This window comes from Trachinotus anak, unplaced genomic scaffold, assembly GCF_046630095.1.
Source record: "Trachinotus anak isolate AG129_WGS33_773 ecotype Australia unplaced genomic scaffold, CSIRO_AGI_Tana_v1 ptg000014l, whole genome shotgun sequence".
NCBI lineage: Eukaryota > Metazoa > Chordata > Actinopteri > Carangiformes > Carangidae > Trachinotus > Trachinotus anak.
Genome location: NW_027273865.1, coordinates 10,361,547 through 10,467,989, shown reverse-complemented (window position 1 = coordinate 10,467,989; position 106,443 = coordinate 10,361,547). Strand labels below are relative to the sequence as shown.

At 40.3% G+C, this 106,443-nt stretch overlaps 3 protein-coding genes across 13 annotated transcripts; 1 reads left to right on the top strand and 2 right to left on the bottom strand.

The window, feature by feature from the left end:
• Window positions 1–552: 552 nt before the first annotated feature.
• Window positions 553–39,072, top strand: synrg (synergin, gamma). 10 transcript variants are annotated; one of them, XM_071496027.1, is made up of 24 exons: window positions 553–1,031; window positions 7,794–7,834; window positions 8,944–9,080; window positions 9,360–9,487; window positions 9,919–10,024; window positions 10,130–10,241; window positions 11,253–11,672; window positions 13,173–13,451; window positions 14,689–14,766; window positions 14,890–15,086; window positions 16,288–16,533; window positions 16,650–16,789; window positions 18,095–18,219; window positions 18,837–18,899; window positions 20,289–21,260; window positions 26,693–27,244; window positions 28,812–28,975; window positions 29,143–29,196; window positions 29,653–29,749; window positions 30,107–30,255; window positions 30,989–31,099; window positions 31,226–31,264; window positions 35,499–35,531; window positions 37,988–39,072. In XM_071496027.1, exons 1-24 carry the CDS (start codon window positions 997–999, stop codon window positions 38,117–38,119), a joined length of 4,410 nt encoding a protein of 1,469 aa, XP_071352128.1. In that variant the 5' UTR covers window positions 553–996; the 3' UTR covers window positions 38,120–39,072. The 10 variants fall into 10 exon arrangements, with proteins under 10 accessions (XP_071352128.1, XP_071352127.1, XP_071352129.1 ...); XM_071496026.1 differs by having other exon boundaries at window positions 554–1,031; window positions 14,686–14,766; XM_071496028.1 differs by lacking the exon at window positions 35,499–35,531 and having other exon boundaries at window positions 554–1,031; window positions 14,686–14,766.
• Window positions 39,073–46,128: 7,056 nt separating this feature from the next.
• On the bottom strand, window positions 46,129–55,508 carry dusp14 (dual specificity phosphatase 14). The gene is made up of 2 exons (XM_071496930.1): window positions 55,225–55,508; window positions 46,129–47,717 (listed from the first exon to the last, which is right to left on the bottom strand). Exon 2 carries the CDS (start codon window positions 47,608–47,610, stop codon window positions 46,969–46,971), a length of 642 nt encoding a protein of 213 aa, XP_071353031.1. The 5' UTR covers window positions 47,611–47,717; window positions 55,225–55,508; the 3' UTR covers window positions 46,129–46,968.
• A 9,994-nt stretch (window positions 55,509–65,502) lies between these two features.
• On the bottom strand, window positions 65,503–80,209 carry tada2a (transcriptional adaptor 2A). Of its 2 annotated transcripts, none has more exons than XM_071496704.1 (15): window positions 79,911–80,062; window positions 78,983–79,089; window positions 78,828–78,887; window positions 78,620–78,711; window positions 77,474–77,631; window positions 76,442–76,530; window positions 76,097–76,169; window positions 75,905–75,968; window positions 73,394–73,437; window positions 70,427–70,537; window positions 69,571–69,642; window positions 68,619–68,751; window positions 68,175–68,218; window positions 67,729–67,808; window positions 65,503–66,314 (listed from the first exon to the last, which is right to left on the bottom strand). In XM_071496704.1, exons 1-15 carry the CDS (start codon window positions 79,933–79,935, stop codon window positions 66,129–66,131), a joined length of 1,338 nt encoding a protein of 445 aa, XP_071352805.1. In that variant the 5' UTR covers window positions 79,936–80,062; the 3' UTR covers window positions 65,503–66,128. The 2 variants fall into 2 exon arrangements, with proteins under 2 accessions (XP_071352805.1, XP_071352807.1); XM_071496706.1 differs by lacking the exon at window positions 79,911–80,062 and adding an exon at window positions 80,069–80,209 and having other exon boundaries at window positions 65,850–66,314.
• Window positions 80,210–106,443: the final 26,234 nt, after the last annotated feature.

Genomic DNA, 106,443 nt, shown 5'->3' with positions numbered 1-106,443 from the left:
TCCCCCAGTGCGTGTGGGACATTGAGCAAGATACTGAACCCCAAACTGCGGCTCATGATTGTTCCATCAGTGTATGAGTATGTGTGAGTAGCAAAAAAAGCGCTATATGTGTTAAAAATAAAAATAAAAAAGTACTGTGTGAATAAATGAATGTGGCATTCCACTGTAAAGTGCTTTGAGTGGTCAATAAGACTGGAAAAGTGCAATATAAGTTTAGTCCATTTACCATTTTTGTGTATACATGCACAGACTGCACATGTATACACATAAATGCTGTGCATGTACATGCTGTATGTATGTGTATCTTCCTGAACATCCTTACTGGCTATGTGTGCTGTGTATGTACATTGAGAGCCACTAGAAACCGGGGTAAAATACCATGTTTGCACAAACATAATGGGCCAACAGATCCTGGCGTTGACAAGCACCATAACCAGAGGGTGGCAGTAATGCAACATTAAAGATGCCAGCTGCCGGAAAACACCAACAAAGAAGAAGGGGAGGCCGATTGAGGAATACTCAGTTATGCCTGTAGCAAAACCGTCTCTGCATGTAGTACATCCACAGGAACAGCCTGCAGAGACCTGTCCCCGACAGATTAAACTCGGGGCTGTAAGCTCCCATCTTTGCCAGGCAGAGATCTGTGCCCGGGAAGCTGAGCAGAGCCGAAAACTCTTGCTTTCACTTGGCACAGTGCTGTGCCTGAGAGGATAAACTCAGGGCTGCAAACTCCCCTTGTCCCAGGCAGAGAGATGTGCCTGAGATGCTGAACCCAGGGCTGCAAGCTCCAGTCTTTACCAGGCAGAGTGCTGTGCCTGAGAGACCAAAATCAAGACTGTCACCAAAAAAATCAGTCCCCAAGGGGTCTAACTGATAGCTTTAAAATCCTATGTCACCATAAGGAGAGCGGTGCCTGGGAGGCCAAACTCAGGGCGGCACGTCCCCTCACTCGTCACTGCTGACATCATCCTCCTACTAGTGACCACTGATATCAAGATGGCGCTGCGGCCGGGATCTGGAGGAGGCAGCAGGTATTTTAGTCCTTTAAAATTAACTCTGTTCCGAAAAATACAATATGGTCGTGAAGTATCCGCCTCCGACAGCCGCTTGGCCTCTCGTTTAGCGCCCAGGAGGGACCTCGAAGACGGCGCTGAAGGCTGGTGTTAGTAGTCGGGGCTGGATGTGTTGAGATGAGATGGCTGGTTGTCAGGTGTCACAGCTAACGTTAGCTAGCTGGTCCTGCCTCTGCCCGTCAAGGTAGACCAGAAATAACGCCATAATGTTCATAATAGTAACACACCGTCACACGTCGTGCCTGTCTACCCGTTGTTTTCTCTGGAGCTGGCGGTATCCAGTGATAAAACATGACCTTTATGGAAAATAAATGCACACAACTCCCTTGCAGGCAGGCCTGTGGACGGCTGGTAGTGTTGATATCTGGCTCCACCAGCCTCGATTTTCTCTCTAAAATCTGTTTATCTATTTAATATCATGTAGGTACACTGTAGTATCTCAGAGGGTGAGGCAGGAGGCAGGTGAAGATCTCACAGCTGATAAATTAGTTGCTATTTCTCTTCCAACAACAGCTTCTTTCAGACTGTTCTGCTTTATGTTTAATCAGTAATTCTTATAATAATCTGTCACACATGCGTCCTCCACATCTCCAGTTGCAAGTCTTCAGGTAATGTTCAGGTATCTACTTAAACCAGTAGGATAATGGTCTGCAGAGGAGATGAAAAGGCCAGTCTCATGACTTTTTCATAAGCTGAGCAGGAGCTGCTTGAATAATAAATATGCTCAGGCTGCAGGCAGACTAGCCAGGTGATACTGATCCGACAGGTGAAACCAAAGCCCTCAAGACTGTGTAACTGAGTGTGGGCAGCAGGAAAAAGCAATTGGAGTAGTAGAAGTAATGAGACGAGCTGGAGATGTTTATGGTTCTGTTTCAAGTGTTTATCATTCTGCTAATGTCTGATAGTAATTGTCTTGTGCTTTATATCTCTCGGCTAAAGGCAGTTTTGTTGGCGTGATTTTGGTTTTGTAAAGTGTCAAAATGAGTTGAGTGGAGTCAGACATGCAGAGTCAGTGGTGTGACGATATTTAGGCAATTTACTTATTGCTACTGAAGATTATTGTCATTGTTGACTTATCTATCAGATATGTTTTCGAGTAATTATTTGTTCTGTAAAATATCAGAAAATGGTGAAAAAAACACCCATCACAACATCACAGAAAAGCTAATCATTCATGGAAAATGACTTAAATGATTAAAAGCTGCAGAGTCATTTTTCTGTCAGTCAACTCATTGATTAATAGACTAATAGCTCAAATGCCAGTTTGGCCAATAAGATATTAGAAAATAGTGAAAAATGCCTGTTATAATTTACCACAGCCCAATAAGATGACCAAAAGTCCCAAACCCAAAGATATCCAGTTTATTGTCATGTATGACAGTTTATTCTCACGTATGAAATTAAACATCAAATAACCAAACTGAGAAGCTGAATCCAGTTTTTTTTCTCAGAAAATGTACTATGTCATGATAAATATTGGGTTATGTACAAAACCCCTGGTTAGTTCCTTATTTTTCGTTCTTTGAAGCGAAAAGAAATAAATACAATGCCGTCAGCAAACAGACAATAAAAATGAGCCCTTCTTCAAATTTTAATGCACTGTTACTTTTTATTTCATGGACTTAAAAAACAAAAGGAAAAAAAAATTAAACAGTAATTGTTGTATTTGCAAAAGTATGGACACATGGCTAAGTCAGTATTTACGGCACCATCAGAGCATTACCATGTGAAGTTTAATGTCAGTTTACTGCAGTGATTTTATGTATTTACTGCTCAGGAGCACCCAAACTTTTACACACAATTTTACATGCAATACACTGATACGCTGCGATTGAGGATTTTATTCATATGAGCACTCCAATCCAAGTACCATTTTATCACTGCTTCTGATAAGGCCCTAAATTTGAGAGTAGCTCTGATAAAAACAGGGGGAATATGTTATCTGTAGTGCATTCAAATCCCTTTTTATCCTTTTGTTATGTTTTCAAATATATTGGATATGAATGAAGGAATGTTTTGGATAGTGTCTTTCCTGTCAGACATGCAATAATAAGGTAAAATGTGTCAGGAGTGCCAGAGTGGAAAGCCAGGAGGTGGAGCAGTGGTGCAGTGTACAAAAACCTGCTCGATAGCTGAGGCAATGTTTGTAGTAAACGTATCAGTATTATGAATATATAAAGAAGTCAAGTCATTAAGTCAAAATTGTAGTGGATGTAGTTTCCCCCCTTGAGACTGTGACAGAGATGCATAATATCAATAGGATTAGGGGAAGATGGCTCCATGTAAATTTCTCTTTCTTCAATAAGCCATGTGATTACACCATCCGTCAGTTAGCTGACCTCCTGAATGTCAGATGATCCTATTGTGGTATCCAATTAGTCAAGAGTGTCTTACTGTTGCACACTATTCGTTGTTGGATCTGGAGAACTGGGGACATGATTTATATGTTTATTGTAAGTTATGACAGTCGGAGTTGAATTTATGTCAGGTCACAGTGTTAATAGATGGCTTAATTTGTCTTGGCCATCTTAGTGTGTGGTAACAGGAGAGGGGCCTTTGGATCCAATGCCTCTGGTGGACTTAAGAAAACCCCAATTAATAAAGGGTCACTCACCTTGACTCTGTCTGTCGGATCCAAATCAGAGCTGCTATGATTAGTCGATCGACAGAACATTAATCGGTCAACTGTTTTGACCCCTGAGTTTTTCAGTCATTTTAAAGCAAACATTCTCTGCCTCCAGCTTCTCAAATGTAAGAATTTAATGCTTTTCTCCTCATACACGATACCAAACTGAATATTTTTGTGTTGCTTAGGCAAAACAAAACATCCGAAGACAGCACCTTGGACTCCGGGAAATTGCAATAATAAAATAATAAAATAAATTTTTTGCAGGAAAAATGAATGATGAATTCATTATTAAAGTAGGTGCTGATTTTCTTTTGATAGACTGATCTATTAAGCAAATTATTAAGATGTAAAAAATACTTGTTACAGTTTCTCAGAGCTCCATGTGACGTTTTCCTATTGCTTGTTTTTTTTGGGCTAACTGTCAAGGATATTCAGTTATCAATAATATGAAATACAAAAACAGCAGACAGTTGCAATAGAGAAACTAAATCCAGGGAATGTTTGGTATGTTTTACTTGATAAATCACTTAAACAATGAATAGATGGGCAAAATCGCTGATAATAAAGCAGCACATAAATTGTGTATCAGTGTGTCAAATCAACTGATGAACTAATCGTTTCAGCTACAGAGATATAACGGGTTCAGTGATAGTCTCTCAATCTTCCTTTCTTTGTAAAAGAGTACTTGTCATATCTACTGTACATTCCACTAAAGGAGCAATTTCAGAATGAGCCAAAAGTAATTTTAGGATGAGTGTTGGCATCCTCTGTGATGATGACATTGACTGAAACTCCTGCCCTTGCCTTCTGTCTCCCAGCCTTCCCAACAGTTTGATGGTAGCTGTTGGATGATTACAGGTCTTTTAAAAGCCACTGGCCTGCCTGGCGGCCACAGCTGCTATCACTGCTTATCTCCTTCTATGTTAATCTGCTCAGGCATGACCTGTTATTTGCTGCAGGATGGCGGACAGCAGTGCCATAATGCTTCTGTAAAAGCTTTTTAAGCTGCAAATCTTACAGGGAGCAGATGTGAGAAACCCTACAAGTCGAGCATCATCACTGAAGATAAAAACCCAGTAGTACTACATCATTGCTCTCTGAAGGGTAACCTCTGCTTTTAAATTCTGACTTAGCAAAATAAATGTAGTTGCTATTGCCTTTAAATACTCACATTGTCATCTGAATCATGGTAGATGCCCCTGTAAATGTTGCTGTACCATCTCATTCACTTAAAGCTGAGACTAATTGATTAGTTGATCAACTATTTTGATGAAAGTAAAAAAAAGATCGACACATTCTCAGGTTCTGCCTACTCAAATACAGGATTTGCTACTTATCTCCTAAATCCTATGATTTGCTACTTATTCATTTTACCTTTGTCATATATAAAGTCCAAAACCAAATGTTTGGTTTTGGAGTTTTGATCAGACAAAACAAGATATTTGAAGACATCACTTTAGATTCTCCGAAGATATTATAGGCATTTTTCCTCTTGTCTTTTTAACATTCATATATCAAACAATTAATTGATTAATCAAAAAAACAATCAGCAGATTAATTGATAATGAAAGTAATTCTTAATTATAATTATACATACAATTTCTGTGTTGCAGCCCTACATTCAATACACAATGCTACCATCCTATATCAGAGTTCTTTATTTATAAATTTTTTTCACGAGCAGTGCACATGAATTGGCATTTGTATGATGTCAGTGTGCCAGCAGTATCAGCAGACCTAAGGCATGTTGAAATAAAAGGAAGATGAACAACAAAATTTGTACATCCTCAGCCACAAACTGTGCAATTTTGCACTCAACTGCACTCTTTGTTGAAATGTTGCCCCCTTACTTGATTTAAACCTGCATTGACTGTTTTTTTGTCCACATGGGGCCAGTGGAAACAACATTGCTACCTTGATGTTTGCCCAACAGTTGTTTATCCACACATGCAACAAATATGGTGAAACATAAGCATTAATTTTGAATTGTCTTTGTATCCAACTGACCTGAGTCCAATATTCACCCCTTTTAGCTCTGTTTTTGGTCTCTACAAACTCCTGAGGGAAATATCTGGATCATTAGCTGCTAGATGCTCCACAGTGTTTACCAGCTAGTTGCTAACTGTGTCCGCCTGCTGTTTGGTGCTGAGCAGGTAGTGTGCAGTTTTGACGAGAGTGTTGAGTGATGAGCCAACATGGTCAAGTATTGGCCCAGAAAACCAAAAAAAAAAAAAAAAAAAAGCTAAAGGCCCCAAAATGGTCCTTAGAGCTTATAAGAACTGCAGAGTCAAAGAGCAAAAGCTCTGTGGGCGAATCAATGCAAAAGACCACTTTAACAAACACAGTCCATTTGATCTATTTGTTGTTAATATTGTTTCTTGTTGTTTATTAATAATGGCTTTAAAGTTTATTTATTAGCTTGATAATATTTCTGTGTACTGAGATGTTGCATCTTATACAGACAGTGTGTGGCTGCTGAGTTTTTAAAATAGAGCTCAAAAGATTAGTTGCCTCACAGAAACTACAATTTTGAGAATTGATTAAGTCATTCATCAAGAACTCACTGTTACGAGGGTCTCAAATGTGGATTTTCTGCCTCTCTGTGCTATATAAATGTAAATTTAATATGTTTAAGTTTAATGTTAGTCAGACAGAAGAAATAATAGAAAGACCTCATATTGAGCTCTTGGAAATTTGCAATGACAATTTTTCAGTTTCTGACGCAGTTTATAGACTAAAATGATTATTTGATAATTCCAAAAAAAAATCTATAGGGTTATTTCATAATAAAAGTAATCCTTCTATGGTTTCCCTGCGTACACTTTCAACAAAACAAAAATAAACATATTCTTTTGTAATGATAATTTCCAAATTTTAATCTTGCATGCAGAAGTCAAACACAAGCCAAACTTATTCCTTTTTCACCATGGGGAGTTATTAGTATACATATATATATATTAGTAAATGCTTGAGCTGTCTTACAATTAGTTCCTTGCTTTTAATGTCACTCACCTATTGGATTAGTGAGCTACTTGCAGTCACGGGCTGGCTTATTCTTCTGTTTGTTCCTGCATCATCAGTTTCAGCCTGATGAACTGAGTTGTAATAGGTTATTTGACAAATAGCTGAAGGCCTGTGTGGGTTGGCTCTAGTGAGGGAGAGACTTCGCCAACTTGTAGAGACTTCCTCTGATTATTTCTTAAAGGCCTGGCTCTCAGCGCAGACCCAGTGACAGAGTCCAAGTCGCCTGTGGAGCTAAACTGCACTAGTTTTGATGCTTTTTGGCATTAATGTTAAAATTTCAAAGGATCAGTATTTGAAATTTGACTTTGAATCTGGTCTTTGTGAATATGCTGGAACTACTCTTAGGTTGCAGAACAAAGGCTCTTTGTGAGGCTTGTTCTGTAACTGCTGCGTTTTGGTGACAAACGAATGGGATATGTTTTTCCTTATTGTGTCAGATTTAGCGTTTGTAGTCGAAGTTGTTTTCATTAATGTGTTGTTTGGAGATGGACTGACAGTAATAGCACAATAAGATTCATGCAGCATTCAGATGTGGTCTGACTCAATGAAGCAGTAGATGATGAAAAACAGCAAGTCATTCTCAAGCAGCTGTGTGTACACAGATCTAGTAATGTAATTGCACAATTAAGAATAGCAAACAAGGCTTTTATGTTTTGTTCAGTTCAGTCATTTCAAATTAATTCAGATCCATTTGTAAAGATACAGACAGGCATTTACCCTAAATGTACATTCCAGTTAAAGGACTGGTTGAGCTGATTTTGAAATAAAAGCGACTGAAAATTTGCTTTTGTCAAACAGTTTTACATCTTATTCATTTAGTTGTTTTACCTTTATCTTACCTTTTTAAGTGTTATATATTTACACCCCCTTGCTTTAAAATGTTAACTTACACAAGACAAATACAAACATTAAATGTTTATTGGTGACGAAATATCATTGATCATGTCATTCATTTCATATTATGTATCTTAAACTGTGATTAAGATGTTAAAAGTGTTATCAGTGTGTTACATCATTTAAGCTTTAGTTTGAATCTCATAACCTGTGTTTTCCTTTACTTTTTTCAGTTTTATGTATTCTGTTGGAGGAGGCTTGGGACCGCCACAAGGTGAGTCATGCTGCAGTTAACATTACCAGCTCTTTTAAACTGTGCTTTTATGTATGTGATTAATTTGATCAGAAGCTGCCCAAATACACAGGAATTTCAGTGTGCTCAGTGTCATAGCATTTTTGTATTTTAAAGGTCGCTCGTTGATTATCTAGCACACAAGTCCAGTATTATATTTGGATTGACACTAAAAACTGCAAAAACTTAGAAACGTGATGTTGTGAAAAACAAAGTATTGAAAAAATGTATAGATTCAGGTGAACATGCACTTTCACTGATCACACAATGCAGACCATGTTTAATTTGCCTGGTGTCACAAATGACCTAGAAAAAGGATCCGTCGTTAAAGATTCAGAAAAATGTCTAAAAAACTCCTGGCAGATTACTTCTGCTTTGCTTTGCCTATCTTTCTTGATAACGTTTCATCATTGCCACTTAAGAGCACCATGAGTCATTAGGCAGACGTAAGCAGCAGCAAAGAGCACATACCTTTGTTACCCCCAGCGCTGTGCACTGTGGGCCTCAGATGTACTATCATTTAGCTGTGTGTGTGCGTCATATTTAGGCTGTTGACTTTGCAGTAACACTCCTGATAAACCATTCACACACCACTGGGACAGGCGTCTCTCAGAGGTCATTACATGCACCCGTTAGCAATGTCATTTTAGTCAGACAAATTAGAATATGTGCAGCCTCCTAAATAAGCCATTTATTCAGCCCTGTTGAGTCCCAACATGGTGAATCATCTGGAGGCTCCAGTAGGAGCTGGCTGTCGGCTAACACAGCATCTGTGAAAACAAACACACACTTTTCCACTTTTTTTCCCTCCCTCCTCTTGTTTTGCTCCAAGCTGTCACAGTAGTCACCAGAAAAACAGATTTGGTTGTTGCTGAGCCTGTGTCTTTTTCCAGCTATCTGGGAAATGGATTTGCAATACTGAATTATGTCCAGACTCTGGGGGCTTTTTTTCCCAATGTCCAGACTTGTATTAACTTTCCCACAGTGTACTTGAAATTGGACTTACTGTCATGCTTCAAATAATAATTGAATACACCATTCTGTGCCATGTCTACAGTACATCATAACAGTGTCTGCGTGTGTTTCTGCAGGCATGGTACCCATGCAGCAACAGCAGCAGCAGCAACAGCAGGGCTTCCCTATTGTTCCAGTTATGCAGCCCAACATGCAGGGCATGATGGGAATGAACTTTGGGGGGCAAATGCCCCCAGGAGCCATGCCTATGCAGGTGAACTTGTGAATGTGTGCTGAATTTTCCTCTTAGCGCTCTGTTTGTCTATTAATACTTTGAGGTAGTCAACATCCCTCTTTTAGTTCCTTTAGGCATTTAATCAAGTGCATTTGTGGTATTTTTTAACAAACTTGCTAATGTGCGCTTTGATTGATGAATACATAATCCTGAAACACTACTGTATTGATTTAACTGATTTCATTCAACTGAAGGCCTGGGTTTAGAGTCCCTCTTAACCCTGCTTGCATTCAGATTAATCAGATTAATTTGTAACAGGGCGGGATGGCGATTGGGATGCAGACCCCCGGGATGCAGTTCTTGGGTCAGCCACAGTTTATGGGTATGGGACCTGCTGGACCCCAGTACACTGCTGACATGCAGAAACAGATGGCCGAGGAGCACCAGTAAGACATTTGTACACTAATATCACGGACACTGTGTGTAAGCATGAATGCTCACATCAAACAAAGAAACTGTTAGGTCTGTTAAATGGGAGTGTGCTGGTGGCCAAGGAGTTTAAGACCCTTACCATTGTAATTGCAGTGTTGCATTGTCATCTCGCCCATAAGGGAAGATGCCAATAAATACTTTGAAAAAAAGTCCATATATGAGTCAGTATACTATGTTTATATGTAAAACACAATAGCTTGAGTGATTGAATATAACCCTAAAAACGTTAATTTACAAATAACCAGTAGAATGAACATTTATCAACAATGATAAATAGGGATTTTATTCCAATTATTGTATTTCAATGCTCAAATATGTGTTTTACCTTCAAGAATATTATATGTTTGGCCCTACCTTTAATGTCTGTACTCTTCTTGCCTGTCAGAAAGCGTCTGGAGCAGCAACAGAAGATGCTGGAGGAGGACAGGAAAAGAAGACAATTTGAGGAGCAGAAACAGAAGCTGAGGCTGCTTAGCAGCGTCAAACCTAAGGTGAGTTTTTTTTCATGTCCTGATTATCTTACTATTTTTCTAACATGTCCACTGCTCATTTTTCTTGCCCTCTGGGCTATTGATACTCTGTTGTGCTGTGCTCAGACAGGGGAGAAGAGCCGTGATGATGCCTTGGAGGCAATCAAAGGCAACCTGGATGGCTTCAGTCGAGACGCGAAGATGCACCCCACTCCATCATCACAGGCCAAGAAGCCAGGTACCTTCACCCAAACACTTTTAGTTGTAATCCCTGTGATTTTTCCTATTGTGCAGATCTGCTCTCTGGGGCTCTGCTGAAATGCCTCCGTCTGAGAATAATAACTGGATTGGAGGCAAGTTAGCATGATGGCCACCCAGCTGGCAGCCAGACGAGCCAAATTTGGGTTTTTCTGTCTGAGTATATAATATGCAACACAGCTTCTTAATTACATTTTTTATCATATTATTTTTTACTGTCTCTTGCTTCCTCTGTACACTTCCCAGTATTGTCTATATCAATTTTTTAGTACTGTCTTAATTTTGAGTCTGTTTGAGTACCTCAGTGTTCACTCTCTGAACCGTTTATAGTGTCTTAGACTTGTAGATTTTCCTTGCTTTACTTTTTACTGTGCATTTCAGAAAATTGTTGGTATGCATTTACAGTAACAAACACAGCCAAGAGTAATGCTTAAGAGCAGAAGTTCCCAAAATTGTTGCTTCATGAAACCTTAAAATGAAGCAGAGTTAACTAGCAGCTCCTTGTCACATGTTTCTGTGAGGTCTATGAGCAGACAGATTTTCACCTGTTTAACCTCTTAAACTGTTTGATTTGAATAAAACTGTCTATTTCACAAGCAAAATGCATAGATTAGAGAAAAAAATGAGAAAAAGAATATAGATTAATGCTGCAGGACAATGTTTTTTCTTCTCCCATATCCTGACCCCTCAGGTTGGGAACCTCTGCTTTACATTCATTATTCTGGAGATTACATTTATACAAATGCTGTCATGGAAATTGATCAACAGTATTTCAATCAAATTGTTTTTTTTTTTTTTGTTTTTTTTGTTTTTTTACTGAATCTGAGTATTGATTAAATACTGTATGTTAGGACTTAATTAGAGGAGTTCTACAATTTCTGGTTTTGCACAAAATAGTCTTTCACTCTTTCAATGTGTAGTCCTTAATTCATTCTCCATTGTAGTGTGTGTCATGTGTTGTGCCATCATCATTATTTCTTCATTTTTGCAGACTCATCGCCATCACACCCGTCTGTCACCACTCACTCCCTCCCCCCAGCTTTGTCTGAGGACAATGATGAGTTTAGTGACTTTCAGGGGCCTTTAGATGTCCCAGCCTCCTTCCCTCCGCCCTCCTCCTCCTCCTCCTCTACTTCCTCCACCTTTGGCCTCTCCTCTCAGGCTCACGTCCAGCCTCCGTCCTCTGCCCCCAAGACAGGTTTCTCTGAGGATGATGATGAGTTTAGTGACTTTGTTCAGGGTCCCGTAAACACTTTCCCTTCCTCCAACTTCCACCCCTCCACTCAAGCCCAAGTCCAACCTTCGTTCCCTTCCTCACAATCCCTCCCTCAGTCCCTCCCTGCCTCTGTGTCCATTCCCACTGCCTCCCAAAACTCTGCTGTCAACACCAGCTCCCAATCTACATTTCAAGGTAACTCTTTTTTTGCTTTGTTGACACCTCCCCTCCCATCCCTGTAATTTATACTCAACCATTTACACTTTGAGTTACTTTAGAGTGTTTTTTTTTTTTTTTTTTGGATTTATAGTGCTGCTTTTATTGCCAATGCTGAATATTTTTACTTTTACCTCTGGACTGTGGGTTGCTCTTGGCCTGCGTTGCAGTGTGAGAGCATGCCGCCAGCACAGCAGATGGCCTCATTACCTAAACCTTTAAAGCTACCAAATACTACAAACTGGGTAAACAAGGATGCAAATAAGAAACCCAACTTGCTTCATCCTTACAGAAAGTCTGTAGCAGTTGCATCCAGTACTGAATCTATTTATGGATTGTGCAGTGATAAAAGACTGTCACTCTTCTGTGTCATCTGCTGTCTAATCTCTGAGATGAGCAGCTGCTCCGTGACATCTCTCAGTCTCTAGATGATGAAAGACGGGACAGTGAGATCACATCCTGTCCAGAGAAATGCAACAGCTAGCCCTCTGTTGAGTGTCATCCCCAATCCTCTTAAGACATTTCTGACCTAGTTGTTTAGCATCTGGAATAAGCAGATTAGATGGCATCAGGATTGCTTTCCTGTGATAGAGCAGAAGAGAGACCTGACAGAGACCTGTTTTTAAGATTGCAATGAGCAAACTTTGTCACCCCTGCTGACCTTGTAATAGTGGTTGAAGAAAAGACATTTTTGGAACAGCAAGCATGTATTTATACTGCAAGAGAAAGGCTCTATGTGAGGAATTATAAGTGAAATAGCATGATGTTGTCAGCTCAACAAAAATGTTAGTGATTAAATGGGTTATACAAAAATTAGATTTTAGAATTTTAGACTCCTAAACAGATAAAGATTAAAGGTGCCCTGTGGAGTTTCCTGTAAACAAACAAGTTACGTTTAAAGTCAGTGATGCTCACCAAAATGTGTGTATCATTGAGGACTAGCAAGAAGGTTAAGTGGAATTCCTTCCTCATAAAACATTTGCAAAGCTGATTTTCAAAATACTTTAAATCCAATATTGTCTATGTCGATGTTAAGTAGCATGCTGTCTTCCTCTTCCCTGCCTTTGTTGGCGTATTGCAACATATCTTTGTGTGTTACTGCAACCAGGTGATCAGTAAACTAGTGTGATGCCATTGGTAGGACTTTGTATTGTCTCACCTGCATAACGACTGGACGTCTAGAACTCCACAGGGACCCTGTATTACTAGCTGCTTCAGTCATGTTGCACTGAACTTGACCTGCTATGAGCAAAGAAAAATAACAACCACTGTATCTGATAAAACCACATATTTTACACCTGCTTTTCCCTGATGTAAAATTACAGAAACAATGTTGTTGTTGGTACAGATGCTTATGGAAGACATAAATATTATTGCAAGTGTAATTGTCAGTTTAGCTTTAGATAAATAGGAAACTTGAACTGCTTTGTACAGCTGGTCTATGTTATAAAGAAGCTTGTTCCTCATTCACCCCTCTAGGCCCATCCCTGGAAGAGAAGCTTTTCTCCTCATGTGATCTTACTGCTGATAAGATGGCCCAGGTTAGCTTTAAATCCAGGCAGAGTTTGGCTGAAATTGGCCCGAGAGCTAAAGTTTCAGCCCAGTTTCAATCCAGCACTAAAGCGAGGAACTGGGCTGCAGCCCCCGAGGACTTGAGTTCTGTCTTCACCGCAGACAAGCTACCTGAGGCCCAGGTAGCTGCACCCAGCGTCCCCCCATCAGCTGCTGACTCATCATCCCAAACCAGTAGTGACGGTGGTGAGAGAAGTGCCTGTTTATTAGACTTCATAGCTTCATCTTCTCTCCCATGCTTTGCTGCAGCATTAACACACAATCGAGGCAGTAGTTTTCTTTCTGTCCTGGGGAAATATTTTCAATCTTTCTAACCCTGACAAAGTAAGTCTCTTCCTTTTGCAGCAGCTTAATCTGTTCTTTCTCTTTTGGTTGTAATTAGTTTCCACCAGATTCTGAACTGGGCATCATTCTGTTGTAGACTATGTACTGTTAAATGAAATCAAAACAATATTTTCTTCACCTCCTTCACCTCTGAGATTCTTATGGAGTGGTGGTGTCTTTGAGGTTCCCCCCCGGTACCTTTACATCTTCTCCTAAGCAAAGTCTCTGCGCTTGTTTCTGCCTGCTTTACACCTCTGTTACTTCAGCCCAGATCTTATTATAGGGTGCTTCTCATGTTGGTGCTCTCTGCACACATTGTGGAAACAGATTGTGCCTGTCGAGGTCCTGGGGTAATTCCTTCTGACTCAATAAGCTGGTGTCTGTCCTCTCGCCGTGTCACACCCTCTCAGAGAATGACCTCTGGTGCATGCTGACTGCTTTGGTTTAACAGGGATGCGCATGGATTGGCAGGTGCCACTGAGGCCCAAACATAATCGAAGGCTGATGCATGCTACTCTGCTACTCCTTTGGGCTGTAATTTGTTTGTCTGTGTCCACGTCCTCCATGTCATCGAGGGAAATATAGAGGCTTATCATGGAGACCAGGGAGATTTGTAATAAGATTCATTTAACTGCCCAAGACTGATGGGAGTATTATGTGCAAAGTGGCTGCCTGAGTCTACCTTAAAGGCAGGGTGTATGTGACTCAAAACAAGACATAGTGTTTTTCAAAATGTATTAGTCTATTTGCAGTTTAAAAAAAAACAAAACAAGTTTATTTAAGTCAATGTCAGCAGTTAAATTTGATTTTTTGTTTTTTTTTTTTCTTACAAGACAGTCTCCTCTTTCCCCTCTCCTTGAATGTGGAGATAGCTCACAGGCTGATTTATAGATGTCTGACATGGCAGGATGGTTGTGACTCAGTGCAGAGGAGCATTACATCTGCACCAAGCCTTCCAGACATCAGGTGTATGATTTTGTCGAGTTCGATACAAAGCAGGGCTCACCTGCCAAGAGGCTTGGCAAATCGTATGCCTGGACAATACTTTCGTTATAACAACTAACTGTGCATGTGTGTGTGTATCTGATTGTGACAGCAGGTGTTGGCGTGTATCCACAACAAGAGCACATCCAGCCCATGCTGCCAGCCTGGGTGTACAACGACAGCCTTGTCCCAGGTAAACATTATCATATATTCTGTAGTGTGTGTAAAGAAATGATTCTGCACTATACTGATTTCAAGTTTACCTTGATGTTCCTAGCATCCATGAACTTTTTCCGCTCTGTTTTTCTAACCTTAGAAATGTTCAAGAAGGTTCTTGAATTCACCATGACCCCGGCAGGGATAGACACGGCCAAGCTCTACCCAATATTAATGTCATCAGGTCTTCCCAGGGAAGCATTGGGGCAAATCTGGGCATCAGCCAACCGCACAACACCTGGCATGCTGACCAAGGAGGAGCTCTACACTGTACTTGCACTAATTGGTGTGGCACAGGTAAATAGTGGAGTCAAGTCCACTTAAAATAACTTCATTTATTGTCCCCCATGGCTTCTACAGAGCCGTGCCATAAATTTGTTGGGCATAGCCAGAAACAGGCAGAAAAAAGCAGCGCTGTGAATCAGCCCAGGGCTTGTGAAGCATCGTAAGCCAAATATATAGCTGAGTCCACATCAGGCGTGTTTGGCAGGAGGCTTCTTATCATCGTCAGCCCCGGCCTGTCACCACCAACCCCTGGGACAATGCAAATCTGCAGGCAGCTCACAAAATACTGCATGCCACTGCTTCCATGCAAGGAATAATAAGATGCCTTTGGAGATGTAAATCTTCAAGAGCCTTAAAACACAAACACAACGAGGCGGATTCTCGAGGGGAGAAAAAGTTGAGAGAGAAAAGTCTGCCAATGACATCTATTCAAAAGAACTTGACTGTGTTGAATAATTCATATGCAACATCAATCTTTTTTTATAGTTCAGTGAGTATGAGTTGGAACTCAGCTGTGACATCTCTCGTGATCTTTGTCATTCTCAAATGATCTCACAATTTAACTGATCATCCCATTTTGGTTCGTGAAGTGAAATCAAAATCTGCATTTTTGTATGCAATATCCTTATAAATGTAATTAGGAAACATTAACAAAAGATTAACAAAGAAGTTTGGTGTTATTCTATATTTTGTTATTGTCAACAAATCCCATGAAAAGACCAACAATGTGTTAGTCTCTTAATACTTTCTCACCTCCCACCCTGGCTGTGGTTCTGTGCCCCAAGCTCATTTGTGCTTATCTCATCTGATCTTTAAAACCGTCAAAAAATATACAGCCTCATTTTTAAAGAGCTAAATAACTTCCTAAAGCACTGATGTTTCTGGCAAATGTTGCTCAAACAGGAGCAAATTGTGCATTTGTTGGGTACTATTTTCAGCAGCGACTTAATACACATTTGGTGCTCTAGTGAGTATTTAGTGCAGCAGCAGGATGTAGGTGGGACTGACTCAAAATAAAGTGTGGCCTTGTTCATTTGTAATGGGGCTGATTGATGTTGTTTTGAATAGTTTTTGGACAACAATGGAGACAGTGTAATGAGATATATTGGGCTTTGGTTTCACAGTTGATTTTGTTGTTTTCATTGTATTTGTTGATAATACAAACATAAAATATCACTAGTCGTATGCTTTAAACATATTTCCTTTGTTTCAGAGTGGCCTCCCAGCAATGAATGTGGAAATCCTCAGTCAGTTCCCCTCTCCACCTGTGCCCAACCTGCCTGCCCTGGCTATGGCCATGGCCCCCGTCATGCCCCAGCACCAGCAGCAAATGATGGCCCAGCCCCCAGTCTCCATGGCCATGCCTTCACCAGCACCACCAGTCATGGCCATGACACCTGCAGCACCGGCTCAACCACCCACAAACACTAACTTCATCGCCAGCTTCCCTCCCACACAGGTAACACAGCCACACTTTCAGTTCAGAGAGCCTTTTCTTGGATACTTGTTTTGTGCACTGATTAACTGTAGTTAATCATAACTCGCTTCTTATTAACCAACATGTTGTTCACACAGGGAACCAAAGCAGATGATGATGACTTCCAGGACTTCCAGGAGGCTCCAAAGGCAGGTGCAGGAGATCAGGCCTTCACTGAGTTCCAGGGGGAGTCTGGAGGAAGTTTCCCCACCACCATAGCATCTCAGCACCAAAACAGGTACGGAGTTTGAGTGCAATGGAGATGCTGAGTTTGCCTAAATGAGTAATTCTTTTTTAATTTAAATAGTGCAATGTGCAAATTAAAATTTTAACCCACATAAGTAACAGTGTCTCAAAAATCTGCAGGTTTTAGTTGGTGACTCTCACCAAATGCAGAGTTTACATTACAAGAGGTATCTTGAGTTTTCCTCATCATTTCTGACTCCTTTTGCACTCCAGCTACTTCTGCTTTTCTAAAGAAATGAGGTAAATGTTTGCAGTGATGAGCATCTGATATTCATCCCTGGGTGGTTATTTATAGCTGAGTTATTCTGCATAACATTTGTGTCTTGCATTGTCTGTCTTGGAAACCTTACAGTCAGACACTCTGCCCTAATATCTCGCAATAACCTCCCCAGAATAACAATGAGTTTGGGTCATCTCTTAATGAATTCATTTCATTGGACAGCAGATAAGCTCATTTTTTATATTACTTTCCAGCCCACATGGGGAGATTGTCCTTTCACAGAGAGGAAGCTGAAAGGCAATTATAAACTGAAAGACAAAGAGAAAGCAGAACTAAAGTATCTCACATCTAAGTGGTGCAGGCGTTTTATTATTTTCCACTATTTCTCTCCTTTAAACTTACACTTCTGACTGTTTCAACAGTGTAAGAAGAATCTCCCACAGTCTGAGATCGGTGTCTAATTAAATGAAAGACTGAAAAGCTCTTGTTAGGTTGCCAGCCTGAAGTGCCAGGCATAACTTACTGTCAGATGTCTTGCTGAGAAAGGGCTTTGAGGAAACTAACATTTGCTGGAAAGTCAGCTAACAGATTCCCCGTAGTGCTTGATTCTTGTATATTATCAGATCAGCAACTTCAGTTATGTAAAGTAAGATTTTTTTAATGCATGCTCAGCTTAGTTTTTTGTATCTCATAGGAGCATCAGAGTGTAACACAAATTGTTGTAATGTTTAAACCATAGAAAAATCAAAGTGTAATTTGTGTTTTGACAGGGAGTTATATACCAGACTGTTTGTTAGCTTGTCTATGATGGTTGTCTGGTAACTACTTCTAGCACATAACTCCCAATAAAATGGTGTTTTTGCATGAATTAAACAAATGAGATATAACTTGTTAATTAGTGAGCCATTTCCTAGTTGTTGTCGTGTTAAAAAAAGCCAAGCTAACTGTGACTCCAAACTTTTGGAGCCCAGAGCAAATGTTCCAATCAGCTCAGGCAGCTTATGGGGATTAAACTCTACTATTAAACCTTAAACCTAAACTTCCTGATGTCTGACTATAGCTATTGTGTCCCTGTAGCGTGCCTGCTATGCTGACTCCGGTGTCTGGTTCCTCCTCTGCCTCCGTCACGTCTTCTGATAAGTACGCTGTCTTCAAGCAGCTGTCTGTGGATCAGCCCACAGAGCCTACACCACATGCCTCAGGTACCTTCTGCATATACCTCAGAGAGGCTTTATGGTGTGTTAGGAACATTGTCTGCTCTCCAGCCAGGTAAACCTTGGGAAGAAATGATAAAGTAGGTTAGGGAGGGAAAGAAATATGATCTTCAACATTTAAACCAAAACAGCAACACAGAACAAACATCCTTCCTGCTACTTTATCACTAGATAACTGGCAATGATAGATTGAAAGCAGAGAGTGACACATCACCTTCAATGTCTCATCACTCATATGGGTTTCCACACATTTCATCAAGACACAGCTGAGGAATAGTTCAACCACTGTTCTGCAAATTCTGAAATATTATATTATCATATCATCTTTCCTATCCACCTAATGCAGCATTTTTATGACATTTAAAATAATACTGATCCATGAAGGTTTCCTACTACAACCTCAAGTTTTGTTAAATTGTAATGCAGAGTAAACTGTTTTCAAAGCAGCCTAAATGAGTTTTATGGAAATGTTATGAACTCAATGTTTCGGTTGTTGGACAACACATGGAGAACTGGTCTGTTACCGTAAATTGCATTAAGGCAATACCTGCCTGCCTGGTAAATATGTTCTTTCTTTCTTTTTTTTTTTATGTGTTCTGATCCAGATACTGGTGACAAATACAGTGTTTTCAGACAGCTTGAGCAACCTGCTGACAAGAAACCAGTTGGTAAGAGAATTACACATTTAAGTTAACACTCTTGCACTTACATACATGTTAGCAAATCCATTGTTTTTTCTGAATATGATTTTTGGTATTCCTGAGTCAAACCCCTTGGCCTCTTCACCGAACAACAAAGAGGACATATTGGGCTCTGAGATGGTCCCTGTAAGCAAGTGGCAAGAGGAGCAAAAACAATGTTACATCTCCTCAGGAAACAAATTTTGGTTGGAATTTGCAGTGAAGAGAGTGACGTGACTCTTAGATCATCTCTAATTAAACACTTTATTGTAACTTGGGTAAAGCTGTCAGGCCACTATAATGCCATATGAGTATTGTTCCATATTTACACCGTATCTTGTTTTGCAAGTCTCAGTGTTGATACCAGTGTGTTTCCCGTCCCTGTTTCATTAGAACAGTTTCCGTTGGGGACATCTCTTACAACTCCAGTAAGTCATGCTTTGCAGTGACCTTTCCTTGGCGTTGTCAGGCTCCATCTTCTTAATGAGCCCATTAGTTATCTCTTTTCCACCGCACACCAGCAGTGTGAACAGACTCTCTATTTCAGTCCATGCGTACCACAGTGGATTAGCAACCACAGAGACTGGAGAATGCATTCTGACTTTTCTCTGTGTGGTTTTTATTACCGTCATGTTGCATCATTTTGAGACAAAAAGACTAAAAATATGATTGCCACTTTTTTAAGCATATGAAGTTTTATCATTGCAAAAAATACCCATCTTAACTCATAATTACAGTTACTATTGAATCTTTGGACTTAAACTTTTTTAAAAGAAAAAAACTGTTAAAACTACCTTATGATTGTTGCAATTAATCTTAATTTATAATCTTAATCTTAATTAATCATATCAATGCAAAGACCTGAAAAACTAATTTTTATCAAACACTGGCTCACAATTCTGCTCAGGTACAAAATATCGTAGCAAAGTATTTACAATCAGTATTATTCCCAATACTGTCTTCTCTAAACCAATTTGACACGGTAAGCAATTGTTCCCCTGATTCTCAGACATAAAGGATAGGATAACATGTTAAGATGGACTTTTTTTTGCAGAATGACTCTGTCATATTCTGTTCCTCTTTGAACAGTCCACTGCATGGTAGTGGGGATGTATGTGTCTTTAGATGAGATGGCTTTTTTGTGCAGTGATGTTTGCTGTTCCTCTGCATCCCACAGTTCCTCTGAAGACTGGAAGTTTACCATGAGAATTCACTCAGCAGAGGCAAACTAATCCACCTGCTTCCCTTCTTGTAGGATTGTATAATGACAGAATCGTGGCTGTCGTAGCTCAGGATTTTTTGTCTGATATCCCCTTATATCTGTCTGCCATGTTAAATGCTCTTCACTGATCCTAAACTGTTGTCTTTGGTTCACAGGGGAAGTATTTGCAGATTTCAAGTCTGTCAGCGCTGATGATGGCTTCACAGACTTTAAAACCGCCGACAGCATCTCTCCACTAGACCCTTCAGAACAGGCCAAAATCTTCCAGCCTGCCTTTTCCTCTGCTTTCCCAAACTCTCAATCTCTACAACAACTACCACAGCAGCAGCAGCCAGCAGTGTCTCTTTCTCAGCCCAAAAACCCTCTCAATATGGCCGACCTGGACCTTTTCTCTTCTATAGCTCCCTCTGTTCCTGCCCCCTCTGAGACAAAACCCAGCACCTTCCCCTCTGTGTCTGTGCCCCCCTCTTTAGTGCTCCTACCAGGTGGAGCCAAACCTCCAGGGGGAGGGGCAGATGATTTTGGTGACTTTGCCCTCTTTGGCTCCTCCTCTGATGCCGCTCAAGCTTCAGCAGCAGGCGGCGCCGCAGCAGCGCCTCAGGATGACTTTGCAGACTTCATGGCGTTTGGGAGTTCTGGTGGGGAGCCTAAAGGGGAGAGCAGCGTGGGAGTTCAAGGGGAGACCTCCACGCAGCAGCGGCCTCAGCAGAGCTCAGACAAGTACGATGTATTCAAGCAGCTGTCTCTGGAGGGAGGCCTAGCCTACGATGACACCAAGGAGAGCGGTGGAGGCTCCTTCTCTTCACTCAAGAGCGACACGGACGACTTTGCTGACTTTCAGTCTTCAAAGTTCTGCACAGCACTCGGCGCTTCAGAGAAGACTCTGGTGGACAAGGTGGCCGCTTTCAAACAGGCCAAAGAGGACTCTGCCTCTGTCAAGTCCCTCGACCTTCCGTCCATCGGGGGGAGCAGTGTGGGAAAGGACGACTCCGAGGACGCACTCTCAGTGCAGCTGGACATGAAGTTATCGGACATGGGCGACCTGGCTTCAGGAGACCTGAAGCATGTGATGTCGGACAGCTCTCTGGATTTGCCGGGTCTCTCGGCCCACCAGCCCCCCGCTACAGGTGAGGAACTAGTGCGTTTGCTCTGGTGAGGCCCCGTCCAGTTACACACAGTATTAATTCCAGGGCCAGCAGTGGCCTCTCCTCCTCAGTGCCCACTTGTGACCACCAAACAAGAGGTCAAAGGGCAAATAATGAGTTTAATATACTCAAATACAGAAGACAGACATAACACTACATGAGTAACATATCATATTCGTTGCATCATATCCTTCATTCTACATTTCATCAATCATCTCAACATATTTATTTATATATTTATTTATGTATTTATTTGAATCTTAGTTCCTCTCTTATTTCCACATTCCCCTCCCTCTTTCTCTGCATATATTATGATTATTATTATAATTACTGTAGTGACAGAAAGGTCCTAGCCCATATCTCAAATGACGAGTGCCTGGTTTTGATGTGTTGGCAGTCATAGTTTGTAGATAAGGTCCCCGGTTGCTGTCTGTGTGACTCGGATAAGCTCCCTGTTTGTTGTGTCCATGCTGCAGCAGCAGACTTCGTGCTTCCCTTCAGTGTACCTTTTGTCTCCACAGGCGTGCGCGTGTGTGTGTGTGCGTGTGTGTGCGTGTGTGTGCGTGTGTGTGTGTGTGTGTTACTGATGTGCCCTTCAACACAAACAGAAAGGCTGAATTGAACACAGACGAGTACAGGAGGGTGTTAACGGTTATGATCCTCTTGTTTATTTTAATCACACGTTTTGCACAACAGGCTGCAGTTTACCAAAGGCATAATCTGTAAGCCATCATTCACTTTTTTAACTGTTAAGGTCTGGTTTGTGCTGATTGCGCTCCAGATAATATAATTTTGAATTGCAGAAAATGAAATAGTATCGTAACTAGGACATTCTGCATGCAGCAACAGCAAACAAGCTATTTTCAAATAGAGCAACAATATTTTGTGTCACAAAAGCAGCTGAGATGTTACGCACATTATAGCTGGATGCAGTACAATTTTAGCGTTTGAATGTGAGTGCTTCAGCTATTGTACTACCCTGCAGTATTTTCCGACTCGTAATGCAGTATTATTTGAAATGGCCCTCTAATTACGAGATGTTTCCATAATAGTGTGTTGGCTTTTTCTCCCCTACCTCACGTCCATGAAAGTGGAGTTAAAGTTTACCTAAAGCTTGTTGTTGGGTCGTTTATTTAAAAGGAAATCAAACTAATTTCCGTAATAGTCAGGTAATGTCCATGTCAGTGCTCCCTCTCCTCCTTTCTACAGTGCTCATCATTTATTCATCAAACATCTCACCTTCCATGACACGGCTCATGTTTCACAGATAACATTCACGACCAAGTCTTCATGTAACCAGAGACTGCATTTAATCTTTGTCAGATGAAAGCCTTGCAACTCAGATGTTTGTGATTTTCATTTTTCAACTTTATTTGACAGTTTTCAGTGGTTTGAGAAAATTGTGCAAGTTGACAAGGTCCTCACCTGACAAACTGTGCACTCACATGTCTGCATGGATGTGAAGGTATTTCAAGATATCAGTTAAGTATCAGTTAAATCAACATGTAAACAACCACATGACTTCATCCAAGGAATTTATAATTATTTCCTTGACCAGAGGAAATCATAAATGTAAACATCCCCATTGCCTTATTTCAGTTTCTGTACAGTGGTCAGATTTTGGTTGAACCCAAACAGGTCCCTCTGTACTGAGAGGAAAAGGATGTGTTCAAACAAACAGTCCATGGAGATGCAGCTAAACATTTCGGCTACTGCTGATCGGGCAGAGATGGTGCCCAGTTTAACATTGATACATTCCTAAAAGCTTTTACGCTACCATAACAGCTGCTTCACATTTCCCTTTCACACTTATCTGCTGTTCTTGTTCTTGGAGAGCTCTGGGACAAACCTGTCGCTAAAAGTGTAGCAGGCCGAGCAGTTTGAGCGCCTCACCACGCTTTGCACTGTGTTTCTGAACATACGTACGTAAACTTAAAGAGACAGTATTTCTTTTGCGAGGTTCCTTTTGAGTCTGGCGCACAAAAGGAATCAGATTTTCCTTTTTTTTTTTGTTTTTTTTTGTTTTTTTTAATAACCATTATCTCTACGATATTTCTGCATGAATTCATCATGTGTGACTCTACGGTCTGGCTCTCTAAGAACACAATGACGTTAGTATTACCCTTCCTGCCTTGCTTTTTGCTGCAGTGTGCCTGCCTTTTCAATTTGTGAAATTGACAAGAACGTAATACAAGATAACCATTTTATGCATAACAGTACTGCAAGTTGTTTTTATCAAAGGAAAAAATGTATACATACAGATTTAATAGTGTATTTTTATTACAGGAATATGAGCTTATTTTGAGACTAGAAAGACTCCCTGATCTTGTTGTGATTTGCCAATTATGTAAATTAAATGTAGCCTACAGTATTTAGTAAGACTAATATGTTCAGTTAAGTATTTTAGGTTAATGTTCTGATGTGAACATTGTTGTCTTGAGAAAATAATGACGTGCTGTTAGCTAGGGGATCAAAAGAGTTTGTGCACATTAGCCTGTTTTGACAAACAATCACTGTAGCAAGAGAAAAAGGATACTGTCTCTTTAAATCTGTTTCTGCATCTGTGATTGGATGTAATTAAGGCCCTCTCTGGGATGTCAGGTGTAAGGATGGCCCTCTTTGTTTTCTGTAACCCTTTGAGTGCTTGAACAAGATCACTTCGCGTGTTTACATGCAGAGTAATGCAGATATTGTGATCTCCTCCCCTTAATGTTCTGTTAGCATGAACACCAGGACTTAATCTTATTTCATAATTAACAAAATCCATAAAAAAAGCCTCTTTTACTGTGGCGTCGAAAGTGTCAGTTTGTACAAAACCTTCTTCACCAAATTTTCCCCTCAGGTCCTCAAAGGGTTAATGCCTCCTGCCTTGAGCTTGTTCTTTGAATTATCTTTTCAACCTGGCTTTTCAATTGTTCTGTATTCAAATCTTTTTCCAAAAGCCACTTGTTGCTTTACATTCTAATATTAAAACAAAGTTTGTCATTTCCCCAGAATTACTGATTTTAGTCTGTGAATGTGCCTTCTCATTCTGGTTTCTGCTTCTATATCCTCAGATTATCTTTGTTTTACCTTCTCGCTGTTTGTTTTCTTCCTTTTCTCCTGATTCTGCATGCCCTTGTATTCTAAATGACTGAAATCTAATTTTACAAGTGTTCGTTTGACAAACCTCTTGTAATGATAGACCTCTTTCACAGTACTTTGTGACCTTTCTCTCTTTCTCTCTACTCATGTTGTCGTAATAAATATTACTGTTGGTATTGCTGAAATGCGTACCGTCTTATTTTCTCCTTTCCTTTCTTGGGAGGCCCTAAAGTGATCTAATGCCACAAGGCTTACAGCACTAGATCCTTGTCAATTTCACAAATTGCTTTGTGTCTCTGAGGGTTCTGTCATGCAAAATAGCAAGGGTTTCAACAAGGATGATTTGTGTGTTTGTGAGTGTGTGAGAGAGACTTAGAAGGAGACCTGAATACTTAAGTGTTGACAAATGTGTGCAGGCTGTAAAGATCTGTCAGTTAGTATTAGTCATAAAGAAACTGATCACAAACAGAACGACATAAGAAAGGAACAGGGCAGAAGCAGTGACAGGAAAGATCTTTTACTAATGTTGCTGTCAAGAGAAAAACTCCTTCAGGTTGCATTTAGTATAAAGAGATCAGCTCTGATTACTGTTAGCAAAGCTGTTTGTCACCAGGGAGAACAGAGTGGAGGAACTGTCCACGCCAAAAAAAAAAAGAAGCAGTGTTAGTGTTCACTGTGTTTCAGTTAAATGATGGCAGTGATTTTCATAAACATGATTCAGCTAAGACATCAAAACAACTCGTTTACCCTGCTTGAAATAATTTACCAAACACAATTCACAAAAATGTGGGTGGGAGGATGTATTACTCCACCATAGTATGTATTACTGTTACAACAACATTAATTAGTCAGCTGCTAGTGTGATTACAATGCAGCTGCCATCATAATTGTGCAGAATGATAATATCCATGATTAGTAGTTTATTGCAGCATTTGTTTTCACTTCTTTAAAGTGCAAAATATCGGGAGGGGGTACTTTACAATACATCTTGTCTCATTCTTGCCACTGTCAAGTATACAGTACATGGAATATAAGTACAAGTTACACAGTCGGTTCACCCAAATTACAAAAAAGTATTTTTCCACTTACTGTACCTGTAGTGATGTGCATCAATGCAGAAAGTTTTGGTCTTGTCTGCACATGGTTTGTGAAGACCTGTTTGATTTTGGCCTCCAGCCCAGTACAGTGGAGGTGAATTGTGCTTCATTTGGTTGAAAAGGGACATTTGAGCGCCTCGGTGGCTCACCTGGTAGAGCGTTTAGCATTAATGCTTAGTTATAACCGCAGCTGCCTGGGGTTAGAATCCGACCTGTGGTGTGGACCTTCGCTGCATGTCATCCCCTCTCTCTCTCCCCAACTGTCCTATCCCTCTCTCACTGCAACTATAAATAAAGGCATAAAAAGCATGAAAAACTAATTAAAGGAAAAAAGAGAAATGACATTCAACAGATACATCTCTTTCCAAAAACAATGTTTAGGATTCTCTGAATAATCCACAGAGGAGTATTTTCTTAGGGTCTGTCCCTTTGGTTAATCATATGACTGCAACCAATAATTATTCCCATTACTGATTAATCTGTGGATTATTTTTTGATTACCGAACAAAAGAAAAGCAGCTTATCATCATGTTTGAGAAACTGGAATTAGAAAATATTTGAAGTTGTTTCACTATTTCTGCTTGAAAAATATCCGAAATGATCAATTTATTAGCAAAATAATTGCAGATTATTTTCCTGTCGATCAGATAATTAATTAATTAGTTGTGTCAATAAGACAAAGAATGGCAGCAAATCCTTTCATTTGAAAAGCTGGAAGCAGCAAATATTTGGTATTTTTGCTTGAAATATCAAAATAGCTGCCAATTTATTTTCTTTCTAATCAATGCAATTGGGAGTAATTCCAATGTGGATTATTCAGAGTAACTGGGATATTGTTTTTAGAAGGAGATGTTTCTGTTGATTGTGTTTATGTACATTTAATTTTCAATCCTCTGAATATAAGTAAAAAATTATAGAAAATAAAATTTTAATCACATCTGTTGTGCTGGGGTGGAGGCAGAGATGTCTGAGAAAGATATCAAACCAGGACAAATAAAACTAAAACTATCTGCATAGCCAGACAACATTAGATGTAAATGGAAAAATATTTCATTTTAAGAGTCTCGACACCTTTTTCTTCCACCAGAAGAAAAGAGATATTACCTGAACTATAGAAAAGTGACATTCAGCCGAAATCTCAGTCCCTCATCCAGGCTCATTGATCCACCTTCTATCATGACAGCATCTGTGCTCTTCCTGGGAACCACTGGTATATCTGTGTTGTCATTACAGAAGGAGACGACATGAAATTTGACCCCTTTGGGACGTCGGCCCTCAGCACCCTGGCCAGCTATGACTGGTCAGACAGGGAGGAATGTGTGCCTGCTGAGGTCAGAAAGCCACAGGGCTCGGAAGGAGCTTCCCTTCCATCCTTAGTCCAAACACACACAAAGGAGCTGACCGTTGGCAGCACTGAAAGCATCACAAGCAGCTCCTTAGCAAAGGTCACCACCTCCTTTCCTACAGAGGATGGTTCATCGACAGATGACAAGTTTGAAGCCTTCGCTGACTTTGGCTCTGGTGACCAGGGCGGTGTTGATGACGAGGACGACTTTGGGGACTTTGCAAGTACTGTTTCTGAAAAGTCAGACTCGCCCGCTGCCACTGGTGAGGTGGGCTCTGAGGGAAACCAAAGTGAGGCCTTGGATGAGTTTGGCGCCTTCCAGGGGGACAAACCTAAGTTTGGCAAGTCTGACTTCCTCAAAGCCAGCACTCAGGCCAAAGTGAAGTCTAGCGAGGAGATGATCAAGAACGAACTGGCAACGTTTGACTTGTCTGTTCAAGGTGAGTCACAGTCTTCATATTGATCCTGTTTGAGTGCGAGTGACAATTATTTTCATGATTGACTCATCTAATGATCAGTCAGTCTAGAAATGAAACAGACAACTGACATATTAACGGACTGATTGACAATTATCTCACAGCTCTTTTGATATTTAATTTTTTTTTTATGCAAAACATGAAACGACTCTGGTCGCAGCTTCTGAAATGTGAAGATGTTTTGCCTTTCTCTGTGTTACTCATTGTTAAGTGGATATGTTTGGGTTTTGCAGTGTTGTCATTTGAACATTTGATTGACAGGTTTTACTATTTTCTGACATTTTATAAACCAAATAATCAGCGATTCAAGAAAATTAATTGATGAAAAATAATGATCGATTGCAGCTCTAAATCACAACTTTAAAAATCCCAAGAAGATATCTTCAAATTGGTTTGTTTGATGAACTGTTCAAATTCTGAATGTATTCAATTCACATATAAAACCATATTAACATAAAACCTAGACAAAACATAATATAAAACTGAGAAAACTGGTAAATCCTCTCATTTGAGAAGCTAGAACAGGTGAATGTGCAGTTTTTACTTGACAAATGATTCAGACAATTATCAAAATCATTGACTCATTTTCTAGATGGAATGATCACATCACTGAAAAATAGTTTTAGCCCTAAAATGTGATGTGTATGTGTAAATTTGATCAAACTGTACATGTTTATCATGATATCCCTCACTCCCACTCTCCTGGTCCGCTCCAAACCATTGGCCGTAAAATGGCACAACATGCCCCACCCCCACACAATAGTGTCCATCAGATGTGCAATATAGCTGTCAGACATTAGATGGCAGTGTTGGGATGACAGCACTGCTCTTATGGCATCCACTAGAGAGATAGATCAGTACAAGCCAACAAATCCATGAGCAGAAATTAGCTGTATCTACTTAAAGGCTGTTCATTTTTTAACCGCTGTTTGCTGGTTTTATGTTCCACAAATAATTTATTAGTGTTTCCTGCGCTATGATAAAAGCCTGTTTGCCCCATAGATTTATCTCCTTGTGCTAGATTTAATTTGTGTGAAGACAAGGGCTTTACTTATTCCTCTTCAGCCAGTGGAACAGTAATCTGATCATGGTGGGGCTTTGGGGGGTTGTGGGCAGGATGACGCATGTCTCTATGGGTGGTGGAGGAGTTTGGGGGGGTGGGGGGGTGTTACCTGTGTCTGGACACATAACTGGCAGACCCACAGAAATAGTTTAAGTTTAGCATATGTTTGTACCCGTGTTTGTTGTTGTGCTGTGCCAGGATTTGTGCGTGTGTGTGTGTCCCTATGAATAATTCATACCAGCATGTTTGTGTCTATGTAATTATGGTTTGTCACAAATTAAGTATTTACTCATGCTGTCCTTGTCCAGCAGGAATTAGCTGCAACAGAATGGAAGTATAGTGATTGCAAACAAACAGGTGCATATCTCAAAATGAGTCATCACCAGGGGTTGCTGAATTGATAAAAAAAAAGTTTGTGGTTCTTTCTAACATTATTTATCTCCCTCTTCTCTCCTGTCGTTGCCTCAGGCTCCCACAAACGCAGTCACAGTTTGGGCGAGAAGGAGATCGGGCGTTCGCCCCCATCTCCAGCTCCAGAGCAGCCCTTCAGAGACCGATCCAACACTCTGAGCGAGAAGCCCGCCCTGCCTGTCATCAGGGACAAGTACAAGGACCTGACTGGGGAGGTGGAGGTGAGGAGGGCATTGTGATAACTGCACCAAATGTTAGCTGCTGGTTAATAGCCACCAGATTTCAGCGCAACACTCTCAGGGAACATTACCTCTCCTCTGTTGTGCTGTGTTTTGCCTTTATGTTCATTTGAGATAATCTAATTCTGTGTTGCGCTGTGTTGTTGCAGGAGAGCGAGCGCTACGCTTACGAGTGGCAAAGGTGCCTGGAAAATGCTCTGGAGGTTTGTATTGTTTATCTGACCTGTTTGTGAGAGGGACTATACAAATAGTAGAATAATTAGGAAAAACAAAAGGCACTGAAAGGACATTTTGCTTATCAATAACATTTTGACGACAAGGGAAACACAACTTAAATTTGGTCAATTAAACATCAGACCAAAAAGTCATACATTAATAAATGCTCCAGCAGTAAGTGAGACAGTGTCTAGGAGTTCTAGGAGTGATGTGTCTCAGGTTTTTTTTTTTTTATAAACAAAAAGAAAAAAAAAAACACTTATCTTAATGATGTCAATCCCAGAGGAAGTTAGCAGTTGGCTCTCAGCCCAAATCTGCTCTGTGTCAATCCAGGTAAGAGGTGTGACAAAAATATTGGTAAACTGTTGTATGATAATGATGATTATGATTAACAGTGTAATTGCCAAAATTCTGGCCTCTGTCTTCCCACTTCCCACATTAAGGTCATCACCAAAGCTAACAACACCCTGAACAGCATCAGCAGCTCCTCTGTCTGCACCGAGGTCATCCAGTCTGCTCAGGGCATGGAGTACCTGCTAGGTGAGGGATTGCAAACTACACACACACACACACACAGACAGCACAATAAACAAGCTACCTGTATATTGTGAAGAAGAGGCTGTTAAAGAACCCTGCGTGTGGCCTTACACCCTCTGAAGGACAGAGGTACAGAGAGGATGAGATTAAAACGAGCTCTGGTGTGATGGTTTATCTCTGCCTGGTCTGACAAGGTCCTGCTCCCTTATTGTATTTCTCTGCTTTTAATGAGCTATGAGTGGCAAACATGTCACAGCAAGGGACTGAACACAGCGTGAATGGAACGAAAAGAGCAAAAAAAAAAACAACAACATGTTTTTATTATTTATTTTTGTGCTTGTGTATTTTTCTGTCTGTCAGGCGTGGTGGAAGTGTACCGCGTCACCAGGCGTGTGGAGCTGGGCATCAAGGCCACAGCAGTGAGCTCTGAGAAGCTGCAGCAGCTGCTGAAGGACATCAGCCGTGTTTGGAACAACCTCATGGGCTTCATGTCACTGGCCAAGCTCGCTGTAAGATACTCTGAAAAACATAAACCTGCCAGAGCACAGGACACTTATAAAGCACACATTTATTTATGTATGCAGCTGCTTTTACTGCCTTCTATCATCCCCCTGACATGTTTGCACTCTCAAGTGGAGGTATACAAGTGCCCATGATAATAGAGCAGTGAAGGTCAATTTACAATAAAATGCCTGCCAATAATATAATGAAATGTTAGTGAATCTGGTATTGTTGGTCCATTAGGTTAAAATCAATGATCCATTGATTGGGATGCAAGGTAGCTGTAGTCTTTTGATAGGCCAGTGTTCAGATCAACAGTGATGACAAGGCCTATATAGATTTATTTATCCAGCTGTCTGCCAGTGTCTGTAAAACAGAAACAGAGAAGTGGAGTCATCCACAGAGTCAGCACAGGAGGAATATCCTTTTCAAAGTGCAGAAGATAAAACCGACACAGAAAGAGCTTATGTTTAATTGAAACATGTAGGTAGTGTTTTTTTATCTCATTTTAAAAGAATAAGGATATATGTGCTGGTATTGTTTTTTTTTTTTTACTCAGCATAGTAGAAGTTAAGTAAAATCTTTATAAGATGCTCAGAGATGTTTACTGTAAGCAGATTTGTTCTCACATTTTCCCCTGTAGCAGGAAGTAAAATTGTGTGTGTGTGTGTGTGTGTGTGTGTGTGTGTGTGTGTGTGTGTGTGTGTGTGTGTGTGTGTGTGTGTGTGTGTGTGTGTGTAGCCTGATGAAACCTCCCTGGATTTCTCCTCCTGTATTCTGAGGCCCGGCATCAAGAATGCCAAGGAGTTGGCTTGTGGGGTGTGTCTGCTCAACGTTGACGCTCGCAGCAAGGTTTGCGCACACACTCACTCACACTTGCAGAATAACTGTTAGTGGATACATTTTTGCATAAATGTTGTTGTGCTCGTCCACAGTGGATAACAACTGACATTTCTTTGACTTTGAAACGTTTTGCAGAACAAAGAAGAAAGCACAATTGGACGTCTGTTTAAACGAGTATGAGACAGTCAACTGTCAACCAAATCTCATTCCGTTGTTTCCTGCTGGGGGTTTGGGGGTCCTATTCTCCTCTTAACCATGGGGGGCCAAAGTGACAGGATTCATGTCTTTCCGCTGCTCCTCTCTCACAGGCAAACAACAGTTGACTGCCGAGAAACATACTGTAACAGATAGAAAGCGTCAGACTCTTCTCTAAGCCCCACCGACTTCAGCTATTGTCTGTCTGTCAGGCTTTTCACTCACAGCTCATATACAGTTTACAGTCACAACAGTGGCAGATTTACCACTCAAAATTCTCAGTAACTTTTGGTCCCTTGATTTTAAACAGAAGTAAACATAAGCAGCTTCTTATTTATAGCCAGTGCCCATTGATTTTTGTTGGCTGAAATTAGAGTTTAACTAACATTAACCCCAAGAATTGTTTGGAAACACTGTTCCCGGCTGACTTTTTAAATGTTTCTGTTTATGTTTCCAGCTCACTGGAATAGGTCTTGTATTGCAGTTTCAAGCTAGGTAGTCCTTTCCAAACAGTATGTATCAGTTTTAACCTTAAAAGAGGAAAGATTTTTAGAATGAGAAGTAACCTCTGTGTCAGACTCTTTCACCTTCTTCAGGTAAGATTGGCTGGAGTGTAAATTTCCCCAAATCCAGTAAAGAGCAGGACAGAGATGATAAATTAAGTCTGAACTCTGGCAGGACCTGCTTCCAACACAGCAGGGAAATAAGACACAGCGGATAGACTTGGATAGACGTGACAGGTGTGCTGTGCCTAGTTACGGTTGCTAAGCTATTTTTGGACAATCACTATTTCGAGGTGGGGGTTAGCAAACTGTCTCCCTGCTTTTATACTGACGGATGACCAAAAGAAAGTGTCTAAGGATAATAATGTGTGCTCTTGGAATAAGTGAGAGAGGAGAGCTGTCACTTTGGCGCCTCAGGGTGGGTTTTTACACTCTGGGATTGGTTCTTCAAGGTCACAAAGGTCGTCACTTTGCCTTGAAAGGGTTTCATTTTCTATTCTGTCGCCTCCATCTCGAGGTAACTGCTCACCTTGCAACTTTCATCTAACAACCATCGGTGTTTCTGATAACTGTTCAGTTATTAACTCTGACTGGGGCACTATGTGCAGAATTGCTGTGTGTCTACCTCCCTGCCTACGGTGGCTGTGATTTTCATCGACGTGGGCCATTAATGGTACTCTCAGACCCTGCGGTTTAGAGGGCAGGATGGTGGTGCAGATTGCTTCTTGCGGTCCCTCTGCTGCTCAGCCAGAGCCAGATGGATGATCCAGGCAAGACATGGCTGACTGAGAGGCATCTAGGCTGTGAGCAGATGTGGCTTCCACATTAGTCATAAGCAGGGAGTACAGCTGATAATAGACCTCAGCACACAAACACAGTCTCTCTCGCTCACCTCTCCCTCTTGTGTGCATACAGACAAGCTGGAATTAATGCACTTTTATTTTGTCTCTGTGCCACTAGCATGAGATTAATAACCCATCTTTTAATTACATTTTTGGCAGAGCCACACTGGTAAGAATGCATAAAAGCCAAGTGGAGAATAGCAACCCCGCAGAGTATAACGAAGTGAAAAAAATGGCTTTGGCTTGAGCATACGGCACTGATTATTGCATTGTCCTTTAGTGAAGAGGCACTGATTTGTTTTTCAACCAAAGGTAGAGAAGGGTGGAGATGTTGATGTGCCATCCAGTGACATCAAAGAAATGTGAAAAGTGCTTGACAGCTTAATGGCTCCTGTTCATGCTGTGAATTTTAAGCTGTCAAATGATTCATTCAAATTTCTTACCATTTGTTGATACAAATAAAATCAGAACAATTATATTGCCCCATTTAGTCAGAGTTGAAATTGTCCACAAATGTTCTCAGTCTCACCTTGTTATTGTTGGACCAGTAGTTCTGGATAGGCTGCACTTTTGTCATCTTTTTTCTTTTCCTCAGGTTAAGAGGCAGGGATGGGCGACCGTCAGCATCTCATCTCAGTTTGTGACTCAAAGGCAGCAGCAGCAGTTATAAGTTTTATCATAAGTGCTACTTTTCAGCTAATGATGCTCCTGCTCCTCCGCTAAACGATAAATGCTAATTTCAGCAATTACAGGCAGAAGCACTGGAAAGGATTATAAGTTGAATAATTTAGCATTTCTGGCTATTTATATTAGCGTAGGTTTCTGAAGTGCCTCAGGGATTTAGATTGATTATTGAGGCTGTGTGGCTTTGACAGCGGTGCTGATTTGAATTTAGATCTAAACAGTTGACAGTTTATTATGTGAACATTCCCATCTCCTCAACATTTTATTTTATAAATCTGTTGTTAGGTTGCCCATCTCTGTCACAGCATGATTTATAGCAGCTCAGGTTTGCAGGGTTCACACACCACTAAACAAAGGCTAACTTTGATGCTACCAGGCCTAAAAAAGTCTGGGAATTCGAAAGATTTTCCTGCTGTTTGTCCCTGTAAAGAATATTTTTCTGTTACAGACAAATCCAGTGGCTCATTCATGTGTCGTGGTCTCAAGCCTTACTGCCATTACTGCAGTGGGACAGTTAAACAGAAAATCTTTACACTGACAGTGAAAGCAGAGATGTTTACAGTTAATCACAGTCATTAGATGAATGTGGATGAAGTCTTTGTTAATGTTGATGTTACTGAGTCTCTAAACACTTCTCTGACAGTGGTTATGACAGAGGCTTTGGCTTTATTAGTGTCCCCAGTCCATATTAGCTCATTAAGCCCTGCAGGGATGAAATGATACCTTATGATTTAAATCATTAAATGTCATTATTTCTTGCATTGTAATCAGAGGGAAATCATATTTGAATTAAAATCAAAATAAAACTACTGATTATTTTCATTGCAATCTAGTTGTTATCAATTAATATAAATAATTAAGAAATGTCAGAATATGGTGAAAATGTCCATCACATTTTCTCAGAGTCCTAGGTAACATCATCAAATGGGTTTTTATTCAACCAACATTTCAAAACCCAAAAATATTTGGTTTATCATTGAAGAAGATGAAGAAAACCAACAAAGGTTCACATTTGGAGCCAAAACTGAAGCTGTAGCTGGTGAATTTTGGTCGTTTGTGCTAAATGAATGACTTCATCAAAAAGTAATCAATAAGTCCACTAATTGTTTCAGCTCTAAATCAGAGAGCTTTAAAACCATGATAGTGTGAAAGTGGAATAGCAGCCAGGAAATGCAGTAGATTGCTTTGTTTTCAGCAGCTCCTGTTTGGTTCTTTGTTGGTAAAAGATTATATTGATTTCATGGAGCACGGGCTTGTGGCTTCTACTTTACACTTGTTTGTTGTTGGAACAGCTGACAACAGCACAGCCCTGAAGAGATGCCTGGCCATCACATCTGTCTAACTGGACAAAATTGTGTTGTTGTAGATTATAACTAGGACTGGAACAAGCAGTTATTTTCATTAATTATTAATCAGATTTTTTTTTTTTTATTGTTTAGCCAATGAAAATCGTCACTGAAAATGTTGCTGAAATGAAGATGAAATGTCTTGTTTTGTCCAACCAAAAGTCCAAAATCTCTAAATATTCAGTTTTCAGGGACAGATGACAAAAAAGCAGCAAGTCTTCTCTTTTGAGAGGCTGAAATCTGCAGATATTTTGTATTTCCCTATTTTTGCTTATAAAAAGACTCACATGCATACACATCTCCAAACAGTTACAGGTTATTTTTCTGACAATCAAACAATCAATTAATTGAGTAATTGTTTCAGCTCTAATTATTATCTTTATTTTCATCAACATGTAATAATGCTACGAAATGTGCTGGACAGATTTCTTGGCACAAGCACTTAAGAAAATAAAATCCCTTCCATAAATGAAGTCCCATTGCAGTAATGGCGGCTTGTCCACTTCTCTCCATGGCCATGACTGGTCTCCAAACAACAGTGGCCGAGCTGTGATTCACTGCTACTATCAGCTTCCCCAGCACCAACTAAAATCATCAATCCATATTTTAGATCAATCAAGGCAAAATCTCTTGGATCAATAGACAGAAAATGTGTAGGAGCATTTAATAAGTTTGATTCCTTCTTGTTTTCACCCACAAACATGCTGGTGACAGGGAGCGCTGTCCTGGTGATACAGCTGATCTCAGTGTTTGCTTGCTGCTCATTCCGTGCACACTTTTCTTCTCTCTGGGCATTGCATAAACACGCCTCACCATGCTGACTCTCTTATGCTTACAGGCATTGACTAAAGACAGTGACAGGAACTTAAGGGTAATTATGCCTCATTTATTTTTTAATTCTTATGGAAATATTAGACAGCATAGAAAGAGTGTAGATTCAGGGTAGATTTTAATATTATCTAATCAGGTAGTGTCTCAGTCTGAATCCCTAACCTTTACATGCAGCTACAAAGGTCAGGAGAATCAGAGTCACTGCTTCATCTGACCAGCTCCAGGTGGAAAGCATGAATACTCTCATTCCTGTTTCAGAGTGGAGTTCCCAGAGGCTAAAAGGTTTAATAATGTACAACATCAGTCTAGTTAAAACAGACTAAATTAGCCTGCATTCACTGCCATGCAGGTGAAGGCTAAGAGAGGCTGGAGCGTTAGACAAGGAAAGGCTCTGCAGTGAAAGCAGGAGGTGTTACAGTGTGTCATTGTGTGACCACCCTTTCATTTTGCGTCCTCTCCCTCCAACATTCCCAGCGTTGGCAGTCCTAAGTGCAGGTTTCTAGAAACAAGTAGGCCAGGGCACAAAAGAGCTCTGAAAGGAAATTGCTCTGCTTGTGAAATCTCTGTGAGAAAAAGCAGAGAGTAGAAATGTGTCATTCAGTTTGCGTGAGAAAGCCCTTCATCCAGCGGAGCGTCTGTGCTGCAGACTGCGCTCAGGCAGGTGGAAATGTATTTGGCTTAATGGTGTGTTGTGGTTGGGTTTTTTTGTTTTTGTTTTTTTTTGTATGCAGTTGTTGCTTTCTGCATGCGTCTCCCCTCTCCTTCTGTGTGGGAGGCTATGACTCACTGCGCATGACTCATTCCTCTCTCTGGCTTCAGCTCCAGTATTTCACCAGGGATGCAAACTCTTAAACTGCACATCACACACATTAGCATCTTCCGATTGCATACACAGCGCTACAGCTGGGGCCCCGTGAAAATCGAAACTCGCATCACGGAGCTCAAATGGTGGTCAGAGCACCAAAAAAATCATTTCCTGCACAGCCGCAGTGTATTCAGATGGAACGTGGGAGAGTCATTAAAGTTTAAACAATAAGTTCAACGAAATTTCTCAGACTCAAAAGCAGATCATGTTATGAAGCAACAGGCGGAAAACGTGTTTTACCAGAGTTAAGATTCATGCCGCCCGTTTGTCTGAAGTAAAATAAATGACTTGTAGCATATCTGCTATCACAGTATGGGCAATGATGGACGGTCCTCCAGCCTTATCCTCTGGCACAGCAGAACATGGTTTAAACTTCCCTGCAGAACTGAAACTGAAACCCTGGCCTGAGCTTTCATACGGATCTACTAATGCTAGGCAACTTTTTTGAGAATTGTTGAACTGAATTTGAATGCATATACTGTATGTAATGTCTTAGCTCTCTTTGTACTTTTTTTTATTCCACTACAATCACAGAAATTTCAAGGAGGCTGTCTTGTCTCTACCAGTCTCTCCAGCAGCGTAAATGTGTCACAGCATGTAGGATCCTCCTGCTTTGAATTCAGATATGATGGCATTCTTCAGAAAAACAAATGTAGATATTCAGCTTTAGGAAAATAGTGAAATCATTTAGATTTTGATGTGATCAGCGAGATGTTCACAGCATGTGGCTAGTGCACCAGTTCTGTAGAGAGACAGTTGTACCTTTCGAGTTGTACCTATTTGTTATGTGTTATTTTACTGCAGTGGATTTTGATAGTCTTTGAGAGTCTTTTCCAGCAGGTATCACAAAACCACGTGTATTGAAATCCCTTGTTTTTGCCAGAGAAGGTGGGAATGTGCTGGAGGGTCACATACATACAAGTTTAAAGAGGCTTATCAGTCATCGTTGTGTTAATAATGATTCTTGCAGTCTAGCAGTAGTAAATGAAGTACTGATACAACAACAGAGCAGTAACACAGACACTGAAGTACAGAATAAGGGTTTGAAGGCTCTTGAAGCCAAACTGTATCGGGTATTTAAGTTTGATCATTGAAAAATGTGATTTAATGGTGTCTTAACCACAACTTAATTTCACTAATCAGAGGCTAGTTTGCATTTAGCAGGACCATTATCTGGTGTTACTGTCTCCAATATGTTTAGATTTATCTGCTGCATACTTTATATGGTATACCAACTCAGTTACTAAAATGTTAGAGTATCAACATAGATTTTTTTTTAAATGCAAGAAGAAGGAAAAAGTAAAAGGAAAAATTAGCTGTAGCTAAGGCTATCTCACCAGCTGGTGGTAACTAGACAGATTGTTATTAATGCAGTTTGGTTTTTTCATGTTCTAAGTTTTATTTTCACATTATTACACATTTCTACTGTATGTTTGTTTTTATCTGATAAAGTAAAATACCAAAGTGAGACTGTGTTCTTAATTCAGTTCTGCTCAAATTTGTAGTTACTCCACAGGGGTGTAGACACAAGATAAATACCCTACATATCCTCCTGTCCTTCTGCCTCTTGTGTACACAGATTGGCTTATCGTCTCTGTGATCTCTAATATTTCCACCTTCCACTCTGACAGGCGTTCAACTCAGAGACGGACAACTTCAAGCTGCTGTACGGGGGCCACCAGTACCACGCCAGCTGTGCCAATTTCTGGATTAACTGTGTGGAGCCCAAACCCCCCGGCCTCATCCTGCCTGACCTGCTCTGAGCTTTGGCTGCGGCTGCCATGGTAACAAGACATGGGCTAATCAACATCAGATAGGTGGAGGAACAACAGAGACTCTCACCTTAGATGAAGAGCAAAAGAAGAACAGTTAAAGTCACTGGATCCCTCTGTGTTTATTTGTTTCCTGAAATCTCCCTTTTGTCACACTTTTGGTGAGCTGTCACTCAGGCTGTGTTCATGTTCGTCTTTCTGTTTGTTCAAATTCTCTAAATATTAACCATCCATGGTTTTATTATTACCCTCTTGTTCCTCCATGCATATCACCTAAAACGTAAATGTAGGTCAGCTGTATATTGTAGGTGATATTGTAATCTGTCACTAATGACGCTTTAACGATTTCATTATTTCCATTGCAGAGAAAAGTGAATATGACTAAATAATCACTTATATTTAAATTATTAGGTGTGCAATATCATTAAAAAGTCTTACAGAGGAATTTTATTCATGACTCCCTTTATTCCCACTGAACTGGAGCCGCTGAATCATAAGCCTATTATTGTACTTGAATTACATTTGTTGGGCAGGTCTGTTTGATGAAACTCTGTGGCTGTTATGGTTTTAATATCTTTTTGAAAATCTTTAACATTCAAACCATCACTGCTGTGCTGGAAGGCAGATACGTACCTTTTTATGAATTGTGTTGAATTAACTGCTTTGAATGTCTTTTGCACTGTTGGACTGGGTATTTAAATTGTATTTTATAGGTATTTTTGTGGAGGTTGTTGTGATTTGGGGACATGAAGGAAACATTGTTAACGGTTGTGTTTTTCTGTCTTGGTGTTGTGTGCAACCAGAGCTAAAAGTCTAGAAGAAGTTGACTGTGATTCTGAACTAAAATTGCAGCAGCACTTTTTTGTATTTTACAGTGTGATGCTGTAGCAATGCAATTATGACTGTAAAGTGAATGTGATGTAAATAAATGAGTATGCATACAGTTTAAAGTGTCACAGATTATTATATTGGTCAGACAGAATAAATTCACAAGTTTTATAACAAAAGTGTTACTGCTTACTGCAGTTAATTGGAATTCTTTACACGTTGAACTATATTGATTTTTAAAATCACTTTTCCAAAACTAAAACTCAACAAACTGTAAAGAATATTTATCAGTGTGTATATCTTCTCTAACGTAAGCAGCAAATGTTAGCATCTCAAACTGTAAAAGTAAATCTAATCAATGTACAGTTTTGAGGGACTTTTTAATATTATATATAAAGTTTCTTCGCCTTTTAATTAAAAAGTCATCTGAGATACAGTTTTCAACCAACTCCAAAGATTTAGCATTAGCTAACACTAGTTATAGCTGGTAAAATCTGACAGTGACTGTTGTAACTAAAAATGATGAGCCTCCATAACAAAAACTTAGTTTTACAATTTGGGATTTTGTGTGGATTAAGTAAATGAGATATGTAATGTTAGGGAGCTTCAGCAGTGCTGGTTTTTGGTTTTTTGTTTCCTGATAAGCTAGCTGGTTCCTCCCTCCTGTTTCCAGTCTTTATTTTAGTGGCTTCAAGTGGCGAGAAAGCGGATAAGCATATTTTCCCAAATGTAAACTATTCCTGTAACACACTTTAAAATCAGCCATGCTCTTTTTGGATTATAAGTGGTGATTTTCTGGATTAAGTCATACTGAATTTCAGTTTAAGTACAAACTACAGCTTTGAAATGAGGCAGTCATTTACTTCACTTTTGATCTTACTCTCCCTGCTTCCCCGACTGCTTCCTCTTCCAAATGCATGAATGTTTCGGCACATTTTTCCTCAGTCGTTTCATTCAATAATGTACTTCCTCTGCGGCCAGAGAGGCCTCATCTCCATCACTTTGCAACAAAATGGAATAAATTCTCCTCCGTCAAGCCTGTGGAGCCATCGCTGGTGGTTGAGCTCAGCCAATCAAATGAGATGTCTGGGGGCTCTGTGAAACCAGTCTCATTATCGCTCTCACACTCGTGTTCAGGTGTGTTCTCCAACATCCATTTTATCTCTCGCCGTTCACTAATTCATTTCCTGCAGAAAATGAATTCCTCTCCTCTCACGGTGAACACCGGGATTACAGAAAATTACAAATGTTGAAATCAATTACTGAATGAGGCTGTGTAATTTGAATTGCAGACAGTCTCTCACCTTCCTGTACCTGTCATCTTCACGCCTATTTTCTGTGATGCTGTGCAGAAATGATCGCTCAGGGAAAGATGTGAGATTTAAGTGCTACTCTGCTGCATTGACTGCTGCTCTTTGGTGTTTCATGGCCATGGTCAATCACATTATTTATTAAAAGCAGCTGCTTCTGCACATTAAGTTCAACTTTCACCCTCACGAAGAGTTTGCTGTCTGGTTTACTTTCCTCCAATTGTATTTCCATTTATCCACAGGCAATCTGGATATCTCTCTAAAGCTGGTGCAAAAAGCAAAAGCTTACAGGGGAGAAGTAGAAATATTAACAGTGTCTTCTGTGGATGATGAATAACCTTACATTTCTTCTGGACTTTTGAGGCTGATAGTGATATTAGAAATTTTAAAATATCTCAACGATCTATTTGCTTCTCAACAAACACAAAAAATCAATTATCATCATTATAAACATTGTTGCCCAGGATGCCCCTAACTTCATTGTTAAAGAATTTAGGGTTTAGTGGGAAATGATAGTTTTGTACTATTGACAAACATCAACCTTGGTCTCTGAGAGACTGTTCGTCTATGACACCTGGAACAAAAGCTGCAGCTGCAGAGCTTATATTGTGCTTATTGTGCAAATTTCTAACACATTAGTGATAAATCAAATAATGAAAACATAGTGTAGTCTCATTATTAGTCTCTTATGGCCCCTGGGCAGTTGCCCAGTTGATAATCCAGTTTTGCAACTCATTGTTGGTTTTGGTCTTTTCAGGGGTTTGTCAACAACAATTAGATTATAGAGCAACAACAGTTATCCTTTAACACTAGCTCCCTCTGGGTCACCTTTAGTTAAAACCAAGGACCAAAAGGTGACACTTAAGTAGATTTATGATGCCTCTGTTTCTCCATTAATGACCTGGGCACAAATATTAGTCATTTTCACTGCTGAGATGTTGTGTAAAAATTGAAGCTTCATGGCTTGCAGTCCTTTTGCCTCAGTCTCTGTTCTATCAATCAGTTCAGACAACTGAGGCTTCAGAGGCGACGGACAGACGAGTCACTGTTACACCACAGAGGCGACACACTCAGTCAGCCGCTCACTGAGGAACAATGACTTGTTTCACTACAGTCTAAATTATATCAGCCAAGGTCTCCCACTGTGCCACAGATGATCCTCGGTCTGCTGTGAGACTGAGACTGTTGTTTTTTATGCTGTTATCAGTGCTGGAAGACGTATGCAGATAATTTATTTCAGCAGTACTAGAACAATGTAAAAACACCCTTTTACAGTCTCTAAAGTCCTGCATTCAAAATCTTAATATGAAAGTATTTATAGCCATATGTGACAAAAGCTTCAAAAGTAAAAGCATTCATTGCGCAGAATGCCGCGCTTCACACTTACATATACTGGGATTACTATCACTCTAGCTTTCTAGCTAAAGCTCCTGAAAAACCTGATTTTGCAGTGCAGTTTTTAATGTTTTGAAACAAAAATCTGTATCTTGAAACTATACAAAATAAGGTAGCTTCCTGCACAGTTTACTTGATTTTAGAAAACTTTCAAGAGTTTTTTTTTCCTTGGTAAGACAACAAACCGTGTTGCAAAAGCCGCATATGTTTTGTATGAAAAATAATCTGCAATATATGCAAGGTAACTAGCTGCCAGATAAACAGGTACAAGAAAGTGAAAAGTATAATATTTCCCTTTGAAACGCAGTGGAGTAGAAATGTAAAGCAGCAGACACTCAAGTAAATACTCGGTAATGTACAAGTACCTCAAAACTGTATTTACATACAGTACTTGAGCAAATGTAGAGAGTTGTTTGCAGCTGTTGTGAGACCAAAAAATACATACTTTGAATCACATGTGGCAGTCGAAGCATATGTTTCTGTGTGGCTAAATCAGGCTGTCAAATTCAAACTATAATGAGGGTGGTGAGCCTGAATATGCAGCAGCAGTCGAAGCAGCATGTTTATATTAATAACCGGCCTTGTGTGTATGGCCTTGTTAAAATGGAAATGCAGGATCTACAACTAGTGATACGGGAATAGCGCTGGAGCTCATGCTGATTATGGTGAATTATTAAAGGCTGTATAATTTGAAGCCTAGAGAAGCCATGATTCAGTAATTCATTGCAGCTACAGCAGATGTTCATATTAGCTTTGTGTGGTTGAAATAAAACCTGCCCAGACAGACATGCAGGAACTGCGATTACGTTCAGGAACAATTACAGGGCCATAGCCAGGGTTTTAGAAACAGGAAGGTCACAAGCACAAAGTCCCTGACAACCACCCAACCCTCATTCATTTATTTTATTAGCCACCAAAAGTCTGTGACTTTCCTTTTTTGTTTGTTTGTTGAGCTGTATTTTCTGTCTTAATCACAGACATTTACACACTTTCAGGACATAATTATAGGAGGGAGAAATATTTAATCCCACCAATTTGATATTTTGTGTCTAAAACACTAAAATGCAAAGATATTTAGTGTAAAAAAAAAAAAACAGAATGAGCCTTGAAAACCCACCATTTGTAATATGTATGCAAGTAACATAACCTCCTCATCAATGTAGGAAAAGTAAAAATAAGTCAGACATAATACAGAGTCCTCTCTGGTAGCTGTGCCCCTGTATGTTTAGTTGATTGACAGAATTTTTTTGCAGTTGTTTATGAAGCAACATGTTGCAACAAGTTGGTATGAGGTCTACAATTTTCACCATTTTAGTAAAGCCTGTTAGCATCTTAACGTTTGCTAATTACTGAGGCTGATGGAAATGTCCTCAGTTTTATAAACCACAGATCTGACAAATTAACATTTATATTTTCTCGAGTCAAATTTAAAGGATGACAAAAGTTACAACTATTCATACCTGAGGGCCTTGGCTATCTTTAGGAAATTTCAAATCAACTTCACACTGGTGCCAGTGCGCTGCGGCACTAGTGGAAAAGTTAGGTGATCGCCAAAGTCAGGAGAACTTCATCCTCTGGGGATCAGAAATACAAAATGTACAATCTGTACAGAATTTTATGGGAATGCATCTGATAGCTGTTGAGCTATTTCAGTCTCAACTAAACACACACTGCCATCGGCAGAGCCACGCTGCTGGCACGGCAACACGTCCAATATTAGGTGGTTTCAGCCTTTAATGTTTTTTATGTTTTACATAATTGTAAATTAACTATCATTGCATTTTCTGCCGTTGGTTGGACAAAATGATCAATCTGAAGATGCTATTCTAGGCTTGAGGAAATTGCAATGGATGTTTTTCTCTAATTTCATTTTATCATTCAAACATTAATTCACCAATAATAAAATAAATAAATAAATAAATAGTTTGCTGCTGCTCACCAGTGTTAGATGTTTCCCGTTGAGTTGGCATCATATGAATGTCATCTCCTCAAACTTCATCAGCGCCGTTCGTTCTGCATGGCCTGCACCGCTGGAGCCTGGCCTGCTCTGATGCTCAGGATGATGCAAATGGCTCTGCTTACTGCTTTAATGATAGATGATAATATCCTGCTGCTGGTGAGGGATGTGTTTACTTTTAGCGCTTGACTATGCCCTGGAAATCATGTGCATTTGTACTCACATTAACACAGTGAGAATGAGGAGGGGGGGATGCGGGGGAAGGAGAAGAAAAAGATTCTTTTTTTTTTTTTTTGCTGGGAGAAAATGGTGTGTGCAGTGTATAATTTGGACCCATCACTTGTGCATCTCCGCAGTGGTCGGCCTGTCATCGTCTCTGTGGGTAATGGAATTCATTGTCGAGACCACTCTGGAGGTCCCTCAGAAGTGTGGGCACAAGACAAATAGCGCTCATCAATATCTGCCTGCTGCTCTGTAGCCACAGCAAATGAGAATGAATGACAGAACGTCTCTTTGACATGTGAGGACATCTCTTGGGGAAAATGGCTGTGCAGGAAAAACATCAAGAAGCATTTGGAGGAGGAATCACTGCAGCCTGTTCATGTGAAAACATCTCTCCAGACGTCTCCAGGAGTAATTAGAAAAACAGATTCTGATGAGAAAAGTTTGTCAGCTTTTAAAGTAAATGTACTAAATGTTTCTGGTAAAAGACTGAAATATTATGCATATCAAACACAAACAGTAGCATGAACACTTTTTTTTTAATTTTAATATCACTGTCTTGGGGCATAAATTTATTTTTGAAAAGTCAGATTACAGATTGCAGTGAGAACAAGAACATCTTTCTCCTCCTACAATCATCTACCCCTGAACTTTTATTCTTTTTATTTAAATTGAAATATCACACTTAATCTATTGTGGCAGAAAAGCACTGTTGCGCTGATCTCTGTGGGTTGAAAATGTCAACTGTGCTGCACTCACGACAGAAATCAACATCGCTGCTGCGAGGGGTCTCCTAGATGTCTGGCCACATCCAACAATGACACTATACTGCACTGCTGTGTAGGGGTGAGAGTCAAGACGATAAATCACTACACAAAACTAACGTGATAATGATGGTATCGCAGCACAGCTGATTCTGTGACAGGACAGTCATCTGATACAGCCGGTACTGAAACGATGATTTGAGATTAGTTGACATTTGAAGATCTTGAACAGTTTGGACAATTATTTGTTTCCGGCTCCAGGTTCTAAAATGTGATGATTTACAGATTCTTTTCTCTTGTTCTTCTTTTATATCATTGTAAACATCTTTATATCTTTTGGACTGTTTATTGGACAAAATAAGTAAAATGAGGATGTCAGTTCAAATGCACCGCACACTGATCATCTGACGTCCAACACAGACAGAAGCAGTAAAAATTCTGCTTCACACTTACAGGTTTACATAGAAAACAATGGGTGTAGGTGTTTTGACGCATGTCATATACTCCTGGTATGTTACCTTTTGGACTTCATGACTTTTGATGGACATTTTTCACTATTTTCTAACGTATAATGAATCAAATAAAGGTGGCTGTACTACAAACAAAATGTCAGTTCAGGCTGTTATCCAAAGTTACAAAGATAAAAATGTTTCTTCTGATGCATGATGTATGTTGCAGATGAGTGTTACCCTTTGGGACTTTTGGTAGGTATTTCTCAGAATTTTCACTTTTTTGAACATTTGTTGAATTGACAGAAAAAAGTATACATGGATTAATCGATTGAGGAGGTAATTATTAGTTGCAACCCTGGATGAATCAAAATGAACTCCAAGTTAAAAGGTACCCTATGGAGTTTTTGACCTTTAGTAATGCTTGTATTTTAGGTCCCCATGTTTTTAGTTTTGCACACATGCATCCTTATGCGAGTGGTGAACACAATACACCTTCCTGCTAATGGTTTCATAATATACACAGATATGGGTGGCAGTAATGCTGGATTTGAAATATATATTAAAAAAAAATCTTCTTGTTTTTTATCAAAATGTTTATTAGACCACAAGGATACACACAGTGGGTCAATACACACACAATAACTTTTGTATAAACAAGAAAACTCCAGAGGGTACCTTTAAGAGGAAGATGTGCCTCTAGAATAGGAAGAGTGAATGTCAATGAGCCTGAATCCATACATTGTATTTGTTGATATTGCGTATTGTGATTTACTGCGATGTCATTTTTTTTTGTCTCACCCTTACAACTCTATATATATGTAAACATTACTTTTAAAGCGTGGAAAGCATGTGCAGCCAAGTGAAAACTTCGACCACTAGACGACGGCAGAAGTAGGATTGTCAGCCTGTGTGGCGTGGCTCTTCAGAAGAGCGCTGAACCACACATGTAGGCCGTTTTACAGACAGAAACAAGATGTGTTTTCTGAACTGCACTGATCTCTCTGGAACCTTACTCGAATATGGACACAAGGCAAAAACAGTGAGATAGAAAATATTCTTCAAAGCATCTATCATAGAGCTAACAGTTCCCTTGAGACGGCAGATTTTTTTTTTTTTTTTTAATACAGCATCAAATAGCACTACAATAACATAGTGTGGTCACAGGACAGAACAGTCAACCCTGTGGTACACAGGAGCTTCCCCTAAACCTTGATTTTAGCGTACATCTTTTGGATTTTTACCTTAAAAAAGGTAGATATAATAGCATCTTTAAATGTTCAGTTAAAGAGCGCTATAATAAGTTTTTCCTCACTATCATTACATCCCGATAAAATAATTTTGTCTATATACTTTTTTTTCTGTACACTTATCTTAAATGCTACCATAATTTGAGAGCATGCTGCTGCCCTTACACCAAAGATTACTGCAAAACTGGCACAATACCACCACAGGACACCACGTCAGGAAAAGGACTTCAGCCACACCACTGTCAGAGCTGCAGAGTCTTGAGCACAGCTAACACCTTCACAGAGCGCTCGTCCCCCCACTGGAACTGGAAAGATTGACAGCACTGACTTCCTCGCTCTTCTGGTTTTGGTGTCTGACATAGTCGTGGTCCCAATCGATCCTTTGGTCCGAAGGATTCTGGGCTTGAAGTGGCCTTGCTCCCACTCAAACACTAAATAGAGGCAACTGGTTGGATGAACAGCACCATCGACAACCAGTGTTTGGTTAGGCTCCCTCTGTCCAAGCGCACCAATACTCATTAAATAAGCTTCACACAGATCTACACTCACACACATCTCACTTCCCCTGTCCAGAACAGGCATGAACCTGCAGTCCAGAAGGGCGAAAGGGCTCATCTTCACTTCCCTACTCGATCCCTCACTGTGGACGGTTGGCGCAGCCTCCCTCACAGGCCCCAGTACGGAGCCAGGCTCCTGCGGTCCCTCTCATAAACATCTGGTATGACCCCATAGGGTGTCTGCACCATCTTAACAGAGTTTCTACCAAACAGCTTCCTCTCATACTCGATGAGCTGGCGCCAGAAACCGCCATTGGGCCTGATGACAGGGCGGCGGGCTTTGACCCAGGCGTGGGCCTCGGCCAGGGACACGCGGTGATACTTCATGAGGTACGCCAGGCACAGAGAGGCTGAGCGGCTCACCCCTGCTGCGCAGTGCACAAGCACCGCCCCTCGCTTACGTCCCACGCTGTGGATCTTATCAGCCACGCTGTCGAAGTACAAGGAGATGGGGGAGTGGGGCATATCCGCCAACGGGACCTTTACATACTCCATGTGAGGCCAGTTGAAGTTTGGGAGCTCGATGGTGGCATTGACCACGCAGGTGATGCCTTTAGACAGCAGCAGGCTGCGGTTTGATGCCACGTTCCCTCTGCTGAGGAAGAGGTTGGGGGTGATTTGTGCGATGCCCCCCAGCAGGCTGCCGTTCTCAGGCAGCAGCCTCGGCACCGCAGTGGGCACCATGGAGCTGCGATGGTGGTGGTGGTGGTGGTGGTGGCTGTGGAAGAAACCTTGGCTGCGGGAACCCATGGAGGAATCAAGAGGGCTTCAAAAAGGACAGTGAGGTAAAGAAAAAAAAAGAAAATCCTTCAGCAGCTCAGAGTCATAGTAGTGAAGTGGGACCAGCCAGACAGCTCCTGTAACACAAAGAGATTTCACTTTCAATCTAAATTAAACATTTTCTTATTTCAGTGAAGGCTGAGCACTCAGGCTGACAAACATACAAACACTTCACAAGGACGAGTAACATCACTTCTGTTTGCAAAGACTTCAAAACAAGGCTGCTGTAATCCTTTTTTTTTTGGATGGCATTGTGCTGAGACGGTTGTTTCCAGGAAATGTTTTCTTCAGTCTGAGTCTGTCTTTAAACTCTAAAAGCCCAGACAGACACAGCTGTTAAAGAGTCACACTAGTTGACTAGTTCAAAAACATGCTGCTGTGAGGCTGTGACCCACTGATCCAGTCTTCAAATGACAATTATATCTTTTCATGAATCCTCAGACAGATTCACAGTGTCTCCATCTCAGCTAGAGAGGCCGCTCCATCTCTGCTCTTTGTGTCTCTGCATTCTGGTTGAATGGCCTCCATGCTGCACACTGAGACGTGCCTCCCTCTGCCATGTGAGCACAGACCCCCCTGGAGGCATACACTCACCTCATCTCATGTTCATCCATCCACGGCCCCCACATACAGATTACATCTCTCGTCTCCCTGGCTATTGCTGCTTTTAATGTCGTTCTGGATGGCAGCAAACGGCAGGGTGGAAAGTAATCATATCCTGTATGAAACCGAAATGTGCTGATAACACACTTCGTTTAAGCACCAAATTTGCCAAAGTTTATTATTCTAATTCCATTTTCTTTTTCCAAAGAGGATGATTAAAACGAGCCTCCTTACTTGCTTTTATGAGCTGTGACATGTACATGAAGATGCACGAGCCATAACTTGAAGAAAAACATATTATAAGAACTCTAATGTGACGTTTCTGGCCGTGCTGTATATGATGGAAATAGCCTCCTGTACCAATACTTAAGTTATCAGCAGAGAGCCCACAGCTCCAGGCGCTACTTCACACACTGTTGCACTTGTCGTGCGTCATCCACACCTTGTGCAGCAGTCTGGCCGGCAGCTCTTTTTTCTTTCATGTTCAGCTACAGTCTGGTTAACAAGACCCACGGGTCAACTGCTTTAAACTGGAATTCAACCTGCAGAAAAAAAACCACCTGATCACCTGCTGTCACCTGCAAAGGCAGCACGAGAAAAATGGGGATACTTCTCATTGATTCAACTGAAATCAAAAACAGGAGTGGAAAGACGTGAATTTGAATACACCTGCAGGACTGACATTGGCAATGAAACCGTGATGGCAGCTTTGTGACCCAGTGACAAATTTCTACCTCCTCATCCTTTAACAGCCCCCTGCAATATCAAGTTTTTTAAATATCATAGAAGACATATCTTTAGCAAAATAAACAATTAACATCATGGCTGCATATTTCCACCTTGGAACGGCAGTGAACCAATGAGTTTTCTCTTTTTTACTTTTTATGTGGGGAGAGAACGTTGAACAAAATATTGATCATGACAGAGAATTTACTTAAAAAGGCGTCTGCAGGGGAACTCAAATCTGTGGTTTTCCGCATCTGGGTCAGGAGCCGCACAGTGGGTTGCATGATTAGTCTGAGTGGTCATGTATTCTTGAACAGGATAGGAATCAGAAAACTATTTCTGCCATACAAAAAGTATGCATTTTTCCACACGTTTCTTGTTTTCTAGAGAATTGCTGAATAATTTTGCTTCTCCAGGCCTCTAAAAATAAAACCGCACCTTTCGGTTCAGATGGTCACAACATAGGGGGTTGCAAAAATAATGGGAGCTACTGCTTTAAATGTTACATCACAAAGGCCAAAATAAAAAAAAACAACAGTCGTGAAACCTTTTCTTCTTCCCTGCAAGATATTCTCGACTAACATAAAACACAAGAAACACAGAGTTTCAAAATTGCAACACCACCTTTTAGTGGTTTTATTACCTAAAGTTTGCATAAAAATGGCAAAAGAAGTATCCAGTACAAAATACTGCTTTTACACTAAAATCCTCATCTAGCCAAGGGTTGGAGCTGCCTTGCTTCATCATTAACTTCCAGCTGTAAAAAAACCCTCGACTCCTATCTATCACAGCTTTGCCATCTCAGCACGGTCTGTTTCTCTTTCCACAAAAATATAAAGGGATCAAAAGGCTAAAATAACCCCCCCCCCCCCCCCCCCCCCCCCCTCCCCTGTTCAGACAGTCTCTCTGGCTTGTTCCCAGTTGCCAGTCACCCTGCTCTTTGCCTCTGAAACCGTTGCCATGGTCGTGATCGAGCTGTGGTGCAGCTGATTCCACCTTCCTCCGCACTGCCCTGTCGCCACTGATGATGATGATACAACACATACTCTGATCCTGACTCTGGAAAACGGGTGTTTCCACCAAACCACATCAGGAGATGGTCAGCGATACATCAGAGCAGCACAAATAATACCTAAGTATGAAAAAACCTGTCCCCCACCGTTTGTGTGGTCCATTGTTGTTCTGTTCAGGCAGTTCACTCAGTGATGGTATTTCGGATCAAAGCAAATCACCTGTGTCAGCTTTTGTCCCACTGAATTCAAGCTGAAACTATTAGTCCATTAATAGAAAAACTGATTGACAGGAAATGAATCTGCAATTATTTTATTATTGATTTAACTGATGGAAATTATTTTTCAATCAAAAACATCAAACATCCTCTGGTTCCAGCTTCTTCAGGTGTGAAGATTTGCTGCTTTTCTTGCTTCTTAAAATATATAATAAATTTATAATGTTCGGGTTTTGATCTGTTAGTCAAAGAAAAAGAAAAGGAGTTTGAACACACATATCCTTGGCCTAAAGAGAATTCTTAAGAGAAGGAATAAAGAAATAATCAGCCGTAAACAAATGTACTGCGATATTGATGTCCTACAGGTATAAAATAATACAAATATTTATACACATTATATAAATTATAGGCTGATAATCAGACTGAACTGCCCTTTCTTTTTCACTTCTTTATTCAGTCTTACATCATAATTACAGGCTATTAGTCATTTATGTGTGTTTGGGGGGGGGGGGGGTATCTTGCTCCAATCAATCAATCAATCAATCAATCACTACTGACTGGTTCAGTAGCAGTGCAGTTAAAGCTGCTCTCATTACTGTTATTATTCTAAAAAAGGTATAATGTGACAGGTGTTGGTTGTAGTCATGAGCCCACTGATAATTTTCGCCAGGCTGTAGTTGCCCTCAGCTCAGTGGAGCATTTTATCATCTTTCAGCTCATTGTTTTTGTTTTTTCAGCGCACAACTTCACTGTTTTGCGTCAGTCTTGTTTACAGATGCAGCAGGCAAAGAAAAGCTCTGAGAAACTCCCTGTAAACCCACTGTGCAGTAACCTGCCAGACATTTTGAGGACAGTGGGTCTACAGCTTGTTGCACTGCCGACAAATGATGAAGGAAAAATCAATGACTGCAGGTTTAAAATTTGTCATTTTGAATTGTAGGAATCAGTTGATTTAAGAGCGGACATATCTGTAACAACCTGTGTGCCTGTGTTGGTTTCATCCTTCTTACCATTTTTGTGGCTATTTTTCTGGCTCTAACGCAGACAGATGATGTCCCCATTCTTAATCCCACCTAACAAGGCTCTGATCTCAGTCTGCTCTGTGTTTTTTTTTTTTTACAGTACCCATCAATGAGCACAACAGCAGACCTATGTGGGCAGCAATTCTGAGGTCTGAAACCAGGCAACAAATGAGAAATCTTGCCATAGTTAACAAATGGGAAGACTCTGCCACAATCTTGCTTGCATGACATGCAACAATAATTTTCAATTCTTTAAATGTGATTAACTGATTTGTCTGTAAAATGTCAGAAAATAGTAGGCCATAGATGTATAAATGTAGAAAAAGGTGCCTGCTATAATTTCTCAAAGCCCACAATAATTTATTTATATTGTTTGCTTTATTTGACAGAGCCTAAAATCTAAAAGAATTTACAATCAGATATGATTGATCAGATATACAAACAATTACATTTGAGAGCAACTAAAATAATTAATTGATCATCAAAATAGTTGCTAATTAATCTTCTGTTGATCGATTAATCAAGTAAATATTGCAGCTCTACTGGGACACACAGTTGACACATCGATTCATGGACATGTGTAACATATATACCATCAGCTGAGATAAGTACAAACGCTGTTGCTGCAGCAGCCTACTGACCATCGTACAAGACAGTGGCAGCCACATCAACAGAGAGATGAGGGCGATAAGAGAGCCAAATAATCCCTGGCCCTCACCAAAGTGCTGATGTACCACAGATTTGCTCCATCCACATGGTTATTTATACCCCAGGCTGGGCAGGAATGAGGTTGCAGAGAGCGGAGGAGGGAGAATTATGCAGAGGCTGTCGCCACAGAAAACTCTACTGTATGTTGGAGATACTGGGGATACTGCAGCTCACTGTCAATCAAATTTGCTGTGAGGATTAATTCTTCAAAAAAGGAGAAAAAAGAAAAACAAAGAGGGTCGGTGGCATTCACAGGACACTGTGCTACAGAGTTACCGCACGCCCTGACTTTTGCTCAAGATAAATTTATAACCAGATTTCATGCTTCATCCTCTTATATTCTTGTCTTGATGTTGCAGAAACAGCCCCCCCCTCAATCATTCATGGTGGAGTGTCAACAGGTGGTCCCACCTAACAAATCTTCGTACGCACATCTCCATTACTCTCTCTGTTGGGAGATTCCTTAGGGGTCCGGTTACACCTCTGGCAAGTGGAAACGTGACCCACCCACAGGAAAGCTATAGTGGCAACCTTAATGGTGAAACCTCAACGACACCGGATCATTTCTCAACTTGGTGAACGTCAAATTCCTGACTGACACTTCCTCATGCCACAGAACAAGATGAATGAAATGAGCGAAATAAGTGGAAAAGGTGCAAGCAGACACCCTCCTCTCAGCACTGTCTTTCAATCAAAGGCAATCCATTTATTCAGTCTGAGCAATTTCTGAAAGCGACTGCAGTCTAGATAATAATCAGGACAGAGTGAGGAGCACTGACAAGGATGGTGTTTTTGAGGCGGGACACAGCTTCTCAAATTCATCCAAACACAACTGGGTGCAGCCTCTCAACCCACAGATGAAGCTGCTGCACACAAAGCACGCTCTGATGTCAACTGATGGAGAGTCAGGATAGAAACAGAGGGACAAATTCCATAAGGGTTCACGAGGGTTTGGCTTTGGCACCTTTCTGCAACAGCAGCGGCTGGGTGCTGCTGACTCAGTCCACAGTGTTACACCTCACCATGTCGCACGCTGACACATGTAAACAGTCAAAACACGAAGGCTGAGATAAGGCCACGTCACGTAGAGAGACGAGGTGAGTGCAGGTATGTACTGCAGAACAGAGAAAACACTGTGGCATGTACAAATCATACTTTCAGTTTTCAGATATCTTACATAAAGTAGCCATTACAGAATGCAATTTTGATTAAAAAGCCACATTTGCAACAAGTAGTGTTACTGTATCTATCAACAAAGCAGACAAAAGATAGACAGAGACTAACTGGACAGACTCTACTTTTAATCAATGAAAAAATGACACACTGAACAGAATCTAATGAGGCAGACTTTTCATTAAAACGGGGGGCAACAGCAGTGAAGTCGATTCATCGTTAGACACTAGACGTAAAGATAATCAGCAACCATTCTGGTGAGTGATTCATTGTTTCAATAATTTCTCAAGCAAAAATGGTCAAAAAATGCTAAATATTCTCTAGTTCCATCTTCTAAAATGAGACACTTTGCTGTCTTTCTTGAAAAAATGAGAGATCTATGCCTTTTGGATTTACAAAACAAGACATTTGAAGACATACCCTTGGAATTTGGGAAACTGAGATGAATATTTTTGCTATTTTTTTTAATTTATGGACTAAAATATTTATCAGTCGATAATGATAATCATTATTTGCAGCCCTGTATCAAACAGTCCTGAATTGATTTGTTGATTGGCAAAAATTCATAATGCAGCATGGTTTTCAAGCAAAATTTCCCAAAACTGTATTAGTTCTAGCTTCTTAAATGTTCGAATTTTGCTGCTTTATATGACAGCTTTGATAGTAACAGAGTATATCAGAGCTTTGAACTGCAGGTCAGATAAAACAAGCAACAGATGACAAATTGGGACCAAAGAAGTTCAAATTTCTGACTTTTTTCTTGACATTTTATGGACTAATTAATCAATAAATTGATAAAATACTCATCAGATTCATCAATAATGAAGATGATTGTAAATTGCAGCCCTAATATCAAATATATTTCAGCCTAAGGAAGACCAGTCTATTTACACAGCAGGCTACACATCCCCAAATGGATATCTAACTAAGGGACTGTACAAAAAATTCTGATTTGGGGAGGGGGGTTTAAATGTATATTTTACCTTTTAAAATTGCATGACCCACCCCAGTGTTATTAGTATTTCACTTTACCCTTGACTTAGCAAAAATCTGTAACATCCTCCCCTTATATTTCCAAATATAGAACTTATTAAACTAGTAATAACTGATAAAAGGTGAAGCTAATAGAATCTGAGATGGTGTAATGTAATGTAAACGTTAAAATATTAACGGACTACCCAATTTTAACGATAGCTACCACTGCATAAATCTGGAGTGGAATTAGCAATTTCAAAATGTATGGCAAAACTAGCAAAAAGCTTGAATTATAGGCTAACAGAAGTCAAGGTTTTTTTTTTTTGTTGTTTTTGTTTTTTGTATTTTGTTATGATGCAGAAGAAAACCAAAGATAAAACTTCTGGTAGGTATTAGCCTAAATTTTGTGTAATGGGAAAAAATAAATCCCTGACACAGAGTTAGGACTGTTGTCCCTTTGCATGAGGTAAACCATTGTTGATGACCATTGTTTCTTCTACAACTGTTTTTTTTTGGTTTTTTGTAATCCCACAAGAAATTTCTGATCTCAATCTCAAAGAACACATTTTTTTAAATAAAAAAAATCAAGACTATCCTCCCTTTAGCAAAAGCAACAACCCTCTTCCCTAATAATTTGTGCACAGTCCCTAACAGTCCCTGAGGCTTCAACTGTACATCTCCCTCCGGAAAACAGGAATACTGTTTCTGCTTAAGAACATTTTAATCTAAGATGCCTCTTCATTGAAAGAAAGTGTAACTTCCTCTGTCATTCAGTGCCACGGTGTGTGAAAATGTGGAGCTTTAAGTGAATGACTCCACAACTTTATTAATTTATGACTGAGCCGTGAGAGAGTACTGCTCCTCTGTCGAAAATAAGTGTAAAATAAGAAGGAGCCTGTGATGCGAGGATCCTATTTGCACAACACTGCGACATTCAGCTGCTTGTCTTGTCTACAGGCATCAGAAGTGTGGCAGGTGCGCTCGTTTCTTCAAGTCCACTCATCCTTCAACATAAAACTGATCATAATAAGCCCTGAAGATAAATCAATACTGATCACTTCTTTGTGTGATTTTGAATGAAGACCCATTTTACATGAGGTCAGAAATATGTCGATGAACTGCATCCATCACATGTAAAACTCAACTTACCAGTCGACTCTCACTCGGGCAGAGATGGAGGTTTTCAAAGCGCCTTCACCGCCTGCACCGATCCGGAGGACGCTGATCCGCTGCTCTCACACTCCGGACAGATGCCTTCAGTCAGTCCGATCGTGCAAACAGGCAGGAGGATGGCGAGAGGCCAGGTGGTGGGAAACAAACCGCGACACACGACAACATAATGTGAAAGTCAACTGAAATACAAGCCATCAGTGCATCCGCCCGGCTCTCCGCTGGCAGCAGCGGCGTGTACAGGGCAGCGCTGCCCCTGGTATGAGGAGTGATCAGTGCCACACGGAGGAGGAGCAGGAGGAGGAGGAGGAGCAGGAGGCAGGAGGGTAAGTTGGCTGACTGATATGATTGTATGCTTTTCGGTTGGAGGATGCAAGTGTTTTTTTTTTTTTTGGTTTTTTTTTTTGCAGCCGACGTGAACGTCAAATCACTTCCCGGTTCTGTAGAGTTACTGAAATGGAAACGCAGACTCACAACCCTTGTTGAAGGAAGTTCTGTGGTGGTGTACCAAGTTGTAACGGGCTCATTACCGTCCTCTGAGACTGGAGAGCAGAAAAGACTGATACCTCATGTGTGATGAAAACTGCAGATGTAGTGGATGTTTTTTCTCCCCATCTGGCCCAAGGGCCCACAGTGAGCCCACCCTATACTCAAAAACACACCGTGACAAGTCACACAAAGGAGATTTATACGTTTTATTCCTCCCCTCCTCTGATAACCTGTAGCACACTGCAGGTTCCTGAAGCTTTTCAATGGGAAGAATCCGAACACGGCTACAAAATACAACATGTCAGGATCATAACATCTGCCAGCTGACAGCCTGGGTCGTCATTAATGTTAAATATATACACTGAACATTTGCTCTGCCTGCCGGTCACTTGGTTATAACAATAATACACCACCAGACAACAAACTGCAGCATCACTCTCACACTGTGTACAGTGTGTGATCGCTCTGACGTCACACCCGTTTCAGAGCTCAGTGCAGGGCAGTTTCTTTGCATAAGGAGGATGAAATGACTGTAACTGAACATCTGAGGCGCACCCACATTACACTGCATTCACAGCAAAGCACAGTTCGTTCCAGTGCTGTTGAAACATGAGGCACCAGGCACTGACGTGTAGAAATTTAAGACATGAGCTGTGTCCCGATTTCATGTGATTAACCGATTCTTCGCACGATGTAGTACAAACTAATCCTTGTTGCTGTCAATGAAAATCCAAATGGAGAAAGCAAAATATTTTGAAAGGATTCAAAATTTCACCACTTTGTTTGTTTATCAAGAATTAAAGCCCTTTCACTGTATGCATTACTGTCCTTTATCTAGTTAATGCATCGCACTACAAGTCTATAAATAGCACAATGTGCACAAATATATATACATTTTATATACTAACATCTTTATTATTAATGTACTCTAAAATCTGCTTACAGAGACACAGCTCTGGATTCCTGTTTTAATGTTCCCATCCACATCTGGCCATGACTGTTGACTGAAGTTACAGTCAGACCAACATTCAGTAGGTGAAGTGTACTTACATTGTGCACCAGAAAGCAGTAGGGGCAGGAAATACTGCAGGCGGGGTTGCAAACATAAGCTGCGGGGGCTAGCATGGCTAGTAGGCTAACAGCAGCAGTCTGCAGAGTTGTAATTTATACAGTGTCATTAACTGCACTGTCACTGCCCCTCCCTTGTCTGCTGCTTGGATTATTTTGCTATGCAGTTATAAAATAAGAATATACACAAACAATGTTTCCTATTTGAGAGGTCAGACCCACATCTCTCTCAAACTGGCTGGACGTTTGGGGTGGAAGTCAGTTCATCGGAGGCTAAAGTGTCTCACCCTGTTTTATAGCAAGTTTCATATGTTCTATACAACAAACTCTAATTATCATTGTAAAATAAACACGTTCACAACTGCAGGCAGCTTTGAGTTTACAATTTACTGTGCAGCACTACTGAAAGCTGACTGTGCTGAGCATCATTTACTTTAGAAGACAATTTAATGGTGAGTGGAAAGAAATTTAAGTCAGGAGAGAGAATCTGTTGGCAGCCTGCTTCTCCTTTTTCTCTGGCATCAGTAACTCCTCATATAAAAACAGTGGGCGGATCAAGCGCCTCCCCTCACCACAATGCTGAAAACTATTGGTGAGATGTAACAAGGGAGCAAACAAACCTCTTGATAACAAGTGGAATCATCAAAGCCAGACTGACATGCAATTTTGATGGCTTTCACAGTTTGGACTCTTTCAAAGCAAGAAGCCATTTATTGTCCTCAAACTGTTTCTGATGCTTTTTCTCAGAGGTTACTGGAGCATAAAATGTAAAAGTCAGCTTATCAGCAGAGCTGTAGTCTGTGTTTTAGAAATACTGAAATTATACTCCACCAGAGTCCAAAATCCCAAGCTGAAACCCACCCACCCAATAATTTCTGATTAGATACCAAAAAAACTCTGTAAAAAATCTGAAGTATCTAAGAAATAACACAATTTCACAGTTTATTTGTTCATTTAACCCTTCAGTTCATTATGGTCAACATGTTGTTTTGACATTTCTACACTGACAGGTCTGTATACCTGGTAGATAATACTGCATCCCTTTACATTTTTTAGTCTTTCGATATCAAATAGTCAAACACATTCAAACAAGTATAAAAAACCGCAACATGCGTAATATGTGGGTGATCTTAAGATGTAAACATCTTTTCAAACCGTCAAATTCCCAGAAATATAGAGGACATGATCTTGGTGTCCTTAATGTTAACTACGGTCCTGCCTGTCAGTTATATTATATACAATTATTTTCTGACTGATTATACAGTAGATGAAGTTATCTTTAAATTCCAAAAGGTCTATTTTGCAATGCAAACCTATGGTAGGCTACATGGAAACCTTTGCAAGTAAAATAATGTAATGATTTGTGTATATGGCCATGCATCGCAGCCTGCAGCGTGTAATTCATCGTCATTCATTCTAGTGCACAGGCAGCTGCACCATACAAGTGACCGGAGAGGAGGACCTGACACAGCAGCTTCAAATACAACATGAACTGGTCATTTGAATGCCTGCAGAGACACGTGTGATCATGTTGCAGGTCGTGAACTTATAAAACCCAGAGAGCAAACAGAGCGGAGTTGACGATGCAGTAAACAATGTAGGATCACGCTCCACAGCGGCTCAGGCAATATGTTTCCATTTCAGTATGCTGCTGACTTGAAATCTAATTTTATGCACTTGTTTAACACACACACACACACACACACGCACACAAATACACACATTACCAATTTGAATGTTGCCCCAGAACTGTGGCCTACAAGCATATGAAAAATAAATATACTTTCTGTTCTTTAGGTCTGTTATTTCAAATCTCATTATGCGTTGCCTCGATGTCTTCGCAGAGTTTGAGTCAATGGACGATTTGACCAGCTATGGCTGCAAATCTGAGACCTTCAAGTTTGCAGTTAGCATCTGCAGGGCTTTCTGTGCAGCCTTCAGTGAATGTATCCATGTACAAAACCATAATTAGACATGCCTTCCAAAGTCAATCCTATTTCCGAGGGCTCCTGGGGGAGATATTACGCTATCCATAAACCCATGGCCCCTGCCTCAGAGTCACTCCTAATTACATTCCAAATTCAATCAACTGGAAACAAACAGCAGCAGTACCAACTCAAAAAAAAAACTGGTGCAAGGGTGACTCTTTCTGCACATGGAGGAAAAAAAAAAAAGAGATGGGCTGACGGTGGTTGACACATTTTTTTGACCCTGCACTTGAAATGCTATGCATCCTTTTATATGATAAGTACAGAAGAGAGATAAGAGCTAGTGTTGATTGAAATTCACCTGATGAATATTTAAAGAGATGAGGAAATGGTGACAGAAAACGTCTGCGAATGGAAAGAGCAAGATGTAAAAAAAAAAAAAAAAATAGGGCCTGACAGATGTTTAAAAAGTGCTAACCTTGAATTAGAAGAGTGAAAAGCAAGGGAAAGATGGATAGAGAGATAGAGGAAGGAAGATAGAGCTGCAGGCTGCGCAGACAGGGACTGGGGTTCAGACTGAAATGTCAGATGAGTCAGAGGCAGTCTGTGAAGATGCTCCTGTTTAATATGGCTCCACAGTCCGCCGTGGAGGCTGAAAATTTACAATGACACCATCACTGTAATAACAAGCACCTGCAGCCACGTTCTGAAGGAGCTGTCTGCTCTGAATGAGCGGGCAGTGACATTGATTAACCCTGACCGCCTGTGACACAAGATAACTGATGGGCTTGACAGTGTGGAGGGTGCCACAGTGATTTAACCGTAAAATCCTTTGCGCATCCCTCAAATGTGTGGACACTCAATAACCTGTGCTGTTCAGTTACGGCTGCTTATTTACACTTTCTGAGAACCAGCAGAGATCTGTCAATCCAAATGGTAAATTATGAGCACAGTGATCCCATTCAGGCTGCTGAGAATCATTCGGGGAGGATGCTGAAGATGACGGCGAATGCTTTTTTAAGAGTCCTGGTGTGAGAGCTGAAGCAGAAAAACATGCGTGGTATGTGGAAATATTTGCACAAGCTGAGAGGGACCGGGCTGTCCCCAGGCATTTGTGCTGCTCCGTGTCTTTCAGGCAACATCCTTCCTTTCTTCTCCTCCAGGCAGGAGGAGAGCTTCACGAGTTCAACCTGAGGAGTGTGTGACCAAAGCTTCAGCAGATTATCAGAGTGTCTGTGTTGCCTGCTAATATGTTGATGAATGTTTATCCCTGAGAAAGTAAACCAAAGATTGGTCGGCGGTGCTGGAGATGCTAGATGTGGAGTGCAGGAGGGGTGGGGTGAGGGTCTAAATAAAGTTGCTGCTGATCCCACAGGCGCCCCCCCCCCTTTGCTCCAGCTGTGACGGGGGTAAATAGACATGGGATCTAAGTGTTTGCTGTGGCAACATGTGAGAGCAGCAAGGTGGCTGAGCGCAGCATGGAGCCTCCCTGTCACTCTGATCAGCGCTGCTCTGACATCAAGCTCACACATTTACCGCTGTGGAAAAGGAATGAGACGTGAGATCCCTCAGCAGCATCAGACACACATCCTGTTGATATCCATTCTTGAGGACAAAAAAAAATACAGTGGAGGTGTCGCATCTTTTTCCAGTATCATGTCTTATTGAGTGCTGAATGCATTTACTTACTCCCCTTCTTCCATGAAAGTGAGTCAGTGAGAAAAAGCACGTACACAGATGGGATGGGAGGGTGGGGAGGGGGCTACAGCAGACTTCAATTCTGTGCACTGCTCTGGTTAGTCACGACTCCTCTGCCCGGCAGATGAGCATGAGCAACAGGACGTGTGTGTGTGTGTGTGTGTGCGGAGCTGCCCCCTGCACCTCCTCCCCATCACTGCTCCTTCTTTCAGACTTCAGTATGCCACAGACCTGGTTGCCAAGGTAACCTCCCGTGTTGACGGGTTCACCTCTGTGTTAATCACTACCTAGCAACTACGTACATAATATATTATATAGGCTGGTCCTCACAACTTCAAACAGCTGTATGAGGGTGAAGACTTGGTTTCGGGGGTCAGGCTAGAATCAGGATTAGGAGTAGAGTCAGGCATTTAGTTGTGATGGTTAAGGGTAGGGTAAGGGGACAGAGGATGCAATATGTCAAAGTGTGTTCTCACAACTATAGAGACAAACTTGTGTGTGTGTGTGTGTGTGTGTGTGCGTGTGTGCGCCAGGGTTTGTCCTTTTAAGGATGGCTACAACAACACAGAGCAAAGATGTGGGAGACATCTTTTTCCTTTTTTCCCTGAATAGCAGCAAAGTTCAAAATCAATAAGACACCAGCAGAAGAGAGGCTCTAAAACCAATGGATCGATTCCTCTAAGGAGAGCTGTGTTTTCTTTTTAATTTTCAAAACATGGCAGCCTACTTTCACTGCTCCAATGAGAGAAAATAGCACCAAGATTATGCTGTAACTGTGCAAATCACTAAACAGACATGTGACTGACAGTAAATTAACATATCTTAGTGGAGATCACATCATTTCCTCTGTGTCTTGTTTGCTGACCTTCCTCTGTGTTTTCTGTGAGATAAAGATAATTCATCCTGATGTAGATTATGATTCGTTTATGTGATCCTAATTATCTACAGCGGTGGAAAATACATGCATTAACTCAGGTACTGTACTTGAGTACAAATTTGAGGACCTTATATTTTACTTGAGTAATTCCATTTTCTGCTGCTTTATACTTCCTCTCCACTACGTTTCAGAGGGAAATATTGGACTTTGTATTCCACTATATTTATTTATATGTTTAGATAAATAACTCATTTTGTCTTGATGTGGCTGCAAAAGTTCATGTAAGTCCTTTGAAACGCCAAAATTTCTAACTTGGCTTTTAGTCTATAAAGACCTGGAATAAAGAAACACAGCAATTCTAATTCTTGATCTGATTGGTAGAGAGACAGTAAAATTGGCAACCTTTTGTTTTTACAATCTTTTGTCAATGTGTTAAATCTGTGTTAAATTTTTTAGTAACTTAAGTCAGCCATTCTGGATATTGAAATCATATTACATATACCTGCACTAAGATGACAGCACAGAAATTAGTTTTAGACACAAGGTAGGCAGTGGTGGAAAGTAACGAAGCACATATACTCAAGTACTCTATTTAACTACAACTTCAAGGTTTTTGTACTTAACTGAAGTATTTATTTATTCAATTTTTGCTTCTTCATACTTCTACTCCACTTTTTCAACTTCACATATAATCAACAAATAAATTATGACGTACTATTATAGATTTGGATCAGACTTTATTGATCCCCTGGAGGAAATTCACAAGCTATTCAGCAGTATATTAAGTATAATCAAGTAAAATTATCCTTACCTTCACCAGCTACAACATTAAACTGGTAAACACATTAATACATCAATAATCACAACTCAATAACATATTATAGATTATTCTAAAATGTGTCATTCTGCTAAATTCATACCTCTACATTTACTACTTTGCTGAGACTTTTGAACTTTTTCTTGAGTAAAATTTTGAATGCACGACTTTTACTTGCAGCAGAGTATTTCTGCACTGTGGTATTGTTACTTTGACTGACGTAAAGGATCTGAGTACTTCTTCCAGCACTGCTTTGCACTCTTGATCATGAAACGTGTCGGAGATTTCAAAACAGCCCACCAGACACAAACGTGTTCACGGATACAAGGTTGCAAACTGTCAGAATGTGCCTCAGTCTCCCTCTGAGTATGTGGCCTTTATTAGATCAACACCAATACACGAGTTTCCTCGTGAAGGAAGTCGAGATTAATTTACCTTTGAGAGGAGTCCAAGATGAGACGGTTAGAGCAGGAGGCAAACAGTGCGTCTGAGGAGACAGTGTGTGGGTGGCTTGAGAAATGCTGCATCTCTGCACACATGCAGAGCGTTGACACTAACATCTGCTCCATCTGCTGCCCCTGCCGCTACAGCACAGACTACCGAGACAGAGAGAGGGCCGTGCCACAGCATGTACTGGGTGAAACAAGTCTGCTCAGCTTGACTGGCAATATAAGACATATTCTGCATGTAGAATAAATATGTGATTGGTGCAGAGTAAAAAATACTAATTACGTTGTGACTTGTTTATGGTACTTCTTCTATTTCACTGCATCTGATGAATCGCAGACTTGTTGCACCTGATTCTGAAAATCACCTCCTGTAATCTGCTGGTGTTGGATTCATTCACACACCTCCTCTTGATTCAGGGGAGATAAATAGAAGTCACAGACTGACACACATGTCCTTGGAGAAAGAAATAAAGCTGTAGAGACTAATATAATACTCAGCCAACTCAACTTCACCCAGTACTGACCTCTGGAGCTGCAGAAGCTGAACTAAGGGGATATAAAACGCAAGCAAGAGCTTGTGCAAAACATACTCAGCCTGAGTTAAATTGTGCAGCATGCAATAACCCAAAATAGGCATATAATCTGAATCTAAAAAATAATAGGAACATTTATGCTGGACAATAATGAGTACATGTCTTGGTAAGATGCAGTTAACCCAAATTAATTCCAAAGGCAAAATAAAGAGAAACACAACTGGGTCGAAAAGGGGTCAAAACCTAGTATATGGCCGCAGTCAAATCCCAATTTTATAACCACAACATTGTCTGACCAAATACATTAATTAAAGACAAAAACTGTGCTGTGATTTGAGCTGTTCACTCAGAGAGGAAGTTACCTCAACTCCAAAAGGTAACAGACTTTTATTAGAGGCAGGTCTTCATGTCTAACTCCCTCTGTCTGATATGTATTAGTCATAGCGGTATTTTAATATGAAGCCTGATGACTTGTCTCTCTACCCACCACTCTCCTGCCCGTGATCCTGCCAATAAAAGGGAGAGAGGACAGATAAAAGCCTATTTTGTTGACACTAATGAAAAGAAGATGAATTGGGAGAATTTTGAAGCCTTAGTTGACAAATTTTAAAAGAACAACACTTGTATCAGTAAGAACATTTTAATTGTGGACTGACTTAATCAGAAGTGATTAAGCTGAGCCAGAGGATGCATTGTCAATTACCATATAAATAAGAGGGAAGCATTTAAAAAAAAAAAAAAAAGATGTTCCAGTTGTCTATTTACACTTGGCACGAATGAGGACTTATCAATTAATGGAATTTTTACATTATTCTTATACAAGTGTATTTAGGTGACTGCTTTCTCTTTTACATGGTCTTTTTCAATTAAATACCAGTTACTCTGTGTAAATGGGCTGCAAGACAATCAGGCGAGATTTAGCTGTTATTTATCCTACTATATTTGAAAAACTGCAGTGGCTTCATCAGTGATATGCTCGACTTCTCAGCCAGTGTGGAGTTCAGATTTTAGTGCCTCACCTTTTGATAAAAAAAAAAAATTCTGGTCATATTTGTCTGGGTTAACTGTAGACCGATCACCAATTTGCCACTATTTGCAGCCATAAGATCTGAATCATGAAACAGAAAATAAGAGGGAGAGAGGAGAGATTAAAGCCTAGTTTGTTGAGACTGGCTGGAACCGGGTCTTGAGTGTAACAAGGGGAAAACTGTGTCATGTGAAATGAGCAGAACTGAACAGAGCAATTTCACTCTGCTGCTTCTTGTTTATTTTGAAAAGTTGATTTAGTAAAACACATCAGCGCGTGTAAAAAAAATGTCTGGATTTCTTTCCACTCACATCCTCTTAAATCCAAATTCAGTCCCTGCATTTCAGTTCAGACGCTCTTCTGTGGCCGTCTCAACCTTATCATCAAAGGTGGAATCTGCCGTCATAATCAGGCTGTTAGCTGGGGCTGATGTGGCGGCTGCTCTGTGCTCTGATAAGCCTGTTGGAGGCCGGTGGCATGCTTCCTGCTGGCATTACATCCGTGACAGGTCTCTCACGTCACTCTGAGCCCACACGTCCCCAAATGGAGACAGAAAGGATGGAGTCATTCATGCCTCGAAATGTGACACATCCTTTGAAATGCTGACAAAACTATCAGCTCAGCAATAATCAGGCTGCATTTTATGATTCTGAAAATGTTACTATTATCCATCCCCTGGTAACAGCAGTGGTCATTCATTAAGGGGAATCAATGATTATGTACTTGAAAGATGAAAATACAAATGACTGATTCTTATCCAATGACTCGCCTACTTGCTCAAATCAGCTGCACTGAGGTCATTTGTGTGGATTTGAAAGATGCTGTGCCTGTCAGGTCTGCCCTAAAAGCATTTAGCAGGTCTGTATTTCCCAATAATATCTTGGAAAGCTCCTAAAAAGAGCAATGTAATGTGGCACTTATTACAAGCAAAAGGGAGACAAAGTTCATACGATGATTCAAGTTTGCTCCTTCTGTATTAGATTAATATCGTTTACATTTACAGCATCGAGTTAAAACAGCTTCCTGAACCTCATGGAAAGGTCTTACAACAGCACAGTGCAGGATGATTGTTTGGCTGCTCTGAGCTGTTTTATAATGAGTTAGGTCTGCAACTAATGATCATTTTCAATACAATTACTCTGTCAGTTATATTTTGATTACTTGTGTCAGAAAAATGATAAAAATATATGCCAATAACAAGATCCCAGAAGCCAATATCACATTTGTCTTTGTGCAACCTACAATACAAAACCTAAAAACATTCAATCTACAATGATATACAATGAAGAAAACTACCAAGGCTTCACTTTTAAATGGCATTATTCATATTTATAAGCACCAATAGAAAAAACTGCTCCATGTAAATCCAAGTATAATCACAGGAAACTTTATTCTCCATATATGTAGTGTTGTATTTTTGCTCGTCGACAAATTTCATATTTTTCCGTGTTCAGTTGAGCACTGACTAAAAAAATTTGCTGGATATGCTACTAATTAATTGGACTTAGTTAGAAGGATACCAGTTGATTTTATTTCCAATTCTAACTGTTACAGTTGTTTACTCAAAATTTCCTATGAATTTATGGCTACATATCAGTTCATTTCATTTCAAGAAATTATGGGTAAGATATGGGATCTGTAAAACAAAGCACTGACAGATGTTTCAGTCCAAGTGGAGCCTATTAGGCTTAAAATAAAACATTAACATAAACACAGAATTTTTTTTTCATAAACATTTTATGACAGGAGAAATAAATACATCCTCGTGTTAATATGAGGCCCTGTTCTTCTGACAGAGAATTTAACAAAGAGATTTTTCATTTTCATACATTTAAGACTCAAAAACACAACAGGACCTTACAAATGTTACACTATCTCAAAGAAGCAGCAACAATCTCAAACTCTTACAAAAAACAAAGGCTTACTATGTTACAAGATTAGAATAAAATTAGTCACTAACCACAATCTCATCTCATCTGTGGTTAAATCTAATGCTCCTAGGCCTTAGTGATGTAGCCCTCTTTGATTAGGAAATCATAGATTTTGCGCGTCTTGTTGACGTCGATCTTGATCAGCGCTCGGGCCTGTGCCAGCCGCAGCCCACCCTGCCGTCTGCACTCGTTAAGTAAGGCCTGCTTGTACTCCAGGTAGGCTCCGGGCACCAGCCGCACCACCTGGCATAACTACAAGAACAAAACAAATGTGAGGGTTGGGAACAAAAACATAAACAATGTTTTATTTAAGGCCTCAGCATGCTTCAAACAAAGAGCTTGTCAGATCATAGAGTGTCCGAACTCTGGTAAAATAGAATTTTGCAACTTTCATTGACCACAACTGGCCAGATGTGTGAAGGTGTCCCATGCTTTCTTCTTTCATTCATTCACATAAGCTACTTCCATAATGTTTTTTGCAGCACCATGAATGCTTCTGCAGAGACACTGTCCTTCGTCCCAACATAGTCATTTTTAACTATGTGTACATTTCATTGCCTCACAACTGCAAAGACATGCAAAACACACAGTTGGCCATTTTACTAAGAAAATACTGAAGTCAAAAGTACACTTTAGATTCCTCTGACCGCCTGGTTCACTATGACAGCAGTTAGCCATATAAGTTTAAGTTATGCTAGCAACACGGCCGGAGGAATGGCGAAGTCGGTTGGTTCGTCAAACCACCACTTCAGTCCAGAGTGAAATATCTCTACAATTATTGGATGCAATTTTGTACAAACACTCATGTTCCCCAAAATACTAATGAGTGAACACTAATGACTTTGATGATCCCCTGATTTTTCCTCTAGTGCCAACATGAGGTCAAAATTTTAATTTGTCCAATTACTTGTCTTTGGCCAAACACCTGTAAAATTAATGACATTCCCATCATCCTCAGATATACTTTGTCTTTAGTGCCAAAATGCTAGACCGAGACGGTGTACATGGTAAACATTACACCTACTAAACATCAGCACTGTCACTGTGAGGATATTACCATGCTAATGTTAGCATTTAGCTCAAAGCACCACTGTGCCAACGTACAGCCTCAAAGAGCTGCTAGCATGGCTGTAGACTCTCGGTCTTGTTAGTTAACTGATAATGTGCAGCTCTCTAGGTATCTTTGTGATGCAGTCCCTGTGTCCAACCTTCCTTATGACTTGTGCAAGTAAATTAATGTATAAAATTCTGTGCCTCTGCTATTCAGGCATGGGGAATCTTTCACATAAAACAAACTGTCATGAATGGCGTGACCCAGCAGAAAACATAATCGGCCTCTGTTAACGTGTCTCCACCCATTATTTGTGGGAGAAACATGGAAGGGAAACAAAGAAGACAGAAACATGGCGAGTCTGTATCATTAATACCTTACATTTGCCTGAAGCTGCATGTGTCTCAGTAAAAACTGGCACAAAAGCCTTTGTAAGGCTGGCCTTGGATAGAGATCAGAGCGGCAGTGAGATGCAGCCAGCAGGATGCTATGATGGGAGGCGTGGCCATTCAGAACAAGTATTCAAACTCCTTTTGTTATGTCAGTCAGTTTAAATTATACTGAGCCTTAGTTTTCCTGTGTGACCCTTTTGGCACAGATAAGAGAGAGTCGTACCTCTTTCTCACGCTCGTTCAGCTTCTCTGTCCCTGGCAGTCCGGTCAGGTTGAGAGGAGGGGCGCTCCGCCTACCTGTTGCTGTGGAGCAGAGATTCACACAGATGTGCAGTAGCCCAGTTTTGGTCCTCACTTCAGATAACATAATAGCAGGCTGACAACATGCAGTTAATTCCTTTGCTTGGGAGAGACAGGGGAGCAAATATTTACTGTGTGCAAATTGTGTAAATATAGCCGCGTGGGAGTGCGCATCCCATTTGTGCTCTGGAGGTTAAGGAAAGGCAGCTAATTCGAAAGGAAAAACAGCAAGATAAATATGCATGTAGGGGCCTATTTTTAAGGTGTATTTATCGGGGAGCATCTGCATCAGTGTGACTATGCCTGGGGCCATGCCAAGACACCAGAGAGGAGGGAGCACAGAAGGAAAGGTGGAGAAAAGCTTCCTACCTGACACTGTGATTGTTGTGACAGCTGGAGTGATGCCAGCATCTCTGTAATGAGACGGAAAAGTGTTAGCAATCCTCCTGCCTTATTTATACACACATACAAGTATCCCACTTACACACAGCTTTTGTTCACCATTCTTACTCAACATCGTCATCCAGAAAGGATGACTCATTGCATTCAAGTTTTTTTATGGTTGAATAATTAGAAGAACTTGGATAACACCCTTGGTTGGAAAACACAAGAGCAGTGGCACATTAAAAGAACTAAAAATACTGTAGAGACTGAAGTGGAAGTGGGATGCACAGTGATACAAACGTCTGCTCTAGTCATCTCAGCACTCCTGGTGCTGAGTGTGACGACAGAGGTCAGCGTCTCCAGAGAGACGCGACTTCGCCAGCTCGTCTATTACACACTGGGTAACACGCAGGAAGTTTGGATACTCACATTGCAGCCTGTTTGCTGAGCCACTGCTGGCAAGCTCTGCCATCCTGGATGTACTGCAGCACGTCACACAACATGGTCCGCTTCCTACGCTCGTCCTCACGCATTCGCTTCACCCGCTCATAGACCTTGGCACCTGAGAGGGGTTGTACAGGCAAGTCAACAGAGATGAGGACGGATTCAAAAGAAGTTTGCTTTTCAAATTAGGGCTGCAATTTTTTTCATTCGCCATTTTTTTTTTTCATCCACAAATATTTTCCTCAATTGTTTTGTCTATGAAATTTCAGAAAAACAGACAAATGCAATCAAAGACGATCTTTAAATATCTTGCTTTGCCTGACAAACACTGCAAACCCAAAGATATTCAGTTTGCTATCATGTGTGACAAAGAAAAGCATCAAATCCTCACATTTAAGAAAAGGGAACCTGCACATCTCAGAAATTTTGCTTAGAAAAAACAACTAAAACAACTACTCAACGAGTTACCAATTAATTTCTGATTAATTGTTGCAGAATTTTGTTTCGTGTTTAAGCCGAGAGTAGTGACCAATAGTGAAGGTGAGAGTGATGATGGGTTTTCAGGTTAGACAACGTTGTTTTTAATGAATAAGTCAGGCTTCATTTATTGGAATAATTCATTGTCTTTTATTAATTCTAACAGCACTTCTCTGATAGAAATCCAAAAGGAGCTGATGGAGCACCTCAATAAAATATTCAGTTGAGCTTTCCTTTGTGTGCCACGCATCAACAAACTAGTCGAACATTATAATTCCAAAAAGTCATCTGAAGCAGCTGCTGCTGCAAATAATAATAATTAAAACACTTTAAAACCAAACTCAAAATAAAGAGCTCAGCACAGCTCAGGTCTGAATATAAATACATTTCCTGCTTAGTCATGCAACTTTAAAATGAAGTTTTGTTGAACAGAGGAGTGAAAAGGTCAAAGCAGACTCACTGCAGAAGGACTTGATCCCTGCTTTCCTGTACTCCTGCAGCCTGCGAATCTCTCTCCTCAGCTCAAACTCCACTGCAGGGAAAAGGAGATGAAGGCAGACGAAGGTAAATCTGTGCAAACTGTTCCAACCTCAGCTCTCTCTCACACAACCAAAACCCAGGTCTCCCCGGTCTCAACACTTCATACACAATGAACAACACATTTCGTACCACTTGAACACTTCCATAAGGAGCTCATACAAATATTGCGCCATGAACATAGATTCATACACACACAGTGCACATGTTGACAAATATAAATAAGTTTAAAGGAATAATTTCTATATTTTGAGGATATGCTAATTTGCTTTCTTGAGGAGATTGATGAGGAGACTGATATCACTCATATCTATCTATTTAATATTACCCTACAGCCAGCAGACAGTCACCTCAGCTTAGCATGAAGACTGGAAACAGGAAGTAACAGCTAGCCTGGCTCTGTCCCAAACTTGTACAGATTAAACACGTGAGATTTAACATGTTCATTCGTGAGCTTCAGAGGTGCTGCTAGGCAGATTTTAATACCTTTAAAAACAGAGCCAGTCTTTGTGCTAAGCTAACTGGCAGCTTGGTGAAGCCTTATATTTAATGAATGGACAAGCGGTATCAATCTTCTCATCTAACTCTCTACCAGTAAGTGAATGAGAGGTATTCTGGCATTACCTTCCCACAAGAATTGAAAACGTCCTCTGATGCAACAATCACCTCGCAATGTCAAGGGAAGAACTGGTGCAATTAATTCTCTGTTTGTGTCTGTTGCACAAATTCTCACAGCCTGTCCATGTAAACCTGCCGTGTGTAATCAGCCAAATACTAACGTGCGTGACTTTCGATGAATTTGTCATGTTCAATCGGTCCGACCACTCTGGCAAATCGTCTCATGACATCGTACAGCTCCTGCACCTCCTTTGGGTAACACCGCTCCAGCACTGACGGAGAGGGAGAGAGAGGAGAGTCGGCAGCAGATACAAACAAATGTAACAGAAATATGACATAAAAAAAAAAATCCACCTCAAACGCTTCTACACATGAGCAGTTTCTGATTGTCAAAGCATGCCGGGAGAAGTGCAGTAATTTGGTTTATTTTTGTTTACCTGTTTTCACCACCAGAGAACAGCCATTAACATGTAGCTCTGAATCACCACTAGTGTCCCTTATCTGGTGTCTATTATTACAGCCATTCTGTGGCTGCACAGCATTTATGATCTCTTGAGGCTGTTCTCTGAGGAGTATCTGTATCTTGTTGGTTGGTTTTTAGTTTTGTTTGTGTGTGGTTTCCAACATAATGTACCATCTATCATCACTCCCAGAAATTTAATTGAGGCACGTTCAAGAGATTTCAATTCCTTTTCACCCGCATTCAAAAGTTGTTTCAAATGACCACATATCATTACCATCACAACAAAATATGCTACGTCATCTGTAATTACAGGAAATCTTAAAGTCATTTGAAGGTAGAAATAATCAGGCGGCCATTACTGCAGAGTCACTTGCAAGCCTGCATTGAAAACTTAACCATATATAAAGCCAGCTTGATTCTTTACCTTGTTTACTGGCTCACTTTCACAAGTGCATCAGATTTTTGTTAAGTGATGTTTAATAATGCAAGAAATCAAGGATTACAAGTCCGATCAAAAGCTAGCAAGTAATGCTGGGGAATTTCAAAGTAGTTTCACATCTAAACAACAACCCAAGCATCTCTGCATCTACTCTTTTTGTATATTTATATGAAGTTCATGCTCATACATATTATATTTGTTTCTACTACACATTATTAATCATAATCTAAAGAGGCTTAATCTTATTGTTATATTCTCATGTTTCTTTATTTTGCTGTACAGACACCTGCACCAAAGTGAATTCCTTGTACAAGGAATGTAGCTGTAAAGATTAATCAAAGTAATGATAAGTCAAACAAAAGAAAGACAAGTACTTTGATTAAGTATTTTGATCATTTCGATTAATTGTTTTAGTCATTTTTAAAGCAAAAAATGTCGAACATTTGTTGGTTAAAACTTCTCAGATGTGACGAGTTGTTGCTGTGCTTTGTTACATCTGCTTGTAAATTAATACATTTTGGTGTGTTGGTCAAAAAAAAAAAAAAAAAGAGGTTTGGTCATTTTGAGCTTTGGGAAATAATGATATTTTTACAGTTTATTTGTTCGTCATGTTTTACATTTGTTTTAGGTTAAAATGGCTAAGATGAACTGTTGCTTTTCATGATGATGATCATCATCATAGAGTTTCAAGGTTCATTGCTAACAGCCATTATAGTCTAAGTTTCAATCAGAGCTCTAACTTTAATTGTGTTGGTATATTTATTTATTTTTTTCCTTCTTCTAATTCAGAGACATGTTGAAAAGCAACAGGGAAACTATCATTTCCAGCAACCGTGCTGCATCAAAAACATAACCCCTATGAGATTAGTCACAGAAATGCTCTGCCGGAGTGTATTGACCACCACTTAACTGGCTCTACAAGCAAACACACTCTGAGGAGCTTTTTGTGTTTGTCTCAAAGCACCGCCCGTGTTGCTGAGTAACAGGCAAGTGTCAAAGCCAGAGAGGAAAGCTCTTGCATGTGTGCATGTGTGTGTGTGTTTGTGTGTGTGAGTGCGTGTGTCAAGGTCCTTCATCAGGCCCCTGTATGTGAGCGTTAATATGCAGCTGCCATCTCGGGCTGAAACACATGAAGTCATGCCCTAACAACGCAGTGGGCACAGAACAGTTTTGTCCACATCTCTTAGGAGACCATTAACACTGGTGTGTGGTTTCATACCAGCACATAAACACTCACTGCAAACAAAGGCAACAGCAAGAAAACACAGAGTTGAATCATTTAATGTAACAAGCCCTTCAGACGGACTGTGACCCTAAAACAACAACACTGGTCAATATGCCGCCAGCAGTTACTGAGACATGATACTTCGAGCCTCCTGGGCTTGGACACTGCCTCCATTATTGCATGTGACACACACACACACACACACACACACACACACACACACACACACACACACACACACACACACACACACACACACACACACACACACACACACTGTAGAGACACACAATCTTTGACAGTCTCCATGACAACCAGTCTGCAGCTCTACAGCTACTCTGAGTTCCCTTTTGTCTTGAAAGACTGGAGAGATAAGGGAAAGGAGGGGAAAAAAAAAAGGGAGGAGGGCTAACTGGAAACTGGAGGATGCATAAATAAAACATGAGGAGAGTACTCTTCAACTCCCAAACCACAGACAGTTTCACAGAGCAACACGTGGAGATATAACAATAGGCTGGGTGGTCGAGTGTAGTTTAAATAAAAGAGGGTTTAATTGGACAAATCCATTCATAGCAGCCCCTCGCTGTCTGTCTGACTTCTAGTGCAAAAACCCACGAGATGCAAAGAATTACATTACTGAGCTCGCTGTAATCCAACCTGCGACAGGTGAATCAATAAATGAAACCCCCCTCCCCCACATTTTAGTCTTTATGGCAGGAACACTCACTGCATGGGGGATCTATTCACAGTGAAGCAATAATGCCGTGGCACACTCTGGCACACAGCCCCCATTGACTATTTGCAGCCCTGATCGTAAATATGAGCTCCGTCAGTTGCCACGAGAGGCCACTGAGGTTAACGGTGGTTATCACACTGGAGTTGTTTGCATGCATCCATAGAAACACAGAGCAGCGATTTGGCTGGTAGATACCAGATGCCTCTCTGAGTTGCTATGAATACTGTCACGGCTGAGCCCGTGTGAGTTTCAGAGGGCGACTTACTCTGGAATTTCCGAAGGTTGATCAGGCCATGGTCTCGGATAATCCTGAAAGAAATGCATGATTTAGATTTATTACTATGCAAATTAATATTCTGATTACTGTGACTCTGCAAAATTAAACCTGGCATTTATTCATATGAAATCATCTCGGCTGTGACAGTCTATAAAGTCGTTATGGCATTTTGAACACCCAACACACACACACACTTGCTAATTCATAAGGTACACCTCGCTATTGCTAATGCAGCCTAATTCTACCTTCATGCAGGTTATGATTTGTGTTGAAACTGATTTTGACAGGTGTTTATGATCATTTTGGAAGCTGTGGTTTGCAGAGCTGCTGAATTGTTTTGTTATACTGACAGGTTTTTCTTTTATTCTGTCCACCCCATTTACACCAGTGGGGGTAGACTCAGGCTAAATAACAGAAACACCTCTCTTTGTAATGTGAGCCTGTAAACTAATCACAGAGTTGAGTCAACACCTCTCCCAAACAATTTCAACAAAAACTGGACATCAAAACCTACATGAAGTGAGGATTTATTGCAGGACTGTTGCATTAAGACTGTATTAGTTTTAGCTAGGTGCACCTCATAAAATGCCAACTCGGTGCACATACGTCTAACACACAGCAGCTAGGTGAAATTGGCTAACAAGTGGGTTTGAGACTAAAGTCTGATTGCTTGAGAGGTCTGTGGTGGTCGTCCTGAAAAGTGAACTCTGTGCTGTCAGGGGTCAAAAGTCAGAACCTCAGTCTGAATCCTGAAAACCTCCCTGACGAGCAACAAGTTAACAGAGATCAAACAGGGAGTAGGGAAAGAGAAGGGAACTGGAAACCACACGTGCCTGCCCAGCCAGACATGCCATTCCACCATGCTCTGGGAGCAGGAACTCATTAAAGTTGATTTAGTGATGGATGTGTTACAGCAAGGATTGACTGTGTATGTCAAAGACTGACAGCTAACAGGCTGAAGCTGGAGAAGACTAACGCCTACAAAAACAGAAGGGTGGCAAATGCAAGTTCTTTATTTTATAGAGAATTAAGGGGGAAAACAAGGCTGAAACTATTTTCATGAATCATTAATCTGACAATTATTTTCTTCATCAATTTCTTAGTCTATTAATGTCAGAAAAGAAAAAAGCAAAATCAGAAGGGCTAATTAACACTTAAGAAGACTCAGCTGCCAGTTTATTATTAGGTACACTTGGCTAAAACTAATGCAGTAAAAGTCCTGCAATAAAACCTACATTCATAAAAGTTGCAAAGATCAGCTTTTGTTTTAGAGAGATGTTTATTCAACTGCATGGACATATAGAGGCTGAAGTTTGTGGTGCCTTTGATTTTCAATGAATATTACTGAGGTGTTTCTATTGTTTAAGTTACCCTTAATGATATTCATGCAATGGCCAAAATAATAGAAACACCTGTCAGTAACACAATACAACTCAACAGCACCACAGACAACAACCTCAAAAATGGCCGTACAGTTCAATCATCTCTCAGTTTCAACAAAAAACTTTATTACTGTTGGATTTAGATAGGTGCACCTAATAATCTGGTGACTGAGTTTATCACAAAAAGATGTAAGAAGAACAGCATACCCTCACAGATAAGATGCTGAACTAGAAAATATTTGGTATTCTTGTTTACAAAATGCCAAACAATTATCAGAACAGTTACCATTTATTTCTATGCTGAGCAACTTACTGTTATAGCTCTAAAGTAAAATATACATTAGAGAAAAACAGCATCCTATAAAGTCACCAGTGATGCATTCCGAAACTTGAAAATGTGTTTTTAAATTAAAGTTTTATTTTCGTGAAATCACAATACACAAAATGCGCAATATACATATCCTATGGGTTTTTAATAATTTTCCAGAGTCTCCCATGGTGACGATGCTCTGTTCGCCAGCCGAAAACTGGGAAAAATGTCAAACACTTTGGCATGCACAGTGTTCACCTGGGGACAGACACATTTCCCAAAATATTCAAGGTTTGAAAAGAGGTTCACGCAGTTTGTAAGTTGCACCTCAATGACTCCCTGTGGCTCTTAATGAGAACCTGTAAAACGGCTTAAATATGCAATTATAGTCACGCTGCTGACTCTGTAACAATCACAGTCTCCCAGGACTTGTGTCTTTGAAGCGCTTTTAACAAAATAATAATTAAAGTTTAGATTAGAAGTTATTAATATATTAGCATCATTACAATTCATTAATGTTAAGAAGGTACAGTCAGGGGTTTAAAATTGTTTGCCTTGTAAATTTTAATTCAGTATGAAATGCATTTACTCAACCTGAAAGCATAAAGTAGTATCTGTGGGAAATACAGATCCAAAATGTCAATATAGAAGCTTATATGCCATCTACTGATAGACTAGAGTCATTACATGATGCTGAGCAAATAATACTATATATAAACTAAAAATACTATATACAAAATACACACACACACACACACACACACACACACACACACACATCATTTAGCGCATTAAAAAAGGACCTACTTTTTCCTCCGCTGTCTCTCCTTTAATCTTGAATGATATATATCAACAACTGCGAGCTTGAGTGCTGGAACAGAATAACATGCATGCAACAATTAAGGGTATATTGTAAAGTAAATGCCATAGTTCAGACCATTATCTTCAATTTGTCAATGAAAAACTATTTTTACAAAAGTCTATTAAGATTCTACCCACCACGGAGGATGTCTGAGTCATCATCCACAAAGTCGATGTCTTTCAAGTCCCATTCAGCATAGTTGTCAAACTCCTGGCAGGGCAGTGAAAAATGATTTTCACAATATGCTGGTTTGATCTTTGTTTTAATACAATTGATCAATGGTCTCAGATATGTGCTGATATTTGGAAACATTTATGAGTAAAGGCAAACAATGGGGTGAATCACTCACTGTGAGACAACAACAAGGGCAAAAGTCACTGTTTCAATAACATAATGAGCCATCTAGTGGCTGTTTCATTTTTTTTTCCATTCATGTTGACAGGCTGTGTTAGCACACATGAAGAAGTTACAGGACACCTCACCTCCATGAAGTCTGCTCTGGCAGGCATGTATCCGGCCATATCTCGGGACAGCACAGAGTCAAATGTGGGCCGAGGGGGATCATCAGTGGCTGTAACAGCAGGGAAATGCAAAGTAAAATACTGTTCAACAATGACTGTACAACACAATTTCTTTATTGTATTGTAATGTATTGTGCATGACCTACAACCTTCTTCCAAGACTTGGTTTTCTGAGACTTAAAGTTCCTCTCCAGATAGATTTTAAACTATTTAACAATACTCTGCTATATGATAAATATTTTGTTTAATATGGTTTTCCCCCAAAAGTGAAAAAAAAAAAACTAAAAACTGGGGCTGGATCAGGTTTTATGCCCCACCCACCCATCTGCTTGTGCTAGATTGACAGGTGAGACATCAGTGTGCATCAATTTGATTAGCGGAGGAAATGTCGGAGAGACTCGGCCACATGTTTAAACTTCAGTGAGACTCAGATCAGATCTTCGACTAGAAGATGTTCCTTAGTTATATGACGTAGGAATCCCTGACTCTCTGAAGCTGTTTTCATGAGACTGTCACTGGTTTGGTGGAAATGCGCAGCCATGGCATTGACTGCTTATTTCGCTCATGATATGTCTTGTATTATATAATAAACATCGTATGGACTTGTTCACAAGGTTAAAAACTGGATTTTCATCAGAGGGGGTCTTTAAATCAGTCCTGAGAAATATCAGAAGTGAGTTTCTGTGTCTGCCTTGACTTTCCCAGCTGCTGTGTGAGCACGACAGGGAAATGTTTGTCAAGCACTCAAACACTGCGACAGATGGAGACCTGAAGTCAGCTTGAAACTGAGGCAAGTTCCTGACTCACCAACTGCTTCTGCCCAACTGTCGGGACAGCGCCTTTCAGGCTTAAAGGGACAATGCACTTTAGTTTGTTTTCTGGCTGCTCTGGAGAATCATAATTAATGATAATCTGAATACTGAATGCTTGGTGTCCTTCCTGTAACATTTGCTGAGAAAAAAAAAGGAGGCGGTACATATGATGAGTACTGACGTTTGAAAGGAATAGCGCCCTCTGCAAAGCGGGAGTCTTTTGTTTTCCGCAGGCTGAGCAAGGTGGAGGAGAAGAGCGGGTTATTGATGAAATTTTTCATGTAGTGGCTCTCGCATTCCTCTTTGGTTTTTGTGCGCATCTGATATGCCACATCCTGCCTGAGGAGGAGAAATGATACAAATAGATATGTTAGTGTACTACAGTAGATAAGAAGGTTTGCTGAGTTTGATGAATAATAATAATATTAGTTTATGAATGCACCAGGTTGGAAGTGTTGTAAAACACATCAAACAGTACACTGTGGTGGTTTGTCTCACCCACCCACATTTTTCCATCTTAATGTTGAAAGTTTAAAATATAAAAATGATAAATCAGCCAATATTCATTTTCTTTATACAACCTAACAATAACACAAATAAAGGTATATAACTCCCTTAAATTTGTTGTTTTTTAAACAATGTCACCAAGAAATCTACTAAACAGGACACAATTGAAAAATGAACACCACTCTCTGGTGGTCAAACCACAGAACTGTGACACTGTTTCAGATTATATCATTTCTGTACTTCTATTTCTTGTCATTTATGCTCATATGTACAGTAGAGTGCAAGAGTTTTAGCACTTTCGATGTTCAGATTTGTATCCATCATGCAATACTGTAAAGGAGGCATCTAAATTCATTCTGCAGCATGACAATGATCCCAAACATACAGCCAGAGTCATAAAGAACTATCTTCAGATACAAGAAGGGAGTTACAGGGAGTCCTACAACAGATGGTCTGGCCCCCACAGAGCCCTGATCTCAACCTCATGAAGTCAGTCTGGGATCACATGAAGAGACAGGAGACACATGAGGCAGCCTAAACTCACAGATGTACTGTGGCAAGTTCTCTAAGATGCTTGGAACACCCCAGCTGCCAAGTACATTAAAAACTGTGCACAAGTGTACCAATGAGAACTGGTTCAGTTTTACGGGAAAAGTTAAATCACACCAAATATAGATTTAATTTAGTTTTTCTGCTTACTCCACTTTGTATGAAGTTAATTGATAAATAAAAATTATTTGTGGGATTATTTTTGTAAGCATCCTAATGATGGAGTCATATGACCTGTTCACAGGGAAGAACAAATGCACGAACAACTAACCAGTTTCCAAACCCACAGTCCATGACTGCCTCCAACAAAGCCATCTCTTCCTGTGCCGTCCATCCAGGCTCCAGAACAGGGAAGTCTGATGTCTACATGAGGGGGTAAAAAGTGAGGATTCATGTTGAAAGTGTGTATGTGTGTCTGTGTGAAATATGTTAATGACAAGGAGGTAGTTTTTTCTTTGTTGTTTTGTTTTTTTACTTACCATGATTTCATATTTGTGATCACTCTGATGTTTCTTGTATTCAAATCCTCTGGTAAAACACTGAAATAAAAACACTTGTTTAATTTCATTCATACTAAGTGGTGTGGGAATAAATAAGAGCTCTAATAACATTTGAGTATTTGTCACCTACTAACCTGGAGGCAGAGTAAAAAAGGCGAAGGTCCACATTCTGCACATTTGATGTAAGGCTCAGTAAGATAAGATGAACAACCTCTGCATGGGGGTTTATCAAAGGGATCATCTGAAATAGACATGTTGGTTACAGTTTATATTATATTATATTTTGGGGTTTTGTGCCGATAGTCAATAAAATCTATTAATTCTAGTAATAGTACTACTAGTAATCACCATTTTTTGAAATTTTGTAGACAAAACAATTAATAGATTAACAGATAAATCTATAATGAAAAGAATCCTGACATGCTGGGAGGGGGATCCCAGCAGAATATAAAATTAGCTACACTTTCACCAGCTCCAACATAAGAATTATGCTTACACATTAAAGCATTAGCAAGTTTAGCCTTAAAAACAATATTATTCAGCAATGGGCCATTCTGCATTGTGATATCCTATTTTGAATTAAGATCAGAGTATTTCTTTAATTACTGGCTATTACAATGCACATATGATATGATGAAAACATCACTTCATTCAGAAATTCTATTAATCTATACGCAAGGCAACAAAACGTAGTTAGCCTTAAATTACAGCGAGTTTTAAAAGAATTGTTAACATCAAACAAAGCTAACAGAGCTAACGAAGATTTAGTTATCTGAGGTTTAGCAATTATATCAGGCTTTCCTGAACCTGAACGTTATTCAGACATAAATCACACGATTTCAGAAACATCAGTTCTTTGAATGCAGGTAAATAGTTTGCTTTGATAGCACACCGCTGGCGTTATGAGTCGCACTTGCAACATGCTAACGTTGCTGTTAGCAAAGCTAGGTTAGCTAGAATGCAGCTAATGTGGCTAACCACGGGTTCACCGAGAAAAGATCGGGGTGTTTGTTTTAAAGCTACAATGGCTGCGTTTATCTGTATGATACTCTTAATACTCACTCCCAAAAGATGCGAGCCGGTCCATATGACGACGTTTGCACAAAGCTAAAACTAAAGTGGTTGTTATGGGTCAATCTATTTTACAAAGCTCGCAAGTAAACCTGATTAGTTAGGCAAAGCTAGTCGAGCACAAATCGATCGATAGGAAACGCTCCCACCTTTAGTCATCACATGTGGGTCTTAGTTTATGATTTACGGGCCGGCAGCAGGTTCAAGTCTGTGAGGCACCTGCAAGACACACTGAATAATAAGAGACAGAGCTCATGACTGGTGCATTTTAGAGGAGCCGTCAGAGAACCCTGAGGGAACGTTCCCTGAAGGTTCTAGAGGGAACGTTCTCTGAAGGTTCGGGAGGGAACGTTCCCTGAAGGTTCTAGACGGAACGTTCTCTGACGGTTCGAGAGGGAACGTTCTCTGAAGGTTCGGGAGGGAACGTTCCCTGAAGGTTCTAGACGGAACGTTCTCTGAAGGTTCGGGAGGGAACGTTCCCTGAAGGTTCTAGAAGGAACGTTCCTGTACGGTTCAGGAGGGAACGTTCCCCTCAACGTTCTCTGAGGGTTCCTTAAAACAAACTTTAGCGAACGTTCCACGATTTTTCTTTGAACGACTTTATTGATCCCTGGAGGAGTATTCACAACCTTCCAGTGCTCCACCTTTACCAGCCGCAACAGTGATGTCAGTCCTGATATGTCAATCATTATATTCCGTTTATGTAACATACCTTATTCCCGAAATGGTCCCCTGTGAATTTCTTTCACATTAGGTACTTTAAATGTATTCTGATGTTAACACTTGTACTTCGACTTTTACTTGCAACCGTATTTCTACACTGTGGTATTTCTAATTTTTACTAAAAAATATCTAGATGTGTATCTAGATGAGTTCTTCCTCCACCATTGTACTGACCTAGTCTGTGCATTGTGTTTTTTTAGATTTTGTTCAGTCAATAGAAGGCACTTTGTTGACCCTTTGTGAGGCTCCGCCATTACAATAGCATTAAATTAAATTAGATTGCCCTTATATCAATATAAAAATGCTGTTTTTAAATCCCCCTGACTTGTCACATTCAATATATATATATATATCTTTTTTTTTTTCACTGAATTATTTGAACTTTATTTTTTTCCAATATACTTTAAAACAGAAAGTGACCATGACCACACCAAGTGTGGTTATTCAGGGACTGACACCAAGTGTGGTCATTCTCTATCCTACCACAGGGTGTCGATCTTGCACCATTTTTAAAATGAAAACAAGAAACGCCTTGCAAGTCTTTCTTTGTCTTTCTCTCAGCACACACCACCACCTGAGCCTTGTACAGGCCACTACATATTAGGCTGAATAATGGAGAGATATGGGACTTCACTACAGTTGTGCTCTGTAGCTATTTTTCCCTCCATAAAATCGCTTAGAAACAGCTCACTCTAATGCAATAAAAATCTATGACTCCTGCTATTTTCCGGTGTCTGTGTCCAGCTTTGGCACCTGATTCAAATACAACTCTTGTTACTCAAGGGTAACCCCATAGCTGAACATCAGGGGAGCTGGCAAACAAACATATCTGAAAACCCTGATATGGAAAACTGCAACTTTGCATACCTCAAACCCACTAAAAGTAAGTGAGAAAGTGTGGGATTTTTTTTTGTGTGAAATGACCCTTTGATTCAGTACAGATGTGACATCAGCAGCAAGCATGAAGTGCAGGGTATAGGTAATATTAAACAAGGCCTATCACTGCCACATTTAAGGACACATTTTTATCTCTAATCTTAATATTTAATTCCACTCGATGCCAAAAATTATAATGTATGCTTTATATTATTGGTTAGTTTATTTTATTAGTTGGTTTAGTAAGAACAATAAACACATAAAAGGGGCCATACCAAAGTGCACAGGGGGTTAAATCTGAGTGCTCTCCTTTCCTCTCGTTACCCTGGGTCATTTCTGTGAGGACGATCCACAGTGACAAGTGCGTTCAGTTGCAGCGTACGAGACCCAGGGTATGCCTCAGACCTCTGGGGAGAGACTCAGTCAGCGTGAGAGCCCCGAGCAACGCAGATCCGTGAGTAACAACAAAGCGGCCTCCCAACAGACTGTACACAATAAAGGGACAGTTGTACTTTTACCTCAGTGGAATTTCCAGCTTACTGCCAGAAGACAGTTTGTTTAACAATCCTGTGAGAGCGTTATGATTTATTTATCTTCAAAAAGAGGAACTCTCTCTGTGTGACAGTTTGCAGTATAAATGATGTGTGGGTGAAGCTGATCTCTTTAAGTCAGGTTTTACCCTTAGACTCTCAGCAGCTGAATTTATAAAGAAAATGTTTGCCCCCGCATAAGTAGGGCTGCAACAAATCCGGAAACTGTTTGGTGTTTTTGCTTGATGAATGACTCATATCAAAATAGTTGCAGGCTCTGTGCAGGCCAGTCAAATTCTTCCATACCAAACTCCATAAAGAAAACCATTTATTTATGGACAAGAAACAACAAACAAGGAGGTAGAAGTGTGCTGTTGTCTAAAATATTATTGTATGATGTACCATTATGATTTCCCTGAACTCTAAGGGGTCCATGTACACAAAAGTATGTGAAGAAGGCTGTCCATATAATTATGGCAATACATGATGCTGTGTTTTTTATTGATATTCCCACAGGTGGTGATAAACTGAAGATGGTTTCCTGGTGTGGCAACAGTCTGAGACACCTGGACACAGGACCTCTGTCCATTCCCTCCTAAATCCCAAATATACAAAAATAATCTGAAAACAATAGGTGGGAAGCTGATGTGTGCTGCAGTCCAAGTTGTATGAGGACAGTACTGGAGCGTCCATATGACTTTAATAAAACACAATTCTTACTGCAAGCCAATTTAAAATGCCAGGGTCAGCATATGTGGGAGCATACTGTATAAAATTACATCTTGGCAGTGAATGCAGGCAGAATCCATTATCCACACAGAGACTAACAAAGAAAATAATGTCAGCCTTCCAGAGTGACATGTGTGCTCCTCTATGACAGCCCCTGCTGCAGCATCACTGCCTGTGGGCAGAGAACCTGCTGTCTCTCCAGCCACATGCCACCCCCACCTACTCACAGCACCCCACACCCCTCCCCCTCTCTCCATTGCGTTTGTCCTCACACCCAGAGTAAAAGCCCTAAAAGACCAGGCCCCCAGCCTGCAAGCCTCACACTGCTTAAAGACTGAGAGCCTTGGGGTTTCTCTGTTACAGACGTGTGCCAGATTATACACTGGCCAAAATAATGCACACCCCCACCTCATTACATCTTTAAAAACTCCCCCTGTCTCAGCCCACTCCTTTTTCCTCTTACCAAAGCACTTCCCAGCTGCTGTGATTTGAATATGAGGGCCCCGCTGAAGAAAAGAGGGCATCTGGCACACGCCTTGGAGGCTAAGGAAGAAAAAAGAGTTAAACTGCTCCTGTCATGGAAATGTCCTGAAAGAAGATTAAGCCTCTTTAGAGGCAAAATGGACACAAGCCCTTAAAGAAGTCTGGATGAAAGACAAAATGAGGAGACACCTGTGAAACGTCAATATCCAAACCACAGGCAGACAATGGTTGCTTGGAGTGGACATACACACTGAAAGCTTTGCCTAACAAATTGGATTTATGAGTAAAGGACAACAAAGAAAATAATATTTCTTTAGTTTAAAATTAAGGACATGTTAGTGATACTTTTGTAATCACTCTCTAAAGGATGTTTTCAGCTCATTCATTAAGCTACCTGCCCCATCTGGCCACTTCCCTAATTAACATACAGTTAGTGTCCAGTTTGTCTTTCTTCGTGCTTCTGAACTGAATGAATTCATTACAGACTGAAAGCAACATGTCTGTTTTATTTTTACAGTATCTGTCCATGGATGAAATTTCACGTGACCTATTAATAATGTTTTGTAGCATTATGAAACAATGGCTGTAGTACACACCTACAACTACTGTGCATATAAACAAACAAAATTAAAAAACTAACAAAATTAAGGAGAATCCATCCAGTATTATGTAAAATATCTACCTCAAAAAACAGTAAATAAATTTGACACATACAGTCAGTGACCTTAATCTTCAAAGAAAGCTGACCATTGCTTGCAGGAAAGCCTCACCTGGTTTCAATGTAACTCAGGACAGAGTTGTGTGTCTTTAAAACAGAGAGCTCATGTGTGCCGATGTAACTGATAAGAATCACATTTTTGTCATTGTCTGAGCAGTGGTTAAACTTCATTTTCCTGTTGTACATGTTCACTTTCTTCCAAGTTTCGTGTTAAGTGGAGAGTTTTGAGTGGTATTCAAATGGCTTTTGACATGCAACACTTGACACTCCTCATCTATATGCAAGCCCAGGCTGGGGGCCGTTGAAGAAATTATGGTGATTCTGGATAAAGTGTCATATAAATGCCAGTAAAGCCTGACTTCCTATAAAGCTTTTAAGCACTGTTAGATGTTGATAAATTAATAAAAAACAGATGACTCCCACACAAATGTGTCATGAGTTTATTTTCGCTGAGCGAGAGGTTTCCCCATACATATGTTCCTCCTCCCTGTGAGCTTCGTGGTCATCCTCTCCCCACGGCCAAGGTAACTCCGAGGAATCAGCACAGTGAGAGTTCAGGGAGGTCAACAAGTGGGTGTGGAATGCAAGTGTTTCCCACGCGGAGTTCCTCGACACACGAGCCCTGAGAAAACATGTGTCAGGCCTCAGCACAGCAAACTGGAATTTAGTGAGGTCTGCTGAGATTTATCCAAAAGGGCCACAGTTTCTGAGGAGCAATCGGGTTAATTCAAATACTCTTGGGAGCAGGACAACATGGTCCAGTGAGTACTCAGGTCCTTTAGTAAAAGTATATAACCAACAACGTGAAAGCACTCTATTAGAGGAAAAGAGTGCAAATTCTTGCATTTTTTTTTTTTTTTTGGTTTTGCCCAATCCTGAAGCTACAAGTCCTCTAACCTGAATCACCATTTAGACCATATACTTGGTTAGGCTTGGGGAAAGATTGTGGTTTGGGTTGTAGGTTTTGTTCCTCTTTTTCTGGTGCCAAACGTGGTTTCTTGTTGGGAGTGGGTGACTGTGGCTTTACAAGAGCTTCAGCCATCGTTACGTTTAAAAGACAAGAGGTTATAATACGCACTCTGAGCAGCACTATGTCTTCAGGGCAGATTGGAGGCTACAGTGAGTCACTATCGAGAAGTGACGAGTGGGCTGGGGGTGGCTGGTTAGTATGCTAACTTCAGAGGAAGAGAAGACGTGATAGAAACCAGAGTCAACACTGATGTTGCTTACACCTCTGGAGACAGCTCTGGCGAGTACAGCGATGAAGTTTGATGTTGAACTTGCAACGTTTCACCTCCCTGTAGCGATAACAAAAAGAACTGCTTTCATCAGTACTTCATTAAAGTTAGAGGACCTTTGTCATCAAGGTTACAATAATAAACACGTGGTTAAGGCTACAGAACAATCGTGGTCATAGTTAAAAGAAACAACACTCATTATTGGTTTGAAATGGGAAACGAACCACGGTCTGACCCATCCATCCCAACCTCCTGAGGCTCTATATACATCACCAGATGTCCTTTGCTCCCGTCATAATAACTACGGCTGCTAGAGGTCATCTGGATAATTTATTTAAAAAAAGTAAGAACATCGGTGCAGCAGAACTAGAGACATATTCTTTTTTATGACCCACATTCTTCATTCTTCATTCTTATCAAAACCTGGCGCCTACATTTCCCACAATGCAGCTCTAGCTTCCAAAAGATCAGTTGGAACTAATGCAGCAAAGCTGTTCCATTGCAGAAGGGAAGCTCACTTCTTTCTAACTCCACACCCCCATTTTTTTTTCTTTTTTCAAACTTGCAGTCTTCAGACCCATTCAGCACTATCAGATCAGATATTTCACACATATTTCTTATTGAAATGTAGTAACCCATAAATAACATAAAATAGACACACTCCAGTAAAGTACAAATAGCACAGAACTGTACAGTACTTGTGGAAATGTACTTAGTTACTTTCCACCACTTCAGGAGAAATTACAATGAGGCCAGAGTTGGAGTGGGAAAATGTTGAGAGCTGAGAGAGGGGATTTCTGTGGCTAATGCGGAAACATGGCCACACACACACAGACATACACACACACATACAGACACACACATACAGTCACACACAAACACACATGTACCCCGCTGAGGCTGAACTGTGGATGGAAAGAGAGATCCCCATGTGAACCACACCGTGTTTCCCATGTACCTCTTACGGCAGAGCAGATCTACCACAACACTGTCAGTACACATCAGCTGCTGGAGCCTTGATGGCTTCCACACTCGGGCTCTTCCAGTGCCACCCTGGAGAGACGCTACAGGCCTGTTGCTTTAGTCCTGCTCCCAGCAGCTCATTCAGCCTGCCTAGGTCTTGGTACATTGGAGAGGGCTCCCTAACACAATACACCCTCAGCTTAATCTGGGGGAAGAATGATGACGTGCATTATGCATTATCTATGCTGGCGTTTGGGAGAATGGACAGAAATAACAACGAGAGGTCACGCGGGACAATGTGAAAAGTTGTTTTTTAAAAGGCTGGGCTGTTGTAGCTAGAGCATAAATGGTTCTTGAGCCCCCAAGCTACAGCCTCTGCTGCCCTATGAGAAGAAATATCCTCAGAGCGTGACTGGATGACCTAATTGGGTACTAAAGAGAGCCTCACAACCTATAATGTCTTCTTTATACTAAGTGCATTGTACATTAAGTAACCCATTCAGAGCCCAGTAGTATTTTTTCAAATTTTCAGTAAGCAAAGGGGTTATTTTTGTCCATCATTATAATTTTTAATCTATTTTTAATAGATCATTACATTAAAGGTCTTCACTTTCACCGATGATATTGCCATACAATGAGGGTTACAACTTGGGCCCTGTTTTTTTTTTTTTTAGCTTATATTAATTTACATTTTGTAAAATGAAGTACTCCGAATTCCCGATTGGCAGTTCCTATTTGCAGTGTGCCATTGGATGTACAGATATATGTCAGAGGACAACTTTGATACTGAAGAAAACTTTAAAACATGATTATTCTTAGAGGAGTTCTGCAATTATTAGGAGCGTCTTTTACAAGGTCATATGAGTATTTCTTTCATACCTAACACACAACAAGACAGAATGTTTAGGTAGTTTTTACCTGACAACTGCTTGTGTTGAAATGAGAAACAGGACTGTTTCATCCTCCCACTGGCTCACAGACTGGGAGTCCCCAGATTAAAGTCCACATGATCCACGTCGAAACTACAATACTAACTTTCTAGAACACCTGCATGTACCTGCCCCTTGTCATATGCCCCTTCACACCTCCCTTACAGTTTGAAAACCTCTGGAGTATACGTAGCCTTCCTTTTCATAGGTAGAAACTGCGTAATGATCTCGAAAAATTAGCCCAAATGATAAAACAGAAGACACTGACTATGTGACTGAAACGCGTCATGTCGTCACTATATTCTCCTCTCATGGTGGTATGCAGCCTGTCAACAGAGTAAAAGTATTCTCGGTTGTCACCTGCTCTTTGGAAGTGACTGTGTGTTGAAGAGCATATGTGAGCAGTGAATGGCTGTCAGGGTCAGAGCAGGAATGCAATGGCAACAGCATGAGAGAGACACACACAGATAAAGACACATTCACATTGGGTGGCTGTCACCAGTCTTCCCATATCCACTAGTTCAGGGTTACGACCTGTCCGCTTTGCCACTTTCTACTGCACAGCAGAAATCACTAACCTCAGTCTGGGTGTCCACCGTGGGTTTTCTGTGGGACCAGATCGCTGAGGGGGATTAGCCAGCTGTCGGGTGGTGGAATTTGAAGGTTTTTTTTTGTTTTTTTTTTTACCCCAGTTGACCGTTCATGAGAGGACAAAGTGTGCTATTAACAATCTGCTCATGGTCAGTGGATGCAGTGTAATGACACCAAACAGCAGAGCAACACAGATGATATGCTGTAGTCAACCTGCAGACATCACAGGACAGACAGGGGGCAAATGGGGTAAATTAACAAGTCCATCCCAGTGGGACAGTCAGTGAGAAGCTGTGATAAGTCGGTCTAGACAAGTGACAGAAACCTAATAGGAATCGTTTGGAAATAAATCAAATAAGAAATGCTGCATTACACCAGTTTGTTACATGGATTGTTGTGTGTTTTTAGGGTTACAAACAATGATTTCTTTGTGGTATTGATACCAAACCACAAGGGTCACTGACACTGCTGTAGGTTATGAAAGAAAATAACACGTCTAAAACTCCAAAAGGATCCTAAAATTTGGGAAGTTGGAAACACAGATTTCTTGGCATTTGGCCTGACTTAAAATCCCTTAACATCCAGTTTTCGACTTTTATTTACCCTTAAGTGGCTTTAAGTTTGGAAAACTAATCTTATTCCAGACCGTCTGCCAGAGTCATATGTGGATTCGTTTTTTTAGCTTGTTACAACGCTTCGTTGGAGCTATATGATGTTACAAAGCCAAGATTCCTTGTTTACATCCATCTCATCAACTGGAAATATTCCAGGTGTCCTGTGCATAATTTTATAAATATTTTCCAAGATATCTAGCATCTTTGGAAACTTTGTGATCTCCAGAGGAATTGTTTAAAGTGACTATAATTGACCTACACATCAGCATTTGTTTTTTGTTTGTTGCATGAGGAGCAGAAGGTTGCAGAGCCTGTCAGATCTGGATACAACATGTCTGATCTTGCATTGCCAGCGTGAAGATACTAACACAGGCAAACACAGTAAAGCTATTTTTTCTCCACCAATGGCATGAAAAGTTTGCCTCAAAGGATAGGAGAGGGTTTGTGCACAGACAAACTGATGCATCTTTTAAGTATCATAATACCTTCATTAATCTGACTGACATCCTGAAATTATGGCTGACAAATGACAAGAATACTTTACGCCCAAACTATTTAACACATCAACCAATGTAATCCAGCATCACGATAAAACATGTTTGGGAGGGGCTCCATGGTTTGACAACGGCTTGAAAAAGTTGAATGAATACAGAGCCATTGTTTGCAAGCTTGGGAACAGGGCTCCCATGGGACAGGACATGACTGAAAACAGGGACTGGGATCAGGGCATATGGGTTTAAACTGGCATGTGGTTCTCATTGCTGCAGCATAGTGAGTGATCATTGTGTACTGGTGCTTTAAATGGCCTCGGCCTCGCACGTGAGCAGATCAAAACCACATGTTCCAGTGTGATTGTGTCTGTGGGCTCATAAAGATGGAGCTCTGGCTGAAGAGCTGGCCCGGGCTCACACAGCCACACAGAGCCCTCTTTGCATGTTAAAAACATTTTTTTTCCCCCACTCACTTGGCTGATGCAACGTAGTACAACTTCCACATGGAGTGTATTTTCCCTGACTAAGGGGTTTGGGAGCTGATTTATAGTACAGTGCTGTTGTTGAAATGAATCTAGAGGAGCGGGACTTTGTTTTCTAAAAGCCATCCTTGAGTTAATATTCCAGCAGAAGCATGGAAGTTATTAAAAGTAAATTACGGTCCAGACTATGTGGAAAGATGACTGTTTAGAAGTGCTAAAAGATGCTTTACAGAGCCACTATTAGTTTAAAAAAAGAGGGCCTGAACTACTTTCTCACAACTAATTGAATTTAAATGTTTTTCCCCCCACATAGCTTCTGTAATAGGCCACACTGTCTGTCTGCATCTGGTTTACATTTCCACAAGTATTTTCGAGTGTCCTTACCATTTCCCCAATAATGCAAACTGTAGTGCATCCTATAGCTGCTATCATGCGTCGAAATCCCCTTTATGGTAAGACAAAGGTGTATAAAATGACATGTTTTTGAGGGATTATTTTCTGGCAGAGAGTCTCTGCCATCTTTCTTCCTCAGGCTGTCAGGTGATTGACAGAAAACCCAGCATAACATAATGTGTGCACTGACATGAAAACACAAAACTCAGGTGCCACAACAGGCTGCTACCATTGAAACGGACTAAATCAAATTCAGCCTTCATGTCTACGCTGATTGATAGTCTACTGTAAGAAAATTGGAAAATGTTCTTATTTTAAAAAAATGAATGGAATTGATTCTCCTGAGAGAAACGGAGTAAACGGGTCCAGATATCTCCAGGTTTTATTGACTGTGTGCAGACACCAATGGGGATAATTAAAAGGAGAAGAGCAACCTACATTCATGGTTCCCTACATTTTTTGTTGCACTTGCAGTCTACCCCACAACTCAACTCAAGTAACCCTTCATCGAATCCTTTTAAATGTGCTAATTTGTTTGATATTAACTTGGCTATATAGAGTGGCTGCTGTTAAAATTCTTTTTTCACATGGTTGAACTGTCAAAACTGTTGAACTTAAGCCATTACTTTTGGCTAAATACTTTTTATTTTATTTATTCATTACAGTTAACTGCTTATCCATTACTTTTAGTTAAAGGCTCCCTCCAGTGAAAATCAAAACAAACCCAAAACCTTGTCAGTACAGAGAGCGAGAGTTTGCATTAGCACACCCACTAACACTATGTCAGCCACTGCCAGTTACAAGCTAACCAACAACATAACCAGTTAACTACACTTACTGTTCTGATGCATCTTCTAGTCGTCAATTTTGGCGCACAACAAACTCCTCAAAAGCTCCTGAATCTGACTGAGGCTAAAACATGTGTCTGAGTCTCTCTTATCTTTCCTTTGCTAACCATCTTGACACTCTCTGGTCTTTCACCAGTTAACCTAGCGCAAGCAGCAGTTGTGGTGGCCTGATCCAGACTCCTCATTGAGGAAGTAAGATGTGCTTACAGCCTCAGTTTCAACTATTTAGTATTCAGAACTAACTGATTCTTTTTTCAATCTTGAATAGATCCCCTACAATTAGAATTATTTTATTTAACTGCTGAGTATTAGCAAACTATTATAACCATTTATCTGTAGCTTTTTTTTTTTTTTTTTAGCTCTTTACTTTTAGCAAGCTGTTACACTGATTCTTATTTCAGATACTTCTGTTATTGATGTATTGTTTGGTGTGGTTGTATTATTTTTTTTTAATCAAATTTAATTTCTCTGTTTTCATATTAGCTGAGAGTTTTTCCACGTCTCCCCTGGCAACTGCAGAAGCATGTATGTATCCCTGGTTGGGAATCACTGACCTAGATGACTGATTAAAATTAAAAGACATTTTTATCTTGTGCAAGGCTGTTTTGTAGTTACCACAGTACATATAGATAAGGTGCTAGGGTGGACTATTGTGTTGGATAATGATGGTGGCATAGTAAAATAGGGGTCCATGGTAGTGTTGCTGGTGTGGAAGCTTTGCCCTGAAGTCTCCTGGCAGAAAGCCATCTGCAGCCCCACACTGAGCCACTGTGTCTTATCTCCAGCAGCCAGGATGCTGATTACAGGGAGACTGTGCAGGCATGCACATACATCCTGCTCTGTGTCAGAGACAGCATGGCTGTGCATCTGCCTCCACTGCACCGCAGATATGCTCAAAGTCATTATTATGCCACTCACTGTAATAGGATTGTGGGCAGAGCCTTGCTGCAGTGTTGTTTGATGCATACTGCTTTGTTGGACACTGATGGGAACAGGTCATATGAATAAATTGATGTTTCAACACTGAAAAAGCTGCCATAGGTGCCACCGACTCTCTTTCTTTGCCATTAGTTTGCATTGTCAGCTGTTTGTTTCTTTAGTGCTTGATTGCTAAAAGAACAAGTCAGCAGACAGTGCTATCTGGAAACAGCTGGTTTATAGTCCTAAACATTGGAGCAGGAGTGCATGAATCCATCTTACACTCAGTTAAGCAGTCTTTGTTGTATTTGGTTTTAACCTTGGATCTTTTGAGATTTCCCACAGATTTAGATAAATCAATTCACCCTCCTACATATCCATTACCTTGCAAATTTTGCTTCATATTTGTACTGTCTTAAGAACACATCATACTCAATGGTAACTTATTTTCACAAAAAGTAAATCTCAATGATTGTACTAGCTTAATTTCTATAGGCCTGCTTTTCTATTTTGGATTTGTTGTATCGTGGTTCATCCATTTCCTCAAATGCCAAATTTGGGCAGCATGATAATAACTCTACTTTTACAATTCACTCTTGATTTTCTTGTGTATCATATACATTTTCAAAGGGTATTTTCCCATTCCTAAAATATTTAGTTGGTGCATGAAGTGGGAGATGTAGACAGAAGAACAGAGGTCTTGAGGAATTAATACAATGCAGGGGAACTTTATTATGTCACAAACTCAAAACTTTTTGTCATTTTACAAAAATTAAAGAGTGAGTGCATAAATCTGAGAGCAGAAGTTTTGCAGAGTTCGAGGAGAGAGACTCAAACTAAAACACAGGACATTCATGCACCAACAGTCTATCTGCATGCAGACCAATGATTTTGAGCAGCAATTCTTGCTTGAACAAGGACTATTTGAGAGAGAGGGCAGAGTTTTGAGGGAAGGCATTCTGAAATCTGAAGGTGAAATGAAGAAATACTGCTCTCAAAATGAAAGACCATGCTCTTGAATAAAGATAGGAAAGAAACTCTGTAGTCAAGCCAAAGGCATCTGAAACCCAAAAAGTCCGAGAGTCAGTGGTTTTCACTTTGGCGTGTGTGTCAGTTGAGAATGGGACTGCTATTTCTGAATCTCTGCAGCTGCTGGCAGAAAAGTTGCAAGAAAGTGAGACTGTCTTTCATGATGGCTATATCTGTTTCAAGGGAATGTGACATCAGAGACAGGCGAGTAAAAGAAAAGGTATGAATCTGACCTCTGAACTCACTCTCTGGCTGAGGGTAAAGAAGGAGCACTGTTCAAAGAGTTAAGCTAGTACATGGACAGACAGCTCACACACAGGTGTCTGCCTGTAGGCCTGAGAAACAGACTTGACTGTGCAGTATGTGTCTCTCTCTTCCAGATGGATTACCAGTGCAAAAGGGTAAATACAGAAATACAATAAATGTCAAGGGATAAAGAAATGTGTAGAAATACAATGCATGCATTCACCATTAAACAGAATAAGAGCTCTGCTGTTATCTAGAGCCTCCAGCCACCTCCAGGCTTTCTGTTTGTCTCATCAGCAGGTTTGGCTCAGTTGTTGATCCTCTGAAACAGAGCTCCTGCATTTTCATTCCCTGACAGTAAAAAGACAGAATCAGCCCTCCATTAAGACTCCTTCTCTTTTTTCAGAGTGTCAGAAACCAAATTTTATTGTACTCCAAATTAATTACAAACAATCAACTCCTTGTGATTGAAAGGAGGCTGTTTGGCGCAGAAATTGTTTTTTTTTTTTTGGTGTTCAGTCTAATGATGATGGGTGTGTTTGTTTAACCAAAAAGGGGGTGGGGTTGATGAGGAAAGAAAGTGGAATACCTCCTTTTAAGAGGTTGATATCAACGATCAAATGAGCACAAGTTTAACTTCATTTGTAAAAAAGTTAGATTGGTTTCATCCCAGATGATCGCTGAAGGCACTGCCTTGTCATGTTTAGTAAGTTTTCAGTGGAAACCAATTTCTATTCAAAACAACTGAGACATTTGTAAGGCTGGATTACCAACTAGGCAAAGTGGGCAACTACCCAGGGGCCCTGAAAGCCCTGGTTAACTTCATATAATTTATGACTATGACTGATCCTCCATCCTGTGCCGTGTAAAGGACCTTTTAAGACCTTTTAAGATGTATTAGTTTACACTGTGTTGTTCACAAGTTGTTGTGTTTTACTAAACTGCTCACAATGTTTTTGTTTGTCAAGGAATTCACTTACTAATTGTTACTGAGCTGCAACACAAATTTATTTTCATTATTTATTTATTTTCTTTATTGATCAACTGATTACTGATATATTCAAACCGTTTTGTTTTTGTCTTACAAATTGTCAAAAACCCCAAAAATACTGAGTTTAATGTCACGGACAATTTGTTAATTTTTTTCCAGTCAACTGGTGGATGAATCAACTCATAGCAAAACAATGAGACTCATATACAGTGGGGGTCAGTATGGGCGGGGGATCAATGTGGCCATGACCTTATGGGAAATACATATAGTAGCCCACATATGATAGTGCCATGGTAATATCAGAGGCTGTTTCTTTTAAAATGCTTTCCTTGGTGGTGTCATGAACCAGGGACCTTTGTTTCTCTCCCTTCAGTTTGCCATTAAACTAAAAATATTCTGTCATAGTTTGTAAAATTTGGGGTTCTATTTTTCTATTTTTTTTTTTTTTTTGATTTGACAACTAAATTTATTGTGGACCAGTTTTCGAAATCTGAACTCCTCTTTCTGGCTAGTTCATTAGTAGTAGTTTACCAACGAACTACAGTATTTAAATAATTTCATAGAAAAATAGACTGTTTGATTTTGCCTGACTAAGAAATTATACTCCCATCGAGACAGTTTTCGCTCTGACTTTCAGCTGCACAAGAGAAGCGCATTGCTCGAATTTGAGGACGACTGTCTGCAGCAGATGCAGCAGGATGAGAAAAATGTGGCAGCACTTGTCTCTGCTGCAGCACAGGGGGTTACGACCCAGAGACCACCATGAACTGCAAACACTACTGTAGCAGGAGTACAGGGGTGCATTCCTCTTCTTCTTTACTTTTTAATTTTATTGACAAAATATTTGTTGTTTAGACCAAAAGAAGACCAAAGAAGATGTTTTGTTTTTTTTTCTAATACGACCGAAGCTGCAGCAATTACTCGATTAACTCAATTTCATCATTAGTTGAAATTAATCAGCAACCATTTTGGTAATCAAATAATTGTTTTGTCATTTCTTAAGAAAAAAAAACAAACATCCAAACTACCTCGATTATTTGCTGGTTTACATAATCATCTACAACTGTGAGTGGAATATTTTGGGGTTTTGGACTGTTGGTCGGACAAAACAGGACAATTGAATATATCTTGTTGGAGTCTTGGAAACTCTAATGGACATTTCACCATCCTCACTATTCTCCTCACATTTTATATATAAAAAACAATTAATAATCAATTAATCAAGAAGATAATTGGCAGATTAATCAATAATGAAAATATTAATTAGTTGGGGTGCTAAATACAAGGCTTAGAGAGGGTTTTTAAAAAAAGTCCAAAGTCTAATCAGTTAAAAAAAAAACAACTCAATGATATGACCCTGTGACTCCCTGAATCAACCACAGAAATGTGTTTTCCTGCATTGCAACAACTTAACAGCTTTCTAACAACATGACCATGTGCTGAAGCGATTGAGGAACTCTTGAGCTTTTCCTCCCTCCGCTGCAACAAAACCTGCAATCCATCACTCACTTCCTGTTTGTACTCCAGCTCAGTTTACATGCTTCCTGTATGGGCCAAAGGACTTCCCTTGCAACCCTCTGGATGCACTGAATCTTTCAACAGCCTTCTTATCTGCTCAGCACAATGTGACAAAAATATGGGCTCAAGATTCAACGATCACACACGCGCACACACACGCACACGCACACACACGCACACACACACACACACACACACACACACCAAAATAAGGTGAATCAGTTCTGGACCTAGAAAGAGTCAGACATTTACTTGTACTATTTTCTGCTGTACTGTGTTTTGACCTTTTCTTTCATACTATCTTGTACTGTGGGGGCTCTTTCTTTGTTTCCTGTAAAGGCCAGATCATCCATATAAAGCAAGCTACTTTTTTTCTGCTTCTTATTTGATAGTCATTTTAAAGACACAAAATGATCCCAAAGAGAGGCCAAACAACCACTAAGAGACACATAACAACTACACAAAGATGCAAATCATAAAAAATGAAAAACCATAAAAGACAAAAAATGACCAAAAACTCCACAAAGAGACACAAAGATACCAAATGGGACACAAAACTACCACGAAGAGACACAAAATGACCGTAGTCTGGAGGTCCTACAGGAGCTATGTGGAGGCTTTTACTTGTCTGTGTCCATGCTCCCCTACCATCTGAGTACCAGCTCCTGTATCTGGTTACCACCGTCATGATAGAGCTCTCCTGCTTCGGGCCGTTGTGTCATCTCTTGTTTACTTCTCCCTCCTCAGCCTCTCAGCGATCATTTGCTATCATTGGGACCCTTTGGTTTTGGGCCATCAGGAAAGGCTGCAGGCCTACCAGGACGACCAGCGGCACCTCCACAACAGAAAACTTAGTCCTGCAAACTCTCTGCATGAACAAAGAGAGAAAGAAAGGTTGCCAAAACTTAGTGTGTGGTTTAAAAGTGCTGATCTTGAGTGTTAATCAGGGGGAAGAAGTGCTGAGGCTGCTTATAAAATCTAATGTTTCAAATCAGCCTTAGGATGATCTAGAGCGAGTTATAAATACTAAAGCTGGTGAGATGATGCAACTAAAGTGTTATCTGCATCTTTAAAGTTTAGGGACTCTTGTACAGATCGACCCAGCTGGTTCTGTGCCGCTGCAGACAGAAAGGTAACACTCCCTCAGGGCTTTGATGGCACAATGTTTAATTCATGAAGAGGCCACAACTCCTGCCGATGCTTTCGCTCAAGTTAAATGTATCAGAGGAGAAAAAGTAACTCCAGTACTACATGCCAAAATGTGTTCGCCTCAATTATTTAACACCGGAGGTTGATGACATAAGTGCAGAGCAAAAAAAGCACTCTCAGAAAAAAAAACACAAGTTAGGTTGGCAGCTGCAAACATGAAGCGAGTGGGTTTTGTGTGAAAGCTTACTTGTCCTCACTTCCTGCGGTCGTCCATGCATGGTGATGTTATTCAGCGAGACCTGCTGCACTTGGCCTGAGTGCACGTGAAGAGGTGCTTCACAGAGAGAGCTGATCTAGCAGATTCAGGTCCTCATAAAACTAACAGTGATTATCAAAATACACATTCTGTGAAAGGAACGGTCAGTCCCTGGTTTAGTTATTAGCAAATCATTATGAAATTTAGGAAATTAAAATTTCTAAAGCGACTATAATCAGTATTGTTATAATAAAGATTTTTATAATTAGAGGCGCTTCGACTAAGAAATGTGTTTAGGTTACATGATGTGTCTCTGTATGGGGAGAAATACTGTAGTGTTACACTGATTAAATGTATTGCAGATACAAATGTTTTGTATGTGCATATATGATCCTTCAGTTCTGCATTTTAACCAGGATTATCAGGCATCGAGTGGATTTCAAAATTGCAGGTGGGGATTTAAACTAAGGTTGAGGCATTATCTCCTGGATCCCAACCCTGTCCTTCAATACTTCACCTGCAGATTACAGGGACTCAAGGCTCAATGTATTCATGCATTCATCAGCAGAGGTCAGTTGCCACAGGACTGCCATTAAGTAAATCTTACTCACATCTGACACGTGATGTTAATCTCTTCAGACAGAATCAATACTGTCCTGAGTAAAGCAGATGAAGATGTGAGGTATTCCCCTTTTTTTGGGGGGGGGGGTAGACATATGGTTGTTTCCCCTGACGAAAGACTTTTTCCTTATGTCATCAAAACAGCAGCAAAGCAGCAGCAGGGAAACCCCCCCAACAAGAATAGGCATCCAGCTGGGGTGAAAGGTCAGGGCCCTCCCTGCCAGTCAGAGGAGGGGAGCGTTAACAGAGGCCTGTGTCCATCTGCAAGCTGAAATCAAACCAACATCTTAGGTTACGACTCCTCATCCTCCCTCCCTGGTCTCTATTGTTGCGACATGGCTGCATGTTTACAGTGTGAGCTGCCCGGAGAGTCCCTGTTTTTAGAATGTTTCCACTCTGTTTCCTGCAAAGAGCTTTGGTGTTTGGTAATAACTTGTGCACGTGGCCTGCAAAGACGACTCTGTATGTTTTAATGACAGTAACGGAAGATAGATTGAATCATGGGCAGAGGAGTGAGTCACCGCTTCTACCTATCGTCTATCTTTATTACATCTGTCACCACAAAGCTCATAAAGGCAGTTCGTGACCTTCCGACATCAGGTCCTCCATCCTCACCTGTCCTGAAGGGCTCAGCTGACTCAGATTTATACCCATTCAAGGCCATTACAGTGTTATTGCCTAATTTCTCACCACCTATTGACACACTGGTTTGACCAGTCGTCTCTGAACCATCTTCCACTGGTTTATAGAGACTTACAGTGGATTCCTTGTCCTTTTCCCTTGCGGTTTAAAGACACGTAATATTGCAGGGGATTGTGAACGCATTGTGACATTGTGGCATTTTAATCTGTGGTGGATGGAAGAGATTAAAACTCAGATTATATCTGTATGAAAGACAGCTACAGTGGGACAGATTATGTAGATTTGAAACATTCACAGTTCTTACCATTAGAGGTGACTTAAAAAGTATGAAATTATGCCACGTTTATGGAAGAAGAGCATATGGTTCTGTTGCCCTGTTAAATTTAAAATCAGTATCTAATGTAATAACTATTCTTCAATTACCATTAAATTTAAATAATGCTTATTGTTGGGGCAAGAAATAGATTTGATAGTGTCCATTTTATTTTTGAGGCTATGTTTGGATTTCACCTTTGTCTATCCACTCCGGATTGATAAAAGAAGAAAACTCTTAGAGAGATGACCCCAAAACCACTGTATAAAAAAGAATTGCACAATTAATGAATGCTAGTTGTGGTGTGCTTTAAAGATTTATGTAATCACTTTGTCCTCAGAGGACAATGTAAGATCGTGTTAGTCTTCACCTGTTAGTCTAAAGCTATGGATTTTCTTCACTGTTCGTGTACTCTTTAAATGGTTGATTCAATTCAATACAACTTTATTCATCCCAAGAAACAAAAGTATATGCAGCAAAAATGTATAAAACATATAATGAAAGTCTATAAGCTTAAAAACAAATAAATATCTTCCCATGTTCCTCTTGCCTTTTGGTTTTATCTGCTGAAGTTTTGAGGTATTTGCCTCTGAGATTTCTGCCTCCACCCACCTACTCGTGGTGCTCACAAACTGAAAAACTGCATTTAAAAATTCTCTTTATGGGGTGAGCCAATAGCTGAGTGGTTGGGTGGGTACCCTGTGAGCACAGATGCTCTTAGTGGGTGGGTTGCTGATTTGACTCCTGATCAGCCTGACTCTTTCCTGCATGTCATTCCCCCTCTCTCTGCCCCTTTCCTGTCACTCTCTACTGTCCTATCCAATAAAGTTAAAATGCCCAAAAAATATCTTAAAAAGAAAAGAAAAGAAAAGATCTTTTCTGTGCATTATTCAGGGCAGTGAGGACACTGTTTGCTGCTGAATTTAAATGTTATATTTCAGTGCCGTGAGCACCATAACAGTCCATTCACTACCATGATGGAGGCAGAAATCTGCGCAAATAAATCCCAAACTATCTGCACGATAGACGTTGTGTGAGAATTTAATTTTTTTTTTCTGTAATGTGGGTGAACACACCTTGAAAGTCTCACGCTATACAAGATTCGGAAGAAAGAGTCTGAGATATGAACGACCTCATGCATCTTCATGTTTACTTTCCAGACTAAAGATAACCATCTGAGTCACTCATAAGCATGTTTCAAAGATCCCACGCCAGCCAGTATTAGTTGCTCCTTCCTTCACATGTACATCCTGTCAGTGTGACACTGTTACAGACGCATGTGAGTTGATAAGACAGAGCTAATATTACCCAGGCAGAGCGTAGCTGCATCTAAAGAAACATGATGGAAATGTGAGACATCCTCGCTGACGTTTTCTTCAGGGAACTGGCACTGTTACATACTGTACAGCCTCTCTGACAGATAACACATCATTATCTATTTTCAGTTGGCTTTACAGTGTAGCCTGTTATTATGTATGCAGTGTGGAGGAGAGGGGTTACAGACAGGAATGTGACAAAGACACGATTTTCATCGCTTCAGTGTTGATCACATCATCTCCATCTTTGCTCATTATTGAAGACATACAGTATATCCTGTCCTGGACTGCAGCCAGGCTGCAAACTGCAATTTTACTTTCTTATTTGGATTCGGTCCTGCTCTTTTCTCTTTACTCCAAATAACAGCATCCCAGATTTTATTGTGTATTTAGTAAATTATGAGGAGAAATTTGTTTTGGCAATCCTCTACAAAGCCAAAAAGCAAAGACTGTTTTGGGTGACTGTGAAGGTGAGTTGAACTAAATATAAGTATAATTTTGATGTTTGATGTTTTGATGTTGATGATCTTATGAATGGTTAGTGAAGCCAAATCACAAAAAAATATGTCTATCCTACTCCTACATGTAACTTTATGCTCATAGTTTGACTTTTATGTGCCCTGGTTTTAAAGGAACGCTGAAATAGACACTGGAAAAGACATTGGGGTAAATGACAGTTACACCACTTTAAAGTGTATATGGTAAAATAAAGTGTTACAGATGTCAGCCAGTTAACTGAGCTTAGCATAAAGACAGGGGGAAACAGGTAGCCAGCCTCAAATTAAAACAATGCACCTCTAAACCTGACAAATTAACCACTTTATATTTTGAATTTTGTTGGAGTATATGAAATCCCTGCACATTGTTAGAGAACTAGCCTGGCACATAACCCCTCTGTAAAACCACAACGTGTCATTTCTACAATTCAGTTACAGATGAAAGAAACAAGACATGTTAATTTGTAAATTAGTGATCTTTAGAGGTGGTGGCAGGCTGATTTGTTACCTTTGGACAGAATCAAGCTTCCTTATGCATCGACATCTTGGCAAGACAGATAATGCGCATATTTCTTAAAATGTAAATTGTTCCTTTAAAGTATATATTCTGCTAAGATTTCTGCCACCACCTAAACACAATAGAAGTGAACATAACTTCATTTGTAGAAGTCACAGACGTAAAAATTACATTTAAAGAAATTCAGCTGCTACAGTATTTTCTTTCCAGAAACATGTCTCATTTCTCTGGTAGCTCTCTCAAAACTTGCATTACCAGCAAGAGGTAAATCAGAAAATTTATTTTTTTTTCGTTTTGTAATTTGGGTGAACTGACACTTTAGATTTATCATTAATTAGTCCTTGTTGTTTACTTTTGTATTACAGTTCAATTATTTCAGCCTAAGCAGGCAAAGAGTTCAGCATGTTAAATCTAAGTGCAGCTTGAAATTGGACACCAGGCGTTATACTGTTGTCTCCTGACATGCTCAGCTCCCCCTTTCTTCATTGGTGTTTCAAAGAGCCTTTGTTTTTTCTAATTCAACTTCAGAAATGGTGTGACAAAGAGCGGGACCTTGTAGTTTCAGCTCCACTGTATCCGGGCTCTGGGACCACAGCCAAACATTCCCAGAGAAGGAGAGGTTTACTAACAAAAGGTTCCAGTGGTGTATCATTGGTGGCACATGATGCAGGCTGAAAGTCCCTGAGTGCTGAACGTGGTTTAATGTTTTACTCTTTCCCTGGCTGTAAATGTCTGAGTCTATATAAATGGAATGTGTGAATCAAGCTGAACAGCTTTGACAATGACACAAAGGAAGCCGGAGTCTCTGCAGTATATTAAAAAAAGCAGGAATGTTGAGTGCAGGAGGATGAAAGCCAACCATGAAGTCAGTTTGCAGTGTACACACAAGCTCAATGAAATCTCACAGGATTTCTGTTGTGTCCTTGAGCAAAACACACACAGTCCTGGACCACTGCTCTGTAGCTGACCATGCACTTTAAACCCTCTCATGTGTTTCCCTTAAGATGGATCAATTGCATTTTACACCTCACATGTTAGCTGTGCTTAAGACTTTTTTTTTTTACCATGAAGCAAATTCAAGAAGAGGGGTACACCAGAGTAATACTGAATGGTGGTTTGAATAACAGATTGGTGCCGATACAACATGTGGGAAATTTTGGGATAAATATTCAGAAAACAAATCTACACTCATTAATATTTTTATATCAGTAATAAATAAATATTATATGTAACATGGACGTGGTTGCTCATGCGTTCATGATGAACCCCTAGATAATAACTTTGTACAACTTTGGAAAAACCTTTTAGCATCTTTCAGCTCATGTGTTTGGTTTTCCATCCTATAACTGTACTGTCCTGGTTCACTCCATCTGCTCCCCCCAACTTTGTCTCTACCCTCAGTAGGCATGAAAAAAGCTCTGCCAAGACAACTGTTCGCTACCAACCTGGCACCAAAACAGCACACAGGCAAAGTTAGCACATAGCTTTTAGTGGTACATTTAGCTGCTTAAAAGCCAGACGGTTGAGCCCAAAACAGAGCTAAAGGGAGGATGTATATTGGACTTACACTTGTGGGTTTGCCAGAAACATGGCTACAGATAACTCCTAATGTTGCTCCCTATCTGCTCAGTGTGTATATAACTGACTGGATGCTCACATGTTTGCCATAGCAACTTTACAAGGTGATATCGTTGTGTTTGCAGCGGCTATTTGTGAGAAGAAGTAAAACCTCAACATATAAACCATGGTTTACTCATAATAAAATCACACCTCTTTACAATAGGGGTCAAATTCCAGCAACATTCCTCATGCGGCTTTACAACAGTGGCCTCGGCTGCAGTAAATGGGCACCAACCTGCAACAACAAGTCTTAAATGTACATTGTGTTTATAGAGAAAACAAAGCGAGACCTCCTAACACACCAGTCACTGCTTAGTCAGGGTGTGGTGGACGTCGCCCTGGTAAAGCCCCACATATTGCCTAGTTGATCTACTCCATGTGCTTGAAACCGGACACGCTAACTGAGAGTGGAGGCACAACAGGACAGACCGGCTTGTTGGTGATGAAGGGCTCCCTGGTGACCCATCAATATAGAGCAGCAGTGCTTGATGAGCATATTCTTCATCCTCCATCAACCCCCCCCTCCCCACATGACCTGCATCCTGGTCTGCTCCAGCATGGCGCCTCCAAGCAAGAGACCACAGGGACCACAGCCCACAATGCATGAATACAGGAAAAACCACAAAACCTATTTTCTCAATCAGTTTCCTACTATGAATGATGGTTCCTACACAATTTTTCTGCCAAAGTTAGGACAGTTTTGGTGATTGCGCATGAGAGATTTTGTCCTTTCTTCACTGGTTTGAAGGTTACATCACACATTTCCATACACCTATCAGAGTGTATCATGAATAATGAATAATGAATTGACAAACAAGGCATGTTAATTATAGTATTTGAAATATGTATGAGTAGGATAAAAACCAAACACAAAAAAAAAGAAAAAAAGAAAATCAAAGTACATAAATTGTAAATTCATTTAATTTTATTTTCAAATATAATTTGAGGATAAACTCTTTGTGATGTATAATACTGCTGTCAGGGGGGTCCCCTGACATAAGAAAACCTAAATAATAGCAACAAATACATAAATATTATATCTCAACAATAGAATAAACAATAGTACATCTGAATCAAAAATTGAAGACACCTCAAACATGCCCAAACATCCTGATGAAGCAGTTTACGTAAGTTTGAGTTTTAAACCTTTAACAATGTCACCTGAGATTAAAAAAGAAAGAGCTCCTGACTCTTACTCCTTTAGTCATGAATATTTAATCTTTAAGAGTAATACTTAAGATTTGTAACTACGTTTTCAGGGGAGTTAAAAGAAAGGCTTAGATAGTAGTACATTTCAAGAAAAGAATGTAATGATCACAAAGTCAGATTATATTTGTCAGTCGGCTTCATTCCAGCAGCTTTTTTGGCTAAAATGTTTTTTGTATATGTCACAATCTGCACTGGTGAGTGGAACTGGCTCACGTTTCACCATCTGACACTGTGTGATAGTGGTTGTCTCACTTGGTGTGAGATCATAACCTTTGTCTCTACGTCCTTGCCTCTTCTTGTGGGTTTCTTTACATATCGTTTTTATATGTTAATAAAAGCTTTGAAGAATGCTCTTAACACCAAAACCTGATATTTGAAAACAAGACTTGGAGACAACCATGTTAGCTGCTCATGAAGCTGCACATAGCCTAACATTTCCTCAATGGCAGTAAGTACGGCACAGTCAGCCAGGAATCTCATTGGTTTTGCAAATATTTAGTCATAAACCAAATTGTTGGATACACTTATTTGACCTGGTGATGAAAGCAATTACCAGTGATTTCAGTTTATCCTGAGGAGAAATGAATATCTGAACCAAATGTGTGACAATCCATCCAACAGTTTTCAAGACATTTCACTCTGAACTACAACTGTCAACCTGCTGGCACTAAATAGAAACTGAAGGGATCATTAACTTTGGTAGGATTCAATCTCTGGGAACCATGATTGTCTGAACTGGACAGAATTCAATGGTGATATATCCAATAGTTGTTAAATTGTTGTCCAGGTTAGTTCAGTTTTTTTTAATGAATAAAAAAAACATACCCATTAAATACCCATTCATATTTCAAATTTCTCCCTTAGTCTCGATGCTAAAGATAGATAGTGTGCATGCACATTGTTAGGGCAGGCATGCGTTAACCATCATGCTGGACAGTTTCTGCTCTTACACTTTTTATGTTTATTCACACAGAATGACACAAATTTGTCCCTGAACAACGGATTCCCATAAAAGTGCAAGATTACAGTTTTAAGTTTTTAGGGTGGTGTTGGGTCAAAATCCCCACCTGCCACAAAAAGGATCAATCAACCAATCCCGTCCTGTGCTCTCTGTTGTCCGCCTTCTCCCACAGATGTAATTACTCAGCTGTATTTGGCATAAATTTTCATTCAGCTGGGCAAATTAACAATAATCACAACTCTGAGCATGTCGGAGAAGTTTCAGCCGGCCAATCAAGACAATAGTTTTAGATCCCACAAACCCAGAAAAATGTACCGCAGATCCCTCTTTCAGCATCTCTTGCCCCACGTGGCTGATTCTTAATCAGAACCAGGCAGACTGGATCAGGTCCCACATGTGGAAGACTGGATTATAAAAGCTGTGAACAATTAACATGCATGAGGGTCTGCCCTGCCACAGTGAGAAAGGAATGGTATCTGCTTATGTTAATTTCTCAGGATTAATTTAAGAAGCTTTTAAGGGCACTTCAGTGGGAGGGATTTTTTTTTAAAGTGGAGTGACTCTTTTCCTGCTTTGACAAGCCAAGTGAAAACTGCATTACTGAAAATATACATTTAGTCCTTCTGAACTCCTGTAGGCATAAATAATGAGTTAAGTGTGTGAAACAAACTCTTTGGTGCCACATCACAGCAGCATGTTGGGACATACAGGGCCGAGTGTTGTGTATTTGTGTGTATGTGTATGTTTTTGTGGTGTTGGCTCAGAGCTGGGCTGGCGCCATGTTTGGCCCCATGGCTGCAGCTGCAGATGTGCTCTGTCTCCCTGTGAAGGACTGCTCAACACATGAGGAAAACTCTGCAGCAGGATTGAGAGGGAGGAGAGACCGCTGCAGGGAATTGAAACGTGACCTCCTCCTCCTCCGCCTCATCGTCCTTAACACTCCCTCCACCAGCCCTGTGTGACACATAACTCACTCTGAGAAGACTGAGCTTTCAACTGAATGTATGAGAATTACTGGTGTGGGGAGGAGGGATGAAACTTGTTGTATGTTAGGATTATGAATAATTTCTTTGGAGTCTTTCTGTGATTGAAAAAAAACGGCGACATCTTCTTAGTAAAAGAGACTAAGAATATTTAAGATTCAGTTCGCTGTATATCCCGATGGAAAAATAATAGAATTATCAATCTGCACTCTTGAAGTAAAATTGGAAACTTAAGAATTTCTGATAAACATCACAAAATAGTGACAAATTCAGCCAAAACGTTAGTGGTTTGGATGTATGGATGGCAGCGTTGGTCAGTTCACAACAAATGATAAAGTGAATGTTCAGTAAAGCCAGTTGCTTCAGTGATCAGAGGAATGTGCAGCTTATGAGCTAACTTTTTATGACACTTTCAATGTTACTGTCGTTCACCTTTCTGCTATGAAAGAGATTAAAGTGAAGATGGGGAAAAAATGTTGTCGAAAGAAAAATGATGCGCTCTTTGTAGAGAGAATTATCAGACACTAATAACCAGTGATTGGCAGTAACAAGTTACAGTATCTACTGTCTTCAGTGACAAGTAGTGTAAGGGATTACAGTTTTAAATTCAGCAATTACATTAAAGTAACTAAGTGACAAGTTGAGGAGGCAGACACTATCAGAAGTGGACTCCAGGTAACTCCAAAGCTGTCTTATTTAAGTTTTGTGTGCTCTTAGCTGGTTGCTAACGTTAGCCACAGGTAGGCATACATTCAGGAGTCACCTAGTTTTGTTTAGAGTCGAAGAGTATGAACAACACAGTTGAGGTCTAGACATCTGGAGAGCTGTGTGCAGCCACCAAGGCCAAGCTAGCTGCTGCTGCTGCAATCCTGTCTCCTAGAAACGTTTTCTGTAAAATTAAACGGCAACAGCAAATGGCAATGTAAAGGAAAGGTAATCTCTGGCTTGATTTTGGTCAGCAGCAACGTCATTTTTGAATGAATGAAGGGCTACATTTATTAACACCAGCCATTTTTGTTAAATGTAAAGAAACACGTTGTGTCTGAAGTCACTGAGAACTTGTTCAACCAGACCATTATCTTTCCCTAACCTTAACAGAGGGCTGAGCCCCTGAAACCATCTCATTTCAT

Bases quoted from the DNA above. Each gene is read 5' to 3' on its own strand.
- synrg (XM_071496026.1), top strand. From the start codon at position 997: ATGGCGCTGCGGCCGGGATCTGGAGGAGGCAGCAG. The intron at 10,025-10,129 runs GTGAGTTTTTTT...TGCTGTGCTCAG, and splicing joins TTAGCAGCGTCAAACCTAAG to ACAGGGGAGAAGAGCCGTGA. The intron at 10,242-11,252 runs GTACCTTCACCC...TCATTTTTGCAG, and splicing joins ATCACAGGCCAAGAAGCCAG to ACTCATCGCCATCACACCCG.
- dusp14 (XM_071496930.1), bottom strand. From the start codon at position 47,610: ATGGGTTCCCGCAGCCAAGGTTTCTTCCACAGCCACCACCACCACCAC.
- tada2a (XM_071496704.1), bottom strand. From the start codon at position 79,935: ATGGACCGGCTCGCATCTTTTGGGA. The intron at 76,170-76,441 runs GTGAGGTGTCCT...CTGCCCTGCCAG, and splicing joins CCAGAGCAGACTTCATGGAG to GAGTTTGACAACTATGCTGA. The intron at 68,219-68,618 runs GTGAGTATCCAA...GTCTCATTACAG, and splicing joins CTCAGCAAACAGGCTGCAAT to AGATGCTGGCATCACTCCAG.